Source organism: Capra hircus, chromosome 27 (genome assembly GCF_001704415.2).
Source record: "Capra hircus breed San Clemente chromosome 27, ASM170441v1, whole genome shotgun sequence".
NCBI classification, from domain to species: Eukaryota; Metazoa; Chordata; class Mammalia; order Artiodactyla; family Bovidae; genus Capra; species Capra hircus.
The window spans coordinates 30,746,102-30,890,280 of record NC_030834.1 but is presented as its reverse complement, the minus strand read 5'-3'; the positions used below and the strand labels follow the sequence as shown (position 1 = coordinate 30,890,280).

At 45.7% G+C, this 144,179-nt stretch overlaps 1 protein-coding gene across 4 annotated transcripts; it reads right to left on the bottom strand.

Annotated features, from left to right (window-relative positions):
- On the bottom strand, window positions 39,905–119,616 carry ENPP6 (ectonucleotide pyrophosphatase/phosphodiesterase 6). 4 transcript variants are annotated; one of them, XM_018042101.1, is made up of 9 exons: window positions 119,323–119,615; window positions 87,424–87,603; window positions 68,855–68,966; window positions 63,897–64,038; window positions 61,866–62,045; window positions 58,900–59,037; window positions 48,927–49,056; window positions 43,652–43,716; window positions 39,905–43,274 (listed from the first exon to the last, which is right to left on the bottom strand). In XM_018042101.1, the coding sequence occupies exons 1-9, from the start codon at window positions 119,561–119,563 to the stop codon at window positions 43,095–43,097; spliced, it is 1,368 nt and encodes a 455-aa protein (XP_017897590.1). In that variant the 5' UTR covers window positions 119,564–119,615; the 3' UTR covers window positions 39,905–43,094. The 4 variants fall into 4 exon arrangements, with proteins under 4 accessions (XP_017897590.1, XP_013830853.2, XP_013830850.2 ...); XM_013975399.2 differs by having other exon boundaries at window positions 43,133–43,274; window positions 48,923–49,056; window positions 119,323–119,616; XM_013975396.2 differs by having other exon boundaries at window positions 43,173–43,716; window positions 48,923–49,056; window positions 119,323–119,616.

Here is a 144,179-nt window from a genome sequence, read left to right as displayed (position 1 = left end):
ATAAGACCTTACTTCTTTCTCCCCACTCCAGTCTCTGCAAATCTGAATTGTAAGCATATTCCAAGGTCCAGATCAAATGTCTTCTCCATCACAAGGCCTCTCTGAACATCCCTTCCCACTTCTGTGTCCTGACAAGAGTATGGCCTCTTGCCCACTCCTGCAGTAAATGTACCGTTTCCAACTATGTGTTCCCAATTTTCGTTTTAAAGTCAGGACTTCGGACTCCCACCCGAAACCATGACATTAACTAAACAATTTATGTCACTTTTATAATGATTACTGGATTTCCTGGGGTCGGGGGGTGGGGATCTCCTCTTGTAACTGTTTCTCAGTGGTCCTTATGAACTTGGAAAGTTCAGGTAGGCTGGGCTGTATAAGAAATGGGCTCAGTGAGGTGGCTTCTAGCAGGATTCCAGCAGCTTTAGGGGCTTATTAAAAGCGGAATGGGTCATCCCCATGCACCCAGAGAGATGTTATGGGGAGGGAGGTAGGGAGGGGAGCTCATGTTTGGGAATGCATGTAAGAATTAAAGATTTTAAAATTTAAATAAATAAATAAATAAAAATAAAAAAAAAATAAATAAAAGTGGAATGGGAAGCTTTAGTCCCTTCTTGCAAGGTTATCCCCATCCTTCACTCCTGGGCTGTTAGTCGGGAGCCACTGAACGAGCTGCTATCTAACATGTGAAAGGAGCAGGCCTCACCCGCTGAATATGGGGAGTCCTTTTGTGTCGGTGTAAGAGACTGGGTGCAGAGTGGGTCTCCCCAAAGTGGTGGGGGTGTTGATGACCGTGGACACAGTATGTTTCTTTTTAACTGTATCTTAAATGTAAAGACAGCTGACTATTTATGCAAATGTTCCATAAAAGTATAATGAAAAGTTTACTTTCCTGATTTCACGGGTTTTTTCGCCTATCTTAACCACATGTTTTTCTATTTCTTGTCATTTCTTTCCCCAACCTCCAACCTCTTTTTTTTTTACATCTGTGAAATTTTGACAACTCACTTTTAATATGCTCATTGCTCTCCCCTCCCCCATCTCACACTTTTAAAACAAGTCCTTGATTTTTCTTTCTTGATTATTGTTGTCACATCTGCCTATGACGTTGTCCCCAGCTGTGACTACTCACTTTGTAGCAGTGACTATTTTAAAAGCCCAACCAGGTAATAGCAAAATTCCTTGCTGCTGCTGCTGCTGCTGCTAAGTCGCTTCAGTCATGTCCGACTCTTGTGCGACCCCTTAGATGGCAGCCTATGAGGCTCTCCCCGTCCCTGGGATTCTCCAGGCAAGAACACTGGAGTGGGTTGCCATTTCCTTCTCCAATGCATGAACGTGAAAAGTGAAAGTGAAGTCTCTCAGTTGTGTCCGACCCCCTACCAGGCTCCTCCGTCTATTTTTCCCAAATACTCAAATTAGCTTTAAAAAAAAGTTTTAAACATTGCTTTGGATTGACTGTGTACCAGATCCCCTCCCCTCAAGCTCTAGATCAGCTGTGGTGTTGGGAGTTGGCTTATTCAGTAGGTAAGCTGGAACAACATTATTCTCTGTGGCCCCAGGGTTCAGAAATGGTGATGCAGTTTCTACCCTGGGGTGTGGTTTCGGGTCAGGATGATGTCAATGATGACATAGTCTAGTTCCCTCTGGGGGTGTTTTAGGTAACTTAAATAGTCTTCTAATTCCATTCTTCCTAAAAGTCATGCCTCTATGAAATCTACATCTTAATTTTAGTTTTCTACCTATTCCAATTTTTCTACAGTAAGCACATATTGTTTTAAAGTCAGAATACTGTTTGTGAAAAGATAAAACATTTAAGAATACAATAAGTTGAAGAAGGGTGATAAATTGTGAGTGATGTGTGTCCTGTGTTTTAATCCTCCCTGGGCAGCCAAGTCCTACCTTTCCTCACAGCACTTTGTGGCCACTTCACCTCTGATGGGGACTACATGCTGAACCTTGAGATTTTTCTTGAGTATAAAAAGCCTTCTTAATTGTTCAAGTTGCAGATCTATGTATTTTCTGCTTTCCAGAGCATAAACAGTCTCCTGGTCTCAATAAAAGGCAATCCAGAATTTCCTCAGATGAGGTAGGATTAAGAGGGGGGAAAAAAAACAGGATTAAAGGTAAGGATTACTCTTCTTTAAGGGGCAGAGTAAAAGCCATCACGTCAGGGGGACGGTGAATCATTCGGAGCCTGGGTAAGCTGGTGCTTGATTCATTTTCCTTAGTTGTTATTTTAGTAATTGAACATTCTTCCCAAATGATTTATCACAGCTAACTCATTTGCCCTCAGAATCCAGTTGAGAAGAGTTTGCTGTCAGTCCAGTGGTTAAGACTCCGAGCTTCCAATACAGGGGGCGTGGGTTCAATCCCTGGCTAGAGAACTAAGATCCCACATGCTGTGTGGCTTGGCCAAAAAATAAATATTAAAAAAAGAAGATTTTTTTTTTCTTAAAGAATCTAAGTAAGAATCTTTAGATACTTCCTACTGCATCTGGAATCTAGTATTTATCAATTCATGTTGTACTTAATCAATTCTTATCATAATTTCTAATAAATATATCACAATCATAGACATTAAAAAGTATCACCTCAAAAAGGTAGTCCATTAAGCAGTTGCAGTTTAAAAATTTAGGGCCCTGTAGGCGTAGACTAGATCTTTGCAAAACTAGAAAAGTAAATGAGGTCTAAATTGTTCCAGTTGTATTGAGTTATAATTGACATACAGCACTATGTAAGTTTAAGGTTTGTATATATTACATGATGGACTTCCCAGGTGGCACTGGTGGCAAAGAATCTGTCTGCCAATGCAGGAGATTCAAGAGATGCAGTTTCTATCCCTGGGGCGGGAAGATCCCCTGGAGTAGGAAATGGCAACCCACTCCAATACTCTTGCCCGGAGAATCCCATGGACAGAGGAGCCTGGCGGGCTACAGCCCATGGGGACACACAGAGTTGGACACAGCTGAGCGCACACAGACACAGCACACAGTTTTGCAGATTCTACTCCATTGTAGGTTATTAGCCGATAATGGCTATAGTTCCCCACACTGTTCAGTATATCCTTGTTGCTTACCTATCTTTGTAGAGTAACCTGGATCTTCACTCCCTTACCCCTAATTTGCCCTCTGCTGTTCCCGCTGCCTGTTCATAACCACAAAATAATACAAGTGAATGTATAAGCGAAACAGAATCCGACATGGTTCTAAAAAGCCAAACACGAGGGTATGTCACTGCCAAGCTGAAGCGCATTCTATGGAGACGTTCTGTACAGCCACTAACATTTTCCAAGGGCAGGCAATCCTTTAAAACATTCCTTCCTACCGTTAGAAGAATCCTGTTTAAACCGAAAGCCTCATCCTTAAGACAATCTGGAGATGTTAAGGTTTCTACTAGAAGCGAGTAATGTGCCAGCTGTTGGCACAGCCTCCACCAACACAGACCCCTGGAGCCATTGCTTCTGGATTCAATGTCACATTCACCCTTTTAAGGATGCTCTGTAGAAGTGAGCACTGTACTCAAGGCTGCCCCTGGGTGGACCTGAGAAATGGGTGAATGAGCCTCGCCCTGGTCTCTGCTCATCAGTTCTCTCCTACAGCCTTGTCTCTCGGATACAGGAGGAAAGCCAACAACTATCTAGAAAAGTTCTCTTTTCCAAAGGGGTTCATGTTATAAAAGAACCTACAAGAGGAGAAAATCCTAGGGGGCACAACCTTCCACCTAATCTCACAAGAGTCTGTCTGTGTGTCTTTCTGTCCCGTCAGTCTGTAACGAACTTCTGGAGGGGAAGGGCTGTTTCTTAAGTCATGGATGCTTTTCCTGTGCAGACACAAACCTCGATGTTTATGAAGGAATGAATGGATACACGTGCAAACAAAGCAAGGCGTGCATGAGAGTGGCCGACGAAATGTAGGCACTGACGGTAAGATGACCTGCGACACTCAGATCCATGAGAGCCACCTGGAGCTCATTTCATTCTGCTTTTAAAGTGTGGCTAACCAGATGAGGAGAGTGTGGAATAAAGGTCCATTCTTCCAAGAAGCCTCTCAGAAAAACCATGTGGCTCTGATTCTGATATCTATGTGGGGGCGGGGGGTGGCATTCTTGTCAATGTTCCTAGCGAGGTGTGATTAGCAAGAACTTTTAAAACAGAAACAATGATATTTGCAATATATTTGAGATAGCACATATTTATGTAGTTGAACACCAACTTTAGTAAAATTAGAATTAGGTTCATAATACAAATCTCTCCTGAACCCTTGTGTCACGTGACCACTGCATTGTACATGGCTGGAGAGATTCCAACACACACATATGTATTCACGCATACAGATAATAGCAGTGCAGTATCGTACAAGTAGTGTGAGGAATGGGACAGCCATTCATAGGTGGGGAACAGATAAACATTTGGAATGTCTGGTCTATGTGTTATCCCTCACTGATATTAATGGTTTTTTTTTTGTTAAAAACAAATATATGTTTATTATAGGAAATCTGAAAATTATAAGAAAGCAGAAAAGAAGCAAACAAGAATTATGCATCGTCATATCTCCCAAGATGATCACAAGTATTGTACAGTATGTATTTCTTACTAATGTTTTTACATATTTTTTTTTAAAAATTGGAGCCACCTAGTCCAAACTATTTTGCAACCTGCTTTTCCCCCAAAGTTTTCATGAACATTTCTCATGACTTTAAACATTCTTCTGCCATGTTCCTCTAAATGGTTGCACAACAGGTCTTTCCTTGAATCATTTTCCTTCTGTTTCTCATTGTTGAACTATTCCTTAAACGTTTTCCTGATGCTGGAATTTTTAGGCTGCAGCGAACATCCTTAAAGAAATCTGAATGTTTCCTGAAATTAGAATTCCTGGGTCAAAATCTGCATGCATGTTTAAGACTTTTAAAATATATTGTCACATTACCTTTCCCAATTTGTTGTGTCCAATTACCCTCCTGCCAGAAGTTATGATAAGATTTATTTTCTAAAGTATTTAAAGGTCGGTTTTACTTTGGTATGTTTATAACTGTATCCATTCCTTCACCAGTTATATTCAAGGGTTAGATTCTGGTGTCTAATCTGCGGAATTATTCAGTCTGTTGATCGAGCCTTTAGCAGGAAAGATATTAATATCACACATCTCCTAATGAAGCTTTAACAAAATAGTATTAGGATGACAGATTTTTTGACTTTTTCACCTTTAGAAGTACACCGTGGGAAAATGAATCAGTCATGTCTTGTCATAAATATGTTGAGAGAAAGGAACTTTTTTGCTTATGTATCTTTTTCACGTGGATGGCCAGCAACCGTATTCCAATTCAGAGTTGTTCCCACTTTGTTGTCTCAAGTTGGAAGCACAGTATAAGTACGATTAAGTCTCCAGCTTGGCAGCAAAACACTTACAGTGTAACCCAGATAGGCTCACCCTGTGTGTACAGGTTGAGTGAAAGCATCTCTAATTCCCTTGAGGATGCAACCTCTTATGTTTTTCATTTGAGTCCAGAGTGAAAGCTGCATGGAAACGCCTTGACAGTGTTCTTCTCTATCGGGAACATTAGATTCCCAAGATGCAACATGTTTTCAGATTTATTATTCTCCTATCATGAAGAAACTCAAGGATACTTCAACCTGGAGAAGCTTTTTATTTGACGTCTTTCTTTCAAGGTAACAGCTCTGCAGCAGTTTGTTTCATATGCACCCGCTTATTAGTGGTAGCTTTTGGTGAAAACATGCTTATCAAAAAAGGATGATATATAGTGAAGAGCAGCTGCTCCAAATCACAAACTATTCATAAATAGCTTCCCACCCCCACCCTGAGTGAGGCCCTCTATTCACCAGTTATAACAGTCAGCAGAAAATGAAAACCCTGTAGGGTGATAAATAGTTGAAAAAATATTTCTCCCTAGTGTTTCGAATGTTGTCTTATAATGCACTGCACTTTCACTGAACCAGAAATTGTCTGTAATAAAAGAATATTGAGGGAGAAATGTTTAGATTCTCATTGAATGCTAGAACTTGGAAGACATGCTCTGCTTTCACTGACAGAGGTTAATAGCCGAGTATATGTCATCAGCATCAATAAAATGAGAGGTTTTGATCCCGAGCCCCTAATAAACAATTACAATTTTTAACATGTAAAAGCTGGAGACCATTTTTCCCCCTAATTTAAAATAACAGTCCAATTACCAATAAGCAAATGATCACTTTTTTAAAATTCTATAAATATTTCATTTCTTTAAAGCCATCAAAAATAAAAGACCACTTCTTTCAAGTGTCTTTTGACTTAAGACCGTCTTTTCCATTTATCTAAGAAACAAATACCATTGTTTCTGGAAAGTATGCTGCTTTTTCTCCTGGTTATTAATCATCTGTTTATACGTTGTAGGGACCATACTCCTACACATACTCTTAACTTGGAGCTTCCTTCCTTATAAAAGGAATTTGGGCAACCCGGAAATCATTTCAGAGTCGTCCCAAGATCTGTTGAGGTGGAAGTGAACTCTAAATGGTCAGCTGTGATAACAAATTCACTGTCAGTTCCGGACTGTGATTTCTCTACTTGACCAGTTTGGTTCCGCTAGGGGTGAACTGAATGTCAGTCTTGCCTATAGGTTACTCTTTTTCGAGCTATTAGTACAGTAATCATCCAGTATCTACTGGAGAGAACTGCAGTTGTAAACAGCTTGACTGTGTCTAAAGTGCAACTCTGTTCTTACCCTAGAGGACTAAAGTCTCAAAGTCCTTGAACTTTTAATTTTTTTCTTTCTAGTGTGTGCACTAAAGCAAGAATGCGAGCTGGTTTTCCTCAGTCTGAGTCTTCCTCGAAACAGATGGGGCTTGTACTTATCTGGATGGTTGGTGGGGAGGGGTTGGGGGAGTCCTGAGGACTCCCACCTTGACATTGCAATGAAAACTTTCCCTCAAATCTCTAAATTCTCTCATCTGGCACAATAAATTAGAAAAGCCTGCTGTTCCCTTTGGTAGGCTTATGGAGTGCCCCCATGTTAGATTAATATCCAGAAATCATCTCTTCTCTGGTGGAGCAGAAGGCAGGTGATGAGTCCCAGATGTTTCTGCACGACCGTCATTCCCAGACATAATAGATGACATCAGGGAAAGAGCTGTGACTTCTTTTTCTTTCTTCCTCTCTTTTTTCCCTCCTTCACCTCCTCCTCCCCCTACTTCTTCCCTCCCCCTCACCCCCGCTTACACACACACATGCACACACACACACACACATACACAAACACACGCATCTTTTTCTTTCTTTTCTAAAGGATTCAGAGGGTTTGAAAGTTGACTAAGTAACCTCACGTAATGGCTCAGTTGGTAAAGAATCTACCTGCTTGCAGGAGACACAGGATCGATCCCTGTGTCGGGAGGATCCCCTGGAGGAGGAAATGGCAGCCCACTCCAGTGTTCTTGCCTGGGAAATCCCACGGACAGAGGAGGCTTGTGGGCTGCAGTACATGGAGTGGCAGAGTCAGACATGATTTAGCAACCAACCACCAGCAGCTGCGTTTGATGGAATAACTTGCCCCACATTTCAGTAACCACAGCTGGCGCTGAGGGCAAAAGAACTTGGGGTTGTCGGGAGATACCTCAGAGGTGGCAACCTCAGATGTGGGACTTGGACGTGGCAATGTAGAGGGGGCTGTGAACAGCATCGCAGGACAGTGGTTCACTGGGTTGTCCCTCCTGCAGTTCTCCTTGCTCAGAGCTCTGGTTGAGTCCATCCTCTTTGCTTTAGCCCTTGTTGCCTTAGAATTATAGGGAGAATTGTCAGCTCCCTGGGAAATTCCAGGAAGTCTCCAGCTGCCTTAAGGAAAGTGAACTTGGTAATAATTGAACCTCCCCCACTTCTCTTGTATTATGCTGGCCCTTCTGTTAGACTAGAGACGATGACTTTCAAGGATGCATTCAGCACCCTGATTTCTTAGATGAGGGGTCTAGGATTCAGGGGAGCATGTGGTCCAAACATGTGAACCCAGCCTGCACATCCAGACCGTGTGACTCTAAAGCACATGTGCAGGGGCCTGTAGGGTGAACCCAGCCTGCACATCCAGACCAGTGTGACTCTAAAGCACATGTGCAGGGGCCCGTGGGCACTCAGTGTGCCCAGCCCCTCAGATTGCAGGCTCTCGGCATGACAGCATGACGTCACCGAACCCACAGTGTTGGCAGAAACGCTCTTTCTGCCTTTAGGGGGCCCACAGTCGGGGCTCGGTGCTCACTGCTGGTGCCCCTACAGCGCCAGATTCCTCCTCCTGACGTGGGGGAAGATCCTGAACAGAACAGAGACAAACTCTAGGCTTTCCTGTGGCCATGTGCTGTGCTGTGCTTTGTCTCACAGTCATGTCTGAGTCTTTGTGACCGGATGAACTGCAGCCCACCATACTCCTCTGTCCTTGGGATTCTCCAGGCCAGAATACTGGAGTGGGTAGCCTTTCCCTTCTCCAGGGGACCTTCCCAACCTAGGAATCGAACCAGGTCTCCGGCATCGCAGACGGATTCTTTACCGTCTGAGCCACGAGGGAAGCCCTCCTGTGGCCATGGAAGTTGATCAGAAGCTTTTCTACAGCACTGTCTCTTTTATTGCTCTCGAGCTTCATCCACCCGGGATGAATGGAGTTTATCTTTCTCAAATTAAGGAGTTTCCAGAACTAGAGAACAGAGAGGAAAGCCAGTGCCATGCTGGAGCAACCCCTGTGATGCTTTCACCAGAGCAGACTTGCTTCATGAGCTTAACAATCTGTAAACACTTTTCCTAGCCAATGGTTTCCCCTCTAACTGAGGAGTGTGCATGGAGACTCATGTGCTCCTGTGTTTGGATGTAACCTCCCAGGGAATCGGTCTCCGAGGGAGAAGTGAGAAGCGTTCTTCAGCTCTCCACTCTGTGCTCCAAGAGGTAGTCCATCAGAGTCTGTTCAAAGTGTTAGTCAGTCCTGTCCAACTTTTTGTGACCTCATGGACAGTAGCCCACCAGGCTCCTCTGTCCTGGGATTCTCCAGGCAAGAATATTGGATTTGGTAGCCATTCCTTTCTCCGGGGGATTTTCCTGACCTAGGAACTGAACCCAGGTCTCCTGCACAGGAGGCAGATTGTTTACTATCTGAACCACCAGGGAAGAGTCTATTGGGCAGGAGGGAAACTGAGACTTTGACTCCCTTTCTTGCTGATGAAAGTAAGCAGCATTTAAGAGCTTGGGAATGTTCAGCCATCCACGCCCATCATCCACTCTCCCTTACCTCCTGTGCCCGCATCAGATGTATGCAGAGCTTAGCCCTGGAATTTAGATGGCTTACGTAACTCACCGCTGTCAACTATTTTGATCACACCACCAGGGTAGCTTAAGTAGCCGGCATCCTCTCCTTTTCAAGACGGGGAGATTTGGACTCAGAGGTCAAATCTGTTGTCCACAGTGCAAACAGCAGAATCAGGAGTCAAACCCCAGCCAGCCTCACCCCAAAGCCTAGATCTCAGGGATGTCAAGCTGCCTTCTGTCTTTTAGATAAATGGAAAGTATCATTTTGCCTTCTATTTATAAGACTGTTACTTATACAATTCGTGATTCCAGTGTTTTTGGAGTGTAGCATGCCAAACCAGGCTCGCAAAGGGTCACAGCAGAACGTGTCCACAGTCTAACCACAGTGCTGTTTACAGAAGACAGACTTCAGAGCCAGAGAAATTCCACAGAGCGTTGTGTTTCTATGAAGCCAAGCCATCAGGAAGTTTTCTTTTTAAAACAGTATTTAACTTATTTTTTCTGTTTATAAAAATAATACACAATCAGTAAAAAAAATGGAAAAAATAAAAGCCACCTATAATGTTACATTATGGTATACACAGTTTCAGTACTACTATTTGTACATATATATATGTGTGTGCATATACAGGACTTCCCAGGTGGTACTGGTGGTAAAAGATCCCGCCTGCCAATGCAGGAGACATACGAGACGAGGGTTCGATCCCTGTGTTGGGAAGATCCCCTGGAGGAGGGCACGACAACCCACTCCAGTATTCTTGCCTGGAGAATCCCATGGACAGAGGAGCCTGGTGGGCTGCAGTCCATGGGGCTGCAAAGACACATGAGTGAGTGGACCCGACTGAGTGATTAAGCACATGTGCACATGCATACACGTATACATCTTTTAATAAACATGTAATGTACTAATATGGCTTGCATATTTAACATATTTATAATAGTATATACTGTATATATAAAATCTTTTAATAAAGTTAGACTAATGCTATATAGCATTAATCTAATTTTATGTAATTATATATAAAATATACATACGATTTGATATATACATGGCTGGGGTTTCTTTTAAGCATGACGCTTTCTCTCACCATATGGCCAGCCATTAGCCACTCTGTGGATCGATCCAGAGTCTTCCTCCAGGGCATCTCACCTTACAAGCAAAGTGCTACCGTGGGAGGATTTCTGGTCCTTGGCTGCCCCCAGTGGGGCTACAATGACTGTCAACCCACATTGGGCTGGTGCAGGCATCTGGTGGAAGGCCATCTAAATCTGGCTTGACTTGCCATCTCTTTTCATCAGTTGGTCATTGGGAATTCGCCACGAGGCCATGGGCATCAGCTGAGGTCACCAGTGTGGCTGGTCCGAGCATGCTGGGGTACGACTGACTGGCTTCTGGGCCTAATCTGTGCCTTCAGGAACAGTTAGGCATCAACCTGTGTATATCATCTTTCTGTAACGGTTGAGCACTTCTTGAAATGTCCAATTTTATGGTCAAGTGAACCAGATAGCACACGTTCATGAATGGCAAGTATAAGGTGTCTGTCTGGTCACTTGGGGGACTGCGGTGAGTTGCCACTCTGCCCCTCCACCCCGCCCCCACCCAGGTTCTAATGGCAAGCTAGGAGCTGTTACCCCCAGAGGGAGAAGAGGTATTTGTTGGAAACTAGCTTAAATCGTACATCTTAAGGTCCTGCATTTTTGATGCTCCACTGAAGCTTGAGATAGGCTCCAAATGTGTCCTGTCCATCAACTGGTGAGTGGATATGGTGTGTTCACACAAGGAAAGTTATTCAGCCACAAAAAGAATGAAGTACCAATATATGCTGCAAACTGGATGGATATTGAAAGCATTATGCCAAGTGAAAGAAGCCAGATGCAAAAACCCACGTGTATGATTCCATTTATATGAAATCTCCAGAATAGGCAAGGCCGTAGAGACAGAAAGCCGAGAAGCAATTACTGCAGCTGGGAGAAGGTAGGAATGAGGTGGTGTTGGGAGCATGACTGCTTGGACGGCATGGAGTTTTCTTCTGGAATGATATAAAAGTCCTAGAACTAGACAGACGTGATGGTTGCAAAACACTGTCAATGTACCGAACACCTCTGTGTAATGGTTAAAAAGGTGAATTATATCATATGCATTTTACCAGAACTTTTAAAAAGTCACAGAATTACATGAGCTCTCTTTTTGTAAACACCCTTTTGTCTATCTGGGAGTTTTAAGTTGTTACTACTCTTTTTGCGTTGCTTCTCTTTATTATGTCCTCAGGCTTTTCGAATGGTCTGTATCCGTAGGTATTTCTCTTGTGCCCAGTGGTTTCCAGGAAACCCGCCATTCACAGCCCTGATTTTCCTGATCTGAAAGTGAAAGTTGTTCAGTCATGTCCGACTCTTTGTGACCCCATAGCCTATACAGTCTATGGAATTCTCCAGGCCAGAATACTGGAGTGGGTAGCCGTTCTCTTCTCCAGGGGATCTTCCCAACCCAGGGATTGAACCCAGGTCTCCTTCACTGCAGGCAGATTCTTTACCACCTTGGTTAATTTCTCTGCAGGCTTGCTCCACGGAAATTCCCTTGACTTACCTTCACCTATTCTTTGCCTGTACCTCTGTTTCCCCTCACCTTTTATGTTTCTGTTCTTTGCTTAATTTAAGCGTATCTTCAAGTAATTGCAGATTGTCCCATCTGGAAATGTCTATAACCCACCCTTAAAACTGATCAATTAATTGCCATAGTTAAATATACTTGGCCCTCTGCTTTTTTCTAGGCTTCAGTGTTGCTTCTGTTTTCTCATATTTTGTATGTTACTTGTTTTTTCTCCCAAGAAAAAAGAGATTCTTCTTATTATCTTTAGTATTCTGAAATTTCATTATGATATGCTTGGATAGAAGCCTTTTTTCATCCATTCATTTGTTCACGTATTCAAGTGGTCTCCAAAAATGTACTTTTATTTTTCAACTCAGAAATTTTTCTGTTACATCTTCACTAATTTTCACTCCTCTATTTTCTCTAGTCTCTCTTCCCCAGACCCTTATTTGGAAGGACATCATATCTATTTCTAAAAGATGGAAGACGTCATATATAGTTTTCCTAGTATTTTTATAGTTTCTTTCAGGCCTGTCTCGCCCAGGTTTTTTTTTTTTTTTTTTTAAGAGATTTCCTTGACTCCTTCCTCCAATTACCCTATTGATTTATTTCATCTTGCCTCTCATTTTTTTAAAAAAATATTTTTATATGGGTCATCTTTAAAGTCTTTCTTGAATTTGTTACAATATTGGTTCTGTTATGTTTTGCGTTTTTGGCCATGAGGCATGTGGGCTCTTCACTCCCTGACCAGGAATGAAACCTGCACCCCTGCATTGGAGAGCAAAGTCTTAACCGCTGGACCACCAAGGAAGTCCTTCTCATATTTCTAATTTGTAAGAATTTTCAACTTGTTTCATACGCATTCCTTTATCAAAACATCCTGCTTTAATTTATAGATAAAATATAATTCTTTAGTCTTCTGGGGAATGCCAAAGTTGTGTGTTCATTTAGTTATTTCTCTATTTTCCACATCATTCCTTCCTTCTGAGATCACATTTTCAATCTGTTTATCATGAAGTCTGTACTTTATATTGATCTCAAGTTATCCATTCGTATTTAAGAGTAAGAGTCGAAAAGAAGGTTGAGAACATTATGAACTGAAATAAGCTTCTTGATTTGCTGTTGTTTTGTTTTGTTAGGTCATCAGGCAGGAAGGCAGCTGTTACCATTAGGAGTCCATCAAAAGCCAGAATGTGGAGGTTTTTCAAGGGGAAGGTAGTCATTTCATTTTCCAAAAAAGAAACTCTGATTCTTCAGCTTTGGAATGCTTAGGTCATAGCATTCTGTGGAATAGGCTGGGACATTGATTGCTTAATTTACTTAATTTACTTTTAAAGAAGCCATATGTTTGCAGCCTCAAGTTTCACCTCCCTCTTGCCATTCTGAAGTCTCCAATTCCTAAGCCTGGAGGAATCCCGCAGGGTGCACCATCTCTCCCTCCCTTTCATCCAGATTCCCCTGGGTGAGTCCTCGCTGCTTTCTTCCTCCTCCCTGGGTAGTCCATCCATCATGCTCCCCAGGCCTTCTTCCCTTCAGAGTTTTGTGGAAATCCATCTGCGGATGGGCTCTCTCCAATCTCTCTGACACTGCAGGTTAATATGTTTTTAATCTTTTATTATCCTTACATTATAGGGTGTCTCCAGGGAGAAGATCTTTTTTTTCCCTCTTTTTACTATGGGCTTAACCTCCCAATTTATTAATTTCGCCCAACTGCAAAATGATCTTTTCTAAAGTCACTTATAATTTTAAAGTTCTGTTATAAATCTCTTCCCTACTTGTGAGTTGACCTAATATCCCCAAAGCCTCTGCTTCATCAAGTTGCTTCAAGTCTTCCTCAGACTTAATGTTGACTGAGTGAATAATTTAACTTTTTTTTCTAAAGGGACTGATTTATTTTGACCTGCTTCATGATCTCCCTAGAGTTCTTTGGAGAAGCATTAACCATTACATGTAGTTAACAACTCCTCTCTCTCACCTGGGTCAGCCTGCATGGAGTTACTCACGTGAAAAGTATCTTGAAGGCAAGTGTTTGCCCTTGTGATTTTCAGGTTAGGGCTTACATTGGAAATGTCTCTGATTTTTGTCAATGGCATCTTAATTTTCATAGATGTCTCCTAATTTTCTGTCCTATGAGACTTTGGTTATACTCGAGTTTCTGCTATTCTGGACAAAGACTATCATTTTGAGATTTCCTTTGGCACTTTCCCAAAGTGAATTTCGACCATGCCACTCATTCTATTTTTGAAGTCAGATGACTCTACATTTGGAGAAAACCTGTCTGGATATGTTGTATGATGCAGATAGAAGTTTAATTTTTGTTTTGCTCTATTTTTGGTTCTGTTGATTGATTCAATTTAAAACCTAATAAAGTGTGTATCAAACAAATTTCTTCATCATACGATACTACTGAGAGGAAACTCAGTATTACACTTAGTTCTTCTTATATGCCAGACACTGTTTTGGAGAATTTGTATTCATTAATGCCTTTAATCCTCAAATGATCATGTATTTTTACATTGTACGGATGAGAAAAAGGGAAGCCAGGGTATAAATTCAGGCTGTTGGGCTCCAGAAGGGACATTTTTGGGCAAAGTTGTTTCCTTTCTTTTAGAAATTGTCCAGATAATACCTCTTCCTAAGGAAGAGACAAGAATCCTAGAGTTAATTTGGTGGAGAAATAAGAGGAAGAAGGTAAATATCTCAGAAATCAGAAGATGATACCCTTGTTTGTTAGGAATTATAAAAGTTTCGTTAAAAAAAAAAAAAAAAAAACCAGAGGAACCACAGAGCAGAATATCCAAAGAGACTAATAAGCCTTCTTGGTTTTAGAGGCAACACTCTCATACAAATGTTTTTAAATTCTTCCATATCCTACATTCAATATCACTTTTTGATATATTATGGAAAAATATTGAAAAGAATTTTGTACCCAAATTGACTTATCTACTCACTCATTCAACAAGATTTTAATTCACTGATACATCTCTATACATACATATATATATACACACCTATATACATTCTTTTTTTAATGTTCGTTTCCATTATGGCTTATCATAGCTGCACTCTTCACGATAGTTAAGATACAGAAACACCCTAAATGTCCGTTGACAGAGGAATGGGTACAGAAGAGGCGGTACTTATGTATCGTGGATTACTAATCAGCTATTTTAAAAAGGACGAAATAATGCCATTTGGGGCAACATGGATGCAACCAGAGATTATAAGTGAGGTAAGTCATTCAAAGAATATTTTTTGAGCACCAGCTGAGAAGCTAACATCATTCTAGGTGGAGAGGATGCGTTTGTGAACTAAAACTGAGCTGATCTCAAGCAGATTGTTGGCAGGTGGGGGCAGCACCGGCAATAAACATCAGGAACGGATGATGTGGTAGAGGACGCCAGGGAAGGAAGGGAGAACAGCCCAGCGTGAGGGAGATTTGGAATCCCGAAGGAGACGGGCACAGGTTACAGTTTCCAACGTGGTGGCTGGGATAAGCCCTGAGAGAAGGTTAGAACTGAGCTAAGGCTTGAAGGAAGTCAGCGCGTTAGCCTTGCTCTATCTAGGGGAAGGCTGTTCCCAGCAGAGGGAATCGCTAAAGAGGAGTACCCCAGCTTGTTGGAAAAACAGCAAGGAGGCCCCCCAGCAAAGGGAAGAGATGAACTCCGAGAGGGATTGGGGGTCCAGAATGTTATGAACTTCGTAGGTTGTTTTGGGGGCCATGACTTTTACTCTGAGTGAAATGGAAAAGCATGACAAGGTTTGACACAGTCCAGCTTGGGTTTACAAAGACTGCTGTGGCTGCTGTGTTGAGAAGAGATTACGGAGGAACAGGAAATGGATCAAAAGGATTGCTAGGAGACCAGCACAGTAACCAGGTGGGAGGTGATGGGGACTTGAACCGTTGCAGGGGAGGAGGTGAGGAGTGTTCAGATACGAATGTATTTTGAAGTTGGAGCCAGTAGAATTTTCTTATATTGGACTTGGGTTGAGAGAAAACTCAGGATGCAGGACTGAACTCTGGTTTTTAACTTGAGCATCTGATGTCTCTTCCCTGAGGACGATGGGGAAAGTTGTGGGTGGAACAGTTTTGGGGATCTGTACCTATCGAGGTTGACATGTCAGTTAGACATCTGAGTGTCAAGCAGGCAGTTAGATTATACAAGTGAGGCATTTAGAAGGGAAGTGTGAGCCAGAAATATAAATCACTCCCATGAATACTTGACTACAAGCAATTCATCTAGTTTACAATGGGGTATACTTTTAAAAGCAATCATCGGGAGCACTTAGGAATTTGTATAAAGTGAGAACCTTTAAAATCTACAAACTGTCTCAAGTAAAGAAAATATTTGTGAATTCTGAGTCTAATAATCAGATGGACATAATATGTTTTATAAATATTATGGGCTGAACCGTGTCTCCCCAAAATTCCTCCATTGAAGTTCTAACCCCCAGTATCTCAGCTTGTGACTGTGTTTGGAGATGGGGCCTTTAAAGAGGTAATTAAAATAACATGAGGGCATGGGGTGGGCCTTAATCTAGTATGACTGGCGTCCTTGTAAGAGGAGGTTACAACACAGACACATGGGCAGGGATGCACACATGAAAACGCAGGAGAAGGCAGCCAACTGCAAGCCCAGGAGAGAGGCCTCAGAAGAAACCAACCCTGTGGATGCCTCAACCTGGGGCTTCTAGCTTCCAGAAATATGAGAAAATAAATTTCTGTCATAAATGCCCTATCTGTAGTACTTTGTTGTATATTAGTACAAGGACACAACAGATAGCTAATTGAACCTGAAATAATTATGTAGGCTTTTGTATTTTTACAGCAGTTATATATATATATATATATATATTTTTTTTTTTTTTTTTTTTTTTGCAGAGTTTTGTAAGCACTGAAGTATGTGCAGTCTGGGCATTGAACCTGAGGCTGAAATGGCGCTGGGGAGGGGTGGGTTGGGGCGAGGGAGGCACTGTGGTCAAGACAGAGAAGGCTTTAACTGAAGGCTTGGAAGTGCAGAATTTCCTCCCAAGAGGATCAGCTTGCCTGTTTTATTCAGTGTGTATCTAGAGGGACGATAACTTTGTGTTTTCTCCTTCTGTCTTTTCACTAATTTTTTCCTGTCTGGGTGTTGCCTTTCAGGGGAGAAACAATGACTTTTTAACTCTGCTCCTTTCAGAAGAAGGCTTTATTAGCATCTTTATCTTACTGAAGGTGAGGCGAGTCGTTGAAATTTAATATTGTTTATTATCCAGAATCTAGTGTGCGCCGTGTGTGTATGTCGATTTAAATGTGTTCATGAATAAGATATTGTGAAAACAGTTGTTAGGAGATTTAACTTAGTGCAATTAATAGCCAGCAGTTGGGTGCAGCTGAACAGATCGAGTCACTTGGTCATGTGCTGAATGTCATCATTTGCTCAGTGGTGTAGAGCCTCGAAAGTGAGTATGGTCAGCTGGGATCCATACCCAAAACTGACCTTGCAAAGATCCAGAAACCTGCCTCTGAATTTCTGGCAACACTGGATATTCCTGGAAGGGAGGAGAAAATGAAACATTCCCACTCATTCAGAGATAAGGCTTCGAAGGGAGCCGTCACTGGTGGGAGTCTCAGCTCCCTGAGAGCCAGGTGTGAAGCACCCTGTAGTAGCTTCCGGAACATTCCCTGGGGCCCAGCACAAAGAAAGCCTTGAGTACGTCAAACAAATAGATCTGATTTTTTCCCCCCTTAAGAATTAAAGATTTTAAAACTAAAACCTAAATAAATAAATAAATAAAATGAGATGATGACAGATAAAAAAAAAAAAAGAGTGAGTTTTGCTAGGAGGTGGGGCGGGGTCGGGAGTGGTGAAGAGCCTAGAATGCAAGATCAGCACTTTTTAAATAAAACAAGCGAAACTAACTTTCTAATGAAAATTCAGTAAATCCAGAACTCAATAAAAAAAAAATCAAGAATCAAGGCTTGGACCCAGAAGGAGACTCTCTAGCTGGAGAGGGATTCCTGGGCTCCCTTCTTTGCTAAGGTTCTACTTCTGCTGGTGTTCGCTGGGCTCTGCTGACCTCAGGGGTGTCCCTACTTGAAAAGTGCTTGTCTGAGCCTGGATGCCATCACCTTCTCTGTGTTCCCTTCAGTGTAGCTACAGGAGGTGGGGCCCTGCAGACAGGGTTCCAGAAGGTGGAGCAGATGGAAAAGAAGACCCAGTACACGCGAGCATCAGAACAGCCCCACTTTGAAAGACTGAGCTAATGCCTTTTCAGCTCCAAAGACCTGGTACAAAACCAGGTCACCCCTTGTGGGTTCTTGAGTCCCAGCTCTTGGTTTTGCTTCAGAAAACGTACCCGCCCATCAAGACTGTAACCCCAAAATCCAGGGTCCCTTTCTCTGTCCTGTCTGAGGCTCTCCCTCCAAATTCCAGGTTCAAGTTGGAGAGATGGGCTCCCTTCCCTGATGACTCACCTCCCCCCCAACATTACTCTTCCTCCAGTGAGCCCTCCAGCCTTACAAGCAGAGAGGGACCGTGTGCTGCCCAAGAGCCACCTGAACACTGCAAGCCAGCGCAGCCTCAGGGAGCGTCTGTCACACGCAGCCACGGTGGGACTAGCTGCCACCATTCCCCGTCACACGCCAACCCCAGCACATTTGGAGGGAGAGAGGAAAGACACATCGTGTGAGCAGCCCTGTGCCAGCCGCCCTGGACCCCCCGGGGACCAGCTCTGCCTGCTTTCCAGTTCCGCCCCCGAGCTGCTCTCCGTTTACGATATTTGAGTGGGGGAATCGGAGGATTGAAGCAGAGCGACTGTGTCTTTAAAGTGGTCACAGGAATGTCAAAAACACGCAGCAGCTCCATTTTAATGGTTTTTCTTGGGGAGTAGACAGCCTGGCCACCAGCACTGCCTCATCCGTGTCCTGAGTCAGGGGCTCGTGGGAAGAAGGATGCTCCAGAGAGCACGTGGGGCCACTTCCGTTCTCCTTGGCTGGAATTCGGGGTGTAAAACTCTCAGAACAAGGCTGGTCTCTCACACCCGTCACTCCCTCAGCCTATTGGCTGCATACATGCGTGGTTAGTCGCTTCAGTCGTGTCTGACTCTTTGCGACCGCATGGGCTATCGCCCGCCAGGCTTCTCTGTCCAAGGGATTCTCCAGGCAGGAATACTGGAGTGGGTAGCCATGCCCTCCTCCAGGGGATCTTCCGGACTCAGGGGTCGAACCTGCGTCTCTTAGTCTTCTGCACTGACAGGCGGGTTCTTTACCACTGGCGCCACCATTGACGAACAGATGCCAAATGGCTTCACGTTCTAATCCCCCCTCCGCTAACTTTTCCATCAGCCCCACACCCACCCTTGTAATGGTCCTGAACTTGCTGTTATTCAAACATGAGCTCCTGAACTGAAAACTCAACTTTATGATTTAATGCGCAGGTTTTGTTTTTTTTACCCCTAAGAAATTTATCTGATCTTGGCCGGGTTTTAGTTTGTCATTATGCCATATGTAATGTTCTTAGATTAATCTTTCTTCTCACTCCCTCAGCTTGGCTTTATATTAGTCATACCTGGGATCAGAAATGCTTTATTTCTTCATATTCTGAATACTGATATTTCAGATAGATATGGAACATCTCTCTGGAAGCCTCAGAGAGGCTTTATTTGGCTGAGAAAGGGGTTGAGGAGAAATATCTTGTATCCTTTGTAAGATATAAAAAAGGCTTCTCTGTGTTTTTGTGTTTAGGTTTTTTTAAAGGATGACCTGGGCTACACTTGAGACTTCTTGAGAGTCTGAGTCCGTCTGGCACTTTTATCTTTTACTACTTCCCGTCTCAGTTTTATTCAGCGTGGGGCAAAAATAAAAAAAAGTCACAAAACTTCACCACAAAAACATTAGTCAGAGGTGAACGCTTTGTTCTTTGCCAAAACCTTGGAGGAAAGGGAGGTTCAGAATTTAGATTCCACCCCCACCCTTGTCTTTCCTAGAAAGAGCTCTTCTTTGGAAATAACTCAAGACTACAGATTCTTCTGAATCCCACCTGTCTTTGAATCTTTGTGATTTTCAGTCTAAATAAAGTAAATGTTCTTGACTTTCAGTTGGGTTTCTAAATGAGGAAGCCATGTGCAAAGTCCCTCCACAGGGCTCTTCTGGTATTTGAAACTTTAGTTCTCTCCCGAATGATGATGGTTCCTTGGAGAGTCTTGACAAAAACTTCTAAATTAGCCTTGTCTGAACTTGTGCTTGGTAATCTCAGGTATTTAATTGTAAGTGTCATAGATTCCTAGCATTTCCAGGGTAGATGTCAGATTAAAAAAGACAGTTTGACATCCTCATTGCGTGGGTCATTTTAGTCATTTTCCACACCAGGAGCAAGGTAATTAATATTGTCCCCTCACTGCAGGGCTGCAGTACATGTGGCACTTCCATGTGTGGACTGTGATGCACATTGTACCAGCGGTTTTTCTCATGAGGCACCACAGAGGATACTATGGTCAGAAAGCCAGACCGTGAGAAGTAATGAGGTAATTCTATCAAGAAGCGGAGTGGCTAGAGCTAATGCACGGTCCTGTCTGCGAAAATGTTTATTTTACATAATTCTTGAAAAGTGAGCGGAAACCATGCTTTTAAGTTGGCTTAAGAGAGATTGTGCTGTAGGGGAAGTCAGATGCGCAAAGTGTTTGAAGGAGGACACTTTGGAGCTTAGAGTCAGATTTGTTGTTCTTCAGCTTCTTACCAATTGCGCAGAGCTCACCGCTGGTTTTGAAATCAGTCAGGCTTCTGGACAAAGTAGGAAAAGAATCAACCGTGGGGAGATGGCGATTTCTGGTACCAATTTTGATGTTGCTTCACAGTCAATGTTTTTTCTGCTGCTGCTGCTACTGCTAAGTCGCTTCAGTCGTGTCCGACTCTGTGCGACCCCATAGATGGCAGCCCACCAGGCTCCTCCGTCGCTGGGATTCTCCAAGCAAGAACACTAGAGTGGGTTGCCATTTCCTTCTCCAATGCATGAAAGTGAAAAGTGAAAGTGAAGTCGCTCAGTCATGTCCGACTCTTAGCGACCCCATGGACTGCAGCCCACCAGGCTCCTCCATCCATGAGATTTTCCAGGCAAGAGTACTGGAGTGGGTTGCCTTCTTCCCAAATATTTATCCCTTTTCAGGCATCAGAATGCTCAAGTCCTTACCTCCTTTTTAGCTGGAATTTCACTGGAGAATTTAAATGCATAATCAGTAGGTTGCTTGGTGAGCAAAGGGATTCAGAGACAAGGGAAGTGAATTGTTTCAGGGGAGGGTACCTCTGGGCGAGGGAGGGACCCTTTTCTAGTGCCTGCAGACAGCAGCCTGGCCGCCTCTTCCGACTCCATCTGTGTCCATCCGTTCCCTGCTTCTCTGCATGGGTTGTACCCCAGGAATCTTGTCAATCTCTGGTTTGGGTTTTACCTCTTTTTCCAAGTTCTGGATATGTATCCACCCATTGCCCAACTCATACACATGAATATACTTAGAGAGCACCTGCCTACCAGGCTTTGGTTCCCAATTTTTCTCCAATCAAGGCATCATACAATTGATTTTGTGTCCCCTCACTAGATCACACCCTAGTCCCTGTCTTCTGAGATTGCCCCATGTTGATTTTAATAGGATTAGAAATGGTTTCAAACTCAGTTTAGTTTACTGAATGAAAGTTTACTGGGTATATACCACTGAAACGGAAAACATCCAGTGTCTCTTTTGGAGGAATTCAAAGGAAACCAGAGCCTAGTAAAGATGAGTAGAACAGAAAAGTATTTCTAAATTCCTCAGTGGCATTGCTTACTTCATGGATTCATGCCATTACTGTTATTTTATATTACAGGACCAGTCTGTCACCTTTCCCCCTGTGGTGGGGGGCGGGAAATCAGTGAATGGTGCATCTTGGACAAAATTTGAAACAGATGAGTTGTTCCTCTTCTGATTACCTGTGTGCAGAGTTGATGACTGTGGGATAAGAGAAATCAGTGGCCAACTTCCAAAGATCCCAAATAATGTCCTCAAATAGAGGGATACGTAAGGATCTGAATTTTTTTTCTTAGCTTTTTTGAGGTATAATTGGCAAATAAAATTGTAAGATAAGATGGACAACATGATTTGTCATGTTTATACAATTGTGAAAGGATTCTCTCCAATGAGTCAATTAATGTGCCCATCACCCCCGTATTTAAATTTGTGTGTTTAAGTTCTATTCTCATAGCAAATTTCAATTATAAAACACAGTATTATCCACTAGAGTCCCTGTACTATACATTATGCTGCTGCTAAGTTGCTTCAGTCGTGTCCGACTCTGTGCGACCCCATAGACGGCAGCCCACCAGGCTCCCCTGTCCCTGGGATTCTCCAGGCAAGAACACTGAAGTGGGCTGCCATTTCCTTCTCCAGTGCATGAAAGTGAAAAGTGAAAGGGAAGTCCCTCAGTCATGTCCGACTCTTTGCAACCCCCTGGACTGCAGTCTACCAGGCTCCTCCGTCCATGAGATTTTCCAGGCAAGAGTACTGAAGTAGGGTGCCATCACCGTCTCCGATACATTATGCTCTCAGAACTTATCCATCTTATGGCTGAAAGTCTGTTCCCTATTTCCCCCACCCCGCCAGCCCCTGGAAACCACTTTTCTATTTTCTTTTTCTATGAGTTTAACTTTTTTTTAAGATTCCACATTTAAGTGATACCACGTGGAATTTGTCTTTCTCTATCTGACTTATTTCACTTAGCATAATACTCTCGAGGTTCATCCATATTATTGCAAATGATAGGATTTCCTTCATTTTTTAAGGCAGAATAATATTCAATTAGCCATGAAATTAAAATACTCCTTGGAAGGAAAGTTATGATCAATCTAGAAAGCATATTAAAAAGCAGAGGCATTACTTTGCCAACAAAGGTCCCTTTAGTCAAGGCTATGGTTTTTCCAGTGGTCATGTATGGATGTGAGAGTTGGACTGTGAAGAAAGCTCAGCATCGAAGAATTGATGCTTTTGAACTGTGATGTTGGAGAAGACTCTTGAGAGTCCCTTGGACTGCAAGGAGATCCAACCAGTCCATCCTAAAGGAGATCAGTCCTGGGTGTTCATTAGAAGGACTGATGCTGAAGCTGAAACTCCAATACTTTGGCCACCTCATGCGAAGAGTTGACTCATTGGAAAAGACCCTGATGCTAGGAGGGATTGGGGGCAGGAGGAGAAGGGGACGACAGAGGATGAGATGGCTGTATGGCATCACCAACTCGATGGACATGAGTTTGGGTAAACTCCGGGAGTTGGTGATAGACAGGGAGGCCTGGTGTGCTGTGATTCATGGGGTCGCAAAGAGTCAGACATGACTGAGCGACTGAACTGAACTGAATATTCAATTATATATATATATATATAAATTATACATGTATCTCACACTTTCTTTATCCATTCACCTATGGACATACACTTAGGTTGTTTCTGTGTTTTACCCAGGGTGAATAATGCCACTAGGAACACAGAAGAACAGATACTTCTTTGAGATAATGATTTCCTTTCCTTTGGCTATATATCCAGAAGTGGAATTGCTGAATCATATGGTAGGTCTATTTTTAATTTATCCAATGTGCTTTATATATTATATTATCTATTATCTATTTTATACATTTATCTATTTTATATATTATATGTAAAGTATATATTATATATTTATATATATGATGCCTTTGGTGCCTGCCATGCCTCTAGGCCCTTCTGGGAGTTTAGAGGAAAGAGAAAGTCAGTGAGCAAAGTCTTAGATGGTGGAAGCCTTGGATGAGCAGAGGCAGGAGGAAGGGTTGGCTCTTCAGCCATGGCCTCGGAAAGGCTGGGTTCCCAGAATGATGGAGCTATAGTGTGAGGAGCAATGGGCAGACCCCACCAAGGGGACTGATGACAGCACCTCTAGAACTTGGCTTGCTTTCTGGCTTCCCTGCCAGGGCTGGATGGAGCCTGGCTGTTCTGGGCAGGTTCCCTGGTTTCTCTGGGCTGCCGTACATGCCCACCCCAGATGTCTGAGGCTGAGGTTACCTGAGTGGGTCTCACTCCTCACTGCATAAAAGAGCATATTTACCAGCAAGTGTCAGGAGCTTTGGGAGATCAAAGTCCTACGAGATCAGCTTTGCTTGTGCTGAGCCCTAACCTGTCACCGAAACTTTGGGCTTCACTTTTTCATCATAGACTTCCCTGGTGGCTCAGATGGTGAAGAATCCACCTGCAATGCAGGAGACCTGGGTTTGATCCCTGGGTTGGAAAGATCCCCTGGGGAAGGGATCGGCTACCCACTCCAGTATTCTGGCCTGGAGAATTCCAAGGACTGTATAGTCCGTGGGGTTGCAAAGTCAGACACGACTGAGCAACTTTCACTTTCAGGCTCCATGTGTGAAGATAAGGCTCTTAACTCCGCCCATACAGCACACACATTGAGCTTTTTGTTTTTCCTTAACAACAGTAGGGGAATTTTGCTTATTCACCTATATTCTGGATGGGTTTCACTCGTCTTGTGCCCAACAGCTCACGTTTTACCATACTTGGCATTTAAAGAGGCACTTCCTGAGATAAGCAATGGAGGTGAGTGGCCTAAAGGGAGGGGATGGAAAGGCCAGGAGGGAATTTTCTCTTCCTATCCAGTGAAGGTGGTATTTTTATTCCAAACAAGAAGTCGAATTCACCAACTGATGGATTGGAGGATGATTTGATAAAGAGGGAAAGAGAGAACCACTGAGTTGCCCACAATAGAGGTGTGTGTGTGTGTGTGTGTGTGTGTGTGTGTGTGTGTGTGTGTCTGCGTGTGTGCGTGTGTGTGTCTGCGTGCGTGTGTGTGTGTGTTATGATATGTTCACCCAGACAAAACCTTCCCAGCCAGTTCCTATGGATGTTTGGGTCTCAGGAAACGTGTGTCAGGATCGAGTGGTGGTGGTCGCAGGACTAAAATGCAAATGATTCTTAGGGAAGAATTGTTAGTTTTTACAGTTAATGGAAATGGGAATTTACTTTTTTTAAAAAATTGCACTCAGCTGCAGTTTATATATTTATTTATGGCTGCCCTGTGTGGCATACAGGATCTTAGTTACTGAGCAGGGATTGAACCTTCACGGCCTGCAGTAGAAGCCTGGAGTCTTATCCAGTGGGCTGCTAGGGAAGTCCCCTGGAAATCTACCTTTAATTGGACAATTTTCTTTTCTTCTTTATAAACTAAAAACCTTACTTTATAATCTTAGTACAAAAGGTAACATACCTTCATTTTAGATAAATTGGAAAATACAGAAAGCCCCATATTTCCCCAGAAATAAAAATCTTAGCTTTCATTCTTGGTCCCTTTATTATTCATCTGAAGATTAAATAAGAAATTTCCAAAAAGGTAGAAAACTCAAATCTAGATCTCACCTTCTCAGCACTTGCTGCCCTTGAGAGGACTGTCTCTTCACTCTCCATCAGCCTCTGCTTGCCAGCGGACAACTGAGCTCCGGGTGGACCCGTCTCCTCCCTCCCTTGCAGGCTCTCCTGGTTTCAAATATCACCTCTTGACTCCAAAATCTGGATTTCCAATCTCGACAGTCCGTGTAATCAATCTTCTACAGAAAATGCACAGTTCATTCCACTTTCCTCTCTCCTTCTATCGCCCTAAGACATCTCTTTTACCAGATGCCAAGACTGTGACAACATCCTCTAAACCGCTCTCCCTCACTCCAGGGCCTTCTTCTAACCCATCCTTCATCCTGGGATTAATTTTAATTTTCTAAAGCAATGCTTTGAATGTTGCCTTTCCCCTGTGTCTCTCTGGTGCCTCTAGGGTAATGTGCTAACACTTGACCCTGAAAATCAAAATGCTTTGCAGTCTTGCCCTTATTTACTTGATCGACTCATCTTTCCCATGACAGTCCAGCTATGGCAGAAACATTTCACTTTCACGGAAAATCTACCTTCTCCCTTGCATTTCTCAGCTTCTCTTGCTATTAGACTGGGCCCAGGTGGCTGGGTTCAGCCTAAAGAGATGTGGGTAGAAATAAGGTTTGTCACTTCTAGGCTTGGCCACGACAGCACCTACCTGGCTGTCTAGTCTCTCTTAAGGTTTCATAGTGTTTCCAGAGGCCACGTGTTGAGAAAGTGCTGGTATGATACAGTGGCACCTCCATCAGCCTGGGACCCTGAGTGTCCATGTGGAATAGAAAACCTTGTTGACTCTTGCTGGACATGTAATATGAGTAAGAAGTAAGTTTGCCCCTGGTGTCTGGTAAAGAATCTGCCTGAAGTGTGGGAGACCTGGGTTCAATCTCTGGGTGGGGAAGATCCCCTGAAGAAGGAAATGGCAACCCACTCCAGTATTCTTGCCTGGAGAATCCCATGGACAGAGGAACCTGGCGAGCTATGGTCTATGAGATTCCAAAGATTCCCACATGACTAACACTTTCACTTTTACTTTGAGATTTTTACGCTCAGTTTGTTACTAGAATTCTTGATTCTGAGTTAAGAGGTGGGAACACTCTTGAGTGGTCACACCAATATGTGGGTAATGAAGGGTCAGGGTCAAGGGTAGGGGAAGGCTTCTCACAACTACTAATAACTGGCAGGGGTGGGATTTGAACCCAGGTCTTACTCTACTATCTGAGAACCACACTGCTCTTGGGACATTGAAGACTCGACTCTGCAGGGCAAGCCCACAGAGCTCCCTGGGTTTCCCAGAATGACTCTGGGGCTATCATTTGGCCCCTCTGTTGTTGACTCCCAGATCCTGGATGCTACCTCAGCTTACTTCCTTGTGCCTGGTTAGGTCTTTCTAGGCTCTTCTGAAGGTCTCTTCTCCTAGGAACATTTCCAAATCTGAAACTGAGGACTTGAGCCTTCTCCCTCTCACAGCATCCTGGATATATATCATAGTAGAGTACTTCCTGTCTGCTAATTATCCACTTCCTATATTCCATGATGGAGTTGCTCTAGGCAGTGTGGACAACCTATCCCTGTATCCCACTGTCTCCTTCATTTGCCCATCCTAAACCTTTGACATATGTCTGTTCAATAAATGAATGAACACGTGTCTGAATGACCACATCTAAAAATGCCTCGCAGTTATTATGCTGTCTTGCATTAGAAGAAAGATGTGCTAGGTGTTTGAGACATTTTTTTTTTATCATGTTTACTCTAAAAGATTGAAATTTTCTTCAGTTACCTCTGACTATAACTTATTGACATCTTCAGCCTGAAACAGTATCTAGCAGCTTTCCACTGTGCCTATGTGGGGAGCCTCCTGAGGGCACATTTTGGGTGAATTATAAACTCCTCTTGCTCTGTGTCTCAAATAGGTGTCCCACTTTTCTTTTTTACCTTTCACAGTTGTTGAAGACAATAAAGATTTTAAACTTCACCTTCTTGACCTGAATCTGAAAATAATGGCTTTCTCCTCCCAGTTCCAATTCCAGCACTTAGGTGGAGTGACAGAAGGAGCTCTGAGTTAGGTAATCATGACCCATTCTTGGGGAGGATTTGTCTTGCTTGAGACTGGAATGATGGCTGGCTTAGTAACTCTTGTGGATGGAAATGAATCTGGGAGGGAGCAAGGATCCATCGGTGTTGAGCACCTCACCTATGCGTGGTCCTGGGTGCCAGAGTACGGAGAGAGACCTCGGGGTGTTCACCTGTGTTCCTGCCCTGGGCCTCCCAGGTGGTAGATCACCTTCCCAGTGGCATGAATCCATCCTTACTCAGCATTGCCAGAAAAGGGCATTTCGGGGCAGAGGGAGAGAAAATAGCAGTTACTTGAGCACCCTCGTCCCACCCTAAGCCTTTTACTCAGAGAGTTTTCTTGGTTGTGCTTAACACAGGGATAGGCCAGGTGCCCTGGCTACACCCCAGCAGCAGAGCGCATGCCCCAATCTCTGGCTGGTGGAGAGGCTGCTGGAAAGGGAAGTTGTTATTAAGTCGCTCAGTTGTGTATGACTCTTTGCAACCCCATGAATGCAGCAGATCAGGCTTCCCTGTCCATGGGATTTCCCATGCTGGAGTGGGTTCCTTCTCCAGCGGATCCTCCCGACCCATGGGTCTCCCACATTGCAGGAAGATTCTCTACCCCTGAGCCACCTGGAAAACCCCTGGAAAGGGAAGGATAGCCCCCAAACCAGGCACAAGATTCAACCACTCCCAGCTCATCCTTCTGAAGACTGCTGGACCCCAAGACCCTGATGCAAGGCCAAAGGGTTGCAAGAAACTGGTGAGACAGAGGCCCTGTCGCAGGTGAAACCACCCACAGTGTATGACCTGGCTACCTGGCTGGGTTTGCATGAGGCCAAGACACCCGGTCAGTTCAGAGAAGGCTGTCACCTGTGTCCTGAGTCACCTGGTGGCTGGTGCAAGGCCCCTTTCTTCCTCATCATCACCATTACTGACTCCCTCACAAACTGATGGTCTAAAACTTTACTGGATTTTCCTTCCTGAGAGGATCTTCTCACATTCACCCTGTCTTTCTCAATTTAAAGAGACAGTGAGAGCCACAAAATTTAAGTTATTCCCTGAAAGGCAGAGCCTGGGTGGCATCAACAGACCACATCTACCAGCCAAAATGTGGCGCCCTGGCCATCCTCTCTTTCTGATGTATAATTGCTTCCTGATTTTCTCTTTCCAAATGGAAAGGAATTTTATTTTATTTGGTCATTTAGAGTTTTACAATAATGCAAAATTAGTATCAGGAATTCTGATGAAGGAAAAAATAGCAGATCAACCAAAGCACAGCATTTGTGTTCTTATTATTTTAATTACTAATAGTTTGATTATCATTATTAGATTATTTTCTTTAAAATTATTTATTATCAGATTATATTATTTTATTATCATAATTATTTTTGATTGGTGTAAAATTGGCTTAACATTGGTGTAAAATCTGCTTAACCATTTTCAAGGGAGCAACTCAGTGGCATTTGTTAATTCCCAATATTGAGTGACCACCACCTCTATCAAATTCCAAACCATTTTTCTCAGCCCCAAAGGAGCCCCCAGACCTACTGACAGTCCCTCCCCATTCCTTTTTCTCCTTGGCCTCTGGTAACTATTAATCTGCTTTTGGTCTCTATGGATTTACCTATTTTTAATATTTCATATGAATGGAATCACACCATATGTGATCTCTGTGCCTGACTTTTTTTCAATGATTATTTTAAAGCATAGTTTTCTACAGTAAGAAGTAGCTAAATGGAAAACATTAAGCTTAGTAGGATTATTAAGTATTCACTCCTGAATAGACTTTCATGTTCAAGGGTGTAGTGGTGTTTTATTTAATCTTTTTTTTTTTTTTAACCATGCTATACTGTACATGCTCAGGACTAATTTGTCTTATAACTAGAAGTCTGAACCTTTTGAGCACCTTCACCCATCCCCCACTCCCTGCCTCTGGCAACCACCAACCTCTTCTCTGTGTCTATGAGTTTGAGATCATTCAGTATTTAACTTCGTCTGGCTTATTTCCATTAACACAATCCCCTCAAGGCCCACTAATGTCCAATAGATAAACAAGTGTTTCATTTATCCTTGGTGCACCCCTCTGCCTGGGCAAGCTAGTACCACTGTCTTGTGCCTTATTACTACTGTTATTGGGCTTCCCTCGTAGCTCAGTCAGTAAAGAATCTGCCACACAGTGCAGGAGACCCGAGTTCAATCCCTGGGTCAGGAAGATCCCCTGGAGAAAGAAAAATGGCAACCCACTCCCATATTCTTGCCTAGAAAATCCCAAGGACAGGGGGTACAACTTAGCAACTAAACCACCACTATTGTTATTCTATTAATAAAGCGCAAAGGGCTTTATTAATTAATAAAGCACAAAAGCCCCCAGTGGTACTAGGGGCTTCCCTGGTAGCTCAGCTGGTAAAGAATCCACCTGCAATGCAGGAGATCCTGGTTTGATTCCTGGATTGGGAAGATCCCCTGGAGGAGGGCATGGCAACCCACTCCAGTGTTCTTGTCTGGAGAATCCCACGGACAGAGGAGTCTGGCAAGAGGCAGTCCATGGGGCTTCAAAGAGTCGGACATGACTGAGCAACTAAGCACAGCACAGCATTACTATTAATACACTTTGTTTTCAGAGCAGTCTTAGATTTACAGGAAAATTAAGCAGACAGTACAGAGTTAAAATAGAGAGCATATAGGAATGTGCCACCCTCTGCCCTTTATACGATTTCCCTTACGGTTAACATCCTACGTTAGCACAGTGATGAACCATTGTCACAATTAATGAGCCAGTGTCAATGGATCACTGTCAAAGTCTGTAGTTTATTCAGATTTCCTTAGTTTTTTACCTAATGTCCTTCTTCTGTTCTAGGAACCCATCCAGGACGCCCCGTGACACAGTAACGTCATGTCCTCTGAGACTTCTGATGGCTGGGACAGTCTCCAGCCCCGTGACTTTGAGGACCTTGACAGTTTGAAGGAGCACTGGTCAGGTTTATTATGGGATCTCCCGTTACCAGGATTTGTCTGACGCTTTTTCCCGAGACTGGCATTGTTATGGGTTTTTGAAAGGAAGCTCGCAGATGTAGAGGCTTCCCTGGTGGCTCAGACGGTAAAGCGTCTGCCTGCAAAGCGGGAGACCCGGGTTCAATTCCTGGGTTGGGAAGATCCCTTGGAGAAGGAAATGGCAATCCACTCCAGCACTCTTGCCTGGAAAATCCCATGGACGGAGGAGCCTGATAAGCTACAGTCCATGGGGTCACAAAGAGTTGGACACGACTGAGCAACTTCACTTTCACAGATGTTAAGTACCGTTTTCATCATATTTATAGGAAGGGTACAGATCAACATAATGTATGACTGTTGATCTTGACCTTGGTCACCTCACTAAGGCAGTGTTTGTCAGTTTTCTCCACTGCAAAGTTACTCTCATGGTCCACCCCTTCCTGACTTTAAAATTTCAAAAAAAAAAAAAAAAAATCTTGTTCTCAGGACTAGATTGCACTGTTTATGTAACCAAGTGGATGTTTTGTATAGATGCAGCCTTGAAGGTTGGAGTGGCCTCGCTGTCTGTTCAGCATTGCGGCCGTCAAAACAGAGGCAAACCTATTCAGGGGCTGTGTGTGCCCCAGAACTGCAGCCCCAGTGATGAACACGGGGCACAATCCACCCTGACGGGAGAACCGAAACAAAGTTTCTGCTGGTTCGCTGGACACTTCCCGAGAACATTCAGCGGTTCTTCTCTGCTTGAATTCTTCTTTAAAGCTCTTCCCAGTTTTATCAGTCATGACGTCATAGCTAGTGTGAGCAGGCGCAGGAATGCAGGAGCAGAATCATATTTCATGTAGTCATTCAACAAACTTTCTTAAAATGGGCCCAGCATTCAGCAAGGGCATGTCATTAGGGTCATTAAGCACCCTGTGACAAACAGGTTTTTGTTCTGCTTCAGTAAAGTGAGGAAATCTATTTAATAGAAGCCCCAAAGGTATGGTTGCAAAACCTATCAAATAATCATGTTGTTGCTTTCATGAAAATTCAAGTAAATGAGAGATGAACTCTGGGCTCTTGACACCCGGATTTAGGAATAAACTTTTTTTTTGGTTGCCTTGGGTCTTGTGGCATGTGGGATCTTCCCTTGCAGTGCTCAGACCCTCTAGTTGTGGCGCTCACGTTTAGTTGCTCCATGGCCTGGGGGATCTGAGTTCCCCAGGGATCAAACCTTCGTCCCCTGCATTGCAAGGTGGATTCTTAACCACCGGACCACCAGGCAAGTCCCTAGGAATAAACTTTGGCCTGGATGTTTTCAATTAAAGTGTAACAGGACAGATTTGGATGGTGGCGAGAGAACGTCCAAGGTCCTTTTCATTATACTTTGCTGATACTTTCAGAGTTCTTCAGTGAAAAACTTGAATGTCCTGCTTGCCATTAATAAAACCTTTGGAAAAGACAGGAAGAAAATAAGCACCTCTCTTTATCAAATAAGACTGGGAGGGAACCGAATAAAGTTATCTGGGTAACTGGATACTTTACATAATTATGTGGAACGTAACTTTCTGGCTGGGAGCTTAAAATTTTTTTTTTTTTTAATTCAGGACAGTATGTGGCTCCACTGACCCACCCTCTGGCTACGGCCCCAGAGCATGGGAGGAAGGGAGAGGAGGAGGGTAGAGGGCGTGGAGGAAGAGGGTGGACTCAGCTGGGCTGGGTAGCTTGAATCTTGGGGGGAGGTCGTTCTGGGGCTCAGGTGACAGATGATGAGCAGCAGACAAAAGCCTTTGCCCAGTAAACACACTTCGAAAGGTGATGGAGCAGCTGATGCTCCATCATCACCATCACCCTGGTCATCACAGTATGGTCAGCTTGCACAGGGCATTCTGCTCTCCGAGGGCTGTTCTATCCATTTTCTCAAGAGATATTTAAGAATGGAGATTTCAGATTAGTCAGTGCCTTTGACCGAGTGACATAGCTGTTACAGACTGAATGTTTGTGTCTTCCCCAGTTTATCTGTCAAAGCCCCAACCCCCTAGTGTGGCTGGATTGGAGGTGCAGAGGAAGGAATTAAGGTGAAAGGAGGTCATAAGAGTGAGGCTTCGATCAAATAGGTTTACTGTTTATAATAAGAGACATCAGAGAGCTTGCTTTCTCTCTCTGTCCCTGTACAGACAGGCCGAGAAAAGGCCAACTGAGGTCACAGTAGGAAGGTGGCCATCTGCAAGCCAGGAAGAGAGACCCCACCAGAAACGAAACATGGTCTTGGACTTCTGGCCTCTAGAACTGTGAGCAAACAAATGTCTGTAGTTTAAGCCACCCGGCCTGATATTTTGTTATGTTGACCCAAGCAGACGAAGACATTTGGAGGCACATGGAGCCTTTCAGCTGGAGCTTCAAGACTGTGCTGTACTTGCCACTGGAGGTGAGGAAATAGGCTTATAGGCTTAAAACCTTCTTATATTGGGGTACTTTGCAGTCGCTGCCCAAGACATGTTTCAGTCTCTCAGGAAAGAGTGAAAGGAGCTCTGAGTTTGGTTCAGGTATTGTCTCTGGTCCACCCGGCAGGGGGCTGGCTTGTCTGAGTTTGTCAGGTTTCATCACTGCAACTCCACTTTGGTCACCTGCCCCTAATATCTTCATTTTAATGACCTGGTTTATGAATAACCTGGATTCCCTTAGTCTGAAATTACCAGCGGACTTTAGGGTGGGTCTCTCCCAACTCCCATAGTGAGGGAGCGGGCTGCAGGCACGGCTGCACTGGGAACCAAGGTCAGGTACGGGTCAGGAACCTGAAAGCCTCTGTTACCATCTAGTGACCCGGTAGCACCATTGTTCTGATCAGCTGATCACATCAACTCTGCTGAAAGCAAAATGCCCCCAAAGCTGGAACTTGGGGCCAGAGAAAATTATGGCAGAATAGTCGGAAAACTCTCGGGTTTGTGGCTGAGTTGGGGAATTCCTGAAGGGGAAGTCCTGGGAGAAACTGAGTTGTATCAGGGCTCCTAAGACCTGGCTTTGATAGGGGGGGATCTAGGAAAGTGTGGGCTGATCCCATTTCTAGGGGAGTTGCCTTTGGGACTGTCAGCCACTCTACGACTCCTACCAGCTTTGATCTCCAGGGCAGGCCAAACGGACCCCTTCGATTTCCCTGAAATGCTAGGATTTATTTATGTCTGTATCGTATCTGCAGACGTGTATGATGTGGGTTTCCTCCACTGTGTTTCTTCAGCTGCACTTTCATAATTTATTCTGCCAGGCTCGGCCTGTCCTTGACATACCAAGCCATTAACTTGAAATCAGAAAAGGTCTGAGAGGCCTCTACATTCTTTCCTGTGATTATCAGGCCCTACGCTAGCTGGATATAAAGTCACCGGGCTGGAAAGGGGAAAAGAATTGGCCTAAACGGTCATGGAAAAGTCTAAACAGAAGATTTTCTTTCTCTCTCCACTGGCAATGATTTATTTTCATGGTTTTATGAGACTTTAATGAGGAAACCTTATCTCTATGCCTGGTAATTATCAACCAAATTCCCATTTCCTGTCAGAAAATCCACCATAAGTAAAAACAAAAAAAGGTGGAATCAAGAGACTCTTTGACCTCCTCGAGCTGTATGTCTGAGGAATCACTCACTGCCACGCAGAGAATGTGACGGCGAAGCACGTGTGTGACGTCCCTTGTACACTGACCGCTGCTGCAACTGGACTGATCAGTGCAAATCAATTTAGTGTAACTTGGAGCAAGCAAAGATGCCCTGGTCCTGCTGAATGCTGTCTCAAGACACAGCTGATTAGGACAAAGGGAAGTGCCGTTCCCCTCTTCAGTGCTTAGTCACTAGGTCATGTCTGACTCTCTGCAACCCCATGGACTGTAGCCCACCAGGCTCCTCTGTCCATGGGATACTCCAGGCAAGAATACTGTAGTGGATTGCCAGGCCCTCCTCCAGGGGACCTTCCCAACACAGGGACTGAACCCAGGTCTCCCACATTGCAGGCAGATTCCTTACCATCTGAGCCACCAGAGAAGCCCAAGAATACTGGAGTGGGTAGCCTAACCCTTCTCCAGGGGAACTTCCCGACCCAGGAATCAAACTGGGTTCTCCTGCGTTGCAGGTGGATTCTTTACTAGCTGAGCTACCAGGGAAGCCCCATTTCCCTCTTTATGATTTAACCTAATTTCTAGTCTGGTTCAGTTCCTTCTGCTGGGTAAATGAGTTCACACCTAAAGCAAAGGCCTGACAAGATGCTATGAATTTTGCCTTTTGGAAAGTTGAGTTTGGGTTTTTTTGTTTGTTTGTTTTGGGGGGTTTCTCTGGCAACCAGTCACAGCTCTTGCCTGTACATAAAGAAGCTACAATGTCAGTCACCTGGTGAAATTGCCATGATTCAAGCCACCAGAACGGATTCTCCCCAGCATCTTGGGATTGAAGCAGAGAGCTTATCAAGCCTCCAGACCTCTAGGATGGAACAGGAGCTCAAACAAGCTCACCAGAAAGGAGGAGGCCAGTGACAGTGTTAGAATCTTTTTAGAATTTTAAGGCACCATAGCACCCAGAGCAGCCAGGAAGTCAGAACACATCAAATCTTTATTTTCAGTTCCAGTTTTGTTAACAAGGTGAGAATCTCTTTTTCTTGCACTTTTCTCTAGGTGTAAAATTTGTCATGCTCCCAAATAACCTACGAATTTCTCCCTGCCTGTTATGTCATTTAAAAAGAATTATGTTTGTGCCTTTATCATATCTTCACTGGCATCTGGGCCAGTGATAAGAGACCCATAAAAAGAATATAATGACTTACTTTAAAGAAATACTCTTCAAAAAGGTATTTTCAAGTCACTGCAGATAGGACGGGATAGCCTTGTTTCAGGTTCAACAAAGTGAACTCGGAGAAAGTGAGATGGCCTTCATTTGCTCTTGCCCTCACTAGAGCTGGGTACCACTTCCCTCACCCCATCGCTGCATCTCTCCTGTTCTTCCCTTCCCCAGGAGAGTAGGTAGGAACAGGACCCTAGACAATAGAGTTACTCTGTAGCACAGAAGTGGTCAACAGGTTTAGACATCACTGTGATTTTTATTATCTTTTTAGTGATTAATTAATTTATACCCTTGACTGTATATAATGCAGGGGTATTCATGCTTGGCAGACTTTTTTGGACTAATCAATGAGCTGGGTAGGCTTTTTTCTTCTTCTCTTTTCTCTCTTGAGGAACCATTACAATTTAATCACCTTGCTAAGATCACAATGAAGAACAGGCTCTTGACACACCAGTATTATCCAGAAGAAGCATATGGCAAGAACTAGGACTTCTATAAATTAAGACCCAGACAGTATATGGATCTAGAACAATACTATCCAAGAAAAATATAATGTGAGTCACAGAAGAAATTTAAAATTTCTGGTAATGTCATTAACAACAGAAAAAGGAAACAAATGAAATTCATTTTAACATTTTAGTTCACAATGCAATTCTAAAACATTACTATTTCCACATATATCAATGAAAAAATGCTAATTAAATCTTTTCTCTTTTTTGCATTAAATCTGTTTAATCTGGTGTCTTTCATACTTATATTAAATCTCAATTTGGACTTAAATTCAATCTCACATTTTAAGTTTTCAGTAGCCACATATGGCCAGTGGCTACCCAATCACACAGCTTGAATACACAATATTTATCTGCTCCAAATAACTACTTCATGTTGATGAGTGGCAAAACCAATACAATATTGTAAAGTTAAAAAAATAATAATAATAAATATATATTTAAAAAAATAACTATACAACCTCAGTCATTTATTTGCTGCTCTGGGTATATGAATGACTGTACTTAGTAATGGTGTGGAGTCTCCCCCAGAAAATTCTGCCTCCTTTATCCTCTCCACTATCCATTCTGAAGCAGAATTTAGGGACTTAGCTGGTGGTCTAGTAGCTAAGACCCAGTTCAATCCCTGGTCAAGGAACTAGCTCCCACAACTAAGATCCTGCCTGCTGCAACTAAGACCCAATACAGCCAAATCAATAAATAAAATATTTTTTAGAAATAATTTAGAACAAGGGTTAGAATTCAGTTAGGCCCAGTCTATCCCTGCCTTCAGAGAATCATGCCTTACAGCTGGCTGTAAATTTTAGATCCCTGATTCTCAAAGGTTGGGATACATAAGAATCAGCTTACTTGAATTCAGATTCCTGGGCAGAACTCCAAACTAACCAGGGCAGAACTCCAAACTAACCATGAACTCCAAACCAAACTGGCAACCATGATGGTTTCTAGAGGTAAGGCCACCAAGTAATTTTAATTCTCCTTGAAGTTTGAGAACCACAGACACCTTCAAACAACTTAGGATGGTGTTTCTCTAGGGACTTCCGGGTCGCTACTAGTTCAGGGATTCATTCAACTTCCTGCGACAACTCGCACCGCACACGTCATCCCGGGCGCGCGGAGCCTGCTGGGAAGGCTGCGGGTCAATTTCCGCCCTACGTGTCATCGTCTCCTTGCTCTCAGCCGGTTGCATCCAGAGACCTATATAAAACCCGTGCCAACCGAGGAACAGCCCTGGGGTGTACTTTTAAGGCTCCAACTCTCCTTTTGAACTTTCTTCCCTCTATTTTTGTGTGTGCCAACAGAGCCGGCCAGGTGCGCCACCTGATGCCTACACAACCACAGCCCTGGGGGCTTTCAGGGTATTTAGAAAAATCTTCTCATTAATCTTCAGGGCACCCATGTAAAGTAAATGACAAGTGAAACTGTCTTTATTTGGCAGGAGGGAAACCGAGGCATCTGGTGGTTGACGTGTGAAGAAAATTGGGGTCTTCCCCTCCTCCCACCACCCACTCCCCATTTCCCAGCAGTGGAGGTAGGCGGGACTCAGAAGGTGTAGGAGGAAGGGAGCTGGTGACTGGAACACCTCCTCTTCCTCCACGTGCTAGGACTTGAGCATCCAGGGCTCTGAACTGCCTTCTGCTGCCTCTTTCAAGCCACAGGGAAATGACAATGCAGGCTTGTGTTAGCATCTTGTTGAAAAGTCGAATTAAGCATGGTGAAGACAGGACTCATTTATCTTTTCTTCCTTTGTTCCCATCTGCTGCACTTCCTAGTGTTCGTGGCTAAAGAGGGGGCCTGCTGAAATGTTGAAAAAGAAGCCCCTGCCCCCTGGATTCCATGTCACACATTAGTCATTTGTCAAATCCTGCCACTTTCTACAAAAGATTTCCTGCCTCTGGCTTTTACAACTTATCACTACTGTGAGAAGCTCTGTCCAAATTTAGGTGATCTTCTGACCAGAGCGTCCTAAGCTTTTCCATTCCTTCCTTCCCTCCCTCCTTCCTTCCTTCAATAATGCATTCATTTCACCAGGCAATCATCAACTGTTTTATGGGCAGACTCTGCTGGTGCTACAGATGTGGTCTGGTGACTTCATGGGAAGATACAACCCCAGCATTCTGCTTAGCTTACAGCCTCGTTGGAGAACACTTGACAACAGATTATTACAAGGCAATGTGATTTGCTCTGCAATAAATGAAACAAGAAAAGCGTTACAGAGACGGCTCTGAAGGATAAATGAAAGTTTGCTAGACGGAGAGTGGGAAAGAGCATCCTGGACATGTTAACCAAGGTAAGAGAGTTGACAATGGCTCGTCCGGGGGCTCAGCTGAGAAATTTGACATGAAATATCCAAGATGTAGAGGGACGTTAAACCATAGAAATGGATGGGAGGCAGAATTTGGAATTTAATTCCATAGGAATGAGAGACAAGGGTGGTTAGCTGATGCCTTCTTCATTGTGTTACTCCTGTTTCCTGTGAAATTCGCTCCTTGCATTGGCCATAGCAACCAGAACATTTAATTCTACAGAAATAAGAATTTGACTCCTCTCAAAAATGGAAGAAATGACACAGGGAACTATATTCAATGTCTTATAATAAACCATATATGAACCTAACCAGAAACTAACACAACATTGTAAATCAACTGTACTTGAATAAAAAATAAAATAATTTTTTAAAAATTGGAAGAAATGAAATGTCTACCTGGTAAATTCTGTGAGGACAGGAAAGATAGTTTTTCCTCTATGCATCCCCAAAAGGTAGCCCAGAACCTGGTGTGAAGGAGGAGCTCAAGAAATCCTTGATGAGCTAGACTGACTACTCTGAAAGCAGTTTGAAAGGTGTATTAATTTCCCGTGGTTGCTGAAACAGATGACTAGAAACTGGGTAGCTTAAAAGAACAGAAATGTATCCTTTCATGGATCTGGAAGTGAGAAGTCTGAAACTGAGAAGGCTGCTCCCTCTAAAGGCTCTAGGAGAGAGGACTGTTACTTGCTTCTTCCAGCTACTGGTATTGTGACGTGTGGGGTTGCATGTGGCTGGTGTAAAGAGTGTCAGCCAGCAGGGCCTGATCTGGTCCAGAGTGTAAGGAAACATTTGGCCTGAGTTCTCAGGGAAGGGGCACTAAGTAGGTGAGGATGGGGTACTCGTCAAGGAGGAGAAAGTGACAGGATGGAAATGCCCCAAAGCAAGAAGAGCTTACAGAGTGAAAGGGAGAGTGACCCGAGATCAGGTAAAAGGACACACAAGGTGCCCGCCCCAGGAAGCCTGCTGCAGGAGGAAGATTAAGAGGAGTAAGATTAAGTCAGGTAGTGGGGCGGCAGGGGCAGTCAGTGATGGGTTCAGGCAGGCGAGTGGCCTGGTCAGCATCTGAGCAGGACCCTCAAGTGGAAGAGAGGAGAACGACCCAGAGCCAGCCTTCAGCATCTCAAGAACACCTGTCAGGAAGCTGACACACAGTGATACGCAGAAGTCCTGGCTGGGCTGCTGGTGAAAAGGGGCACGTGGGCTGTTACTGGTTTCTGGGGTGATGCCATAAGGATGCTCCGGGAGAGATTTCCCTGGTGGTCCAGTGTTAAGACTTCACCTTCCAGTGTGGGGAGTGTGGGTTCGATCCCGGGTCGGGGAACTAAGATCTCACATGCCTCATGGCTAAAAATACAAAGCAGAAGCAACACTGTAACAATAATAATGACTTTTAAAATGATCCACATCCGAAGAAAAAAAATGCTCTGAGAGAGACTGAGTATATTTGAGTAGTAACGTTGGCTAGAGCCTGGACTCAGATGGCCACAGAGTACATGGCTATTCCATTTTCTTGAAATATCCCTAAGAGGCAAATCTGTAGGGATAGAGTGTAGTTTAGAGGTTGCCCGGGGGTGGGTAGGGGCAAAGGCGGGGTGAGTGCTAACATGCTCATGGCGGGGTGAGTGCTAACATGCTCCTGGATATGGAGTTTCTTTTCAGGGTGATAAAATGTTCTAGGGTTGATTGTGGAATAGTTGCACATCTCTGTGACCATACTAGTGCCATTAAATTGATACTTTAAAAGGAAGGGTTATAAGACATGTGAACTGAATCTTGATAAAACTGTCATATTTTTAAAAAGTAAATATGCTTAGTATATTCAAAATCTAATCTCCTTCCTTCCTCCTACCAATCTGTCAAGTTTATAAGCTTGGGATGGAGTATGCTTAGTCCATGAAATGAAATATAATTATATTGTCACTTGGGTGATAAGAAAAAATAGCAATCCAAAACGGAAAGGTTTGTTTGAAAAAGTACAGACAAAGAGAAAGAATATATGCTGTGTAAGCAAGTCTCCTCAGTTTTATTTATTCTTTTTTCATTCAACGCATTTATGGGACATTTATGAAACATGTGAGGCATGGTGCTAGGTGCAATTTTATGATTTCAAAGCAACACATAAGCATATCTTCCATCACACAGACTCGAGACCAAGTTTCCTGTGGTTTATAACTAGGCTGTCGAGCCTCCCATCTTTCTTCCTCCTCACAAGTAGCTTACAAGAGCTGATTTTGGTCTCTCACCAATTGCTTACAAAGATTAAACACGTAATCACATTTGGAAATCTCTTGAGATTTACAGACATGTAAAACACTTTCATAGAAAATTCGTAAAAGAGCTGTGTCTTGAACAACGAGTTTGTCTGATAGCACCGTTGAGGATCTTAAACTCATGGGGACTGGGTATGGAAAAGCCATTTCACCACCGGGACTTCCAGATCTGCTTTGGTTTTAGAAGGTTGGGAAGCTGACCCAGCTGGGATCAGTAGCCGATGCCAGGCTGATGGCCCCTGAAGAGACCAGCAGATTATGAAGTTGCTGTGGGAGACTCGGGTCTACCAAAGTCGAATCAGAACCCACCACTCCTTAGGGCAAACCCGGACCTTAGATCCACGTGACTTAAAAGTGTTGTCGAAGGCCCCATGCCAGGTCTTCAGAACCTGCATCTCCAGAAGAGGGCCAGGGATGCTGGCAATCCCAGAAGGTTTGCAAACTGCTGTCTATGACAATTCAGATCTTCTGTGGCTTTCGAAGAGCCCTTTAAAAGTAAAGAGAGTTGGGACTTTGTAAGTCAGGCCTCTTGGAGGTGAGAAAGAATTCCCTGGGCCTGCTCTAATTTATGCTGAAGTCCTCAGCACGTAGTTGAGTTGGGTTCTGGTGATTCTGCATATAGGCAGGCAGTAGCCATTCATCTTATCTTCAACTTAAAGATCACGCCTTTCATCTGTCTTTGGTATTTGCAGGTCAGTCCAGTGAACTTCCTCCCGGAATTAACGACGAAGTGGTAAAATAGGAGGAAAGTTGTGTGTATAGTCCTAGCAAATGTTACTCTGATGAAACAAAATGTGTTTAGAGAAAGTAGAATTTTCCTTGGGAAAAGAACATAACAGAAAAAAAATCAAAAGAAAAAAATTCTAGGTAAACAGTTAAGCCACCAAAACATATGTATTGCTTTAAGTTTAAGGTTTTTCCTCCATTCAGTGTCTGAATTTCCTTTATTATTCACCAATATTTATGATTCCAAAAGTGTCTTATTCTGATTTTTCTTGTTGTTCAGTTGGTCAGTTGGTCAGTTGTGTCCGACTCTTCTCGACCCCGTGGACTGCAGCACGCCAGGCTTCCCAGTCCTTCACCATCTCCCAGAGCTTGCTCACACTCATGTCCGTTGAGTCGGTGATGCCATCCAACCATCTCATCCTCTGTCATCCCCTTTTCCTTCCTTCAATCTTTCCCAGCATCGGGGTCTTTTCTAAAGAGGCAGCTCTTTGTATCAGGTGGGCAAAGTACTGGACCTTCAAAACCACTTACAGTGTAACTACACCTTGTCAGGCAAATGTCTGAAATTTTATCATGCGACTTGAAGATTTTAAGAATGAGCGGGGGGAAAAATTGGTAGAACAGAGTGGGAAGGACAAACTCGAGACCCTGTATCTGTTCGTACCCCTCTAGACTTGGATAATCCACTTTTAACTGAATCACTGGCTTTCTTTTAGGGCTCCTTCCTTTACAGGGGAGCACAATGAGCTCCACGGAATTAATTAGAACACAGTCCTTCACAGAGAAAGAAAACTTCAAACAATAGATGCTCTTTCAGTAACCACCACAATGTTCCCAAAGCACTAATTGGCTTTCAGACAGATAACAAAGGCTGATTTGCCTTTCCTATTGACTTGAAGGTTTGCTAGCGCTTTAAAAACACATTACATAAAACCTTAGAAATCTTTTGTGAAGATAAATGTGATATTTTTAAGCAGTGATCCTTTGCTCTCATGATTCAAGGTCTAGAGATGGCTCCCAGACTTTTTGAATCAGGGTGAGCATAGATTTTCATTTTTCAAGGTAAACAACACATGAGGGGCTTCATTGTCCTGCTGAGACCTGATCTGTTGGCTTTTCTTGATGAAAAGTCTCATCTGCAGGTGGGCTTCATTTAGTGCAAACTCATTTTTAATGCAGTGATACATGTTTATGGCTCTGAGCATATAGAAGTACGGATATCCCTTGTCTTGCAACAAGGTCTCCTAAAGCAGACTTAGGAGACTAAAAACATTTCAGCTCAGGCTCAGTGCCTCTTCTTTGGGGTTTCTTAAAAACCAAGGTCTCTAAGGTGTCGCTTTGCCCAACTATTACCTAATCAAATGGCCGAGTGGTTAGTGACTGGGATTCAGTCATGTCACACTGACTCTGTTCCCTGCGCTCCACCATTTTTCTTGGAATTCTGGGTCACTCAAGGGTCCACTTTGCTGTGGTTGTTGAAGAAACCTTGCTCTCAGGGACACGGGTGCATCAAACTTATGCTCAATACGTCACCATTTCAAGCGATGGAGTGAGATTTCTGCAAGTACGTCCACACTCATCAGCCAAACATCCCTTTCCCTGCCTGTGATGATAGATGGTATGTATGGCAGGTGTTGCTGGAGTTTACGGAGCCACTGGTGGTAAAGAACCCACCTGCTAATGCAGAAGATATAAGAGACCAGGGTTTGATCCCTGGGTTGGGAAGATTCCTTAGAGTAGGAAAGGCAACCCACTCCAGTATTCTTGCCAGGGGCCCATGGACAGAGGAGCCTGGGGGCTACAGTCCATGGGGTTGCACAGAGTCAGACATGACTGAAGTGCCTCACACCCACTCACATTCTAGATGGGATCCTCTGAGTCAGCCTTCCCACAGGCAGATGGGCAGACAGGCAGTCCAGCTCCTGCCATTTGTGTGTTCACACCACGGACATGCTAGGAGAAGGCTCGTAGAAGCCTGTATCTATGGTAAACTCTTCTGCTCCTCCGCGCAGGGAGAAAATTTTGTGCGCTCAGACTTTGGGAAGGAACCCATATCTTTCACTTTGTTCTCTGCATTCTGCAATTCTTAGTGAGTTTGACTGATGAGTGAGCCAAACTAAGATATGCCTTTTCTGGGACTTCGTATAAGGTGAAGAAACATCACGAGCTGGGTCAGAAATAGACAGCAGCTACCGCTTTCAAATGGCCTCCGTTTCCCACCTCCCCCCTCCATGGAAGAAGACATACAGCATGGCTCCCAGGTGTAGACAGACCCCAGACAAGAGCCTGCTTTGTGCAAAACAGAGGGGCCAGGACTCCATAGAATACCCACCTGGGGTCTGGTCACTACAGCGGGATGCCCTGTTCAGACAAGCCATCTGAGTACATGAAAAAAAAACAAAAGAAAATAACCTATAGTTGAACAAATGAAAAGCTAGAATTTTCCTTACCTCTAGAAAAAATAAACAAAAAAATTTCTAAAGAAATAGGCACTTTTGTGTATGGAATCATCCGAGAAGAAATTAACAGTTGTATGGCCTTGCATGAATCAAGGAGGAGGTTAATTCACCCACTGTGCGGAGTGTTGGGGACACGGTGCAAGCAGCTAGGCCAGCATCGCCAGCAGTGCCAGCAGGACGGTGACCAGTGTGCAGGCACTGGGTGGGGCGCCCGGGGCCGAGCTGGCCGGGTCCTTCAGCATACACATCACCCGGGACCAAGACCCGTTGTTGGGCAGAGGGGTGACGCCTGTCACCTTGCACATGAGGTTGTAGATATCCACGACTCTGATGGGAGCGGCTCTGAAGTCGGATTTGAAATCTGCAAGGGAAAGGCAAGGAAGCAAGTGGTCAAGGCCACTCCTGGGCTGGGCAGGGCAGAGAGGGGTGAGTCACGTGGTGGAGGGATTATGCTTGGCATTTCAGCAGCTCTAGGACTGGTAGATCCCCCTTGTCCACAGAACCTGGCCAAGGGATTGTGAACCTGGAAGGTGATCTGGAAGGTTCTAGGTGTGAAAGGAAGTTGGTTTCTATGGTTTACGGAGATGTGAGTATGTGCTAAGTCGCTTTAGCGTATCTGACTCTGCGACTGCATGGACTGTAGCCTGCCAGACTCCTCTGTCCATGGGATTCTCCAGGCAAGAATACTGGAGTGGGTTGCCATTTCCTTCTCCAGGGGAATCCTCCCAACTCAGGGAATGAAGCTGCATCTCTTACGTCTCCTGCATCTGCAGGTGGGATCTTTACCACTTAGCGCCATGTTTCTTTGAAAGACAAATCAGACAACAAACTGATTTGTGCATAACTGTGCTTCCCTTTGTAACAACAGAACTTTCCTTGAGGACCCAAAGGCCACTTGAAGCTGCTCATTTCTGCAAGCCTCATCTTGCCCAGCTCCTCAAACCCAATTCGGTTGCATAGGTCTCTACCAGGCCACCTATCTGGCAGGGACTGGTTAGCCTGGGTGCCCCCAGCTCAAGAATGTTTCCCATTTTTCTGCCACGTGGAGGTCCCAGGACTGGACAGAACCAGCAATTGTATAGTTTTTCTCAGTGAGGCTAATGCACAGGCCACAGAGACGGTCTCCCAAGTGTGTCTGGAAGATCAGTGGAACATTCCTTGGGAGCTTTTCACTAGCAGATAAAGTAACTTAGCTGTGGGGAAGATAAAGAAGCTGGTATTGGAGTTGGGGACCTGAGTGAAGGCTGCAAACCATCTCATGAAGGAGAATGCTTCCACCCAGATGCTACATGGACACAGGCCCCCAGGGGCAGGGCTGGCTGTTCACAGCATAGAAAGTAAGGGCGCTGAAGGGACCCTCTCTTTCTCCATAGGAGGCAGAAGAGATGCTGAATGAACATCATCGACTCAATGGACATGAGAATGAGCAAACTCCAGGAGACAGTGAAGGACAGGGAAGCTGGGTGAGCTGCAGTCCATGGGGTTGCGGAGTCGGACATGACTAAGTGACCGAACAACAACCAAGAGTGAACGTGAGACGTTAGTGATACTCATAAGCCGCTTCACAGTTAGGTTCCAAACCGGCGCTTCCAACAAAGTACCCAAAACTATTGAAGTTGGATTTAGGAGGGACTTTTATCCATCAATAGTGGCTTCCCTGGTGACTCAGTTGGTAAAGAGTCTGCCTGCAGTGTGGGAGACCTGGGTTCGATCCCTGGGTCAGAAAGATCCCATGGAGAAGAAGATGGCAACCCACTCCAATATTCTTGCCTGGAGAATCCCATGGACAGAGGAGCCTGGTGGGCTACAGTCCACGGGGTCACAAAGAGTTGGACTTGACTGAGTGACTAACTTTCACTTTATCCATCAATAAAGGCCCAGACATGTGCTCTTTTAGTCCCTCCATAATTTTTTTAAAAGATAGTTTTGGGGCTGTAAGGACAAGTTTTCTATCTTAGAAAATAATCTTTATAATTGCTTTGCTAAAACAATCACGTATCCTTGATTTAAAAAGCAAAGAAACACTAACAGCAACAGCAACGTGACCCAGAAGTGTCCACACCAAATTCCGCTCTTAACGTTAACCCTGAAATTACAAATACAGAAGCAACAGGGAGAGCTCTGCCACAGAGTGTGTTAGATCCAGAGCAACAACTCAAATGATGGGTTTTGCTCATTTTGAGATATAAAAGTAGAATTCCATATAAAGAAGTTCAAGGGCTTTACAGAGCGGCCTGCAGCCACTCACCAGCTGGATAACCTCAGGGTATGGTCAGAGATGCTGCCTAAATCCTAGTTGCAGGCTCCTGTCTGTGCTCAATTGATGGGAGCTATTGATAATAATAGAATAAGTGCCCAGCAAGGGAAGGTTCGCATTGAAAATATTTACCCCATAGCTTATGTGAAATGTTCACTTACTTTTAGGGTAGGGAGGGTAAGGATCTGCATTGCCTCAGGGTAAACACTAATTTCAAACAAATTCAGAGCCGCCCTGGGAAGGAGAATGTAGAAGCTGGAGTGCCAACCCTTCTCATCTGAAGGAAAACATTAAATTAGCTGAGGATGGTGGTTGTTGCTGCTGCTGCTGCTGCTGCTAAGTCGCTTCAGTCGTGTCCGACTCTGTGCGACCCCATAGACGGCAGCCCACCAGGCTGCCCCCGTCCCTGGGATTCTCCAGGCAAGAACATTGGAGTGGGTTGCCATTTCCTTCTCCAATGCATGAAAGTGAAAAGTGAAAGTGAAGTCGCTCAGTCGTGTCTGACCCTCAGCGACCCCATGGACTGCAGCCCACCAGGCTTCTCCACCCATGGGATTTTCCAGGCAAGAGCACTGGAGTGGGGTGCCATCACCTTCTCCGGAGGATGGTGGTTACACCTCCCCAGAGAAGAATCAGCCACAGCTGAGGAATCAGTGGGGAGGTGGTCCCGTGACACGGAAGACTTATCTCCCTGACTTGCTGTGGATGTAAGGTCATCCTGCCGCATCACGTGGTGGCCGTGTCCTGTCACGTGTGCAGGTGGAGGTCAATAGCAAATCCAAGACAGCCGTCCCCAGCCTTTCAGACATCTCCTTCTTTAACATTTGGCAAGAAAAATTGAGGTCAAGCTCTTCTGACCAAAAAAAAAAAAAAAGTTAGTGGATGGACTTAGAGATTGTTATACTGAGTGAAGTAAGTCAGGCAGAGAAGAAGAAATATCATATGTGCTTAGTCACTCCGTTGTGTCCGATTCTTGGCGACCTCATGGACTGTAGCCCTCCATGCTCCTCTGTCCGTGGGATTCTCCAGGCAAGAACACGGGAGTGGGTCATGGCCTCCTCTAAGGAATCTTCCTGACCCAGGGATCAAACCTGCATCTTCTGCACTGCAGGCGAATTCTTTACCATCTGAGCCACTAGGCTACCTAGAAATAATGTATGACATCCCTTATATGTGGAATCTAAAAAGAAATGATACAAATGAACTTCCTTACAAAACAGAAGGAAGACTTAGAGACTTAGGGCAAGGTTAGATTGTTCCAATTAGGAGCTGGGATTAACCAGAGAGAGCCTGTCTTCCAGAATGATTTCCCTTTCGCTTAGCTGGACCAGACTTCCTGACTTCTAAAGCTGTATCTGGGCAGCCGTAGTGATGCTCAGCATCCTGTATGAGCGAGAATTACCTCCAATTAATCAGGAGGGGAGTACGTTTATCTCAAAGTGCAGCTAGATTGTTATAAAAGACCTCACTCTTAAATTTTCTTCTGCATAAACAGTCAGTGTGTAGAGCTGTTCAATCTTGCGTGCAAAGTGAAGCCAGAAACGTGATGGTTTGCGGGAGGCTGTGTCTGCCTGGAAACAGTTCTGCAATTAGCCCAGTGCATTTTCGTCTGGGGTCGTCTTTCTGTCTATAAACGACTTGGGCTTTTAGTTTTAAAGGAGCGTATGATGGAGGCCTTTGTTAATGGACAAAAAGCTCCCCACTGAATTTCAGCTGTTGCAGCTCTGGGTACTGGGTTTAAAATTTTGGTTTGAGGCTAGATTCATTTCTGTTTTAAAATCTGCCCAAGACGCTTGCTCATAAACACTCCAGCTGACAAGTGTTTTGTGTTCATGATCTGATTCCTCTCTTTTAGGGAGGGAGGAGGTGATGCCTTTGAATGAAAGCACCCCTGTCTCACTGGCCTCTGTGTAAAGGCCATGGCCTTCGATGTCTCCATGCTGAGCTCGCGGTTGACCTCACAGCATCCTCAAGCCTCCATCCTGAACTCGGCTGGCTTCTGAGCTCCGCAGATCTAACCTGGTGCTTGGCTAACAGGTAGCTGTTACTGGTTGACGGTATCAAGAGGAAACATCCTCTGAACTCTCTGAGGCCAATGTCGTGAACCCAGCTGTGCCCTAGAAATGCTTGCAGCTACTGGTCCTGTTGCTTGCTTAAGGACGTAGGGACTTGGATGATGTGTGGGCAATGATGTGGACCCACGTGTGTTCCCTAAGCTCGGCCTCCCAGAGGCACCCGTGGAGGGGGCGGAAGTTGACACCGTGTAGCTCTCAGCAGGTTTTTTTTTGTGTGTGGTTGAGAGAGTGACCTGAGGTGAATGGAATGAAGGAGGGCTCACAAGCATCTCTGTCCGGTATGTTGAGGAGGAGGGCAGGGCTTCCAGGTGTGACCTCTAGCCTATCACCTGATAGGAAAGCGTGGGCTTTTGTGGGCTAAAACATTTTGATCGAAACATTCAGAAAAAGGAACTTTGACTGTGGATATCAGGGTAAGCTAATAAGCTTAATGTTTAATAAGGAGTGTGCATAGCAGGAAGGAAGACAAGGAGCTCGTGATCTCATCAGCTGACTCTTGATGGTTGTTGACTGCTTTTCAGGCTTTTTTTTTAAGGGCATGTACAGGTAATAGTATGATTGTTAGAGCGTTTGATAAACTTCCAAAATGTGAATTTTACAGTGCTGTGTTAATTAAAGCAAATGACCAAATGGGCCCCCCTCCACCCCACCTCTCTTCCAGACCCAGGAAGGCATCAGGTCCAAGAAGGCAAAGTCAGTTCGCTCTCATCCTAGACACTGCAGAAGTCATTCTGGCTCATCCTCAAAGTGAGTCACAAAACTGTTTCCTAGCCTGCTGTGAGCACATCCTAGCTTCTGGTGGGCCCTAGACTGGCTGACCCGCACAAGGGTGGCCGCTCTAGACAGGGAGGAAGTGTGGAAGTGTCAGACCCCGTGAAGCGAGCACGTCGACTCTGGGACTTGTGGCTGTCAGCAACCTGGTGCCTGATAAGCTTTCTTGGACATCAGATGGCTGTGAAGGGATGTTTTGATGAATTAAGTAAAATATGAATCACAAACATGTGGAATACATTTTCCTCACTGCGCTTGAGATTTAAAACTTACAGGGAGAAGTATTTGGCCACATTTGCCAAACCCAAGAAGCATTTGAAAGCAAGCCAGCCAAAGACATTTCGTGGAGACCGGCTGGCTTTGCTCAGCTTTGCTCATAAAGAGGATCCATAAAGAAATCGCTCCAGCCTTTCCGAGCGCCGTCAGCCCCTGATGCCTTGGCGGGGGAGTGACTAAGATCTCACCTACCAGGTCCGAAGGCCAGGAAGATGCCCCTCATGGCTCTGAGCTCGTTGTCGTATCCGTGCCAGCCCCAGTGCCAGCCTTCAGGCTTGCGGGTGACAGTGCTGTTCATCCAGAATGGAAGCGACTCTCGATTCTGAAATCAACAAGGCATTGACATCACCCTGTGACCAGGCCAGGGGGTGAGCAAGCATCAGGTTCAAACTACCACCCACCCAGAACAGGGCTTTCCTGCTCAGGGGTCTCAGCCAGGGTTGTCCGACCTCAGCCGGATCACTTCCCACTCCAGGTAGCTCGAACATTTAGAGGTGGCCTGTTAAATTGCCAGAGAGCCCTAGTTCTGAAAGTCTCTTCTTGTACTGGGCTGAACTGTGCCTCGTAATCAGTTTCAGAGCCACTAAACATAGCGTGTCAGAGACAGAAGGGACGTGAAAGTGTACCTGTGGTATAATAAAAAATAGAGTTGGCCTTTGTCCCAGGTTCCCTGGCCCAGAGCACCTAAACCCTTGGAATTTCCTGAGTGCTGGGGGTGTTTCGTGAGTCCTTAGTTCCCACACCTGAGTTTATGCTAATGGGATGATGGGATGATCTTTGGGGTCTGGGGCTAGATAGCTTCAGGATGGGGGCTGGTCACCAGAAGAACCAAGAAGAGAGTTAGAACTTCCAGCCCTATCCTCTGATCTCAACCTTGTGGGTAATGATTTTGTTACCTGAGCCAACACAGTGAGACCCCACATAAACCCCCAGGAACAGCAGGGTCCAGGGAACGTCTGGGTTAATGAACACACAGTGATGGGAGGCTGGTGCCCCCAACCTGGGTTCTCAGCACCCCTCACCGCCACAGCGTGCCCTGGGCCTCTCTTCCATTTGCCTACCCCTGCGTAGCACCCTTTATAAGAAGATTGTCATCGTGAGTGTAGCAACTCTCTGAGTTCTGCGATTCATCTCAGTGAGTCATCAAAGCTGAAGGCGTGTGGTGAGAACCCTCAGATTCGTGGCCAAGTCAGACACAAGTGTGGGCAGCCTGGGGACCCGGGACTTGGGATGAGCATTCAGATGTGCGGGCTGTCTTGCGGGCCGGAGCCTTTAAAGTATGGGTCTGCTCTAACCTGGGGTGGTATCAGAGTGGAATTGAAATGGTAGGACACCCAGTTGCTGTGGGAGAAATGTTGCTGGCAAACACAGCGGCTAATGGAATCGCTTCGTTTTCCTAGCCCAGCCTCAGAAGCCCTGAGGCAGCGGGCCTGCACCACCCCAGGGGCCCCTCCGTTGGAAGAATCAGCCCTGTCCTCTGTTTGTCCAGCTCCACCCCGAGGAGCGACTCCAAGCACAGAAGTCCTCCTCTCCACTGAGCCAGCCTTTGAAGATGGCCCCGTGTTCCTCTCCTCCATGCCTTGTGGATCTTCACATCCTTTGACCATTCTTCATTCGGATTGGCTTCCAGACCTGTCGCTGCCCTGTCACCCGCCTTTCCTTCAGAACTAAGTTTTCCTAGGCTGTAGCAGCATACTTGAGAGACAGCAAAGCTCACAGGAGGTTTTGCAAATCCCGCGGAGACTGTAGCCAGCTGGACACAAACCGAGCTCTTTGAGGCAGACTAAGCCTTCATTCCTGATAGTCTGATCATCTTCTGGCTCAACAGGGTTTAATATGACAAGTTTTCCAAATGCAGGAGGTAGAACTGACTAGTCGTGATGAATGCGTGGAAGCAGCGGAGCTCAAGGACCAGGGATTTACAGGTTGGCTTCCCTGGTGGCTCAGACGATAAAGAATCTGCTTACAATGCAGGAGACCTGGGTTTGATCCCTGGGTTGGGAAGATCCCCTGGAGAAAGGAATGGCAACCCACTCCAGTGTTCTTGCCTGGAGAATCCCATGGACGGAGGAGCCTGGTGGGCTACAGTCGGTGGGGTTGCAGAGTCGAACACGACTGAGGGACTCACGCCTTCGCAAGGCTTGTAACAGCACATGTGTGCCGTTCTGTGTGCCGTGCGGTTCACTGAGAGCCTCCCCCGACATCCGCTTAGACGTCAACACCTCCTGCTGTGGACAGTATTTTTTTTTTTTTCCCATTTTGGCACAGAGGGGTTCAGTGACACTCTTAAAGTCACACAGCTGTTGGGAGGCAGGGCTGGGCCTGGAAGCCAGGGCGTCAGTCTCCTGGTCTTTGTGCACCTCCAGGACCCCACAGCCAGAGGTCACTGCAGGGCTCCTACAGCCTGTCCCTTGCCGCTTCATTCACTGAGTGGCAGCCAGTATGGAGATGAGATTTTGAATAGGATGTGGGTTAAATTCTGGTTTGTTGCTTTCCAACTCTGTGATCCTGGGCAAGCTGCATCTCTTGTCCGAGCTTCAGCTTCCTTGCTGGATGTGACAACACCCGCCTCAGAGACTCTGAGGGATAACCTGACTGTGTGCTGTGCCTGACACACAGTAGGTGCTCGATAAACAGCTGGGGGCAGCCTTCAGATGCCACTGGCTGCAGGGTGAGGTGCTCCGGGCTTGTGCAGCAGGGTTGGTCCCTCCTTTGCTTATTTAGCTGTCATGTCACATTCACGGCCGTCCCGTCTCACCCCATAAATCGCTCCCTGGCATTACTACTTTCCAAATCGCACTGTTTCATTGACTCTCTGTTTCCTCAATTTCCATCCCTCCTTCTCCAGCTGTAGCTTGTATTTTTCCACGGAAATATATTTATTAACTTGCTGCATTTCTAGTTTATACCCGCTTTTGTTCTCTGTGGTCATGCTCACAACACATGCCAGCTTAGCTTCGTTTGTTAATTTCATGTGCTGCTCCCCTCCCCACCCCAGTCTACAAGGCAGTGATTCCTGAAGAACTAGGTAGGACACATCACTAGCAGTGTCACTAACTGTGAACCCCATGGGACACGTATGTCCCATGGGGGAGGGACAGGTATGTCCCATGGGGGAGGGACAGGTAGAAGGGAGACGAAGCCTGCCTGAATTTGAAAATTCCAGTCTAACTTCCACATGCAAACATACAGCAACAAGGCATCTCAGCCCTGAAGATGACGGGAGATCTGTATGATTACCAATAAAGCCACTGGTATTTTTTATTAACATGACAAGTTGCTCTGGTGAAACAACTGTTCTTGCTTTTTTTTTTTTTTTCAACAACTATGTTTACTGATTTTAACAAGTAATAATAACCTGGCTAGCTAGTTATGTGAGAAGCTAAGTGATTGAACGGATTACGTGACATAATCAGAGTGAGTGGATTACATGACATAATCTAATTACATGACTTAATGAACCTCAAGAAGGGGAGTTGATGAATTTTTCCCTTGTCCTTCCTGGTGGCTTTTACTGATTCACTTGGTCCTGTGTCTCCTCCCACTGCCCCACCCCCACATTATCACACCAGTGCAGGCCTGTGCAGCCGTGTAATGCACACCTCACACGTGCAACCCTGCTGGTGAGGCGGTCCACACCTCCCACGTCCCCGGGCTGGGGTGTCCTCAGGTTACTGGTTGAGGAGCCTCCATCCCTCCTGAAACCTCCCAGGTCCAGGGACCGCCATACAGCACCACCTAGCGACATCCTGGGGTGCCCGCTGAGTGTCATTTGTTGTCCAGCACCTTCTGGTACCCCTCCTCTGTACAGGGCTGGATAGCAGTGCCAGGACCTCCCCCCGATTTATGAGCCCCTAAACTAGCTCGTTGTTTCTAATGGGAAGGACCCGGAAACCGTTCCCCAGGAGGAACACTGAGGAACGGCTGTTACTGTGTTTATAGACGTGTGTTCTAGTATTTGCGGCCTGCCTTGTATTCTTGCTGCCTCACTCCACTACCAGCTCACCACCAAACGCCTGCCAGAAGCTTGCTGAACTGGGGAAGCCAGGCGATTACTTGTGAGATGAGTGTTTTGGTTTCTAGACTAGATCTTTGTCTCATTCATCCGTGGCATTAACAACAACAACAAAGTAGCCTTCGCTGTTTACCCCCCAGATCAGCAAACCAGTTAATGAAGTTTGTTCGGCACTTGCTGGGACCCATCTCTTTGACTCGGCATTTTTGGATTCCTTTCTAGAGCTGAGCTGAGCTGTCGGGGGTGGGGTGGGGGCGCAATCAGAAATGGGGGTGGTGCTGGGCAGGAGGGTCAGGGTGATAGGAGTGATGGAAGGCTGGGGAGAAGCAAAGGGCGGCCTGGACAGTCTGCAGTCGCTGCTGTCTGTCTGTGGCTGAGGCACTTGCTTTGCTGAATTGTCCAGCATTGACTCACTTCGCACTGCTGCATTTGGAGACTATATTAGCACGTGCTGTTCTTACCAGCTCCTTTCAATCTTTCCTGGGAGCAGATCAGAAAACAGTAGCTAAGCCACAGAGAAAATGATTCCTGAGAAGGCAGGAGAGTCACCAGGTCTGAAAACATCTGGACGCCAGCTCTCGCCTCACACCCCAAAGTGACTTCTCCCCTGATGGCCCAGGAGGTAGAAATCCATCCTCCGTGGGTTCCGTCCCCTGACCACAGGCGCTGGTGGGGGCCTTGTCTGCGTAGCCCTGCTCTGCCTGGGTGACCTCCTCTCCCATCTCTCCCTGGAAACACGCTGTCTACACCGCTGGATCCCAAGCCTGGCTGTGCACACAGCACCCTGAATTTATCCCGAGTCTCACTTTGGGTGTTTGGGTTCACAGGTGGGTAAGGCGGCGACCCTGTCTATTTAATAGTCATCCCCTGGGTGGCTGGGATGCATCGTCGGGCCTGGAAACCGCTGGGAGTCTTTCACCTGGCATTTGTCCTGGGCTGTGTTCAACGATTATCTATCCTTTCCTGAGAATGCTTCGTCTTATGCTGGTTGCCACGCTGAGTCTGTGTTTCAGCCGCCGTGGGTGCAGAGTCAGTCTCAGAGTCGCTCACTTGGGGTGCTTTCCAAAGAGGAATCATGGCGGCCGACTGGCTTTTCCAGTATCCTTGGCCAGCGCCAGGTTCACTGATGGTTATACAGCTTGACCGCCATCCCTCGTGTCAGCCCCTGAAAGTGTAATTCCTGCTGAGAAGTGGGGTCAGGGACCCGAGTGTCCCCTCCTTCTCTCTGGATGAGGCCTCTCACCCCGTGTCTAGGGTGCTGGGGAACAAAGGTGAAATCAGGTCCAATTAAAATCAGTAAGTAACATGTGAACCCCTGTCCAAGGTGTGTAACGGGCCTAATACAAATGAAATCGACCCTATTCCCCTAGGACAGGGTTGTAACAGGAGCTTCCCCTGCCCTCCACAGTGCAATAAGCTCACAGCATCTCAGGCTGGAAAAGGCACCCGATGATGTCTCGGGAGAGGCCTCAGTCGGGACTCTTGTGGAAGGGAGCACGGTTTGGCTGGCTCCGGGGTTTTGCTGCCAGGGTTAAGGTCGAGCTCGGTGACAGAGTGCCATGTCTCGGGCTTTGTGGCATCACTGTTCTAAACCCTCCTCTCGAGAGGCTTCCTTTGGGGTGACTCCTCAGAGCCCTTGGGAGCGGTAGTCACAGACCCTCAGATGTGTGTTTGCTACCCTGCTGAGAAAACAAGTCCCCCCAACCGTCTCTCCATCTTAGAAGGCCGCCTCTTTCTAAAGCAGAATTTAATGTCTTAGGCCCCAGGCCCTGGTCTCACCCTGGCAGGCCCACTGCCACGCACAGCCTCGTTCTGGAAATTGGGAAATGCCGAACAGCAGGAGCAGCAGGGCCCAGAGGCAGCAGAATTCCTCAGAGAAGAGAGAAGAGCTGGAGCAGGGCGCCCAGCGGGTGAGCTTCCTTCTACTTCTTTCCCCCAAGATCGTGCTTGCTGAAGCCCGCCGAGGGTGAGGAGGGCATCGCGTGCCCTCCAGCGGCTTATGGCAATGACCTTGGTCGCCGCCAGAAGGCAAGCGGCTTCCAGCCCCCGACGCAGGCACCCTGGACCTCAGGCATCTCAGGCCCGTGGGAAACCACTCCGGCTGCTGCTAAAACTCAGGAGCCACGCTCTCCAGCTTGTCTTGATTTCCCCAAGTATTTTGGGCCCGGGGCCTAACTGCCGCTCAATCCCAGGCCTGAGAATTGAGCCTGGCATTTCATATCCTTTGCCGGTTTTTGAAATAAATCTTTCCTCGGGAGACCAATATGGGCCTTTTTTTGGAAGCTGAAGCCTGCATTTGCTGCATTTCTCTCCACACAGATAAGAGGCCAGAGGATCCACAATGAAGCTCCACATCTCACGATCTTTCACCAGCTTCTGGCCGCGTCTGGCCGCCTTTCTGAGCGTGGTGTCAGGAGGGGGACACTGTCCAGGAGAGGCCATGGGAATCAGCCCCTGAAGCTGAGCGGGACCGGGGACAGCTGAGGTGCCTGTCCACCCCTGGACTCCAGCTGGGGGCTAACTGGGCCAGGACAATGGCCACTGGTGGTTTCAACACCTTTTCTCTGTTGAAATCTCTTCTAGGGCCACTAACAATTAGTTCAGGTGAAAGGCCTGACTTAGCTTTCCTCTCTGGGTACTTAGTCACTCATTTATTAGTCTATAAAGTAAACAATTTGTCAAAAAGACCTTGATGCTGGGAAAGATTGAGGGCAGGAGGATAAGGGGATGACAGAGGATGAGATGGTTGGATGGCATCATTGACTCAACGGACGTGAGTTTGAGCAAACTCTGGGAGGTAATGAAGGACAGGGAAGCCCAGCGTGCTGCAGTCCATGGGGTTGCAAACAGTCGGACAGGACTGAGCAACTGAACAATAACAACAAGTAATCAGAACCAACTGTCCCTATTTATGAATTCATTTCTTAATTTCGTATTCCACAAACAGGTACTGAGCCTCTGCCATGTACCAGGTTCCACAGAGGAAAACCCAGGCTAAGATGCTACAGACCTGCCCTCAAGGAGCTTCCACCCTGGGAAGCATCTGGGCCTGCCTCCTGAGTGTCTTTGGATCACCCTAGACATTGTGACAACTCCAGTGGCTCAGTGGGTGAAGAATCTGCCTGCAATGCAGGAGACGCAGGAGACGTGGGTTCAATCCCAGGGTCGGGAAGATCCCCTGGAGGAGGGAACTGGCAACTCACTCCGGTATTCTTGCCTGGAGAACCCCATAGACAGAGGAACCTGGTGGGCTACAGTCCAAAGGGTCAAAAAGAGTCGGATGCGACGGAGCGACCTGCGCACAGCCTGCCCAGCCCCTTACTAAGTGCCCCCTGGTGGAGGGATGGATGCAGAGCCTGGGTGGGTGAAAAGATCTGTGGGGAAACCCCATGGGCTGGGGCTCGGTGAGTGCGGCCACGTGCGTGGCTCAAAAGCTCCAGTGACAGTGTGACCATTGTCCCCTGACAAGGACATGCAAACAGAGGGTTTACAGAGGATGGTGACCAGGTCTTAGAGAGACAGAGGGGTGGAGGCACCATTTAGGAAGCCCTGTTTCCATGCTTGAAGAAAGGAGCTTGGCAGGTGTGACTGGCTAGGGCTTAACCTAGGCAGGTGGCCTGGGTTTTTTTTTTTTTTTTCTTTTCTGCTACTTCATGGTTAGTCTTCTGGGAAAATGAACACATTCAGCTTCCTGCCCCTGTAGGAGAGGAGGCCAGAGAAGGTACTGGCACTAGTTGGAAATCCAGTCTGTATATTAACTCTCACAATGAAAAACAAACCGTGGGAGCCACTGGGCAGGGGGCCTTGCTTTTATAATGTCAGGGTAATGGTGCCATTCCAGGTGACAAAGTCAATCTGTTTCCCTGCCTTTATCTTTGTCAGTGACAGCTCTCCGAGCAACCATTAAAAAAAAAAATAAAAAACAGAAAGAACTCAGTGGTATCTTCCTGTCAGAGCAGCTGCCTAAGAGCCTGCCGAACTTAAGTTGGTGCCAAAAGTTGGTGTTTATATGGGAAGGGCATTTTTGCCAAGGAAACCAAATCTTGCATGTTTATAGGATGGCGGTTGTAGGGGAAAAGGAAGGAAAGATGGGATTCTGTTTTATTGGCCCCAACCAGCAGCAATTTGTCCTGACTCAGCTGTTTTCATATTCAAGCCAGAAAGGAAAAAAAAAAAAAGCTTCTCTGATAGCCAAACCCAGACTCAGAGCAGCTGCTTTTAAAGCTGAGAAACTGTCCCGCTGCAGATGCAACCCAAGATCCCTCGCTGGGCACTGGTACGGAGGTTACAGAGCAAACACAGCGTTCTGTCACCACATGGGGAGAGACTTTGCAAATAAGAATGGGGGTAGATTAATAGTCCTGGCACAGAGCAGCAACAGGGGCATAGAGCGACGTTTTCGATTCTCTGTAGTCAAGTAAATTTAGTAAACAGCAGGGAGACGTAAAAGAAAAAAAAAAATCTCAGCAGGGAAAGAATGAGTGCTCCCTTTTAGGATTTTTCAGAAGATAGAGTAAAACCCCAATATTAAATCTAAGTATCAGAAATTATAAATTAAAATTAGAATTGTAACTTTTAAAATTATAATTTATGAATTAGAAAATTATAAATTTTAACTAGGAATTAAAATCCTTAGATTATTAAATCTAAGAATCAGATTATTATTTTCATATGTGAATCTTGAAAATAAAAAATCTGTAAATTCGAAGATAGTAATAAGATATTCAGTCTAGGAGACTAAGGTACCACAAAAAACTGGCTGAAAGATATCTAAATTTCTCTTAAGGGGACTGGGGACCGCCGTGATTTTCTAAGGAACCATTTATGTTTTTATGTTATATACACCTTGAGTTGCAGTAATATATACTGTATAGTCATTGCACTTTACTCTTTGAGTTGGCTTCTAGGAAGCTCAGAACCAGCTTTGTGAACTGCAGTTTACATCAGGGAATCCCCGTTTTCCATACCTGAGTCCCTAGATGTCCATTCATTTGCCTGATCAGTATTTCTGCTGATGGCCACCTGCCCTCACTGGCAGATTAAACCCCAGTCTTAGGTCTGATATGATCGTCCCTTAGTGTCCACAGGGAACTGTTTCCATGAGCCCCTTGGGTACCAAACTCCATGGACACTCAAGTCTCTTGTACAAAACGGCACAGCATTTGCAGATAAGGACACACTTTCTCCTGGGTATCTCAAATCACCTCTGGATTACTTATGATACCGCAGGCAATGCAATGTGATATAAATAGCTATAAATATAATGGAAACGTGATGTAAATAGTTACCAACACTCAGCAAATTCAAGCTTTGCTGTTTGGAACTTTCGGGAATCTTTTTCCCCCGGAGTATTTCTGATTTGCAGTTGTTTGAATCTACAGATGCGTAACCTCAAATTCAACTGTACAACGACCCTCGTGTGCCAACATCTGCCACTCCCTTTTACCCTCTAGTCTGATCAGTTTGCAGCCCAGCTTCAAATTCATACCGACAAGAACTCAGGCCCTGTCTGGGAACCAAGTGTACATGGGACCGCAGATTCCCCTGGAAGAGGGTGGGGGGTGGGCTTTCCCATCTGGCCAGGTATCAAAGCTGATGCAAGAGACTAATGAGCATGGGGGCCGGGCAGACAAGGAGAAGGCTGCTGAGGTCTTTAGGGCATCAGGCAATTAGGGTTTGGACTCAGAAGGCAAGAGAAGCTCTGTAAAATCAAGCTGGCAAACCCGAGACCTGGACCTGCCTGCGGACTTTTGTTTGCCAGTCACTGCTCTTTAAGGTGAAAGCAAAGCGGAGCCTCTCCTGGCTCTTCACTGCCCTAAAGCAATTGCTTTGGTTCGCAGTAATTGTTCCACTTTCAACTGAATAGGTTACATTGTAAGCCTGGGTAACTGAGTTAAGGCCCGTTTGTTAAAATACAACAAGTCTGGAGCCACAAAGTCTAAACCTTGGCTCTGGGTTGGAGCCTCCCGTTTGCATCTGCAGTCATCTGACCAAGCCTTTCAATTCTCTCAAGAAGGAAATAAACGTAGCCGATGAGAGAGTTGGGTAAAAAAATGAATATTTTCAAGTGGAAAAGTTGAGTAATTATTTACCTTTGGCTGTTTGATAGAATTTGTATCATGGATGTCTTGTCGTGTGTTTTATGTTTACCTCAGTTATGAACCATCCTTCATCGGCCTCTAGGGTCAGAGGGGAGACAAACTTCCCTTTCTTGTAATAGAACCTGCTCGGAATGTCTTCCTTCTTGTAGACAGTCATGTGCTCCACTCGCCTCACTTTGTTATATATCTGTAAAGAGAACCAAGAAGGACCAGATTTGCATTCTCTTTCTTACATATGCATGACCATATATTGGACCTGGTGGAGAGGATCCTCTTGTAAAAACTTACTTATGTCAAAAATGGTGACTGCAGCCATGAAATTAAAAGATGCTTACTCCTTGGAAGAAAAGTTATGACCAACCTAGATAGCATATTTAAAAGCAGAGACATTACTTTGCCAACAAAGGTCCGTCTAGTCAAGGCTATGGTTTTTCCAGTGGTCATGTATGGATGTGAGAGTCGGACTGTGAAGAAGGCGGGGCGCTGAAGAATTGATGCTTTTGAACGGTGGTGTTGGAGAAGACTCTTGAGAGTCCCTTGGACTGCAAGGAGATCCAACCAGTCCATTCTAAAGGAGATCAGCCCTGGGTGTTCCTTGGAAGGAATGATGCTAAAGTTGAAGCTCCAGTACTTTGGCCACCTCATGTGAAGAGTTGACTCATTGGAAAAGACTCTGATGCTGGGAGGGATTGGGGGCAGGAGGAAAAGGGGACAACAGAGGATGAGATGGCTGGATGGCGTCACTGACTCGATGGACATGAGTTTGAGTGAACTCTGGGAGATGGTGATGGTCAGGGAGGCCTGGCGTGCTGTGATTCATGGAGTCACAAAGAGTCGGACACAACTGAGCGACTGAACTGAACTGAACTGACGTCAAAAATACTATAGCAAAATTAAAATATGAATGGGAAATTGGTCTGCCTGGGATTAAATATCCCCAAGGTCAAAGAAGTGCATTTATTCTTTGATTAGACCTGGAGCATGTCCTACTTACACCTGATTCTAAAAAAACTAGTAGGGATGTCCCTGGCAGTCCAGTGGTTAGGGTGCCATGCTTCCAAAGTACGGGGGGCTTGAGTTCGAGCCCTGGTCGGGGAACTAGGATCACACATGCCATGTGCCCCCCCCCCAAAATAAAGTACTAGTAACTGTTTGCCAGTAATTACACTGCTGATCTGACGAACATGTAAACCCTATATGTATTTTTAGTATTTAACAGCAGCTTAAATCTGTATGGCTGAAATTAAAACCAACTGGCTGATGTTGATTCTTTGGTGCTTAGCCAAATCAGGCATTCATTCCTGGGTAGACCTGAAAAGAAAATTGAGTTTATCCACTCAACTCTGGAAAATAATGAGTCTTTAGGCTGCTTGGTAGAAAGTTTCTAATGGCCCTGTGAGTTATGATTTCCTATATTAGAAAACCCGTAATTCTTAAGGAAAGGAGGGTGCACCCCCAGAAAGATTTTAGTCAAGTGGAAACTCCCATGGCACGCAGGGGGTCTCACAAACTCTTGTGCCCATCATGTGGCGAGCTGTCACCCAAAAACACAGCCCCTGCTCCTGAATAATCCACCAACCGCTTTAGGCAGCTTGCACCTGCCTGACGTACACACCACACTGGAAGTGAGAAGCTCGAGCCGCTGATGATCTGGCATCCTGAGGCCCAGGTACCAAGTTGGAGACACGGATGGTGCTCCGTGCCCACGAAACAGAACTTCTTTGCAAGAAGCCATTGACTGTGGGAGCTGCCAGTGTGGAAAGCATTCTTCCCAGTTTCACACTTACGGAGTTCACGGGAATGCTGAGCACACATGTTGAATGCCTACACTTGCTGACCACGGGGCTTCTGTGTGGGGAGGGGATGAGGCTGGGGGGAACAGCTTTATGGACACTGTGTTCCTCAACCCCACACTGACAGATCTCAGACTCTTAGGTGGGAGGGAGCAGGCAGGGTTGGGAGGGGTGTCTCTCTCTGGGCCAAAAGGGAAGACACAACAGCCTGCACCAGCGCACCATCAACACCAACCACACCACTGCCGTGAGGACGGGTGGAGGTGCCAGGCCCAGCTCAGGCCCATTCCTGGCTCCCTGTGGGTGGTGCCCTGACTGCAGGTGGGGTGGGACCCCTGGAGGAAGACAGCAATTCTCTCCAGGAGGGGCGGAAGCCCCAGGGCCTGCCCTGGGAGACAACCAGGCCACACAGGGCCAAGCAGTCAGCCAGAGGTGCCACTTGCTCCTTTAGCTCCTCAGTGTGGTGTGCCAGCCACTCAGATGGAAGTATTGTTTGGAGGGACAGGTGAGTGGGGGTCTTGCCATCCCAGGTGCCCAGTTCCTGGGGGGCAAGGGCTGCCACACCCTCTTGGGAATGGCACTCTCCAGGGGTGGTCGCTGTCCTTGGTGACCGTCTGCAGTCGCTGCCGTGGGCCCAGCAAGCTTCTCGTGCTTCAGAGCCACCCAGGAGGGCGGCGACGATGCTATCAGCTCCCAGGCGGGACAGAGATGCAGCGGGAAGGCTGGTCAGGGAGCCGCTCAGCTGCTGAGGGTTGGAGTCCCATCCCTGGCCAACCTATGGCACACGCAGCCTCAGCCCGGGTTCACTGGTCACCTTCTCCCCGTGCCCTGATGGGAACAGACCAGACTGGCCGCTCTCTTCCAGAGAAGAGTGCACAGTGCGGGCATCCGCTGTGCCCAGCTGTGCCCGACACGTGCCGCATGTCGCCCAGGAAGAAGGCAGCCCTGTGAGGGGCTGAGCCCTTGGCAAGCTGAGCACTGCGCATCCTTCGTCTCGCTTCAGAGCCACTAACTTTCCGAGCTCATCTCAGACAAGAGAAGACACGGGAGGATGAACTGCTGGACAGAAGTCACCCTGCGAGGGAGGGGCCGCGTGGGTCACCTATCTCCAGAGTCCTGGCATCCCGGGGTTGCCCGGCATTTCTGCCTTGAAACTACAGATAAAGACCCAGCACAGACACCCCCATCCCCTCCGACTCGGCCCACCACCCACCCTTCTTACCTCAGAATGCTTCCCGGGGGCCGGCCACAGGCTCACCACGGGCCCTCGCCCCTTCAGCTGCTGCAGGTCACGGAGGCTGATGTAGTTATCCAGCTCAATCACTTTGTCTATCCAGGAAATGTCAGTCATCCCGTGATCTGAGAAGATGATGACGTTAAGGTCGTCCTGCAGCTCCCGTTCCTTGGGGGCGGGTGGGGGGCAGGAGAGGCGGTCAGGACGGCATCCACAGAAGGGCCGTCTCAACACTGGCTGTCTTGCAAAGAGGTGTTTTCATTTTCTTTTTAATTTAATTTTTTCACACCAAAAACATTCATTTTGTACTCAGGTATAGCCAATTAACAATGTTATGATGGTTTCAGGTGAACAGTGAAGGGACTCAGCCGTACATATACATGTATCCACTCTATAGCCCCAAACTCCCCTCCCTTCCCGGCTGCCACATAACGCTGAGCAGAGTTCCCCGTGCTATACAGTAGGATTTTGTTGGTTATCCGCTTTAAATGTAGCAGTGTGTACCTGACCTTCCCAAAGTCCTTACTTAACTTACGGGCTTTAGGAGAAAGAGTTCATCCTCAGTTCTGAATTTAATCATCTAATTGTCTGCCTTAATGCAACACGGCTCAAAATCGTGGCAGAAGGACTTTGGGGAGGGAGGCCCGGGAGCCCATGCTGAACCTGATACAGACAGGCTCCAGGTTTTTAAGATAGCCAGTCGGTTTTCATCCTCTTTGGGGCTTGCAACATACTCATGTGGGAAATATGATGACTATCACTTGCCCATTTTACACATGTTTGAAAAATTAAGCCCAGGAAAATTTTAAAAATTAATACTTTAAGTCAGACAGAGAAAGTCAAATGTCATATGATATCATTTTTATGTGGAATCTTAAAAAAATGTTTCAAATGAAATTATTTACAAAACAGAATTAGACTCATGGGCATAGAAATCAAACTTATGGCTACCAAAGGGGAAAGTGGAAGGAGAAGGATAAATTAGGAGGTTGGGATTAACATATACACTACTGTATATAAAGTGAACATAAGGCGGTGGTTTAGTCACTAAGTCCTGTCCAGCTCTTTGCAAACCCATGGACTGTGGCCCACCAGGCTCCTCTGGCCATGGGATTCTCCAGGCAAGAATACTGGAGTGGGTTGCCATGCCCTCCTCCAGGGGATCTTCCTGACTCAGGGATCGAACCTGAGTCTCCTGAGGCTCCTGTTTGGCAGGTGTATTCTTTACCACTGGGCCACCTGGGAATACTGTAAAAATACAAGGGACTATATTCAATACGTTGTAATAGCCTATAATGAAAAAGAACTGTGTGTGTGTGTGTGTGTGTGTGTGTGTGTGTGTGTGTGTAACTGAATCGCTTTGCTGTACACCTGAAATTAGCACATTTCAAACCAACTATACTGCCATAAAAAAATAAAATTAAGAAATAATACTTTGCTTAAAGTCATTCAGTAAGGGTGTGGCAGGATCAGGGAGAGAACCCAGGCCTGGTTTCGATGCCCATGGCGACCTGGTGACCGGACTGATAGGCCTGGGGTAAAGCATCGGCCCATCCCACCCGCTGAGCCAGGCGGCCATGCAGATCAGGTCACTTCAGCACCACTGGCCTGGCTGTTCACAGGGGATCTTGCGGTGTTTGGGAGACGCTATATGAAGAAAAGCTTCCCTGGGAGCTCAGCTGGTGAAGAATCTGCCTGCAATGTGGGAGACCTGGGTTCGATCCCTGGGTTGGGAAGATCCCCTGGAGAAGGGAAAGGCTACCCACTTCAGTATTCTCGCCTGGAGAGTTCCAGGGACGGTATAGTCCATGGGGTTGCAAAGAGCTGGACACGACTGAGTGACTTTCACTGAATGAAGAAAAAGAGAACCTACCCTCCCCCACCACCGCCACCCCCAGTCCCTCGAGCTGGCCCAGTCAGCTCTCAGAGTAAGAAGGGCGATGCCGAGGGCTGGGACAGTCCAGGAGACAGAGGAGAGGGACAGAGGGCAGTTAGTCCGTGGGCCGGGTTTCCGGTCACCTGGATCCACTTGGTCATGTACGCCATCACAGTGTCCACGGCCTTCACGGCATCTTTCCTCTGTGCTGACGAGGGCCCGTAATGGTGGCCTTCCACATCGACACGCTCATAGTAGATGGCTGCGAGGTCCGCCTGGCCGCTCCTGGGGGGCAAGGAGAGACGTGTGGCTGAGAGAAGCCCCCCAGCCTTCTCCCCTCCCGACCTGCGGCCCCGGTAGGGGCAGGCCTGTAGGCCGGGCACAGCTGACACCCTAAAACAAGCAAGCAGGTTCTCCGAGGGAGAGACAGGAAGAGTGCGTCTAGTCCTGCCAGTCCTGAGCACCTTGGTGGCGAGAGCCACAGAATGTGCTTCTGCGTCGCCTCCCCTCTCAGCTCATCAGGACCCAGGAGTTGGAAGAGGTGGCCACAGGCAGGGGACGGTTCTGAAAGCCCCCCCTCCCTGCCCGGTGCCTTCGGAAGATTAGAGAAAAGAGGAGCAATCATTCAAGTAACGGCTGTCCCATTACTGCTGGCCTTCGAGGAAGCCTCTAAAGAAAACACTGAGCTGTAGGTGAAACTGACTGGCAAGGATAAGAGCAAGCTTTACCAGGCCACCTTGCGCGAGGCAGACAGGTTTGCGTTCAAGGCTTGACATCAGCAGATACCCCCAGCACGCTTGTTCCCTGGGCACCCAGGAAGGCTCAGCTCTAGGGTGGACAGAGTGAATTCTAGCACTGACCACACTTCCTGCCTCCCAGGAAGACTCGGTGCTGGCTAAACGCCCCCTCTGAGCCAACGTACTGGTGGTAAAAACACAGCTATGTAAGCCTCCATGCAGGGCTGAGACGGAGTGGGAACTAGAGAGACGAACTGGACTAGGAGGCTGAGGGAGTCAGGGAGGAGAGAAAACACGGGGCCATGTGCCCTCCCTGCCCTGCACAGCGGGGGGCTTCCCACCGTGACTGCCCTGCCCCAACCCCTCCCAAAGCAGGGGAGCAGAACTACATTGGCAAGGATGCTGGTGATGACGAGTGTAGCAGTACGAGCAACTGACAAAAGAGGAAGCAATGGAAAAGGAATGAAGGCTAACTCCTTTGCTTGGACTTTACGTAAAGATTAATAACAAATACTCTTGGCAGACTGCCTCATATCTCGAAAAACTCTATCTAAACACACAAGGGAGGCGGCAAGGTCTTCCTGGGTGTGGTCTCCCTGACCCTTAGAATGAGAGGATGTGTGTCCTGAACGCCTGCAGTGCCTTGGGCCTTGCGATCTACCGCAGGGGAAAAAGAACCCCAGAGTAGTTCAAGAGCGTGGTTGCACGAACGAACACCCCCGCCCGTCCTTCAGGTCTCAGGGAGATGCTGCCTCCTCCAGGAGCATGTCCGGATGCCCAGGCTCAGCTGGGTAGTCCTTCCGGGCACTCCTGCAGCATTCCTGGTTCATCTCCAGGCTGTGACTCTTCCCACTGTGCTCTAATCGCCCATTTGTGTATCCTTCTCCCCTCTGAACTGCGGGATTCTTTCTCCCTGGGGTGCATTCACTCCCGTTGTATCTCAGCTCAGCCTAGGATCTGGCATACAGTAGGAGCTCTGTAACTCTCGGTTGAAGGTATAATCATAGTAAGTGCTGAATGTGTGTGTGCATGCTAGATCGCTTCAGTTGTGTCCGATTCTTTGTGACCCTATGGACTATAGCCCGCCAGGCTCCTCTGCCCATGGAAGTCTCCAGGCAAGAATCCTGGAGTGAGTTGCCATGCCCTCCTCCAGGGGATCTTTCCAACCCAGGGATTGAACCTGCATCTCCTGCAGTGCAGGTGGACTTTTTACAGCTGCGGCCAGAGGGGGGAAGCCCCAAGTGCTCAATAAATGATAGCTATTCTGGGTCAGGCACTATGTTGAGGGCTTTTCATGCATTATCAGAATTCATCCTTACAGCAACCCTATCAGGCACGAATACCAAAAACAGAGAGTTCAGGATGATTGTCCATATCACTCAGCTCATGAGAAGCAGAGCCAGCACTGAGACCCCGGTGGGGCTGACTCGACATCCTGACCCAACACGCTGAAAGGACTCAGCAGCCCGCACCAATGGGAAAACATTCTGCTTAGCCCAGCTGACTTGTGGAAATGGTTCTCATTCGGCTATCGGGTCCCGCCTACCCCAAGAAGGCCAGTGTAAGGCGTGGCGAAGGCGCAGTCACTCTCATTTCCTGGCGTGCGCTCTGTTGTATGGGCCTCCAGGCTGTGGGTCTGTGGTGAAGAGCGTCCCCAGAGAAAAGCTTTGGCAGATTTTGCAGGTGAGGAAATAGGCCAAAAGGGATGCAAGAAGGTACTCAAGGCCTCGCAGACCCGAGTCACGGCTGCTGTGCTGTGTGCTTAGTCTCTCAGTCGTGTCTGATCTTTCGTGACCCCGTGGACTGTAGCCCGCCAGGCTCCTCTGTCCCTGGGATGCTCCAGGCAACAATACTGGAATGGGTTGCCACACCCTCCTCCAGGGGATCTTCCCAACCCAGGGATCGAACCCAGGTCTCCAGCATTGCAAATGGATTCTTTACAGTCTGAGCCACCAGGAAAACCCAAGAATGCTGAAGAGGGTAGCCTATCTCTTCTCCAGGGCGAGTCATGGCTAAGACTGGAAATTGTGAACCTTCTACATCCAAGGTCAGGACCCTTTGCTCCACAAGCCCAGGCTTTCGAATGTCCACACCGATGCCATTCACTGCACAGGGACGGAGTCCAGAGCAGGTTCAGCCCAGCATCTTCCTTCTCCACGGTCATACTCATCAAGAGGGCACAACCTTTAATGATACCATGACGTTCTCATATCTCGAGGTGTACTTCATTCATGGTTTGGAGGAGACATGGCTTTCAAGGTAAGGGAAATTGCCAGTCAAGCGTGATTTTCTCTTTTTAGAATGAAACAGACTGGTCCTTCTTTAACAAATACTGTGTCCTCTCTCCTCCATGATGTTGTTGTTCAGTTGCTAAGTCATGTCTGACTCTGTGACCCCATGGACAACAGCACACGAGGCTTCCCTGTCCTTCACCGTCTCCCAGAGCTTGCTCAAACTCATGTCCATTGAGTTGGTGATGCCATCCAACCATCTCACCCTCTGTTCTCCCTTTCTCTCCTGCCCTCAATTTTTTTTAGCATCAGGGTCTTTTCCAATGAATTGGCTGTTCACATCAAGTGGCCAAAACATTGGAGTTTCAGCTTCAGCATCAGTCCATCCTCCATGGTAGGGACTGGATTCAGTTATTATTTGGTCGTTTCTTACAAATAATATTATCATCATTCATACTTGCTAACATGTGGATGACTAATAATAAATCCCCCTGCATTTATAGACAGCAGAGAACAAAATGTCCCTGAGGGTCCCCATAATGTAGGCGGTGGGAAAAAGTTCTTTACTCGGGAATGGCATGTTCATAACTATCCCTAAACTTTTTTGAGGCCCATGTTCATTACACTGATGGGCTGATGGCATTTCCTTCACCATGTCTGTGCATAATAGAACTGTCCACAAAATCATGCCCTCAGACATGCTTCTGCGTTTAGCTGCCTTATGTACTTAAGCCTGGAGCATCCCAGACGTGCGGGTCCACACAGTACATCCTATGTTTACTGTGCACACTTCCAGGGTGGTGCTTGGACGCGGGGAGAATTTCACAAGGTTGACTGGTTGCCCTGAAGTTCAAGGAAATGCTTTCAGGTCACTACGTTTTAGACAGTGCACCTTAATACAGCAGCCACTGGGCTGGCTTCTTTAAGGCTATTTGGCATATTCATAAATCTCCATGTGGTCAGAAAGCTAGTAAGTCTCACAGGTTTACCTGATGGCTTTGTGTCAGGAAGCTGTCAACCCTAGATGCCAGGAACACTGGAGCTGCAATGCTTGCGATTTGGGGATTTATATGCATGCCTTTTGTGAAAGACGTCTATGTGGGAGCGCGTTGATTCATGAGGGACCGGAGTCTTCAAGGGCTGAGTGTGCTTGCCTGTTTGGAGCTTAGCTGACAAATTCTTGGTGGCCAGCTGTTTTCCACATGGGTCTGGTCTCCATCACAGGTCAGCTCATTTGTAACGGAGGGGCCGGGTGAGCAGCGACGGATGGGAACGCCTACAGATCTGTTTCTGGCCCTTTATAGCCTCCAGCCCAGGAACCATGCCAGAAGGACATGTGGCCATGAGCCCAGTTACCTGAAAGCTATGTGGGGCCCCCAGCCCTGGGGTTTCAGGGACACCCAGATCTCCCATCACCTTAGGATTCTGTCCAGATCTCTTTGCAATACAAAAATGTTCAGGATGTCACATCCATTTTCCTTACTGAAGTGGATTGAAAAGAAGGAATTAGGCAGAGAGAAATGGAGGCAGTTTAAAGGGATAGTTTAAATTGTTGACTATGAAAAAATTCGGGACTTAGAAGTTAAGTCAGTTTCCCTGACTCTCACCTGCTATTCAGGAGAGCTCTACTGACTTCTGCGTTTTTCAAACTGGGTGTGACGATAGTTCCATGGGGAAGAAGAAAAAAGCTTTTATGTTCTAATATGCCAATAGGCTTTGTACGTTTCCAAGAAGATGGCAGAGTAGGCAATTCTCCAAACATTTTCCACCACAGATCTCCCCCCTCCCTTTTTTTTTGCCAAAAACTTATCAATGTTTTCTGAGAGACAAGCATTCACTATATCATGATTAGAGAAACGCTGACATTCACATGGCTTCTCTACTATCCATCAGCATAAAGAAGAAAGTCCCAAATACCCGGAGAGTTCCTTGCTCTCAATTCAGTGTTTCCAAAGACCGCTCCTACCTAAAATTTCTCACGCTAGCAGGTAGCAATCACCACGTGAAAGGCTCACCACCTCTCTGAAACATTGTGCCACCTCTCCCAAAGGGTTCCTAATCCACTTGAGCATTGTTTATTGGTCCTGGAAACAAGGAAGAACACTGGCATGGCTAAGAATTTGGGACACTCACTTGAAGACATCAAGAGCGCCGCTGACTGCGTTGACAAAATTGATATCCGTTGGGACAGATTTATACTCCAGGCAGTAAGTAGGTCTGACACCAAGAATCTCAACTTCACAGCCTAAGGAGGAGAAAGATGGTAAATGGTTACCTTCTTCAGTAATCAAGATAGAGTCATAGGACAATTTTAGGAAGCAAATAACATTAGTCGAAACAAAAATTTTTGTTTCTTTTTATTAAATAAAAATGTATTAGTGATAGGTGGTGTATTTAGCTCTAATTTTGTTTAAGTGGGTCTTAAATGTCATTTCTATACAACATTTGGGTAGGAGGAGAAGAGGGTGACAGGGTGAGATGGTCAGATGGCATCACAGACTCAATGGACATTGAGTCAATGGACTTTGAGCAAAGTCTGGGAGATAGTGAAGGACAGGGAAGCCTGGCATGCTGCAGTCCATGAGATCGCAAAGAGTCGAACACAACTGAGTGACTGAACGATGAATGACGATACAACACTGGTATCTTCTGACAAGAACTAGCAAAATTGGTTAATGGTTATCTTTCTCAGTTTGAAACAATGACAAAAATTAACTAGAACACAAAATGTCTCAATTAAAACTTTTTTTCTATAGAATGTTTACAACTACTAATTCTTCTAGTGTATCTTTGCCTGTTCTAGAATCAAGTAGAGAAAGTGAAAGCGAAAGTCGCTCAGTCATGTCTGACTCTTTGCAACCCTGTGGACTATCCAGTCCATGGAATTCTCCAGTCCAGAATATTGGAGTGGGAAGCCTTTCCCTTCTCCAGGGGATCTTCCCAACCCAGGGATCGAACCCAGGTCTCCCACACTGTAGGCAGATTCTTTACCAGCTGAGCCACAAGGGGAGCCCAGTATCAAGTATAAGGTAGTATCTGACTAGCCTGGGAATAATAATGACTAGACTCAGAAGTACTGTACTGATGGAAATGCCTAAAAATCACTGAGTTCAAGCAAGGATTCTAAGCTAAACTCTTGCCTCTTCCAAAATGAAGTAAAAGAATGAAAGGCATTTAGATGTTAGGAGCTGCTGTGGCCTCAGTTTTTTCATCACAGGCCCTGAACAAGTTGAAATGGTTGCCCTGAGAAAGAGACACCAAACCTTATCGTCAGAAAATAGAGCAGGAGAGGAATGAGCCAGCCTCAGTTTAAAATAGTTGAGTCTATTTCTTGGGCACCAAGTAGGTCACTATGTTCAGACATAGCATCTCCATCCGGTTTTGTTCTAGAATCTAGCCTAGTGGGAGAGGACCTTGTGAAAACAGTGTCAGACTCGAAATCTAAAGTGAGGTGCCTGTTTCCTGGGTAGTAAGGGGACTCAGACACAGGCACGTGTAATTCAGAAGTTGTTTCCTCCTGGAAGCTTTCCTCAAATCCCCATTTTCACTCAGTCTCATAGACTGTCTGGCCGATGTGTTGGGGGATGGAGGTGGAAAGAAAGAGATGCCCCAAGTGATGAGAGTGGTGGAAACAGGAGTTTCAGAGGGAGAAACAATGAGGTGTGTGGAGACCAGCAAGTACAGCAACATTCCCAGGCAAGGAGGGGTCTGGAGGCCAGACGGTCAGCTTTCTTGTAGCCCAGAGAAAACGAGTCCCACGTAAACTTGGTATAATCCTTATGTATCCTATATAATACTGGATTGTGCCTCCATTTTATCAGGAGAAACTGAGGCAGAAAGGTGGCGAGATTTTCCCACTGCCACAGTGCAAGTGTGAGGAGGAGCTGGCATTAGAATCTAGGGTTACCTGACTCTGAAACTTCAGGTATTCTTTTAAAACAGTACCTGATGAATTCAGACATGCATGGACAGAAATTATGGAAACTAAGGACAGAGATATTGCAATACTATTAAGATTTACACAAGTTTATTGAGAAATAAGTCAAAATAAAAGAATCTAAGAATGAATAAGATCGGGTTCTAAAATAAAGCAACAGCAAATGATGAAGTCTCAAAAAACAGTTAAGTATTAGTAATAAGTATTAATGTAGTTATGTGAAAATTTTTTTTGAAAAATAAGATGCATATTTTAAAAATGTTTAATATAATAACCTGTATCCAAAGTTCGAAGTTATTTCAACAAAAATGAAAAGAAAAGCATTTTTATTTTTGTTAGCAGGAAGGAATCAATAATATATAGCTTTTATTCTAGACACTGATTTTAAATGATTGGAATATACAGAAAAAAGCTGTATGCATAACTTCTAAGTCACTAAAGGAAAAAAAAGATGCATAAAAATCAAAGTACATGAGAAGTTTTTTTAAAAAAGAAATTGCCAAGAAGCACTAATACTGAAAGCATAATTAAAGGGAAAATCAAATATACTTGTTTCAAAACAAATGTGAATGGGTTACACTCTATTCTTGCAAGAGTGTCAACACGAAGTAACTATAAACTATTTTTTTATAGTTTAAGTAAAAGGACACAGAAATATTAGATATAAAAGAGTAGACCAAAGAAACCCACCAAAAGGAAACCAAAAAAATCACGTCTATCAATAGTATTAAAGTTGATTATAGTCTCATAAGCCTGAAACAACTACAAATCCACATTAATCATTTAGAATGTGAATTAGTATTTATGTACCGTAAATATACACAACACAACACACGGCTTGGAAATATAAAGTGCAAAATTACAGTCTTGGTGGGAGACTTTAATGACAGCTCAAGATATAAAGAAAAAAGAAGTATATAAGATATAGCTACATAAAGATACAGAGGCTTTCAATGTTAGTATCAATAAGTTGTATTCAATGTGTGTGTGAGCTCAGTCACCTCAGTCATGTACAACTCTTTGCGACCCTATGGACTGTAGCCCACCAGGCTCCTCTGTCCATGGAATTCTCCAGGCAAGAAAACTGGAGTGTGTTGCCATGCCCTCCTCCAGGGGATCTTCCCAACCCAGGGATCAAACCAGGGTCTCCTGCATTGCAGGCGAATTCTTTACCATCTGACCCACCTGGGAAGCCTAAGTTGTAGTCAATAGACATTGAAAATTTATCTTATTATTATATAATGTTATTATTGAATCTTATTATTATAGAATTCTTATAAGAATGGAATTATTATAAAAATACAACAGTTGGAAAAGCTGACCATATTCTCATCCACAGAGAAAATCTCAATAACTTCCCAAAAGTAGAAACTTTATCGCACAATGCATATTATCTCTGACCACAGGTAATAAAGCTAGAAATTAATCATAACAGTTAACTAAAAATAAATCCAACTCATTATAAATAAAAAAGAAAACCTCTATGAAACTTGATGTAAAGAGGAAATGAAAACTTCACTGACAGACTAGTTACTAACAATGGTGAAAATTCTACATTTCAAAACTTCATGGGACACATTTTCATTTAGGTCAGAAGCGAATAGGAACATTGCCATCACCACTGTAATTTGTTACTGTTACAGAACTTCTTATTAAGACAGTTAACAAGAAGCAGAAATAAAAAATGAGTGCTGGAATCAGGAGGCACGCACGAGCATTCCTCTATGGGAACATTTTAAAAAAACTTTTTGTCACCCGTGGCAAAATACTCATTTTGCTTCATGACGCAGCACAGAACACACACACTCACAGAAGAAACAGATGTTGTGCCAAACTATGTGCAATGCCTGCTAATATTCTTGTTCTGTTTTATGTAGGTTTTTTAAAACACTGGTTTGCGATCCATATTTAATATCACTGTCCCTGGGAATCAAGACCAGTGTTTGAAAAACACCAATTTGAGGGCATACGCCTAGGAGTGAATTTTTAGGTCGCGCTCCTCTATAGTGGCAATGTTAGGTAATACTTTTGCCATTTTTGATTGTATACATGCTTTGCCTTACAAGCCACTTCAGAAGACATATTCTAAGAAAATAAAATTGCATATACAAGCATCTTTAATACAATATTATTTAGAATATAAAATTAAGAAGCAATTTAAACATTTGGTAATAGAGGAATGTTTAAATTATGGCACATCCAAACAATGAAATGCCATACAAGAATTAAAATTATGTCATTTGTATTCACTGGCATACTATTTTATGTGAAAAAAGGCTAGTGAATAGTTGGTAAAGGAATTATCTCATTTTTGTAAATATTGAAAAGATGATTATGTCTAAGAAAGAATGGAAGTGAATGTAACAAAATATAAGAAAGGGTAAAATTTCAGTGGCTGATTTGGTAGGCTTCTTCTTGGCTAAACTGAAGTCATTCCAAAATTCCTTTCCATCCCTTAGAAAAAGAGGAAAATTTCTCAAGCGCCCAGGCTCACTTATGACTAGGAATGGTCATGTGACCCACCACTGGCATTGATACATGCTGAGATGCTTCGAGTGGGAAGCTTTGTTTCCACATGAAAAATAAACATGAGATGCCAGCGCTATCTCTTTTCCCCTTTGGCAGTCAGGAATGCAGGTTGTAAGGATATGATCTCTGGACTGGTGGCAGCCGTTTCAAAACCATGAGTCCACAAGCATGAAGATAAAAAGTTAATATGCCAATATGGAGCAGAAGGATAGAAAGAGCCTAGGTTTTTCAAAGGACATGTTCAGCTGCTGAACCACATAAAGTACATACTTCTTATGTGATACAAAGAAATTCCTATGTGTTTAGCCATTGTACACTGTTGGCTAGCTTTTCTAAAATTTGTGCTAAGTAGTTTCTAACTGATACAAAAGGATCATAGTTGACTTTTAAATTCTTATTATTATTGAGTTTAACAAACTTTCCTAAAATAGATACCTTTTATTTTTGTAATAAGAAACCAAAGACATGTTTTTTAGTTGTAACTTCCAACTTCCTTCTAAAAGACCCATTAGGACACAAAAGTTCTAGTATGAATATCCACTTCTTAAAAATTATGAATAATGCTGATATAAACATTCTCGTACACATTCTTGGATGCACTTAGGTATGCATTTCTGTCGTAATCTGCATAGGAACAGATTTGCTAAATTTGGGATATGTGTTTGCTCACCTTTATTATTAGATAGTTCTGAAGAGTTTTTCAAAGCTGTTAAATTAATTTGCTCCTCCCAGCACTATATGAGCCTGTGTTTCTCCACCCTTGTCATCACTTGGATGTGTAACTATTAATTTCCATTTAAGAATGACTTTAGTTGCATTCTACTGTGTTATATGTAGTATTTTCATTATTCCTCTGTCTAAGATATTTTCCAAATTTCCCTACTTACTTCTTTGAACTATGAGTTATTTAGAAGTCTCTGGTTATTTTACAAATATGTGGATTAAATTTTTCTATTATCGACCATAATTGCACTGTAGTCAGAGAACACATTCTGTATAATTTCATGTAGTTCCAGTTTGTTGAGAAATGCCCTATGGCTAACATATGGTCATTTTTGACAAATGTTCCATGCACACTTGAGAGTGATGGGTATTTAGCAGTAGCTGGATAGAGAGTTCTAGTAATATTAATTAAGTAAATATTTTAATTATGTTGCATAAATTTTCTGTATCTTTCTAACCTTTTCATTTTCTATTTTTTTATCTATTACTGAGAAAGATGTCTTAAAAATCTATCATCATTGTGAATTTACTCGTTACTTTTAGTTTCATCAATGTTTGCTTTATTTATTTTTAGATTGTGTAATTAGGAGCATTAAAATTTAAAATTATTACACCTTCTTGGTAGATTGAAATTTTATATCAATGTGAACTGTTATTCTTTATTTAAAAATAGTCTAAGCTTAGGGTCTGCACTAGCTAATGTTATAGCTACACCAGCTCTCCTTTGGTGAGTGCTTGTGTGCTGTGTCTTAAAAAAATGCTATCACTTTAAACATTTCTGCATACTTACATTTTAATGTAAGTTGTTTTGTTTCACATTTTTGGCCCTACTGCACAGCATCTGGGATCTTAAGTTCCCTGACCAGGAATGGAACCTCTGCCCCCTGCAGTGGAAGCTTGGAGTCTCAACTGCTGAACCATCAGGGAAGTCCCAATGTACATCTTTTATAAGCAGCATATATTGGTTTTTGTTTTTAATCCAGCCTGACAATAGTTGTTTTTAATGCAAATTTCTATTAAAGCTTAACAAAAACACATACAAAGTGAATAAATGATAAATGTACTGTTGAACAAATTCTGACAAAGTAAATACAGCTGTGTAGCCAACACCCAGCCCAGGAAACAGAACATGACCTTCACATACGAGTACCTTCTCACGCCCCCTTTTAGTCACTGCCCTTCCAAGTGTAAACACCATTCTAACACTGTAGATTAGCTTTACCTGCTTTTGAACTTTATATAAATAGACTCTTTCAGATTAATCGGAGTATTTAATGAAATATTAGGAAAAAAAACCTTTTACATGTAATGGACTTAAGGAAATTTTTGTGTTTAAATCAGCCACCCAAATACATGTCTTGAATTCATGATTCATTTGATAGCTTTTGTCTCCTTTCTTATTTCCTTTCAGATTATGTATGTACGATTATTATTGTTCAATTTTCTCTCTTCTATTACCATGTATTTATATATTTTAATTAACCTCCATCTGGCATAGTGCCCTAAAGATGATATTTTTTAACTGAAATATTGGTTTATTGAAATATAAATTTGTACTCCCAAAACTTTCCAGGCAATGCAAAGACATCTGAACACTTCAACTCTGAATTTTACATTTCTCCCACCTTCTACGCTTCTCTTGTCATGTATTTTAATTCCTTGTGAATTTTTAATCTAAAATTTATTATGAAATATTATTATTATTAATTTATCTTTTTCTACACACTTACTCTTTCTGTGGCTCTTCATTCCTTCCTCCATCTCTGTGCTTCCATTTGTGATCATTTTTCTTCTGCCTAAAGAGTTTTGCCTTTCCTCTACTCTAAACCTGCTGGCAATTAATTCTCTCAGTTTTCTGTCTCTAGAAAAAAATCATTCTTTTGCCTCCATTTCTGAAGGATATTTTTCACTGAATACAGAGAAATGCTTTCCTTCCATCGCTTTGGGAGCATCACTGTATTGTCTTTCTGGATTCCAGCGTTTCTGTTGGAAAGCCGGCTGTCAGTCCTATCCCTGCCTCTCTGCACAATTTTCAGTCAGCCGTCCTCATAGCCACGGTGTTCTCTCCCGGGTTTCACAGCACTTCTTGAGTCTGTGACTCGATATTTCTTGTCCATTTTGGAAAGTTCTCAAACATCGTCTCTCAAATATCACTTGTGTCTTATCCTCTCTCTCCAATCCTTCCTCATGTGGCCATTTCACGATGTCCCATATGTCTTGAACATTTCTTCCTGCCTTTTTTCATCCTTTTGCCTATTTAAGCTGGAGCACTGTCTCCAGCTCTAGAATTCACTTTCTAGAAAAGGTTTGAGTTTACTACTACAAGTCTCCGTTTTGTCACTTAGTCCTCTTATCATGCCTCTCTTTAGGTCTTCTGGTATCTGGATCAGTGGGTTTGAGTCTACTGTCTACTGTGTTTCTCTTGATTTTTCAGTCAAGATTGGTCTATTTCTTTCCCCTGAGTTTTCAGTCAGGCCTTGTTTCCCCATATTCTGGTTTTTTTTTAATAGCTGAATGCTCTCTGTTGTATATGGAAAATTGTAGCTATCATTTGACTCTCTGTATGTTATTAACTTCTTCTGGAAAGCATATGCTTTTGCTTATCATGGGCATGTAGGCTGCAGGCAGACCATCTTAACCCAGAGTGAATTTACTTTTAAACTATTTATTTACTTGTCTGGCACCGGGTCTCACTTGCAGCACATGGGATCTTTCATTTGTGGCATGTGGGATGTAGTTCCCTGAGCAGGGATTGAATCCAGGCCCCCTGCCCTGGGAGCACTGAGTCTATACTAGAGGGCCACTGGGGAGGTCCCAACCCAGAGTGGATTTAGTCAGAGATGAAGATGATTTGATTTTCCAGTGGTCATGTATGGATGTGAGAGTTGGACTATAAAGAAAGCTGAGCACTGAAGAACTGATGCTTTTGAACTGTGGTGTTGGAGAAGACTCTTGAGAGTCCCTTGGACTGCAAAGGGTGATCCAACCAGTCCATCTTAAAGGATATCAATCCTGAATGTTCACTGGAAGGACTGAGGCTGAAGCTGAAACTCCAATACTTTGGTCACCTGATGCGAAGAGCTGACTCATCTGAAAAGACACTGATGCTGGGAAAGATTGAAGGCAGGAGGAGAAGGGGACAACAGAGGATGAGATGGTTGGATGGCATCACTGACTCAATGGACATGAGTTTGAGGAAACACTGGGAGTTGGTGATGAACAGGGAGGCCTGGCATGCTTCAGTCCATGGGGTTGCAAAGAGTCAGACAAGACTGAGGGACTGAACTGAACTGAAGATGACTTGAGGCTCAGCTTGGGCTTTATAAGGGCTTCAGTCATCCAGAGGTCATCACCCCCTGTCTGCTGCTAGTTCATTCTTACCTGAAGTTATTATCACAACTGAAAGCCTAGGATGTTTTCTATATCTCTTCTCCATGGTGACCTGTGAATGCCAATCTTTGTCATTTCCCCCATGCTGAGATCCTGTTAAAACTCAGGTTTGAAAAAAAAAAAAATCTCAGGTTAGTGTCTTAGACTCTCAGGGGCTGCTTTTGAGGTCAGCGTTTGAATGGAGAACTATGGTGCCGATTGTCAGATACACCCAGTTCTCTAGATCTTGGTCTGTGTCTGATGCGTTACCTTCCCCTCAACACACACAATCCAGCAGCATTTTCAGTTGTTGGTCATTGTACCAAGTGGAATCCCAAATTTCAATAAATGATTTTTAAGAATAAAAAGTGAACAATTTTATTGGAAACACGTCTCGTAATGAAAAGAATAGGATCTTTTAAAAATCAGTGTGTATATCCGTGGATGAATACGATGGATCTGTAGAATGAGACAAGTTTAGAACTGACTCTATTCCGATTTGTTAAATCTAAGTGCTGAGAAAGTAGTTTACATAAACAAGTAGATGGCAATAGAAATAGTTTGTCATTTAATTCTTTGAACGGCTTCTTTGAATGCTAACATTCACATAGTGATCTATCATCATAAATTTTTAAATACTGCTTCAGCTGACAATTCAATTAAGTTTTTCTTCAATAATTTAAAAGAGAGCTTGGAAATTACTTGGTTTTCTTAGGTTTTGTTATTTTGTCACTGCACGCATTCTTCTCTATACACCTACTCCAATATTTTGAACTGTTCCTTTGGTTGGCCCTGGAGGCTTTTGAATACTAGGGCAATGCACCTTAGTAAGGTTCTTAATCAACAAGGGGTACTGCTTTCTTATATAAAGTGGGAAAAGGGTGCATTTTTAATCAGAACAGACTTTGCACTATATATGAAAGGTGATGATCTCCAAAGAGATTCCTTTAATGGTGCTCTTGGAAATCCTTACAGTTGGAAGACCCCTGAACCAGGAAAACAGGCATTAGTACTGCTACTCCAAGGGAGCTTCAGAAAGCAGCAGGGTTTAGAGTGTCATGGGGAGCTGGAGGTAAGATGTGAAGGGTGGCTGTCATTTATTCTCAGGCTTGTCCCCCCAGCTGAAGCTCTAGCAGCTGAGCAGAGAGAGGGAGAACCTTCACTGCAGAGAAAACCAAGCATTATTGCTCACTGTCTGCAGATAAGCAGAAAGCTAGATGATGGAGTGAGAGGATTGTGTCTCAACTCAGCAGAGATGCCCTGAATGCAAGTCCTGCGGGAACAGTTAATTTGGATAGAACCTATGTACCTCCATGTGGATCCGGGAAGGGAGAGCCCAGTCCCTGAGTACACAGAAACGGGGGCCAGTGCAATCCTTCTGTGCACTCTGTCCAGGACGGTCTCTCCCGGGTGGAATCTCAAAAGGCAGCACCAGTCATCACCAGACCTCTAGTATTGAAAACCCAGAATGAATAAATAACTGGCAAAGGAAGCAGCCAGCCAGCAAATACAGCCACGGTGGAATGAAACATGGAATTAGTGAGTGGTAGTTTTAGAGAGGGGAAGGCTCATTATTCCTGGGAGAATTTGTGTGGGGGCTTGGTTTTATTTTCCTTAGTCTTTATCTGATGGAAATCAGAGCATCGGAGGGGCTGTGTTGCATGGATCCCATGAGCTCTTTCTCTGGTCAGGAGTCTGTGGACCCCTCTCTGGATCCACCATGGACTCAGTCTGTGGTCCTGGGCGCCCTGCAGCTACTTCCAGAACATTTTCATGGCTTCCCCAGGAGCGTGAGTCTGGTCAACTGAGGGCCTTCAGGTCACCCTAGCTGTGCCTGAGGAAAGCAGGGATTCCTGAATCTCTGCACAGGAGTCTGTGGGGAAACAAGGGCAATGGCCTGGCTCTAGCATTTTCAAAGACGAGCCGGGAACTTGGCAGGAAGCATCTGGCTTCACCAGCCCATCAAGGGCAGGCCTTGGCTTTGCTGCATCTTGTTTCCTCGTGGTTCCCAGGGAACTTGGAAGGGAACTGCCCTTAATTAGGGCTCATTGTCTAGGTCCTCATCTTATCTCTGTCAGAAGTCTGTTTTCCCACCTCAGCAACCCAATAAAAATATCCTGAGCTGAAAATAAAGAGTTAGACGGAACTTAAAAGACAGCCCAAGAGAACCACTAATCCCATGCACCTTTATGCAAACAAGAAAAAATAATTATGGCTTTCTTCTTCAAAACATTAACTTCCATCCACTAGAAAATTATTTTAATATATTCTAGCAACACTTGCCTCTCATGGACCAAAATACTGTCAAAATAAACATGGGAACCTGCGATGGTGACACAGTGTCAGCCACATCCCCAAGGACAAGGCATCCGAATGCAAGGAACAGCCCTTCACAGCAGCCTCACATCAACGCGTTTTATTTTATAGCTGAGAAAACAACAGCCTCAGGTGGAAGAGGTGACTGCCCCAAGGTCTCCTTGCCGTCTACTAATCAGCTTCCTGGCTCTGAAACTTTTCCGCTGTTTTCCTGAATAATCCTTCCTTCCTGGCAGCTCCCTCCAAGGACCACCAAGCTGAGCCTGTGAAAATCACGCCTCTCCAAACTTCCTAGAACACAGGTCTCACCTTCCAAGTGCCTCTCGGCTTGCCAACTCTGATGTGTCTTGTAACAATAACCCTAGCAAGCTGCATTTTATGCAGGTGTACGGCTGCTGAATACGTGTCTCAGGAGAGCTTATTAAAACAGCTAAGCCAATTAGCTCTCTTAGACACATGTAACCTTTTCCAGGGAGACACATCGGAGGCACAGGAGCTTGTGGGGACAAGTCCTTGGGGGAAGCTTGGCCTTTGATCTCAGAGACCCTTTCCCGAGTTGGCCTGGCCCACAGGGCTGGGAAGACTCTTCTGATCTGGAGGCCTTGGGGCTGGGGGGACTGGCCTGGGCACAAGGTGCCACAAGGGCTGGCCCGTGATCAGGGGGAGGGAGCTGAGATGAGAAGCATCCATCCAATAGAGAGGATTGTGGAAACTCCACCGAAAATGACTCACTGGGCATAAGAGGTGACTGATAGGAACCCAAGGGCGGGGGTGGCATGTGCCTAACCCTGGCTGGGCAGCTGCTTTTGGAAGGCGGTGGGGAAACTTCAGCAAGGCATTGTGAGGCCATTGTCAGACACCACTGACGCGACTTAGCAGCAGCAGGAGTCAGTGGATTCACTAACCAGAACAAAAAAAGGTGTTTTGTTTTTTCTTTTCCTGTTTAATTGAAAAGTGTGGGGAAAAAATCATGACAAATTTTATTCTTTCTACATTTTGTTTCCTTCAAAAACCAGTATGAGATGAGGTACAATGATCGTTGTCACTATGCAAGCCCAGACTCTCCTGCAATAGAGGGAAATTAAAGAATACTGTGGGGTTATTATTATGAACCCTTCTTGATACTACACTGAAATTAAACAGCTACAGAGTTTGGAGCTGGCCAGTGATGCTGCAGATAATAAATCCAGATGCTGTCTTTGCCCCTTGGCAGGGAACTCTGGGATGGCCACTCTCTCCTGGAACCTTTTCTTTCCTCTCGTCTCTGCAGCAAGTGGGGCAAACTTCAGCTGGCCTGCTCTCCAGTGGGCCCTCCCCTGCCCCTCGGGTGACATCAGGCCGCTCATCAGATGCCTTCAAAGGGTGATGTCACTCTCCTTCGTTGTGCTTTTCACGGCTCTTCTGTCTTTCCTCCTGCTTCCAGAGCAACCCCTTTGCTTCCTCTGCAGCCTCACTCGCCCCATCTGATCCTCGAGCGCCACCTTCCCCCAGGCCATGCCTGGGACACTCTCCACTCTGCTTGTCGCCTCTCCCCTGGCTGACCTTCCTGGCCACAGCTTCATCACCCCGGGTCCTCTCTGCACCACCTTGATGTGTCTCCAGCTCCCCTCTCTGAGCCTGTGACTTGACAAGGTCAACTCAGACATTCCTCTGCCTCCACACCGCTCCTCTTTCAATTCCCAGGTTAGGCAAAGACTCAGCCTCCCTCTGTACCAATCTGTAAGCTGGAAACCAAGTGTCCGGCTGGTCGCTGCTCGACCCCTCCATCGCAGATCCAGTGCGTCGCCAGGTCCTGGTGATTTTAGCCCCTAAGTGTGTCCCCAACCCCCCCGTTTCTCCCCACCTCTGCTACCCTCGTCCACACTGTTCTCACCTCTCTCCTGGGTCCGTGTAGGACCTTCCTGGTGGGCTGGCCGCCCTTCTCCACCCCCTCCGGATGCCTGCGCTCCCTGCTCCAAGGCCCTGCCAAAGTTCTCTTATCAAATTCACATACTATACTGTCCCCTCCTTCCTTAAGACCCTCCAGTGACTTCTAGTTCCTCTCAGGATAAGAATACATTTTCCAGTTGGCCCATGCATGGAGCCTGGCCTGACCTCAGCTTCTCTCCACCCCACCCACACCCTGCCCATCCTCCTCTCTTAGTTTTTTGAAACTTCCAAGCTCCTCTCATCCCTTAACACGTGTCATCTGCTCAGATCGGATGCTCCTTCCACCACTACCCTCCCACCATGCCCTCAGGTGTTAACATACATCGCCCTCTAGGGTGAAACCAGATCCCCTATTAGATGAAGTCATAAGGCAATCGACTTTTCATCATTATACTTTAAAGAAGTGGACTTTTCATTTATCCAGGCAAGTATTAGATTATCATCTGTCTCCTGGATTGGATGGATGGTAAGTTCCCTGGGGGAGCGGGGCAGAGGCGGGGAAAGCCTGTATCTGGTTTTGCTCATGGCCGTCTCCTGAGAGCTTATTAGGGGCCCTTAGTCACACCCTTGTAAGATGTTTTATGAAGAAGCAGATTTGCCATGATTTGTGAAGAATGGGAGTGTGTCCCTGGGTTTCTCTTTAAGGCTTTCCAATGACTATAATGGACGTTGCTGAGAAACCCTGGCTGAGACACCATCCTGTGAGAGGAGCCTGGCTGTGGCTGAACAGCTCTGAAGGCTCGGGAGAGCTGGGGGAGCAGTCCGCTGCAGGCAGCACTCCAGAGCGAAGCCACCCTCCCCAGCCTCTCTGCTGCGGGACTGGCTGAGCCTCTAAAGGAGGCTTTCGAAGATCGATCACGCCTCTGAGACAGCCTCTGACCTGAAATGCGAATGTGTCCCCTTTTCCTTGCTGATGCAGACAGACCATGGCAGCATCGACGCAGCCCTTACCCCCAGGTACCAGCAAACAAAGGAAAGCACCCCAGGTGCATTCAACCCAGAGCTGTTGTTCGGTCACCAAGCCATGTCCGACTCTTTGTGACCCATGGACTGCAGCACGCCAGGCTTCCCTGTCCTTCACTGTCTCCCTGAGTTTGCTCCAACTCGTGTCTGTTGAGTCAGTGATGCCATCCAGAGACTCTTAGAGAATTCCGACCCAAGAGTACTTGGCAGACAAAATGAACCAGAGGGTTTGGGGGGTGTTATTGATACTTTGATGAGTTTTTGAGACATGTTTCTCTCACATTGGGAAAAAAAAAAACCAAATCTCTTAGATATTATAGATGTATATATGTTGTTGTGTCAAAGACCATCTGGTATTTCTCATCGCTATGTTCTCTTGTATTGTATGAGCATTGAATTGTGAGTGTAGTATGAATTGTGAGTGTTTTTTCTAGCAAAAAAACAACAACATAGTTTTGATCAGTTTCCTAAAGAGCTCTTGATTTAGAAGTATAGGTAACTGAAAATTACTTACTGACTAAAGCCTCTTCGGGTCCTAAAATTGCAACCACCTTAAAGATCAATGCCAAACTGGCAGTGTTACTGGAAAATTTAGTGAAAATCTGGGTCCCTGTGTTTGAATGTTTGAAAAAAATATTCCAGTCTTTAATCCAGATGTTTGGAGTCACATATAGATAGAATCCAAGAACTTAGACATTTGCATGATTGATGCTGGGCTCCTAGACTGCCCCCAGACTAGGTTCATTCATCTAAGTTTGGCCAAGGGAAAGCTGTCAGGGACCTAGCATGGTGGGGCAGAGCAAGATGCTGTGAACAGTCCGCAAGTCCTGATCAGTAGCCAGGAACTGTCTCCTCACTTATCCAGACTAAATCAACTTGATTTTAATAACCCAAACTGGACTGGGAAGCTTCCTTGGTGGCTCAGACAGTAAAGAATCTGTCTGCAATGTGGGAGGCCTGGGTTTGATCCCTGGGTTGGGAAGATCCCCTGGAGGAGGGCATGGCAACCCACTCCAGTATTCTTGCCTGCAGAATCCTCATGGACAGAGGAGCCTGGTGGGCTGTAGCCCATGGGGTCACAAAGAGTCAGACCCGACTGAGTGAGCACATGCAAACTGGACTGGAGCTAGGTCACATACCCACCTGTTAACTCCCCACCCAGCCCACTTCTGGGAGGCAGGGGAGGAGAAGCTCGTTGGAAATGTGTCTTTCCCCACATAAGGTGTCTTATTTGTTTCAACACCTGCACAGGATAGAGGCCATATCCACACCCAACACCATCCCCAGCCATATGAACAGTTGCCCCCAGTTCTTCCTGACTGCTTGGCCTTACGGAGTTAGTGCTGCAAAATCATGACTGAAGATGTAAACTTAGAGTCTCCAGATGCTTGCTCCAAGAGTTGTAACCACAGACTCCTAAAAGGCTGCTGTTTTTGTTCCTTTGGGGGCGGGGTGGGGGGGGTCAGTTCATCAGAGTCATGAGAATAAACTTGAAAATGTCTGCCATTGTGTAAAGTAACATCAGTTGTTCACAGAGCTCAGATTCTATTTCCATGCAATGGTTTCCTTACCCTCCTATATCCCCCCATGTCACCTCTTCTCAAGGCATCCTTCTTGGTTTGGTCTCCATCTGAAGTGAATATTGGAGACTCTTCTCTTCCCTGCTCAATAAAACCCCCTGGACTTCGAACCAGAGGGATGGAACAGGGAAATAAAGTTAGGGGATGACACACCCTCAACTTATGCTTCACAGATCACTCCTAGATCCTGGCTGATCTGGGGGAGCCTTCCCTCCAAGTATTTGATTTAGGGCCTGGGATCATTTCCTGACGGGATCATCTCCCCCCTGCACAGCTCCATGGCATCACTGGGTGGGGAAATGAAGGCTCTGCTTACAATATTAAATTTCTCAAGACTTGAGGTGGGGTCCTTTGGACTCTTCACCAGTGATCAATTTTTCAGTCTGCTGCTTTATCTACCTGACAGGAAGACTTGAACTCCTGCCATTTTTAAATTGCACTTCTAAATATTGACTTCATGGCGAGACTCAGAGTGTCATAACACAGCTCACTGGAGCAACGAAGATTTCCCAGGCCTCGTCAAGAGGTCTGTACAATGTCCAGTGGGGAGTGCAGAGGGGAGAGGAGGATTTGAGGAGCAAAGAAAACCAAGTCACATTTGGAAGAAACGCCACTGCACTCTGCTTAATCTTGCAGAGACCAAGGACCACACCGGGCCAGGCGCTGTGTCTGGAGGGGGCTGAGGTGGGAAGGGAAAGGACAGCAGCGGCCGCTAATGCCTCAGCAGTCAGCCAGTAAGAACGGAGGGGCCGGAGCATGCCGGACGTGGGCTGGGTGGCAGGCCCTTCAGAGCCAGCAGGTTCTCAAGGAATCTGAATTTGTGGATCCAGTTTACAAGGACTGGACGATGTCTAAGAAGCCAGAGACTTTTCATCCAATTTCTATCAAGACTTCCACACAGCCAGACAGTTAGCTAATCTTCATTTGGAGGAAATTCTAGGAGGTTATCTTTCTTAGCTTCGGCCCTCCTGACAGGTAACACCTTAAACTGACCTCAAGGAGTATTTGTCAGGTCACATTAGCTGGGACTCAGAGAAAGCAACTGGCTTTTTCTTGCCCTTCAGGAGCCGTTTTGGAGGTGCAGCAAGATACTTTACATGCAAACTAGCATCGAGACTTTGTAGCTACTCAGTGATATATAAATTCAAATTATTGATTATGGTTACGGAGCCAGATGCCCCAAGGTGAGATCAAGAGTGAAGCTCTGTAGTAGGGCAGAGAGAAGTCTGAAATGCGGCAAGTATCTCCTTTACCTTTCCGGGAGCATCGGCATCCAAAGCCACCCAAAAGGTCATGGGAGAGGGGGAACATAGGCCAATGAAGCATGTGAGGAGAGGGGAGGAGATTCCGGGGGAAATCCTCTTCAAGGCAGGAAGAACTCAAGTTCCAAGACACGGAAAGTTAAATTAATCCAGTATCGTGGAAGGTGACCCTTACGGCACCAGGGCAGTATTAGTCTTGATGGTCTGTTCTGAGGTGGTCCCTAAGACAGTGCAATCCATCTGTGCCTCTCCTGGGCCTAAGCACCAGGATCCTTGTGCTTTTCGATGCTGATTAACTGCAAATGACCTCAAAATGCAGCAACGCTTGGCTCCAGAACTCATCATGTTGTGCTGAAACTGAGCTTGACTCCTCTCGGAGTCTGATTAGCTTGGCTGAGACACCCAGTTGTTTTCTTAATCTTACATCCAACTGTTTGAAAAATGGAGCCTCCATTTAAGGTGATGGCATCTTCTAAACTCTACCTTTGCTTGAAAGATTTTTCTCACGTCAGCCAAGGTAGCCGTTAGGGACGAAACCCCAGGTGTTTCCTGAAGCAACTCTAATACGCCCCCAACTCTGCACTGCCAGCAGGAGTGGTCTGTCTGTTCCGCTGCTCAGAGGTGAAGTAGCAGATGTGATGTGAAAGCCACTCTGGTCGTCCCAGGCTCACCTGTGGACGCTAGTCACTGCTCAGTGGCAGCTTTAGGGCACTTGCCGCAGCATGGCAGGTCGCCCCGCTCCCCATCTGTCTGTGTTCCACGCTCCTCCTCCGGGAGCTGGCATGGCCTTGAATGCCTGAACCACTCTCCATGTGACCGCCGCCAACCAGCATCCTTCAAACTCCTGCTCAAGGCCCACGTCCTCGATGTGGGCCACCTGTGACTCAGCCTGGGCTTACTCACCCTTCTCTCCAGGCTTCCCCATTCCCCCAGAACCCGCCACGCTCTCACCATTTCATCAGGCTGCTTTGCCACCAGCCCAGCCCAGCGAAATCCCTCTAGCAGCTTCTCTGCTTGTACCCCTCATTTCTTCTAGGCCTCCCCCATCTCTCCTTCCACAAGAACAATCATCTAGGATTGCACCATGAAGCAATAGGAAAAAAGTGTCTGCAGCCACGTGTGTGGAAAAGTCAAATTGCCCACTTGCCTAGCAACACATCCGGTCAATGGGAAGGCAGAGGTGAGTCGATTATTCTGTTGCCATGGAATCCTGTCATCCTTAATGACAGAGTTTTGGCTGACAAAACGAGAGCCTCCCGGACTTCCCTGGTGGTCCAGTGGTTCAGGCTCTGCGCTTCCACTGCAGGGGGCACAGGTTCGATGCCTGGTTGGGGCAACTAAGATCTTATAAGCCATGCTGCGCAGCCGAAAAATAGAACGAAAGAAAAGGACGAGAGATGCTGAAGTCTCCTTGTGGGCTTCAGGACAGTCTACATGACTGCTCATCTCCCTCACTGAAGTAAGTTAAGTCCTTCAGTCTCTCACTGGCTATATGTATAGCAGGCAGACTATTAATATAGAGGCTTCACTGAATGCACAACGAAAAAGTTGCAAGAGCTTTGAACCCTCTTTTCAGTATTGTAGGAGATCTCAAAATCTACAGAAATGGTACTCCAAATTCTTTTGTAAGGCAAATAAGTGCCCTATTACTTATCTCTCCTGGGTATCCAAAATTTTGCCCATGAAAATGCATGCTATACTGCAGAAATATTGCTGAACCAAGGATAGTAAGAGATGGCATAGTGTCTGGTCTGATGCTAGTGTTCAAACCAAAATATAAAGGAGACCTCCCTGGTGGTTAAGAATCTGCCTGCCAATGCTGGGGACACAGGTTTGATCCCTGGTCTGGGAACTAACATCCCACATGCCGCAGGGCAACAAAACAGAGGAAAAACCCTGGCCTGGTCTTCAAACACATCTATGTGCAGCAAACTATGAAGGAACACTTCCATAAGGTACTTTTTGACCAAAGATCCCAGTTTTTCAAACCCTGGCTTGGTCTTCAAACACCTCCACGTGCATGCTTGTCTTCAGAGATGCCGCTGCACTTTGAGGTTTGGGAGGCTGGAGTGGCCTGGAGGTCAGCATGCTCACCTGGCCAGTAGTACATGTAGACCTTCCTTTGGGCCTTGGTCAGAGTGACCCACAGAGGTTCTGATCCATTCCACCAGAGGGGCAACCGGCTGTCTCTGTTGATACCTAAGTCGAATGACTTGTTGGTGTCGGGGTCCCACATGTAGTTCCCGGTCATCTGATGGACCTCACAGTGGCGACCTACATTAACGAAGACACAAGGCTGTCAGTTTACTGTTCTGGTGTTTTTACATGTCATCTTTATTTTCTGAATTTATAAGTCATTCGTGTTCATTTAGGGAGCAAAGAACAGCATATATTCTTGGTGTGTTTTTTTAGTAGTATTATTTTTTAAATGATAGATGTTTCTTTTCTCTTAGATTGTACCATAAAGGCAAACAACCCAGTAAGAAGTCCAATACTGATTGGCGATGGGGCCATTTCGAGTGAAAGTAATTGGCCAAGTCTGAAGCTATTTTAAGTTAAACTGAGACCATGGTGTGTAAAACCTGACCTATTGTTCATGGCTCGACATCTAGAAAAGAATTTCAGCGTGCATGCTGTAGATTCCCGTGGGCTTGGGTTATGTTCTCAGCCTAGAGTTCTCTCTGCAGCCTTTCCAAACCCCCCTCCCACCAGATCACGAATCTAGATGCCACGGAGTTTGTTCCCATTTTTCCCGGATAAAGAGAAGTTATCGCTTCAAGTGCTGAATGATGATAGAACCCCTGATGTTTGGAACAGAATGGTGAAAAATAGACTCCGCTTTGAAAAACAAAGCAAGAAGACAGCCCTCCCAGTGGAGTGTGGTACAGACACGAGAGGAGCTTCTGTTGGGTGCAGAAGTGAAAGACACAGCGCTTGGACTCATTTGAAACATGAGGCTTAAATTATTTATTTTGGAGCAATCTGTTACATCTTTAAAGTAAAAATAACACAAACATTGGCAAGTGCATCAAAAATTGCTGCGATTTAGTGAGCATCATTTGGCACCGGGATGAAACAGGCTTCATCGAGCTCACTGACGATGCTTCATCAAAGTGGCTTTTTTGTTTCCTTGTTTGTTTGCTGTTGTTCTTTCTTCTTGCCAGCGCCTACTCCTCAACACCCACACTTTACTTTTAATCAAAAAAGGAGAAACTGTAAAATATAATTTTGAAAATTTGTAGACTCAAAATATCCCAAAGTAAAAACCTTTTATTTCATCAGAAACTCAGGTGTTCCACAAGTGATGCTTTCAATTTAAAGCCCAGAGAGCCAAACAAAATTATTTTTGCCCAAAACTATAGAGTTAGTTTTTCGACCCTGACCAAAGCTTTCACATGTGAATTGACAGAATTAACAAATAAATAAAAACTTTGAGCAAATTATCCAATGACTAAAGAACTTCTTAGTTTCATTTATTCCTCCAGCTAACATTTATTAAATGCTCCTATGGACTATACATTGTGATAGATGTAGAGATCCACATTTGAATAAATGTGGTCCCCATACTCAAGCACCTTGTTAGGCGTGTTGTTGTTCAGTTGCTAAGTTGTGTTCGACTCTTTGCTCCTCCGTGGACTGTAGCCCTCCAGGCTCCTCCGTCCATGGGATTCTCCAGGCAAGAATACTGGAGTGGATTGCCATTTCCTTCTCCAGAGGATCTTCCCCACCCACGGCTCGACCCACGTCTCCTGCACTGGCAATTGGATTCTTTACCGCTGAGCCACCTGGGAAGCCCTTGCTATGTATAGCATTGGCCAAAAAGTTTGAATAGTAGGGAGAAGGGGCGTGTGTGTGTGTGTGTGTGTGTGTGTGTGTGCGCAGCAGTCTCTACTTTTAATTGGAACTGTTTTGATTACTCTAGAAGAAATGCATGAAACCCAGATGAAAGCAGGGGCTAATATGTTTCAGTTTTGAAAATGTTCTGTATTCAGAGAAGCATGAAGCAAACAAACAAAAAAAACTTTTTCAAGTATTTACAACTTCCGTCCTTTACTTGTCTCAGAAACCCTACAATAACATTTGATGAAATTTCCCTCTTTTTTTCAACACTCATATTCAACCCTCTAGACCCAAAGATTTTCAGGCTTTCTCACTATCCTTTGCTCTATCCCTCATGGGTGAAAAGTGATGGCCTCCCCTGGACGGTAGAGCTGTGATATGACTGGATTATGGGGTGTGTGTGTCTGTGTGTGTGTGTGTATGTGTGAGAGAGGGAGGCAGACAGAGAATATTCTCCTGGAGAATTGCTGCTGAACTAAACTCTCTGCCTCTCCCACTTGTATTTTTCAGATACCCGTAAGGCCTCACTGAGGAGAGCTAAGATCTGCGTGTGCAGCTAATGCACAGCTCTACCACACTTCTACATTTCAGACGATGAAGTCTTCTTTCCTGTGGTCATCTGGGCCTCTTCGCTTTTTCCCTAAAGGGTCTTTGGTTTTCAACATTAGCTTTTGTATCTTCTTTCCATACCAGTTGGTCATGGTGCCTGTAGACTCCGGTGAACCTCAGAGACCTAATTATGGCCCTCCCCAGGGGAGTGCCTTTGAGACAAGACCTCCAGAGATGGCTTTGGTCACCACTGGCACCCGGGCTGGTCCAGGCTGGCCCAGAGTTGCACATCCCTTCTAAGGGGAGCTCAGACCTAAGCAGGTAAATTATCCATCCCCACTGTCCTGAGACATAACCCCTCTCCAGAGGATGAACGACATGAGCACCAGTAGGGAGGGTCCCAACCACTTCCTGGGAGAGGATGGTGCCCAAGAAGATCCCGGAACCAGTGGTTTCCCTCCTATCATTAACAGGTTTCGAAGTGAAGAGGGAGATCTTTCAACAAGAAGGTCATCTTGGAACCCTGTTCAGAAAGTGAGTTTTATTCTTTGGGGCTTCCCCGATAGCTCAGTTGGTAAAGGATCCACCTGCAATGCAGGAGACCCCGGTTTGACTCCTGGTTTGGGAAGATCCTCTGGAGAAGGGAAAGGCTACCCACTCTGGTTTTCCTTCTATGATTAAAGGGTTTCAAAGTGATGAGGGGGCTCTCTCAACAAGAAGGTCATCTTGGAACTCTGTTCGGAAAGTGGGTTTTATTCTTTTAGTGGATTGGGCCTTGAGTTGAAGTGGGAGGGTGTATTCTTCAAAGGCTTAATCACAGATGCCGGGCTGGTCCCCAGGGGCATCCCTTTGTTCTGGGAAGCACTGCCTTTCAGGGAAGCCGGCAGGAGACGATGGCTCTCCATCTCCTCGTCTGCTCAAATCTTCGCTCCCAGCTGAGCTGATTTTCCTTCGCATGAATATATGAAGGCTGGCAGTCTGGCTGTGACAGTCTGAGTCTGCTCTTCTTCAAGCTGGTTTCCTTACCCACCCTGGCCCTCTCTCGCGCTTTTGTTTTTATTGCTTGGGGAAAAGAGGAAAAGAACAGAACAGAGCAGAGCACATTGTACCGGCTTCTGCAGCCCACAAGCTCTCCTCTCCATATTTCTGCCTGACCTGTGCCTATTTTTAGGCATCTGCAACTCTTCTTGATTTTTCTCTGCTCTGGGCTTTCTAAACGGAGCCTCGCTGTAGTTTGATTACTCGGACCCTTTGCTCAAAACATCAGTAGAAACTTTCTTGACACCATCACAAACCACAAATCCCAGGTGGATTTCAGGTACGGTGTTAAGGAAGATCTGCCTCCTCTCCCTCCTACCCCGCCTCCTCCAAATGCAGCTCTGTACACACATATGCCTATGAATACATACATGAACTGGAGAAGGTAACAGCAACCCACTCCAGTATTGTTGCCTGGAAAATCCCATGGACAGAGGAGCTGGCGGGCTATAGTCCATGGGCTGGCAAAGAGTTGGACATGTCTTAGCAACTAAACCACCACCACATAGATGAATACCTGGCACGTAATGAAACCTCTGAACATTAACTTACATTATGAACATGAGGATAGAGAGTCACGCCGACAAATGGAATCTGGGGATCAGCTGGAGCCTCCTTTCTTCTGAGCTCTCCACATCATTTGTCCCAAACCCATTTCCACTGAATTCTTGCACTTCCCCGTGACACTCAGTACATCGCAGGCATCTCTCCTTCTAGACTCCTGCTGCCATGACATACGGCACCCCAGAAGTGACGCTCAGTGCTTTATTGCATGGCCCAAAGAAACCCGCTTACATGAAATATACATGAGTCTGGTAAATGTAACTGGGGATTCAGTGGGGTGCGAAGAGGAAGACTGAGAGCAGAGCAAAGAACTGCGGATTGAAGGTCAGACATCCACGTTCTTAAAAGTCGTTTCCGCTTTCCCCACCAAGGTTTCCTCCTTGGCCCCTCATTCAAAAAACTCTGGCCTTGTACACCTTACTGATTCATCTCCGCTACACAGCACCTACCTCCAAAGTTTCTCCTTGAATTTCAAAGTTCTCTCAAAAGCAGTTCAGCCCTCCAGAGCTCCAGCATCACTCCTAATTTTGCACTGCTCATTAGCTTATGCATGCGTGCTAAGTTGCTCAGTCCTGTCTGACTCTTTTCGACCCCATGGACTGTGGCCTGCCAGGCACCCCTGTCCATGGGATTCTCTAGGCAAGAATACTGGAGTGGATTGCCGTGCCTCCTCCAGGGGAGCTTCCTGACCCAGGGGTTGAACCCAAGTCTCTTATGTCTCCTGCATTGGCAGCTGGAGAGTCTCAGTTGGAGACTAAACTGAACTGATAAGCTGATGAGGGCTTCCCACTACTGCCTCTTGGGAAGCCCTCATTAGCTTATCAGTTCAGCTCAGTTCAGTTGCTCAGTCGTGTCCGACTCTTTGTGACCCCATAGACTAAAGCACACCAGGCCTCCCTGTCCATCACCAACTCCCAGAGTTTACTCAGACTCATGTCCATTGAGTCAGTGATGCCATCCAGCATCTCATACTCTGTCGTCCCCTTCTCCTGCCTTCAATATTTTCCAGCCTCAGTGTCTTTTTCAATGAGTCGGTTCTTTGCATTAGGTGGCCAAAGTATTGGAGTTTCAGCTTCAGCATCAGTCCTTCCAATGAATATTCAGGACTGATCTCCTTTAGGATGGACTGGTTGGATCTCCTTGCAGTCCAAGGGACTCTCAAGAGTCTTCTCCTATACCACAGTTCAAAAGAATCAATTATTTAGTGCTCAGCTTACTTTATAGTCCAACTCTCACATCCATACATGACTACTGGAAAAACCAAAGCTTTGACTAGATGGAACTTCGTTGGTAAAGTAATGTCTCTACTTTTTAATATGCTGTGTAGGTTGGTCATAACTTTTCTTCCAAGGAGCAAGAGTCTTTTAATTTATTAGTTTATAGAATGCTTTAAAAAAAATGGGGGCAAGAGGAAGGAAGGAAGAAAATAAGGAAGGACAAAAAGGAAAAAAAAAGAAAATGTTTCTTTGAACAGGAACTGCCCACTTCAGAAGGCCATTCTAGTTACAGTTGTTACATTTATTTTATCCCCGCCCCCCCAAAAAGTTGTAAGATTCCCAGTTAAATTTGAGTTTCAGATAAATAATTTTTTACTATAAATATACCCCCATTATTCCATGGAACATACTTCTCCTAAAAAATTATTTGTTGTTTACCTAAACTTCTAATTTAACTGAGTATCTTGTATCCTATCTGGCAGTTCTACAGAAAGCATCCTTTATTTGCTCCTATTTCATAGTCACAGTGAAGGAGAAGTGAAATTAGGAGGTATTCAACTGAGGTGATAGCATGTGCGAATAATGGTGAGACGAGGGGGTGAACGTTTTATTCAGGTAAAATGTAGAACTTTCCTCTCTATCACTCAGGGCTCCCTTTCCTGGGAAGGCAAGATCTCCTTAATGACACACTGGGCTAGCACAATTCAAAAGTGTCGGAGCTGCACTCAGCCAAGGTCCTGGCATGACGCATGTATGTTGTCAAAGGGGTTATTTGCAAAGGGGTGACCAGGGCCCTGGGGGGCTAATAAGAGATGGTGAAGCAACCCGGGCTTTTTCCACTTTCACCCATCATGCACCTGCCCCCGCCCCCCCACCGCCCAGGCTTGCAGGGAAATCAATACCTGGCCTCTGCTGTCCCCCCAGTGTTGTCCAGCTGAGGCAATCCGTGGGATCCTCCAGGGGCTCCAGGCAGGCCAGAGAAGGGGGAGGAGGGCAAAGAGACCAGTAGAGAATTCCCAGCACAGCTGCCAAAGAGAATCCTAAGGTGTGGGCTTCTCACGAAAATCAATCGTGTTGACTTCTTAGTTCGAGGAGTGAGTCCTTAACTGGATATGGGGACCTCCTGAGCCCGAGGTCCCGCCACACGGCCTTGTGAGTGCATACGCCCCTGCACACATCTCGGGAACGGAATCGCCTGTTCTAACTTGTGCGTGCATGTTGCTCAGTCGCTTTAGTCATGTCTGACTCTGTGTGACCCTACAGACCGTAGCTCACCAGGCTCCTCTGTCCATGGGATTCTCCAGACAAGAATATGGGAGCGAGTTGCCATGCCCTCCTGCAGGCAATCTTCCCCACCTAAGGATCGAACTTCCGTCTCAGGTTCTTTACCATCTGAGCCACCAGGGAAACCCCTGGCCTAACCCACCACCTATGAGTTCAGAAGTAAGGAATGACTCTCCACATTTTCTGTGTATTAGCTGCAAAGAGGTTGAATATTTTGCTCACTGTCCGAGTGCTAATAAATCGTACTGGACGAGTTGGCGGGGGGGTGGGCTGCAAAGAGATATGAGCAACTCGAACTTGGATCATCTCTCTTTCATCGTCATGTTCTGGGCACTTCACTTTTCATGGTTGCAATACTTTTAGTGGTTATATTTGCAATCTGGAACATAAAACTATGCTGATTTCAAGATGAGACCTCTTGGCCTTTTTTAGACCATTTATTTATGTCTCTAAACACACATGCTGAGAAACGACATAGTGAATCGAATCACTAAACACTCAGGTTCCACAACCAATGAGGAATTTCTCTGTTATACAAAAGCTTTCTGGATTCTTGGGCTGTGTAATCACCTTTACAAAGTAATACTAATCTTTAGTTTCTAAAGCCATTCATTGTTTTTCTGACATCCAAGTGTTTCCATTAGATGAATATGGCCACATCTATTGTATATCAAAATAGCTGGTTGAAAAGTGAAGTCATACTTTAGGCGCATCAGTTTAGTCAAAACATAGAGATATAAATACAGGTTACAAAATGTTAATGCGGACTTTGGAAGTGATTCTTTTAGAGCATACACATTTTCACCCAGAGGCAGCACTCAGGTGACTTCTGAGCCCAGAGCTGCAGGCAGGCCTCTGTGGCCACATGTGCGGAAGTCTGGGTTACAAGCATGCGTGATGGACACCCGGCGCCAGCTGTGGGCAAGCTGTCCATCTCTGAGAGGTTGACGGGTACAGTGGAGACAGCATGAGCGCATGGTCAGACGGGTCAGAGTTGAGGTGAAGGGGTCTTCCCCCGTTTCTAGCTGTGGAAATTGAGGCTAATCTTTAAATTCTCAGAGCCTCACATTTCCATCTCTAAAATGGGAATAATAATACTTCCCTGGCTGGACTGTGATGAGTATTAAAGACAAAAATAGTTTAAAAACATATGTAATGCTTACCATGTTCCAAGGTTTGTTCTAAGTCCATCTGTTACAGGTTGAATAGTGCTGTGCTTAGTCACTCACTCATGTCCCACTCTTTGCAACCCTATGGACTGTAGCCAAACAGGCTCCTCTGTTCAGGAGGATTCTCCAGGCGAGAATACTGGAGGGGGTTGCCGCGCCCTCCTCAGGTTGAACGGTACCCTCCCCAAAAAGATATATTGAAGTCGTCGATGCCCAGTGCCTCAAAAGGTGACTTTATCTGGAAAGTGGATCTTTACAGAGGAAATCAAGTTCAAGTGAGGTCACAGGGGGCCCCTAATCCCATCAGACTGATGTCCTTATACAGGGGGGCATTTAGACACTGGGAGCGACACGCACAGAGGAAAGATGCTGTGAAGCCACAGGGAGAAGACGGTCATCGACAAGCCAAGGACACCAGGGACCCCAAAAGCTGGGGGTGGCGAGGAAGGACCCTCCCCTGGTGCCTTCAGAGGGACCAGGGCCCTGCCAACTCCTTGGTGTCTGGCCTCTGGCCGCCAGAACAGCAAGACAATGCATCTGTGGTGTTCCAAGGCACCCAACTTGTGGTACTTACAGCAGCTTTAGGAAACCAGCACGTTTAATCTTCACAATCACCCTAATGGGCACGTACTCATGGTAGGCCCACTTTACAGGTGAAGTAACTGAGGCCCAGAGAGGTAGACTGAATTCTCACACCAGCAGGTGACGTGGAGCCAGGATTCAACCAAGCGAGCCTGGACCCAGAGTCCTCACTCTTGACCACAATGACCCTCTAACACTAGCTCACTGGGGGTCACTAGTTCACCTGGCACTGGGTACCCTCTGCAGCCTTAACACACCCACAGAGACGGAGCTGCTGCCGCTCCTGGATCAGCTTTCATGCCATCATAGAGCGTCTGTCCTCAAGGACTGGTTGACTTCTGGGGACCCTAAGGGGTCAGGGGTCAGGTTCCAGGAATCAGCCCACTCAGGAAGCACTTTACCTGGGCTGGAGTTAGACTCAGGAGGGGTCATGACCTGAAGGCCAAAGGTCTGAGCCACCTTGACAGGTGTCTGCTGATCAGCTTAGTAACAGGACTAGTTAGTTACCAGGTCTCGGCCACCTCCCCTGTACCTGGAACTAGGTGCTTCCATCTCGTTTAGTCTTCAACACAACTCTGAGAGGCAGATAATACTGTGCTCGTGCGGCAGGTGGGAGAGTAAGGCTCAGAGTGGCTGAGGGGCAAGGCCAGTGCCAGGCAGCTGGCAGGAGGGCAGAGCCCCAGTTCAAAGCCAGGTCTCCAGGACTCAGCGCCCGCACCCTCTCCAGCAGCCTCTGCCCTCCGGCCACCGGGTGGCTCCCTAGCCCACCGGGTGCCTCCCTAGCCCACCAGGGCTTGGTTATTTGGGTAGCAACTGCCCCAGATCCAGGGACTGCTGCTGAGACTCTCCCCGAGGTAATCACAGGGAGGAGCTCAGATCTTCAGAAAAGCCAGACCCGCCTGCCACTGGCAATTGATTGTCATGCACGAGCTGTACCATAAATACCTCTGCAGGAGGGGAGACGGCCAGACAAGGGGTGCTAACAAAGCGGACGGGCCTTTTATAACCCCTCTCCCTCTGCAAGGCGTCCAGCTGCGGAACGAGAGGCTCCCAAAGGTCTGCAGTGTAGGGGTCTCCAGTTAATGGGTGCATTTTAGAGACTGAACGTATCTACAGACATCACCTCAAATTGACACGATGCCAAGAAGTAACTGCACGCTGGATTCAGAGCCCGGCAGCCTGAGAACATTATATAAGCCAGACTTTTCCACCACTAGATTCCTCTCTGTGCTTTCCCATTTGGAGGGTCTAAAGATGAGCTGAGACCCTGTTTAGACTAGTGAATGTTCAGGAACATCTCGATACCCAAGAGATATGAAAGAATGAAGAGCACACTGCCGGAAGCGCTGACTTAACCTACAAACTGTAATTGGCTTTATGGGTCACCTCTGCTAGAAAATACACCTTATTTTCTTAACTTGTTCAAAGACAGAATTTGGTGTGTTAAAGAAGCGGTTTCGAGCGAAATATGCAAGATCAAGTTGAAAGAGAAGTTCACAATTTGCACATCTTTAAATGCAACGACTGATGTATGTGCTAGACCCAGTCCTGATTAAGTCTGAGTCACAAATATCGCAAGTCCGAGATAACAGGCTTTGATTATAGTGTGAAGTGTAGGGGCTTGCAACAAAAATAACACCAGAATGTTAAGAGGGGAGAGATTTTTCTATTAGAGATATTCATGCTCAGAGTTTTGAGGTCACTGAACTCAAAAGAATGTATTATTTTTCTGAAATATGCTAGCTTGGTGTAATTATTTAGCAGCTAGAAAACAGGTACAGAAACAAAAGTTATTTTCCAGAATAAGGACAAAAATGTAAGCTTGGGACTTTTAAACACCCTTTATTTGGGGAAAGCTAATTTTTACCAAAGCTCAAGGATATTTCCAGACAATTTAATCTATTCTCATCTCAGCACAAAGCTGGAAAAGAACTTGAATTGATTACTGCATTTAAGATGGAATCCCTTCTGAAACACACTCCCATTTTATTGAGCATTTCTGTGCTGTGCTGCGCTTAGTCGCTCAGTCATGTCTGACTATTTGCGACCCCATGGACTGTAGCCTGCCAGGCTCCTCTCTCTGTCCATGGGGAATCTCCAGGCAAGAATACTGAAGTGGGTTGCCATTTCCTCCTCCAGGGGATCTTCCCGACCCAGGGATTAAACCCAGGTCTCCCGCATGAGCATTTTTAGGGACTTCCAAAGATGGTAGGCGTGAGACTTTCCTGCCAGTCCAGTGGTTAAGACTCTGGACACAAGAGTTTTGTGTCTTGCAAGGCGCACAGGTTCAGTCTCTGATTGGCGAAATAAGATCCCACAGGCCATGCAGCCAAAAAGTTTAAAAATAAAAATAATAAAAAACTGAGTCTCAAAATAAATTTTTTTTAAGATGGTAGGTTTTTGGAGGGGGGATGTCCTTATTCCTGGCCCTTAGTCTTCCATACACAAAAGTGTGTGTGTTAGTCACTCAGTCATGTCTGATTCTTTGCAAACCCATGGACTGCAGCTTGCCCAGCTCCTCTGTCCATGAAATTCTCTAGGCAACAATCCTGGAGTGGGTTGTCATTCCCTTCTCCAGGGGATCTTCCCAACCCAGGGATCAAACCCAGATCTCCTGCACTGCAGGCAGATTCTTTACGGTCTGAGCCACCAGGGAATACATCATACACAAGAGAGAGCCCACCAATACCTCGGTCTAGAAGCTCCTTCTCCCCCTCCCTAGTGATAAAGCATCCAGCTCCTCCCCGCTCAGCCACCCTCCCTTCCCACAGTGACGTCAGGTCAGCCACGGTCCTCTTGCTACTGGAGTGGGGTGACTTTGGCATAAAACAGTCTCCAGCTGCCTCCCGTCCTGTCTGCCTGCAGGTGGTGGGAGGCCCCTTCTGTGTTCCCTGCCCGTAAATTCACCCAGGACAGGAGTCGTCCTCCCACCAGCACAGGGGGTTACTCTAGTTCTCCAGCTGCCCCGACCTGTGACTGGGGCAGGGCTGGGGGTAAGGAGGGGAGTTCAATTCTGTTTAAAAAGGGAGAGGTCACACTTAGGTCCTGGATCCAAGCCATGTTCGACGATCCATCTTTTCAACTGGTGCAGAACCTGGAAGGGCTGATGGGTGATCTCCAACAACAGGTACCAAAACAGTATTTGATCAACCATTAATGACAACAATTGATAGAGAATGATCAAATTCAGCTATTCAGGCATGTGAGGTAGTCACAATGTTAATGATTCAATCCAGTCCCTGGTGGCTTAGTTGATAAAGACTCATCCTGCAGGGCAGGAGACACGGGCTCCATCCCTGAGTTGGGAAGATACCCTGGAGAAGGAAATGGCAACCTGCTCCAGTATTCTTGCCTGGGAAATCCTATAGACCAGAGGAGTCTGGCAGGGTACCCTCCATGGGGTTGCAAGAGTCAGAACTTAGTGACTAAACTACCAGTGTGAACCCACCAATCTACAACGACCACCAAAACCCCCCATGTGTGAAGTATGATGCTAGCCCATGCAAGTTCAGTGCCTTGGGTCAGGTGTGGCTGTAGTGAGACCAGTATCCCACATCATGGGATTAAAAAATCAGTTTAGGTCATGGCTGTAGCCACCGCTTATGCGCTCAGGTCAATGAGCGAGCCACAGGCAAACAGACAGCATTTGGAGCTGACGCAGCACCTGGCCTAATGGTCCGTGTACATAATTCTGCTTAGGTGCTCTTAGCATATATAAAATGTGTTGAAAGATAACTTGCCCCGGGGATGAAAGAGTAACTCAAACGAGCAATTCATCACATGGCTAGGTGTGAGAAGTATCTTTCTGATGTACTGAGAGCTTCCCAGTCCAAACCGGAGACGTCATCGGAATAGAGGAGCTTTTTGAGTTAAAAATAGAAGCATCAGGAAGGATGGAAACTGGCAGGAACTAAGGACCAATGAGAAGCACGTGGCTGAGCGGAAAGCACTTTGGAGCCCAACAGATCAAAGTCTGCCCCCGCGCTGGGATCTCACACAAGTCATTTAACTGCAGAGAGCCTCAGCTTTCTCCTCTGGAAAACAATCATACCTTTGTGTATGCAGGGTGCTCAGTCGCTCAGTCGCCTCTGATTCTTTGCGAACCCATGGACTGTAGCCCACTCTGCTCCTTTGCACATGGTATTCTCCCAGGCAAGAATACTGGAGTCAGCTGCCATTTCCTACTCCAGGGGATACTGCCAACCCAGGGATCAAACCCTAGTCTCTTGGGTCTCCTGCATTGACAGACAGATTCTTTACCACTAGCGCCACCTGGGAAGCCGCATACATTTGTCCAGAGTTAAATAATTCGGGGTAGGCAAAACTTTAGCATGATGTCTGGCACACAGTAAGCACTGGGGAAATGCAAACCACTACCTAAACCCTCTTTTAAAGGGCAACCCTACTGGGCTTCCCTGGTGACCCAGAGGTTAAGACTCTGAGCTTTCAGTGCAGGGGGAGCGGGTTTGATCCTTGTTGGATCCCTCACCAGGAAACTGATATATCACATGCTGTGTGGCCAAAATAATAATAATAAATAAATAAAGGGCAACCTTATCAAGCAGCATGCAGTGGTCAATGGCTCCAGGAGGGATAAGGCTGGATAGCCTATTTATTGTCTCATAGTCACACACAAGTCCTTGAAGTAGACTCTCAAATCCCCTTAAAGCGGCGGAGGGGGAGAAAAAGGCTCTACCGCCCGTTACCATTACTCAAGAAGGTTTGTAACCAGTGGATCCCCAGTTCAGAAACTAACCTCAGGCATTTATGACAGCTCCCCTGCGCCTGGCCCGACACTGCCCTCTACTGGCCGTCACAATAATCACCGCTCGCAGCCTCACCCAGCATCTCGCTGGGCGCCACGCACCTTTGCCAGCCTGGTATTTTGTTCTGATATTTTTCATATGTAAAGGCATCCCAGCATCCCCAGAGCTGCTTGTGAAGATACTAAACATGCTAAGGATTCAGGCCGAGGCACAGAGAGAGGCCAGCGGGGCCAGGCGGCCACACGCCCAGGGCAGCCCCCTTAGTCGCTGCAGCAAACTGTGAACCTGTAGGGGGAGGGATCCCTGGTCCGGACTTGAGTAGTAAACCAGTGTCAGACTAGTGGGACCTAATGGAGAATATGCGATTCTATCAGACAGATATCATATGTAGGAATCAGTGAATAGCTTTTCATTTTAGACTGCCAGCTGTTGCACAGCCAACAAAATAAACTTGAATATTAGGAGCACAGATACTTTCCACCATTGACAGGCAAGCGGGCAACACTGATGTGAATGCTCTGAAAGACTCTCCCTCCTACAATAAGACAACAATATACAATATAACTAGATCTTGGCTAACACACACACACACATGCACATGAGTTTAAAATATTGCCAAGCTCACAAGTGGTCCCAGGTCAGTAGTGTCCCTTCCTTCTTAGCAAAGCAGATGAATATCTTCTCTTGAGTAAAGTTCCAATTTAAGCCCTCAGATTTCCCACAGGCTAAGTTCAATCAACTATGAGCTAAAAGAAAGAAAGACACAGAGAAACACATCGTATGGCTCAGGCAGGTAGCTCCTAGCCAACGGCCTTTGCCTTCCTTCCATAGTGAATAATCGTTGCAACAGACCAGCCAGCAATTCTAGTTTCCAGCCACCCTCGCATCCAGGTGGAGCCATGACCTGTGGTTTGGACAAAGGAAGGAAGGCAGAAGAGGTAGATGCCGTTTCCAGGCCTGGCCACAAAGACCATGCTTGGGGTCCTCTAAGGGCCCTCCTGTCCACTAGCAGGATGCTGGCACTCAGGGTGATCCTGGAGGCCACATGTTGAACACAGCAGAGCCTTCGTCAGTCAGTGTCCTTGAATGACCACACAGGGCATAGCCCCACATCAATCCGTCAACTTGACATGACGGAAGTAGCAGAGAAAGACCCAGAGTGTTAAACCACTGAGATTGTGAAGGTTAAGTGTGCAGCAGTTGATTTTGTCTTAACTAATGAGTCATTGTGTGCCAGGAGCCAGCGTGAGGAATTCCACCCGTGACAAGGTCATGCGGCAGAGCTCTGATGGCAAGGCTAATCAGACCTCAGGTTTTCCCCCTGGAATTTCCTGAGCATCCACCCCCCAAAAAATAAGAATCTGCCTGCTTTTCCACTCTTCTGACATTCTCTGGAAAAAGTCAATTTAGGGCTTTAGTCTTCTGCATTTTAAAGAGTGTTTTAATCCAAAAACCCCTCTTGATGGCTTTTTAGCCTGCCTGCAGGATTCATACGGCTGCGCGTGTGATAGTTTGAGGCCTCCTGACCGCAGGAGGCACAGGAAGCTTAAAACATCCTAGGAATGTAGGGGCTTCCGAGGAGTCAAAATCTTTAGAATAGGACTGATTAAAAGTTTCATTTGTTGAGCCAATACTTGCTGCCAAATTTTCATATCCTTTATTTTTAGATATAGTTGGTATATAGAAAAACAAGTAGTAGACCTGGTATTAGCAACATTAGATCTTTGAGTTAAGTACCTTCTTTGTTATAACCCACTGCACCTTTGTTCTATAGAGATGTAATTTAATGCTTTAAGGAGATGTAGATTAAAGAAAAACACTTCAGGGGAAATGAAATTAACATTCATTAAGGAAGAGAGCCAAAAAGTGTTAACAAGCCTCTTGGCCAGAAGATAATGTAAATCACCTGAGACCTTTTGTATACAAAAAGATATACAGAAAGAGTCTGGGCTGCGAACGCTACATAATTTTGTATTACCCATTGATCTCTATGTATAATCAAAAGTATAAAAGGCCTTGAAGGACGATAGAAGGAGAGCCAGTCGCTGGACTGGTTTCCCCTGCGTCTCCTTTTTACTCTAATTTCAGGCTGAATTCCCATCTGGGGCGTGGAGGCTCACTGTGTCTACTTACTTGTCCCGGCTTTTAAGATCCGTAAGAGAGAGAGCCCAAGGCGGGGCACTCTCCGATATTCAAACGGGCGCCGGCGGCCTAACGTAGATGATGCAAGCTCCTTGTCTGGAACTTTATTGGTTTTCCATGTAACCCAAGTTAATCAGCCTCTTCTCTCCACTTAATCTTCCTACTACACTATTTCTTCCTAATCTAATCTTATATTAATAAATAAATAAGTTTTCCTCGCCGACTCCATCCATCCTTTGAATTCCCTGGATCCACCGGGGCTGGGCCCCGGCAATTGTGAACATCAGCAGAAACAATAAACCACAAATTTAGCACCAAGAGCTTTAGAGTTTGGGGATTATCATATTTAGAATATGAAATAAGCTTTATGACATGTTTAAAGAAGTAAAAGAGAATCAACATTATCAAGGAACAAAAGACTATCAAAAATCACCCGGCAGGGTTAAGAAAGAATCAGATAGAACTTTGGACGTTAAAAATATAATCATTTAAATTTAAATTTGGTGGCAAGATAAATCACAGAATAAACACAGCTGAAAAGATAGTGAAACTGAAGATATAATTGAATGACCCAGAGGAAAGAGATTAAAGAGAAAGAGATCAAAATACGAAAGAAAGACTGTGGTGGGCTGAATGGTGGCTCCTTAAAAGGTACATCCCCCCAGAGTTTGTGGATGTGATTGTACTTAGGAAAAGGTTCTCCACAGGTGAAATTAAGGATCTTGAGATGAGCCCATCCTAGATTATCCAAGTGTCCTTATAAGAGGACGCACAGTCGCACAGAAGGAGAGGATAACGTGACGATGGAGGCAGAGATCAGAGTGATGACTACAAGCCCCAAGGACACCAACGAGTTCTGGCGGCGCTGGGAGCTGGGAGAGAGGCACGGAACTTCCTCCCTCTGAGCCTCTAGAACCAAGCCCGCCAACATCTCGAGCTTAGAGTTTTGGACCCTCGAACTGTGAAAGAAAAAACTTCTGTTGTTTTAGGCTACCTGGTTTGCGGCAATTTGTTACAGCAGCCGTGGGAAACTAAGACAAAGGCAAGAGATGAGGCTAGAGTGGGAAGTTCTGCGTTACATCAGTGAAGAGCTCCAGAAGGAAGACCAGGGGGATGGGAGGAAGGGCAACATTACAAGGGATAATGGCTGATACTTTCCCAAACTGATGAAATATAGGAATCCTTAGACATGAGACCCAACATACTAAAAAGCAGGTTAAAAGTTTTTGAGACTTTTTTTTGATGTGGACCATTTTTAAAGTCGTTATTGAATTTGTTACAATATTGTTTCTGTTGTTTTATGTTTTATGGTTTTTTTGGCCTCGAGGCCTGTGAGGATCTTAGCTTCCCAACCAGGGATCAGACTCCTACTTCCTGCATTAAAGGCGAAGTCTTAACCCTTGGATCACCAGGGAAGTCCTAAAGAAGGTTAAGTTGTAATACCAAAATTTATACTAAAAAAACCCACAATGAGAATGATGAAAATCCACATCTTCAAAGTCTATCTGTACCTAGGACCAGGATTTCTGGGTCACGGGCAGCATTTTCTCAGGACAGTTCTGCTTCATAGCTGTTGTTTCTGATTCTCGGCAACTTTTTTCATTTTCAAAAGTATCTTCTTGATTTGCACAGATTTTTGAATGTCACCAAACCCCACCCCCGCCCCTGCAAAAGACAAAAATTGCAGTACCAACATCCCATGGACAACAGCTACGACAAAACTCCCTGTGAACCTCAAGGTAAAAAAGCCTGTGAGAACCACCCAACAAGGGCCGCAAAGAGCCGCGGCGTGTCACATCTGTGGGGTGACCAGAGGGAGAGTTGCGTGGACCCTCTTCTACAAAAGTCCCAACATCTTAGAACTCTGTACACTTGTCACGCTGTCCTAACTTGGATGACCCCTTGTCCCAATTTGGATTCTTAAAAATGCAGTATTCTTGCCAAAAAAAAGCTTTTAATGAATCTAACTGTGAAGAAAAGTCAGACCAATCTAAAATACGGCCATGGGCTTCTCAAGAATGTCAACATAGTGGAAGTCCAAAGGAAACAAAAAGGCAGGGACGTCAGCCTTGATGGAGAGCAAAGAAGCATGGCAGCTGAGTGGACTGCTTGAACCGTGATTAGATTTTTCATTTCAGAAAAGGTTATAAAGGATTTTTTTTTTTTGGCAATGGAGAAAAATCTGAAAATAATTGTGGTCATATGGAATTATATCCTAGACATGCTGCATTATTTGTGGGGGTGGGGTGATGGCGGCGGGTAAAGTGTCATGATATTAACCACTGACATTCTATTTTTGGCTGCACCATGTGGCACCTGGGATCTTAGTTCCCCGACCAGGTATCAAACCTATGCCCCCTGCAGGGGAAGCACAGAGTCGTAAACACTGGGCCACCGGGGAAGTCCCAGAAACTGACTTGCAGCTGATTCAGCAGGCACAGGAGCCAAAATAAAACAGAACCCTGTATTTCCCATGTGAGCATAAAAGCAAACGTGCCAAATGTTAACAGAGAGGCACAGCACACAGATACTCGTAATACTATTTCAGCATTTCTGTAGCTTTGAGACTTTTTCATTATAGAAACCTGGGGGATAGCCATATGATGGAATATTACTCGCCAATTAAAAGGAACAAACTGTGGACACCTGCCACCTGGTGACTGAACCTCACAAACAGTTCAGTCCAATTCAGTCACTCAGTTGTGTCCGACTCTTTGCGACCCCATGGACTGCAGCACACCAGGCTTCCCTGTCCATCACCAACTCCCGGAGTTTACCCAAACTCACGTCCATTGAGTCGATGATGCCATCCAACTATCTCACCCTCTGTTGTCCCTTTCTCCTGTCTTCAAGAGTCTTTTCCAATGAGTCAACTCTTCGCATGAGGTGGTCAAATATTGGAGTTTCAGCTTCATCATCAGTCCTTCCAATGAATATACAGGACTGGTTTCCTTTAGGATGGACTTGTTGGATCTCCCTGCAGTCCAATGGACTCTCAAGAGTCTTCTCCAACTCCACAGTTCAAAAGCATCAATTCTTCGTTGCTCAGCTGTCTTTATAGTCCAGCTCTCACATCCATACATGACTACTGGAAAAACCATAGCTTTGACTAGACGGACCTTTGTTGGCAAAGTAATCTCTCTGCTTTTTAATATGCTGTCTAGGTTGGTCATAGCTTCTCTTCCAAGGAGTAAGCGTCTTTTAATTTCATGGCTGCAGTCACCATCTGCAGTGATTCTGGAGCCCAAGAAAATAAAGTCTCTCACTGTTTCCATTGTTCCCCCATCTATTTGACATGAAGTGATGGGATGAGATGTCATGATCTTAGTGTTTTGAATGTTGAGTTTCAAGTCAACTTTTTCACTCTCCTCTTTCACTTTCATCAAGAGACTCTTTAGTTCCTCTTTGCTTTCTGCCATAAGGGTGTCATCTGCATATCTGAAGTTGTTGATATTTCTCCCAGCAATCTTGATTCTAGCTTGTACTTCATCCAGCCTGGCATTTCATATGATGTACACTGCATATAAGTTAAATAAGCAGGGTGACAATGTACAGTCTTGACGCACTCCTTTCCTGATTTGGAACCAGTCTGTTGTTCAAAAATAGTATGCTCAGTAAAAGAAGCAAGGACCAAGGAACCATGTATTGAAAGACTCCGTTTATGAGAAATATCCATAAAAGGCAAAACTAAAAAGACATGAAGTAGATTAGTGGTGATCTGGGGCAGAGGTGGTGACAAATGGGAGTCAACAGTAAATGTGCATGAGGGGTGAGACCTCATGAAGGATGAGACCACCGAAATGGGGAGAGGGGATAAGCAAAGACCAGAGAACAAGCAAAGACCAGTGAACAAGCCTTCACTGGAGGCTCTGTGTGAAGGGGTTAGCAGAAGAGAAGTCAGTGGAACTTCGTATAAGGGTGGATTGAGATGAGGGAGGAAACTTAGAATCCAATGAAGCGTCTGTTGAAGGCAGGGATGGTCAAAAGATAAATTCCACAGAGGCTGAAAGATGGCCCTGAATGTTGCTATTAGAAGGTTTGGCAGTCAGGCTGCTTCAGAGGCTCAGAACCCAGCAGCCTCAAGTGCCCGGCCGGCCAGCAGGCCCCGTGCTGGAAGAGTGGGCTGAAGTCGATACATTAATAATAAATAGCTCCTCAAGATTACGCCTCGAATTGCTCCCTAGCTGCCCTTCTTTCCTTGCCACGGTTCTATGCAGGGATTTCTCCAGTGAAACACAGGGGCATGGAGTCCATTAGTTTTTTTCCCCAAAGAATTATTAAACTTTGTTCCTCAAGGAAATTGGTAGTGAAGGATGTGATTTTAAGTACAACTTTCTGGCCGAGGTTTCTAACCCCCTCCCTCCGTACCCCGCTCCCTAATCCTACCTTAAACCAGGTGAATTTCCCTCTTTTTAAAATCATACTCTGGGGGCGACCCTGGTGGTGGCTCAGTGGTGAAGAATCCACCTCCCAATGCAGGAGACTCGGGTTTGATCCCTGACCAGGGTCGATCTCACAAGTCGGAGCAACTAAGCCCACTGGGCCACAACTACTGAACCTGCGGGCTGCAGCCCAGAGCCACCACTCCTGAGCCCACGTTGTGGCAACTAGTGAAGTCCACACACCCTAGAGCCCGAGCTTCACAAGGAAGCCACTGCACTCAGCCTGCGCACCGCATCTAGAGAGTGGCCCCTGCTCGCTGCAACTAGAGAAAAGCAATGAAGATCCAGCACAGCCAGATATAAATAAATAACATTATTATAAAAAAGAAGATGATACCATTTTTACAGGGTCTCTGGTAGTCCTTAAAAAAAAAAATCATAACTATGAATCTTAACAGGGCAAGGAGTGGGGATAAAAACAATATTCATCCTTTGAAAAGTAAGTGTATGGCTGTCTGGCTTCAAATGCCAACCACAGCTGCAGTGCCCTTTGGGTTCAGTAGCAACAGTTGTCCAGAGGGCGCATGGGGCAACACCACTCTCCTCCCTTTGACATGCATCAAGGTCGGAGAGTTCCAGGGGAAACAGAGGGGAACTGGTCACAGCAGGGGACGACACTCCTGGTGGTCCAGCAGTTAACTTTCCACCCTTCCAGTGCAGGGGGCACGGATTTGATCTCTAGCTGGGGAACTGCAATCCCACATGCTGCTCAATGCAACGTTGAGCCAAACAAATAATAAATATAAAATTTTAAAAAGAAGAACTTGCATTTTAAAAAAAGAGAGAAGTGATCATGATGATAGATAAGACAGAGGACCTCGTCACAGCATTTAAACCCACTCCTTGGAGCCCTCAAGCTCAGAGGGGGCTTCCCTATAGCTCAAATGGTAAAGACTCTGCTTACAATGCAGGAGACCTGGGTTTGATCCCTGGGTCAGAAAGATCCCCTGGAGGAGGGCATGGCAACCCACTCCAGTATTCTGGCCTGGAGAATCCCATGGACAGAGGAGCCTGGCAGGCTACGGTCCATGGGGTCGCAGAGAGTCAGACACAGCTGAGCGACTAACACTTGGAGCCCTCAGCCCCTTATTTTTTTTCTTTCAGGAAAGAAGCTTGAGCCCAGAAAGACCTGGAAGCCACAGGGTTTAGAAGGCGCCGTAGCTGGACTGGAACTAATACCTCCTGCTTCTAATCTGTCACCCTTCTCACGAAGAAGACGCCAACGGCAGAGAGGAAGCGCCCGCGCCACACCCAGCGTGCCGAGCTGGCCAGCACCAGGGTGGGCGCCCAGATGCGGAGAGGGCGGGGACTCGTGCGATGGGACAGGCAGTTACACATGGCTTTGACCGGAAAGACATGGCCAAGTCAAACACAAGGTCATCTTGTTTTGGCAGAAGCACCGCCTTTCTATTTCACATTACTAAGAAATTCGTATTCTGCTGACCTGAAACCACTGAGGTGGAAGCCGGGTAAAAAGGATACCTTCTACCTCACACCCTTCGCCCGAGGGAACTGCTATTTCTGAAAACTTTTCCAGACTCCTGGTTATAAATGACTTAAACTCCCAAACCTAAAATCTCTTGGGAAGAAGACAGAAGTTGTTTTAAGCCACCAGAGCGCTGCAGTCCTCCCCGGTTTGGAATTTAGCAAAAAGGTAAATCATAAGGAGTTTCCAATTGGCTATCTACTCACTTCTTAAAATATTTGACAGAGTGTGCAAAATACTTAATTATACACACTTCTGCTTTGCATTTCGGAAACCTATCCTCAACTGGTGTGGACTGGGGCTGGGGAGAAGGGGGCTGTCGGGCTGAGTTTTAGGCAGTGTTTGCAACGTCCATTTGGATTTTTCATCCACTGTGAAACTACAAAGCTCCCCCATGATGGCCTAGCCTCGGGGGCTGCCTTTCTGTAAGAAGAGGGGGTGTGATGGCAAAGAGAATTTAAAAAGAAATGGGGTGAGTATTGAGGATAAAGCAGTTTCCAAGTAACTTTAGTGAAAGTGCTTGTTGCTCAATTGTATCTGACTCTTTGGGACGCTATGGACTGTAGCCCACCAGGCTCCTCTGTCCATGGGATTCTCCAGGCAAGAATACTGCAGTGGGGTGCCATTCCCTTCTCCAGGGGATCTTCCCGACCCAGGGATCAAACCCAGGTCTCTTGCATTATAGGCAGATTCTTTACTATCTGAGCCACCAGGGAAGTGTTGCTGCTGCTGCTCTGCTGCTAAGTCGCTTCAGTCGTGTCCGAGGGAAGTCCTAAGTAACTCTAAAACAAACACAAAGGGATGCTTACTGGGTTCCTACCAAGTGTCAGGGTACTGAGACACTGGAGGGGGAGGGCCCTGCCCTCACTGGGACCACCAGGCCCTCCCAGGCCCCAGAACCAAGTGTACGAACAAACACCTGGTCCGGGGTCACTGCGATGGCCTGGGTCAGTGTCCCAGATGTGGCTTGTCAAAAGAGGCCTGTTTAAACCATGCCGTACAACTGTTCAGCCGTGGCCGTCTGAGATAAGTAGCTAAGTGTCTGAGGTTGAATCCTCTCTTTTATACTCAACCCCAGAAGCGCTTATTGTTCGCATTGTCCATTGAGGCACACAAAGGAGGGTTTAAAAACAGAGTTGTCCCTGAGGTTCTTGGTCTGGAAGAAGCCTGGAAGGGCAGGGACACAGGCACTGTGGAGTGTGTGTGTGCAGGCGTGTGTGGTGTGCCTAACGAATGCAGCTACAAGGTCTCTGGCTGAGGGGCAGACGCTTGGATGGCCACAGGACAGCGCTGCGCTGAGAGCCACTTCCCTGACAGCAGGAGGTGCCAACGGGAACACAGGACGCTGTGCTCCCAGGCTCTGCCAGCCTGGGGCCCTGTGAGCATGAATAAGCGCTTTCATATCTCTCAGCCTCAGTTTCCTCCGATAGAAAACCAGGGCAACCGTGCCTGCCTTACAGGGTTTTCTGAGGATGGCCTGAAATTCTATTTGAAAGCACCAAACACTAAGTGCTGTAGACACACAGCTGTAGAAATCTGGTAGGCGTTTGGGAAATACACATTCTGTTCCCTCTTGACTGAATCTGGCTGCTTGTTATGAAGGAGGACAACAGTCGTGCTGCAGAGACATAGGCCTCCACCGTCATCACAGATTCTGACTCCAGCAACCAGAGGCCGCGTGGCGAAGATGCCGAGGAACGCATAGGGGGTGCAGAGGTCCTCTGTGCTGGTCCTGATTTACCCATTTCCTGGCTAGATAACCTCGCACTAGCTGCTTACCCTCCCCAGACTTGAGTTCTCTTATCTGTGAATTTGCCCTTACATAGTTTCCAAGGTGATTATAAAGATCATTTGAAGATATCAAGATTAGAAAGTAACTGTTTTTATTTGCAGGAAATAGGATCTTGTGGATCCTTGCGATGCGGAAAATCCTGAGGAATCCACAAAATTCAATTAGAGCTAATAAGCAAATTCAGCAAGGTAGCGAGATGCAAGACCAACGCCCAGAAATCCGCCGTTTTCATGCACTGCAAAAGTGAAATTAAGAAAATAATTCCACTCATAATAAAATAAAAAATAAAATGCCTAGAAATTATTTAAAAAGAAGAGCGAGACTTGTGCACTGAAAATTATAAAGCATTGTGTGAAGACTTTGGAACCTGAATGGATGTCCCATGTTTGCGAATCAAAAAATTTAATACTGTTATGTTGGTAATACGTCCTAAATTGTTGTATGGATTCAACACAACACCTAACAAAATCCTAGCTAGAGTTTTTTTTTTTCCCCCAGAAATTGAAAAGCTCATACTAAAACTCATTTGGAAATACAAGTGACTCAAGATAGCCAAAACAATCTTCAAGAAGAAGAAGTACGAAGTGGAAAAACATACACACCCCAATTTCACAACTTACTACAAAGCTACAGCGATCATGACAGTGTGGTCCTAGTGTTAGGGCGAACATAGGGAGTTAAACTGAGAGCCCAGGAATAAACTCTAACATTCACGGTCAGTTGATTTTCTACAAAAAATGTCAAGAAAATTCAGCAGGAAAGAAATTAGTATTTCAACAAATGGTGCCAGAACAGTTATCTCACACCACACACAAAAATTAGCTCCACATGTATCGTGAACCTAGATGCAAGAACTGAAAGTACAAAACTCTCAGAAGACTAATGATCAGGGCTGAAGTCCGAATGCCTTAGGACTGGGTATGTGGTCCAGGACCTTTGCAAAATCATAGAGGAGGAAAAGAGGTCACATCACCACCCACCCAGTAGGGACTGAAACTGAATCTCCACTGAGCCCAGTGGGATGGAGGTCAGAGTCAGACTGAGATTTATTTATTTTTTATTGCAGTAAAATATACATAATATAAAACTTGCCACTTGAACCACTTTTAAGTGTGCAGTTCAGTTTTATGAAGAACATTCACTCTGAGTGTGTAGCCGTCAGCACCAGCCATCTCCAGGACTTTTTATTATCCCAGACTGAAACTCCGCCTCATTCAGCATTAACTCCTTATCCCCTCAGCCCCTGATAACCACCTTCTATTCACTCTCTCTGTGAATCTGACGATTCTGGGTACCACAGAATCAAAGTGGAATCAAACAATACATCTCTTTTTTGTCTATGGCTTATTTGACTTAGAATGTTTTCAGGTCTACTCAGAGATTTAGATTATTTTTTGTTTAAAGAAAATCAAGAAATGCACAATTTCTAATACACTCAATGGACATGAGTTTGAGTAAACTCCAGGAGTTGGTGATGGGCAGCGAGGCCTGGGTGTTGCAGTCCGTGGAATCACTAAGAGTCGAATACAGCTAAGTGACTGAAGTGACTGAACCAATGTACTCAAGTTTGTGAACTTGGATCCACTTTACACACAGATGGGCTCATTCATCTTCCCCTAATTCTGGTCCAATTCTTATCTGATCCTGAAATTGTTTTTCTCTCTGATCGTCCACATTCAGTCTTGCCAGTTCCCCATCAGACCCCTGACCCCAGGTCCACTCCAGAGACTTGACTCCCAGGGTCCTTAACTCTCCCCTTGGTCTTGGACAGCCTTGTCCAAACCCACACAGCTCAGAAATATCAGAGAAATTGTCTCAAAGCCTAGCTCTGCTCTCCAAACGCTCCATCATTCCCACCTCTGCCCCTTGGCTTGAATGATGCCAGTCACCCCCCACCAAGCCTTTTCTCCAGGTTTCAACTCCTCCCTCAGATCCTGGTGGCTCAGGTGATAGAGTCTGCCTACAATGTGGGAGACCTGGGTTTGATCCCTGGGTTGGGAAGATCCCTTGGAGAAGGAAATGGCAACCCACTCCAGTATTCTTGCCTGTAAAATCCCATGGACAGAGGAGCCTGGTGGGCTACACTCCATGGGGTTGCAAAGTCAGACACAACTGAGCGACTAACACTTTCACTTTCCCACATCCTTCAGGCTTTACTCAAATACCACCACCTCAGCAAACCTCCTCAGAAGTGGTCCCTGCACATCCTGTGCCTATTCTGTCCTGGCCTGTGACTCCACGCACACTGAGCTGTTCAGCTTCATTACAAGCTCATCCAAGACAGAGGACACGTCCCTTCGGAAGAGCAGTCTCACCTAGAAAACGTTCACATAGCCCTGCATAAGGAGTGATCATACACGAATGTACATTATGAATTTGTCAAAGTTACATGTTGCTGTAATAATTACCAGATTCAGTTTGGACAGTAAGTGGTTTGGACAGTAAGTGGTCCAGGAGTCAGCCAATGAATGAAAATGGGCTGTCAAAGCACTACCCAGCTCTGAAATGTGACCATCTGTGGGTCAAGGCGGTATGGGGGGTGGGGGCATCTTACTTTGGCCTGAAAGAAAAAGGTGGGTTGGAGGGCAGCTGCAGCCAGGCTGGGGTTGAGGCCGGGGAGTTGCAGGGAGGGCGGGAGTAGAGCTCTTCCAGAAGTAAGAAGTGGTATCAGCCAAGGCAAGGACAGGACGTTCTGGGAGAGGCCTCCAACCAAATCGGGGAAGTAAAGAGGTCACTCTCCAGAGTTCCACCCCCTCAAGGCTTTCACGACTAGCTGACCAAACCCCAGTGATCCCCGCATTTGAAGGGTAGGAACCAGTCTGTGTCCACAGACAGAATCTCCAAAGCGTGATTCACCACACAGCTGGCTGGTGGGTTCAAAAGTCCAACAGGTGGTTGAGAGTCAGATAAATTAAAAAAAGCATTTTGTTTTCATTGGATTATTTTAGCTTTCAGCAGCTGTTGACACAGTCTGAGAATGAACTCTCTGGAACATGATTTTCCTTCTTATCTGTTCCATCAGAACTCGGGAGGCTATTTGAGGCTCTTGAAGAAGAGCAGCCATCCTCCGAGGACCATCCAGACCCGGGAAAGTGGGGAGGACGGCTGAGCTGAGCCCCAAACACCCCCATATCCACCCCCACCACACACAACCTTCTAGAGGCTTCCGCCTCCCCCTTGACCAGATCTTGATGAAGTCTACACAGAAGGCTTCTTCGTATCCCATCTCTACTTCAACTTACACATCTCGGCAGATGTTCGAGAGGCTGAGGGAAGAAGCAAAATCCATCCAGCAGGGAAGCCCCACCAAGACAGAGTGGAGTGCTGAAGGGTGCCGGCCAAGTGGCAAGCATGGATGAAGAGGCAGGAAGGACCGGAAATGATGGCTCAGCTTCCAGCCCCCTGTATCTGAGGGAGGCCATCCTTTGGGCTGGGATGCTCTGCTCTAGGTCCCACTTGTCCTGGCACTGCAGGAGCACCCAGGTGCTTGTACCCGGCATGACTCTGTGACCCGGCTCTCAAGCCCCTTCTCCTCGTAGGGAAAGGGCCGAAGACAGGAGAAGGTCATGATCAAGCACCAGATCCAACACAGGACCCAGAGGAGCCCGACCTGCCCTGGGGTCCCCACCTGGGAGACCGTGGACACAATGGCCTTATTCAGGGATGGGGACTCTGAAATCCGAGTAGGTGTTGCCGAAAGTGTCTCTAAAATAAATGTTGACCTGCTGACTCAGGCTCCCTCTGAATCCACTTGAAGTATTCTTCTGTGGCAAAGCAGCAGCCTGCGGTCCCATCGGTCAGCAGCAGGGAGACGGGGGTGAGACGGGAGACCCACCTGGGGTGGAGACCGCCTGGCTCCGTGTGGGGAACCTTCTGAAGGAGGGTTTGCTGAGCTCAGAATCAAAGGCTTTCAACACGCCTTCAAGCTCTGCTGCCACCCTCGCCAGCCCCTCCTGCCGGGAATGTGTTTCTTGAAGCCAGACGAACCCTTGTAACAAGAATGCCCTGGCCTCACCATGGACGCCAAGAGAAACAGGCTTTACGAAAAGTGGCACTTCAGCGTAGACAGCTCTGGTTGTGGGAGCTGAAATAATGATGTGCCAAGAGAGATTACCTTTGTAAATTCTAGGAATGCGCTTTTTTTCTCCAGGCTTGAGCCTCTGAGTGCTCCTAACCGATTCGGCCACCCGGACACCTCACACACCCACTCCTCAGCATCCACCACACACACTGTAGTTTTCAGTGGAAACGTGAAAAGATGCATTAGGTGTCCCTGGGAAGTAAGTGACAAAATTCAGAGAAAATTTCATGCAGTTGAGAAGACAGATTTAACTGTGTGTCTGTGAGAAATATCCTCTACCAGCTGTGGGGCAAGTAGAAAGACAAGTCCATGTACGGGGGTCCACTGGGACCCACAGGAGCAATTTCTCTCTTGGACTCCCATCATTTTTCTACACGTTTCTGGAACTCTCCTTCACTCTACTATCTTCGATCCCCTCAAGGGCCAAGTCCAGGTGAATATCCTAATCCAACCTGAAATCTAGTCTGATGAAAATTGACTTCATCAAATAAACAGCTATCCAAGCTTTGCCATCTCTGCTCCTAGGAGCCCCAGACTTCTGAATTTCTTGTAGCCTTGGAATTGACTCAGGTTCCCTTCCTCTTAGCTCTTCCATATTCACTCATACTCATTCAGCAAGTTCTGCCCCAAGGGCATGCCTCAAATTAAACTTTTCACTTACAGCCCATCATAAAGAATAGATGCTCAAAGTACATCACTGCAGTACTAGTTACTATTGTAACTAGTGTTGTAACCAGGACATAAAAGTATCAACATTCATCAGTAGAAGAATGGATAAAGAAATTGTAGCACATATATACAATGCAATATTATTCAGCCACAAAAATGAACGAGACTGTAGTGATGTGAATGGACCTAGAGTCTGTCACACAAAGCAAAGTCAGTCAGAAAGAGAAAATCAAACACCCTGTATTAACACACACGAATATATATGGAAGCCAGAAAAATGGTACAGATTTACTTATTTGCAGGGAAGGAATAGAAGCACAGATTCAGAGAAGGGGACACAGAGGGGGAGGAAGCATTGACATATATACAATCTCATGCGTGCTCAGTTGTGTCCGACTCCTTGTGACCCCACGGACTGTAGCCCACCAGGCTCCTCTGTCCATGGGATTCTCCAGGCAAGAATACTGGAGGGGGTTGCCATTTCCTTCTCCAGGGGATCTTCCCAACACAGAGATTGAGTGTGCATCTCCTGCATCGGCAGGCAGATTCTTTACCAATGTGCCTCCTAAAAAGCCCTATATATACACTAGCATGTGTGAAATAGATCCAGGGGAGGGGAGGCCAGGGAGCCTGGAGGCCAAGTCCACGCTGCTTGTGCTGCAGGCTCACAGAGACCCCCCAGGTGAAACCTTGAATTCTGCAGAAGGTTGAGGATGTGGGCTTTTTCCAAAAAGTGATTTCTCAAGTACTATTTGCATTGATTTCCTTTGGCCCAAGTGACAGCTGGTTTTAATTTAAATCAGCTATTTTCTTGAAAGCAAGGGAAAGCTTACCTTATCCCATAATCCCTCACTCCAGAATGTAGGGCCTTGCAGTCTGGGAAGAATTCGCTTCAGGTGGCATTTCTAGGAGGGCGGTCAGAATTGTACCAGCACAGATTTTAATTCTAAGTAGTTAAATTTCTTGGTTTTGCCTTGATTCCAGTAGATGATTAACCAAGCGCCTTTGTCCGGGCTCCGGCTGCCTCCTGGGCTGGTCATAAGGAGACCTCTGTTCGTGGACCCCAGGTCACACGCACCACCTCAGGACATACCAGGACTGGAGTCAGCGCCACGCTGGTTCCTGTGTGACATCTGGGCCTCTGAAGCCTGCCCTCTGATCTCAGCCCTGCCACTGATGCCCTCAGGTGTCTGGAGGGAAGCACCCAGTCTCCCAGCACTTTATTTGGTAGTTCAGTCAGTCGTGTCCGACTCCTTGTGACCCTATGTGACCCCGCTGTAGTCCACCAGGGTCCTCTGTCCATGGGATTCTCCAGGCAATAATACTGGAGTAGGTTGCCATTTCCTCCCCCAGGGGATCTTCCCAACCCAGGGATCGAACCTGAGTCTCTTCCATCTCCTGCACTGGCCGGCAAATTCCACCGCTGAGCCACCGGGGAGCCACATTTGTCCTGCTGCAAACACATTTTGGGCTTCCCCGGTGGTGCTAGTGGTAAAGAGTCCTCTGGCCAGTGCAGGAGATGCAAGAGACTCAGGTTCGATCCTGGGTCGGGAAGATGCCCTCGGGGAGGAAGTGGTAACCTACTCCAATATTCTTGCCTGGAGAATCCCACGGACAGAGGAGCCTGGAGGGCTACAGTCCATGGGATCGCAAATAGGCAGGCATGACTGAGCACACGACACACGCAGCACACACAGGCCTCCCAGGAAGTGCCAGTCCTGCCCCTCTCTCATTTCACGCCTGCTTCTGGCAGCAGCTGAGATTCTGGCCTGATCGGGGCCCAGAAACTAAGGAAACGGAGGTTCACGGCACTGTGATGACTTGTGCCTGAAGTCTTCCCGACCCTGCGAGGACTCCCACCACAGCTTCAAGCAGCTTCTCTCCCAGCTTCAAGGCCAAGTTCTTTCCAGTAACCCACCATTCCTCATTATGCAAAGAGAACACCAAGGGCGTTATGTCTTGTGGTCAATAATTCACGTAAGGAAGTGAGATCATAGTCCGTCTTAGGAATTCTGAGGAACCTTAAGACAGTGTGTATTTCAGTACCAAAGGGATCTAGCGTGATTCTTTTGTTGGTTCATAAAATGCTCAAACGCTCAAACCCTAAGTGCACTTCCTAACAGATATATCCTTCCATATATATATATAGAGAGAGAGAGGAATCTTTCAATATCAGGTGGAAAAATAAGCATGGACATTGGGGAAAATAGTCTAGCTCTCACCCTGAGTCAGTTCCAGGGCAGTGGACATGATAGCAGCCTCATGGCCGGGCATTGCCTAGCTCGTAGTCCTGCTCCAAGCCTTACGTCCACTCAGCGTGTATAAGACAAGCCACACCCAAAGACATCTGCACATGAACATGTCTTGCAGGACACAGCCTACACATAATATTGCTTCCATAAAGTAAGAGGTGGGGGCTTCCTTGGTGGTTCAGTGGTAAAGAATCTGCCTGCCAATGCAGGAGACACGGGTTCAGTCCCTGGTCCGGGAGGATCCCACGTGCCGCGGGGCAACTGAACCCAGGCGCAACTGCTGAGTCTGTGCTCTGGAGCCCAGAAGCAGCAACAACGGAGCCCTAGGGTTGCAACTCCTGAAGCCTGCAAGTTTGAAAGTAAAGAGGTCTCTGTCAAACATTCCTGGGATCTGCACTGTCCCCCCACGAAAAGAGCGCTTCTGTCATAACCAGACTATACCCACAGCCTGACAAGAAAGCGTCTGCATGACTAACACTTTGTGCCAATTAGTCCTTGCAGGGATATCAGGAACGGGGAGGGGGGTCTGACGAACAAAGGGTCGTGTCACTGGCTTGACTCCTCCACGGAGACTGTAACGGTCCCTTTTTGCTCACTGGAGTCTGGCTTGCTCAGACTGGATTTTGTTCATCTTTTACTGAGACTGAGAAAAGTGCGCGTGGCAGTTTGTGAATTGAGTCTCCCGGCAAGGCTCTGAAAGACAACTGGTGTGGGGGGTGGTCTGCGGGTGTGAAAACCCTGGACAGACGGAGTGGAAGCCGGGCTGTGACACACAATAGCATCTGTGTGTGGCCCAGCAGCCAGCAAACGGCTTCCTTCCCCGCAAGAGGAGAGCTGTGCCAAGTGAGGACCAGAAGATCTTAGAGATGCTCATCGTCTGTCTGTTGGAGGGAGACGTCTTAAAATGGGCAAATAATTTCCTTGCTGTGTGCAGTCTGGATTTTCTTTCCTCTCCATGCCCTTATTTCTAATTCCCAAACTCTCTCCCCTCCTTCATCTTACAGCATTTTTATGCACACATGCGTTTGGTCTCCATGTATGAAGTCAGAGACATAGCAATTTGTCTTTCCCGAATCCTGGGGCTTTGCCTGTTCTGTGAAGATCCATAATGAGGTACCAGAGTTCTCATTCCCTTCCTGTTAACATAATTCGTTCTCATTCCCTTCCTGTTAACATAATTCATGGAGCTTTTCCCTGTGCTCAGAGCACAGAGCTAAGTCCTACAGAAGCATCATCAATTACAGTGCATTCTCACCAGCGTCCTTGAACAGTTTGCTAAATTCTTTCTGAGCGCCTCTTGCTGGCCCTTGCAATGGTTAACTGGTAAACAAACTGGAAGCTAGGAATCCCACTGTGCCATCAGGGTGTACATTCTATGACACAGACAGAGGATCAAATTCATGGAATCACATTCAGCGTGCCTGCAATCCCAGGTGAAAGTCATCTTTAGGCAAAAGTCAACTTTCCCAAACACTGGCCCAGTTTGGGTGAGCTGGGGATTTGGGTTTTGTTTTCTTAACAGATGCTAGAAGTTAAAAACAGGAATCTGAACTATGCATCAATTTTTTCTTCTCCATGTCATTTTACCTGGCCCAAAAAGGCAAAAGAAGGAGCAAGTAGTGTTGCTAAGTAACACTTTAGGATATAACCTGAATACTCCCTCCAAGTCATACAGGAATCCCACGTGTAACTTTCATAGCCCAATAAGCCACAACAGTTCCAGGATGACAGATGACTGCAGAGCAAAAGGGACAGAAGGAATTTGATCCAAACGAAGACCTGTCGGCTTTTTAAATTTCAACTTAGAAAATACGGAGTTGGCTAGAATTTTTAATTTGCAAAACAAATAACCACTTTAACCATCGTCTAATCGTAGAGTCCTCTGTTCTCCACATTGCGAAGCCAAAACAGGTCCCAGGGAATAACTTTAGGAAAATAACACATTCATGCACACACAAAAAAAGGAACCTCAGCCGAGAACACATACTTCTTGCCTATCCCTGGGGTCCCCAAAGATGAAAGCAGACTGAACCTTTAAACACGATTCTAATGCCAGGAGCTCACTGTTCCTGAAGGACTCCAGCCCGCCCTCCGCACCCAGAGGAGGGGAGGGTACTCACCGGTCATGAGGCTGTAGTAATTGGGATAAGAGAGAGTGGGAAAGTCCGGGGTCAAGTAATCCACTTTGACCCCTTTGCTCACAATCTCTTTGAACCCGGGCAAGGACTCCAGGGCCTCATCGCTGATGTAGTCTGCTCGGAAGCCATCCAACAGAAACACCAGGAGTTTCCGGTGGGCCGAGGCTGGCTGCGCCAGGCTGAGCACGAGGGCCAGCAAGAGGACCCCCAGCTTCCCTGCCATGCCGCCAGGAGCCTGCCCCAGCCGAGGATGCAGAGTCTGCAGCTATTCTCTCTTCTAGGGGCTGGACCTTGACTACTGGCCTTCCTGAGCCAAGTTCACTTTCAGAATTTAAAGGTACAGCACCCCCTTTTAAAAAACATCTAGGCTCACCCTTTACTAGCAAGTCTGGAGATGGTCTCCTTCAGAGAAGTCAAGTTCCCAAACCACCCGGAATAAATACCAGGGGACAGAGAGAGTGCAATCCATCAGCCACAATGGGGCACTTGCCATGGGTGCTTGCCACCTATTGTACCTCTACAATGGTGAAGTCACGTGCTGCTCAGCGGCTGACCTCTGACACCCCCCACCCTACCCCCCGCCAAGGAGTCTAGGGTGGAGGTCAGGAATGAGGCACTCTACACCAGGAAACTGGCAGGGAAGGTCTTCAGATGGTGGTCAGATATTTTCAGGAGCTGGTTTACCCTCATATCCAGTTGTTTCCTCATATCCAGAAAAGCACTAAAATCCATCTGCTAGTTACTATATCTTGTGACTAGCAGAAGCTCCACGAGAACAGAAGAAACTCTACCAGAAAAAACAAAAAAAAACAAAAAATATGTGCTTGATAGCATGTACTCCCCCTTTGCCAGAATCACATATACACTGTTTGTCCCCTTGACCTCTTTGGAGCAGTTTCCAAGAGCTATCAGAGGCCCTGTCTCCAGGCTGCCGTCCTCATTTTACCCCAAATAAAACTTAACTCACAACGCTCACAGAGTGCATCTTTTTTAGTCGACAGTTATGGCGACCAGTGAAGAGCCCCAGAGTGGACTTCCCTCCTTCCCCTGAACTCTACTAGGAACCTGAGCCTCGGTACCAGCAGTGGCCCCTCGAGCCCGTCCACCTCCTCAGGGAGTGCAGACAAATTTGGGGAAGTCTCTTTTGGTTCTAGGACCTCCCGCAGTGGCTGAGGATCCCGAGTTCTTGTTTTTTTAATATGGGGAGAGGGACCAGGGCCCTGCCCACTGACCTTGCTATGGGCCACAGGCCCCAGGTCTCTGGGGACATAGTGCGAGAGCACTCACTGGGACCAGTTCCCTCCATCCCCGGTGATCTGGGGCCAAGAGCACTGGAGGCAGAGCTGGCCTGGAACCCCACCGCTCCATCCCCACACTGGAGGCGCAGCCCTCAGGCTCCCTGGCAACTGAATCCTCGAGGCAGCTAAGCCTGGGTCCCTGCCCTGTCTTTTCATCACGTGGTCTTCCCAACCACAGAGACCTCTCGTTCCTGCTGCAGGTGAACCCTGGAGCAGCGAGGTGGGAATAGAGACAGGAGAAGAACTCCAGAAGCACTCTGGGTTCAGGGCTCACCTTCCCCTCAGGGCCCGCCCAGGGCTCTCTCCCGCCTGGGAAGGCATGGGGGTATTAGGCACTTCCCTGCAGCCCCTTGCAGTAGCTCACATCCTCTGCTCCCTCCCAGGAAGGGAATGTTCTGAGCCTTCCAAGAATCCCCGGCCTCTGCTGACCTGGCTGGGCCCATCTGGCTCTGCCTCTCTGTGATGGGACCAGGTCTGAAGGGTTAGAAGGGGATGGACAAAGCTGGGGTAGCTGGAGATGGATCAGCCACACGGGAGAAGGGAGCATCCCCAGGAACCCAGGATGCCACCTCTAGGACCCAAGTTCTTTCACCTGGGGGTTGGGGAATGGTGGTGGTGTGTGTGCTCACCATGGTGAGCTACAACCCATGGGGTCCCTGCCTCCTCACCCCATGGTTCTTCCAGGTAAGAATACTGGGGTGTGTAGCCATTCCCTTCTCCAAGGGATCTTCCCGACCCAGGGATCAGACCCAGGTCTCCCGCACCGCAGGCAGATTCTTTGCCATCTGAGCCATTGGGATATATTGGAAGACACGTCACTTAAAGGACTCACTACAACCCAAATGGAAAGGCCCCCCATCAGGTGCTCTTAACTAGCTCATATGCAGCGAAATTAAAGGGAATTGACTATTGGATTTATATTTCCCACTAAAAAGGGTTCCTACACTGGACTGGTCTATAGAGAGGAATGCTAATCTCAAACTCACCTTAAAAGGACCCTCAAAAAAAAGAGGAACTACACTCACACCAGGACGAGAAGAAGACGACATCAGAAGTAGACAGCTCACCCGAGATGCTGGACCTGACTCCTATGATCATTTATAATTTTTCCTGACCTCTTGGACCTTTGCATATGAATCCAATGTTTTCATATCATGAATGTGATTCTATGCTAATTTTATAAATCAGTCCAAATTGTTGGGTTTGTGGTCAATTACCTCTATCTAGTACTTCTGGGTTACATGGTGGATATCCCCCCTCCAAAGCTCTGTTTGACAGCCCTTCGAAAATGTATTTCAGAAGAAATTTTAATCCTATTCAGGCTACTCATGATTGCTATTAATATAGCATAACCATATTTATTTAAGGATGTATTTCCAAGATCAAATGGCAAAGTTCAACAATGCAAAACTGTGGTTACACTTGCACCAACCTAATAGATGGGATCCTCTTACCCAGCCAATTGATAATACCTGCTCTGACCCTGGTCATAGATTTAAAGTCTCTTTTCAGCTCATAAGGCTCAATCAAAACAACAAGCCAACTCTCAATCAATAACTGTGATCTCTCGTTTATTAAAAGGAAACCCCCCACATTATGAGATGGTCTTAGACAGTTAACAACAGGCTTTGGTCATTTAAGTTTAAAAGCTCTTCAATGTTGGGAACAATTAAATCACACTAAGGATAATCAGCCTAGAAACATCGGGAAACTAGGCTGGGTGCCTTATGAACAATGCCTACATATTATTACCCTTAGAGACAGTATCCTATGGAACTGACTGGGTCAGACAACCAGAGAGTCACTAGGTTGTACCAAATGGGACTCAGTGGATTTGTGGTACTAATTCATGGCCTTGGCTTCCACCTGGATGGATAGGAAAGTATACTCTGGGATTTGCATGGTGACTGACTCTTGTGACTCACAGAAGCTTCAGGAGACCAGCAGAAACTTTCTACCAAACACACACACACACACACACACACACACACACACGTATGTATGCTTGGTTGCATGTGTTACCCCTTAATCACATATACACTGTCCTTCCCTACTACCTCTTTGGAGTAGCCTCTTAGAGCTATCTGAGCTGCTTTTTCCTGGGCTACAGTCCTCAATTTGCCCCCAAATAAAACTTAACTAGCAATTCTCACCTTGTCCATCTTTTTCAGTTGACAAACCGTATTATTTTGGGGCAAATATTCCAGAAATAGAAGCACCCACAGAGAGGTAGAATTTTAGATGACAGAAGTCAACTCTTAACTTCGCAGTCGGGCTGACCAAAGGGAGGAGTCAAGGAAAAGGGTGATCTCTTAATTTGCTGTTATCCCTCATCTCTGCCCAATTTAAACTCTCACAGTGAATTCCTCAGAATTTAGTAACATGAACCTCTTAACTCAGGGTGTCAACAGGAGACAGTAGACTTCTGTGGAGATACCTGTGAACTTTTCAGCGGTGCCCCCAGCTCCAGAGCATTTAACAACAAATTATCTGTCTACGTGTCAATCATTGTATCCATCTATGTGCAGAACTTACTTTATATTTCAAGGTGCTTGTGTTCAAACATAACTGTAGTAGGAGATACCTCTCAGCAGAACCATAGAGTCAGAAAGTTCCAGAGTTGGACAAGATAGTCGGGGGATCATTACTGGCACATTGGCCTGAGACAGCACTGCCCTAGAAGGGCAGCAATGAGAAAGACTTGGTGGGCGAGAGTTCGAGATGGACAAGCACAGCTAGGGACAACCATGAGGCTTTGTGCCAAGAAGGACCAGGCAGAAGAGGGCCTGGGAAGCTGGCCAGGAGGTCAATACAGGGCAGCAATCACAGGTGGGTCAGGAGACAAAGCACGAAGTCCAGACACCAGGTATCTGTGGGTCTTTCATTTGGCAGAAAATTCAATATAAAGGCTTATAAAATGTGCGTGGCCCATAGCAAGCACTTGACAAATGCTATTATTATCATTATAACATTGCTCAGATCCTGGTGAAGCTTGCAAGGTTCTGGACAAAGCTTCCTAGGGACTGGAGGTAGTCTGACCTTAATCAACTCTAGAACGGCTGTCAACCAACCTCTGTTCTCTGCTTGTGATGCAATAGAGGCATCGACTAATCTTATTGTGGTCATCTTTTCACAAATATATATCTGTACTGAATCAAAACAAAAGAAAAAACACTCTATAATGTATAAGAATTAAACTTTTTTTTTTAAGAGTAAAAGGCAGTGCTCGCTTCGGCAGCACATATACTAAAATTGGAACGATACAGAGAAGATTAGCATGGCCCCTGCGCAAGGATGACACGCAAATTCGTGAAGCGTTCCATATTTTTGGGAGGGGGGTTCATGTTTGGGAACGCATGTAAGAATTAAAGATTTTAAAATTAAAAAAAAAATAAAAAAATTAAAAAAAAAAGAGTAAAAGGCAACATTAAAAAAAATTCATACAATAATCATTCTATGCCTTCCTACTAGGAAAGCAGTATTATCTGTGCACACTTTAAATTAAATGGTCTTCGAGAATGTACTCGGGCTTCCCAGGTGGCTCAGTGGTAAAGAATCCACCTCCCCAAGCAGGAGATGCCTGCATTCGGGAAGATCCCCTGTGTTAGAAAGGTCACCTGGAGGAGGAAATGGCAATCCACTCCAGGATTCTTGCCAGGAGAATCCCATGGACAGAGGAGCAGAGTCGGACACAACTGAGTGAGCACCCAGGTGCACAAGATCACACCCTGTACATACAGGGTAGCTAAGTGAGCAAGATCACCCAGACACTAAGTGGAATGGCCAAGAGCTGCTAGCCTGACTCCTAACCTCATGCTGTGGTCCTGCTTGGGCCTTTCATGGTGGGGAGCAGGGGCTCTCTCTTGATATGATCAGTCTCAGTTGGGGCTGCAGAAACTTGTCTCCTATGGTGGACCCTGGCCTCACTGCTCCAGAGTGCAGACTGAACCCATCCCACCACAATTCTAGTCTGTAAGACTAGGTTATTACAGACCTTTAAAGATGCCTCCTATTTTTTTTTTTTCCAGTTACAGCTCAAGCAAGCAGAACTTTATTAAACAGGCAGCAGATAGTACACCCTTGAAACACGAGGGTGGGCTGACCTCGAAGGAGTGGCCCCTCGTATCATTTTGATCCAAAGCCAGGCTTGGGAACCACTGCTGACAAAGACAGGCAGCAACAGACAGGCCTGAACGAGGTCATGTCATCTTCAGATCTGCATGTTAGAAAGCAGGATTCAGAAGCCATGAGGAGGTGACATGGGTGCTGATGGAGGCAAGAATAATAACATCCACCTTTCTTGATATTAAGGACTTTACATGCGGGACTTTCCCGGTGGTCCAGGGATTGAGAATCCACCTGCCAATATGCCAATGCAGGGGACATGGGTTTGATCCCTGGCTGGGGAGCTAAAATCGCACATGCCTCAGGCGAAACCGGCGCTTCACAACAAGAGAAGCCTGAGAATTGCAACAAGCTCCTCAACTAGAGAAAGCCCAACCCCTGCAACGAAGACCCAGTGCTGCCACACAAAACAAAAAACTTTACATGCACTAATTTACTTAGATCACTGATCATTTATAAGGCAGGTATTTATACCCCTACAATGCAAAGGAAATCGAGGTTCAGAGACGCCTAAGGTCAAACAACCCGAAGAGTCAGAACTGCAATTCCAGCCCAGATCTCTTTTATTTTTTTATTTTTTATTTTCAGATCTCTTTTATAGCTTTGTATTTTAGGGGAACATATTCAGTTTGTGAAATTAGGAAGAAAAATCGAAGTCTGTGTGAAAGAAAAATAATAATAATAAACCCTAAATATCTTCAGCTTGTCTTGATTAAACTGAGAGGGGGAAATAGGAAGTTGCTGTGAGAACACTGCAGAAGTGACTGTTGCAGGCAATGTCCATTGATGGATGCAAAAATTAGTAGAAGAACCAGAAAGTGAGAAAGTGTTCATAAAACAAAAGAATGGGGCCCAAGGCAGGAGACATAAGAGAGACACAGGTTCGATTCCTGGGTTGGGAAGATCCCCTGGAGGAGGGCATAGCAACCCATTCCAGGAGTTTTGCCTGAAGAAGAACCCAAGACAGAGGAGTCTGTTGGGCTACAGTCCATGGGGTCACAGAGAGTTGGACACAGCTGAAGCGAGAGCGTGCACACACTATGCATTTTGTATAAAGGACTTGAGCATCTATGGATTTTGGCCTGGGGATGCAGGAGAGTCCTGGAAACAACTCCCTGCACACAGCATGGGAGGGCTGTACCTACTGTGACCCTGATGATGGACCATCTAGAGTTATTCTGCATCTTCTCATGGTAAAATTTCTAAATCTTCTTACTGAAATCGGCAGAAGATTTTTTTGTGTATCAAAATATGTTTTAGTGGTTCCAGTGATGACAGAAAACTTAAAACACTGTGACCGTTAAAAAAAAGTTTGTCAAAGGAAATCATGAATGCTGAGCTAACTCCACTGTGCACCGGAGAAGCTGTCATGGATTAGCTTGTACAAGGAGGTAGATACGGGTATTTATCGTTACAGTGTCTGTAATGGCAAAAAAGTAGAAATAATCTAAAAATTCGTTAACAAGAGTATGAATAAGTGATATCCGTATTCAAAGAACAGAACACTATAGCTATCCAAAAGAACTGAAAGTGTTAGCTGCTCAGTCACGTCCCACTCTTTGCGACCTCATGGACTGTAGCCCGCCAGGCTCCTCTGTCCATGGAACTTCCAGGCAACAGTACTGGAGTGGGTTGCCACACCCTTCTCTAGGGGATCTTCCTGACCCAGGGACCAAACCCAGGTGTCCTGCTTCGCCAGGCAGATTCTTTACTGTCTGAGCGACCGCAGAAGCCCCAAAAGATGTAGACGTAGAATGAGAAGTAGATGTCTAGTTCTTGAAGATCTCAAGAATAACAGTAAGTGAGAAAAACCAGTTGGAGATGAATACATACAGTCTAAAATATTAACATAAAAACATCCAGCACAATATTCCGTATAATAGTACCAACACCATGGAAACGATAAACATCAAAATCAGCACTGAGGTTTCCTCTGGAAAGGACAGAAGAGAGTGAGACCAGAGAGAGGTGCACTGGGGGTTTCAACTTTATAATGTACTAGTCATTTAAGAAACAAAATAAAAACGCCAAGGGTCCATGTAGGACAAAATGCTACAATTTCACAACCATGAGGGCTGGGACAAGGGTGCTATTTATATTATGCCCTTGGATTTTGTGCAGGCCAGAAACATATTATAACTTAAAAATCATCAGCAGCCCTGGTGATGAATTGAACACGTGGGTGGTAAGAGAAAGGGGTCTTGGATAGTTCCCAAGGTTCTGCCTCCGATGACGGAGTAGCACCATTTGTCAAGATCAGTACCGTAGGAGAATTGCCATCTTTAAGCAATCACCTCATCATATAAATCAGAAAAAAAGAGGGAAGTTAACCTAATTCAAACCACGATTCAAGGTAACAAAGGAACTTTATCTTCAGAATAGAACTAGGGAAGTGATCTCAGCATGGCTGTCAAGAGTACGCAATTCTGAGCCCTGGCCCAAACACTCTTGTACAAATGACCTAAGGGTCTCTCTTTATGTCTTTGCTGGATAAACAGAAATCATCATGTAGGCTGAGGAAAGTAAAATGGATTATTTAATAATTACATAAAAGCTGAACGTAAAACTCACCTTAAACCAATAGAAACTCCTCAATGTTTTTCAAGAAAACTGAAGAAATGGTCAAAGGAGTTTACATTAAATACGTGAAATATGAAGGGGAAATGCAGTAGCCTGTAAACCTTGATAAGGAATTGCTACAAAAAAAAAAAAGAGCGAGAGAGAGAATTGTCACATCTTGTTTGCTGCCAGATGGGAAGAACTACTTTGGAAAAAGCAACTACAATCACAGAATTATAGAGTTGAGAATATGAAAGAGACTGCAGACATAATCTAGTGGTAATCTGTTCATTTTGGAGAAGAGAAAGTTGCATGTCAAATAGGGAAAGGAATGAAAGATCACAAAGGTAAATAAAATAGTGAGTCCAGAGTAGGTATCATCTCCCATGATAATGCTTTTTAAAATTTCAGCTTCATTTATTCCACCTCTCTTCCCACCCAACCCCCTTTCATTCTTTATTTGCCTGTAATATATTTCTTTCCTGCTCTCCTGTAATGGTCCACAGGCACTTTGAAACCCTCGGGGCCAGCTACGTTTGGGAGTTGATCGTTTTTCTGATTTGAAAAGGTAACATGGTGCATGTAGAATATATCACATAAACTCCAGCAGCATCCGAGGCATCACCCGATTAGCAAATCTGTTAATATTTCTACAGAAAAATGAATGTACGTTCACACTAAGTGGGATTAAAGAAAAGACCACAAATAGCCTCCCATTAGATCAAGGTGAGTGTATGCCATCCAGTGAGTTCAAATAAGATCAGGATTTTCCTCAAGTTATCATGCTTTCAGAGCTTTTGAATTCCAGAAGTAGATAATGACATATGCTTTGGGAGAAAACTCTAAATGTATCAGGAGAAGATATATACTTTGCCCTTAGTCTACAGGGCATGGTATGGCCGAGTCTATGTGGAGTATTGTTAGAAAGACAGAACGGAAGGGGTGGAGCCAGTCTCACTTCAGCCTTGGGTCCTTGCCAGCTTCATTTCTAGTCCACAGAATCCTTTCAATGAACCCCAAGCTTTATAAGGGGGTGTGAGTGAGACAGACCTTTGCACCAACAGCCACCAGTAAGACTACTAGTTGCCAAGACACAAAAAATACCTCTGTCTTTATTAAGACTTTTTTAATGTGGAGCATTTTTAAAGTATTTTCTTAAATTTGTTACAATACAGTTTCTATTTTTTATGTTTTGGGTTTTTCCAGCCACAAGGCAGGTAGGATCCTAGCTTCCCAGGATCGAACCCACACCCCCTGCATTGGAAAGCACAGTCTTAACCCCTGGACCACCAGGGAAGTCCCAGTATCTGTTTTCAAACCAGGGCCTCGCTACTGGGTTCCAGAAAGAAGTCTCCAGTCTCCCTCCTTGAGAAATTTTAACTAATGTTAATCATGCATCTGCCTTAACTGGGTCAGGTGGAACCAGACCAGCTCACCAAGGAAGATATTTACTAGACCTATGTTTATCCAGGCAGATAAGTTTGGTCTTGGTTTGACCCAGGCTCTTCCCTGACTGCAAGAGGCTGACCTCAAATGTCCAGTTATTGGGAGTCTGTTCAATGAAGAGATCCAAGGATTGAAGCAATCTGCAAATAAGAATTCATCACAAAGACAGTTTATCTTCTTGAAAACAGTGACTAATTTTGAACACCAAATGCTGTTATTATGCAAAATATGTGCAGCACTCTGACCTCATGCTATAAAAGAACTAAATGTACATATCACAGAGAATGTATATTTCAAGTCAAAGTTTGCAGCCTGTAACTGAAGTTTAATTTTAAATCTGGTTATAGAAGTATAGCCAACACAATCTACAGAGTTCACTCAACCTTATCAGTTAATTGAAGTAGCCGCTTGATCAAGAACACACCATTTACCAATAAAGTAAATGTATTTTACTTAAAAGAAGGAAGAAGCACAGTCAACAAAACCTTTAAAGAGCCTGATAGGGATGTCATTTCTAGGAAGATGATGAACCAAGACTGATCTGCCTGGTGAAAACAACTAAAATGCCAAGTGATTTCATAGTGGAGACCCTTTCACCTCTTCAAAACACATAAAGTGAAAGTCGCTCAGTCGTGTCCAACTCTTTGGGACCCCATGTACTATACAGTCCATGGAATTCTCCAGGCCAAAATGCTAGAGTGGGTAGCTGTTCCCTTCTCCAGGGGATCTTCCCAACCCAGGGATCGAACCCAGGTCTCCCGCATTGCAGGCAGATTCTTTACCAGCTGAGCCACCAGGGAAGCCCACAGAACACATAAGCAATATGACAAATCCCTGTTAGTAACTGTGGCTTTGGGGGCCAGTTCTTCCAGGTTTGAGTCAAAATTTCTGCATAAGAGGAGGTGAGGCGGACACAAGTTATTATCCAATAAACCCTCGCATCTCTGAAATTCACCACACAGGGCGTTGGGCTAAAGTCACTCAGCTTCTTTCCTCCTGGGCCCTGCCTGCAGATCTGGTCTCGCATGATCTCCATACTAGACATTTAACTTCATAGAAAGCAACCTGTTTACTACAGAAGCGGCACTTTCTAAACTAGGAGATGTCAGGAGCAACTCTTATGTCAGGAAACCCAGAACTCTCTAACAGAGAAAATACACCTTGGTTCCCATTTCAGAATAATATTGTTGAACACAGAGGAGCTTGTCTGAGTGAGCAGGGGCCTGTTTTAGGCTCTACGTGACAGCACTTGAAATCTTTAGGATTCTATGTTTTTACACCGAATCAGTTCTAACAACTTATTGAGCTTTATCTCCACAAAGTTTATGCTAAGGCAGAAAGACACAGAAGTTTTGCTAATGATAAGCTGCCAAGGGCTAAGTAAAAAGGACCTTTGCTTTGAGGGGCAGTGATGACTACGGAAGAGGGAAGTGATGAGGAGGGCTGTTCGGTGAGGTCTGCACTGAGGTTGAGCGCTGGACTTGCCCCCTTCTTTGTCCACCTGTAAGGTCTGCCCTGGATACCTGTTTTAAAACACAAACAGGATTTCATCTGTTTATGCCCACAAACAGGATTTCATCTGTTTATGCCCACAAACAGGAGAAATGGCCTCAGTTTTTCAAAGAGCTGTCTCCCTCTAGTGGCCAAAGTTGTTTGTTTTGTTTTTTTTTTTAAGCCTCAAGCTTCCAAAGGAGCCTGGATCTGCTAAGAATATAAAACATCTACATTTTTTATGGGGCGTATGTAAATAACCCTTGAATTTGGAAATATCACTATGGTATATAATAAGTTCTATCACTATAAATCCTGAATAATAATGCCAATTTCAAAGGGTTATTGTGAGGAAATATTTTGTTGCTGTTCAGCTGCTCAGGTGCGTCTGATGCTTTGCGACCCCATGGACTGCAGCAGGCCGTGTTTCCCTGTCCTTCACCATGGCTTGGAGTTTGCTTAAACGCATGTCCATTGAGTCCATGATGCCATCCAACCATGTCGCCCTCTGTCGAAATATCTGAGGATCATCAAATGAGATCAACAAAGGAGCCCTGTTTTGGTTTGGCAACTGGAGGCTGATGAGGCGCTCTCACTGGCCAGGAGTGGCTTTGGCTCAAGCTCAGGAGCACAGAAGTCCAAGAGCAAATGTCATATGATAAGAACCCTCATGATCACTTCCAAATAGTTGAAACCAAGAACCTTCAAATGATGAGGCAAGACTATGAACATCAGGGTCGGCTGTGGGGACTCCTCCTGACAAGCGGGGATACCCTGTCATAGGCAGAACAGGTAGCGCTAGTGGTAAAGAATCTGCCTGCCAACATAGAAGATGCAGGATACTGGGGTTCGATCCCTGGGTTGGGAAGATTCCCTAGAGGAGGAAATGGCAACACACTCCAGTATTTTTGCCTGGGAAATCCCATGGACAGAGGAGCCTGGTGGGCCACAGTCCATGGGGTTGCAAAGAGTCCGACACGACTGAAACGACTTAGCACTCACCAGCACGCAGCCGGGAGCCCAGTCCTTCCTGCCCAGGAGAAAAGGGGGAGCAAACAATGGGTGTTCCAGACAACTCCCACCCGGTTCAAGGCTGCACTTCCTTTCAGCTTCTGCTGCTCCAGCTGGACGGCAGCCACCACAGGCCCACAGGTTCACACGTGCTCCCGGAGGGGAGGTGTGAGCACACGCGCCCCGCCACTGCCAGGCTTTGGGAAACCAGGCTCGAGCTGCCGAGGCTGCCGCGCCATGGTTATGGCTCACAGGGGGCGTCAGGCGATTCCTCAGCAAAGCCACATCACCTCTTCCACTTCCTTAGCTCTGTCTGCAATAATCTGGGAGAAGGCACTGGCAACCCACTCCAGTACTCTTGCCTGGAAAATCCCATGGGTGGAGGAGCCTGGTAGGCTGCAGTCCATGGGGTCCTTAAGAGTCAGACACGACTGAGCAACTACACTTTCACTTTCAGGAAATGGCAACCCACTCTAGTGTTCTTGCCCGGAGAATCCCAGGGACGGGGGAACCTGGTAGGCTGTCGTCTATGGGGTCGTACAGAGTCGGACACGACTGAAGCGACTTAGTAGCAGCAGCAGCAATAATCTGGGGGCCCTGGGCCTGCAAAGTGTGACACTGATTTACATGAAACCCCAAAGACCCCCAAATCACTAGCCTGTGCTGACTAATGGTTTCTGAGGGGTGATGCTGTTCTGCGCTTAGTTGCTCAGTCATGTCCGACTCTTTTGCGACCCTATGGACTATAGTCCACCGGGGTCCTCTGTCCATGGGATTCTCCAGGCAAGAATAATGGAGTGGGTTGCCATGCCCTCCTCCAGGGAATCTTCCCAACCCAGGGATGGAACCCAGGTCTCCCGCATTGCAAGCGGATTCTTTACCGCCTGAGGCACCAGTGAAGCTCGTCTTAAGATTTCCTTACTGAGTTACAACACCTTTCATTCTCAGAGCTGGACAACCTCCTGTACCTGCCCCCGCCCCTAGCACACATGAGGCTGTTGTGGCGGTCTCCCTCAAGATTTTTATGGGGCGCCGCTGCCATTCACTTTGGCTGGGTCTTTTGTGGAGGGCTTTACCATCAAAATTCTCACTCTGCCTGCCCCATCAGTAAATACCCTTTTCGGGCTTCATGCCAGGCTTAAAAACTAGTGTGGGTAATTTTCTTCCTGAGTTTGATTCAGCAGTGTCTTGTTTCTATGGAAACCCGGGCTGCTAGAGAAGCCCAAGTCTAACTTCCTACTGCCCAGCCCTGCGTTTCACCAGCGATTTTAAAGTTGATTTTCACTTTCCCCGTGTATTAACCTCTGACTTTCAGATGCTGAAGTAGCTCTGTGCAATGCATACGATCCACGCTCAGAGAACTCAAAGAAAGCAGAGTCCAAAGGAGCTATTTTACACTGCGCGGTCTTCAGACACCGAGGCCCGCAAACGGTGAAGGCAAACATGGCGGATTCTCTAAGATGGCGCGCAGCTGTGGACAGGATGGCTGGTCGACCGCAGCGTGCCGGGATTGATTGGTAATGTCTGCCACAGGCATCAGGGAGGCCATGGGGGCGCACGCTCCCCCTGAATCAAACACCGTCTACTTCAGAGTGAAGCAGCATATTCAGGCTGCCCGTCACCCGGGCCTTTAGTTCAGGGGTCAAGCAAGAAGGTTGCCAGAGTCACTTCTCATCCACCCAGACAACAGCCTTCTAGAGTCTGGTTCCTTGGGGTTGGAGCGCTGACACCCCATTCCTTTCATCTGGGTCAAGCACTTTGATCTAAACGTTAAGCGTTGGCCCTGTTCTGCATAGAGCAGGGGCAGGGAGTATCTGATTTGCCCTTCCCGGAATTGGAGACTCCAGGACTCTTAATCGAGGAGGTTGTCGTTGTTGGTTTTCCAGGAGGAAAGCTGGCCTGAGCCGTCTTAGGCGAAGCCCTGGACTATCCTTGGGAGGGGGTGGAGAGGTGGGGGTGTGTGGCAGTGAAGACCTCAGTGCACCCCGGAAGAGGCAGGATGCAACCGGGTCCAGGAACAACCATCCAAGCAGGCCTCTCCCACCCTCTCTCTGAGAGTCTCATCACTCCGTCGTTGTTTCCAGACTCTGCCACTGGCTCCTCTAGAGAACCAACCTTCTCCCTCAGTGCCTGAGCCTGTGACTCCAAGACTGCCTCCTTGCTTGCACTCAGTAAGTTTGGTGGGGTTGGCTGTATGCTCACTTTCACCTTGATTCTCTGCCCCAAATCAAATGCTGTCAGCGAAGGCTTGACTGCAGCTAGAAACAGAAAACCAGTTACTTTCTTTAACTAACTATTCAGTATTCATTAATGGACTCTGGAGAATGGAATGGCAACCTACTCCAGTATTCTTGCCTGGAAAATTCTGTGGACAGAGGAGCGTGGTGGGCCCCAGTCCATAGGGTTCTGAAGGACTAGACAAGGATAAAAGTAAAAACTCCTTAACATTTGACAGATTATAGTTCCATTTGAAACAAATAAGAAAGCATTAAATTAAATTCATTTAGTAGGCTTATAATTATTGTCTAAATAAACAGACATTTCCTAATGAAGAGGCCACATTTTACATATATTTCTAATACCAAATCAATGAATACCAAAGTAAAGGTCACTACTCTTGGGAGGACTTTTTAAAAGTGTTGTATTATGATCACTGACAGGAGGGACGTTTAACCATAGCACTCTTGAACCTGAAAAACATTCATAATCTTTGGCCCAACCGTCTTCTCTCTAGGAATTCAATCTAAGGAAATAATTAGAAACAGAAAAGATTTTGTTTAGATATGTTCACATTAGTATGGTCTAGTCAGCAAAAATATTGGTTATAAAATTACATCTTTTCAATAGAATTGAATACTGAGAAACCATTAACCATTATTTTTCAAAACTTAATGTTCTGGGAATATACAACATAATGTTTATATAAATGAATAGAATGTAAAACTTTATGATAAATAAAATGTTATATGTAAGATACACAATAAGTTTATTTTATATACTATATTTAATAATATATATATTATGTTTCACTGTTGTTGTTTAGTCGCTAAGTTGTGTCCGACTCTTTTGAGACCTATGGGCTGTAGCCCACTAGGCTCCTCTGTCCATGGGATTTCCCAGGCAAGAATACTGGATTGTGTTGCCATTGTATTCTCCAGAGGATCTTCTTGACCCAGGGATCAAACCCACATCTTCTGCATTAGCAGATTCTTTATCACTGAGCCTCCTGGGAAGCCCTACATTATGCATACATACATATATATCACATAGAAAAAAAGCTGTGAAGAAAAATACCCTAAAATGCAAAAAATAGTTTTCTCTAGGTGGTGGGACTGTGAGTGGTTTTTATTTTCTTAATATTGCTTTTTTGTGGATTCAGGTTTCTCATATAAGCCTGAAGATCTGCCAAGAAGAAAGGAATATGCTGGCCAGGCTGACACAAGTTGGATGTAGACATGTGTGACAATTATACATCCAATTCTAAAATAATAAACTACCATTACTTTTAATTTCTTAAGATAAATATTTAGTGGCAGTTAAAAAAAAAAAAGAAAGAAAGAAAATAGTCATGATGAGGTATTTGGCAAGTACAGAAATGTAAAAGCATCAAGGAAAGAACCAGGGAGAATCCACCAGTCAGAAGGAAGGGCCACCATCAGTATCCTGAGCTTGCCCGAGCTGCGCCCTGGAGTCCTGTGTGCACCATGCAAATGCCTCAGGAGGCGTCACAGTGGAGAGTGGAGGCCAACCAGGTCCTCAGTCCAGTGGGGCGCCGAAACAGACCCCCCTTCCCAACTTGGGTCAATCCATTTGTACCTTAGACTATACACTCCCCTTGAAGAAAGTCTCCATGGAAAATAACAGATATAACATTTGAACACCTCCATATTAAGCCTCTTCCCTGAAACTAAATGTTTAGATCGGGTCCACTTTTCTCTAATGTGATGGAAGGTTACGTGAGCAGCTTTGTATTGTAATCTTTGCCTATATTTCTGCCTCCATAATTGAAATTTCCAAGAAAAGAGTAATGATCGTTTTCAGAGTTCTTGATGTTACTAAGTTGCCCCCATAAAGTCAACCTGTTTATATTCCCAGGCATCTGCCCATCCTGCCGCACCCTTAGCTGAGCATAATTTAAAAAAAAAAAAAAAGATTGTTAATTTGACAGATTTTAAATATTTGCCCATTTAAAATCCTGGGTTTCTTCCCCCTTGGATACCTCTTCCAAGAAGTCTTCCATCAGCAAAATCTGCTGTCCATGGTCCCTGTGAAGAGGACATGGGTGCCCCTCTCGAGAGTGACCGGAACTGTCCAAGGAGGCTTGTGCTTGGACATTTTCTCATGGTCCCAGGCCAGCCCCATGACCACCCCAAAGCGAGCCCAGTTTGTGGAATAAGGCTCCTCCCCCTAGGAAACAGCAGATGCCAAGGGTCTGAAGTCCTTCTTTCTTTCCAAATCCCCTCTGGACCCACAGAATCTCAGCAGCAGACATTCCCCTTGGGAGACTCAGCCTTCAGGCCTCTGGTTACATAGATAAGGGCTCTGAGCCCTGGTGGGGAAAACAAGTGTACAGTCAATGGAACAGCCAGGAGAGACCTGGGAGTCTTTGCCCAGTATTCTTCCCACCACCAGCCTCCAACTGTCCTTCTATCTGCTGACACTCTGGGAAGGGTCTGTCTTCGCCCTACAGGCTCAAGGACAACACGGAAGGGTTCCCCACCAGAGGGCGAGGGGAAACTAAAATCTAGCGCAAGTACAGGAGTAGAACGTAAGAGCAGAAAGAAAACAAATTCAGAGACGCTTCCTGAACTGGCAGGTTCTTAGGACCCTAGCGGTCATCCTTCGAATGGCCACTAGGTGGAGCTCTACTTTCAAAATAAAGCTTTAAGCCCTTGGCTCTAAGCTAGCTTTCCATTCAAACGGCCTTAGCCTGACAATGTCAACGGCTTATTACAAGGATTTGCTCAACAAGTCCATTGGATCCCATCCAGATTTTGTACCAGTTTACAGTTTGTAGGCAACCACGAGCTGAACTTTTTCCATTTTGGTCCCTAGATTGTTGTCTTAAAAGTAAATGCAATGGAGATGCACACATACATTTAAAAGAAGGGAGTTACAAAACACGTTTATCTCAACAAAGATAATTTAAAGCATAGATTTAAAATATATTCTAACAAAATATATACTTTATATGTATTATGTAAGTATAATGTAAAATGCACATATATTTATTTGGTGTATAATGTATATTTACTTATTGTGTTTTATATATAAATATATATTTTTATATATATATATATATAATCACAGTTTACTCCCTAAATCATGTCTCTTTTGAGACCCCCATGGACTGTAGTCTGTCAGGTTCCTCTGTCCATGTCTCCAGGCAAGAATACTGGAGTGGGGTGCCATTTCCTACTCCAGGGGATCTTCCGGAAACAGGGACCTAACCCTCATCTCCTGCATTGGCAGGCAGATTCTTTACCGCGGAGCCACCTGCGAAGCCCATATATGGTATATATTAAAATCTCTTTTCTGCTGTTGAGTGATAAATACATAGTTTGTAATTCCAATCATATATAAACACCTGTTAAATGTATTCTATATTATATGTAATATGTTAAACACAACTCGAGGGACGTGAGTTTGAGTGAACTCTGGGAGTTGGTGATGGACAGGGAGGCCTGGCGTGCTGCGATTCATGGGGTTGCAAAGAGTCGGACACGACTGAGCGACTGAACTGAACTGAAACATGTATTTTATATAATAAAATTTTTTCAGATGTATATTTAAAGTTCTCTGTGGCTCAGTGATAAATACAGATTTTCTAACTCCTGTGGTTCTGCTTTCTCCATAATAATCACCAAAACCCTTGGGAAAGCCGAGTAGCCTTTTCATTAACTCGTTCAAGGTTTTTAAAATCTGTTTCTCTAGCCCATATTTGTTCAGAAATAATTAAAAATAGAAAAGAAAAGGGGGGAGATTCATTTAAAGAGAAACAGGCATTTACTGTTGGTTCTCCCTTAATCAGGACAGAGAGCACAGAGGAAAATAAGAGAGTCTGCTGTAGCTATGAGATGAGACGCTTTAAATGGTCTCAACAAAATATGAATATATGCATATATTTCTTCTAATTCCCTCTAGTGCCGGTTCCTAACATATAGCTGATTGAGAAAAAGTATATATTTAATAATTATTTATGCTGCTTTGAGCAAAATCATGTCAGTGTCTCACATAAAATAATATTATACTATTAATATATTGTTGCTTTTAAATGAGATCTGCTTGGCAACCCTTAAATGTAGCTTTTCTCAATTGCCCAGGGAAAAACAAAAATTTATACCACCACCAAAAGTAGGATTGACAGATCATCTAATGGAAACTGCAGACAAACTCTGTGAATGGCACGGCAAGCAGAATGGGGTGGAGGGAACCTGCCTGCAACAGTCTTCACCTCAAGCACGTCCAGGTTTCAGTCCAGGAAGCTGAAAGCACGTAAAAGACGTTGGAAGATATGTTGTCTTGATACATCCCTGCAGTCTGCTCTCTCCTTCTGGGACCCAGGATTTGAACCCTGCAACAACCAGAGAATCGCACAGGAGTTCTTCTTTGTGATTCCACTCCCATCCCCGTCCCCTTTTAATCTATATTCATTCAGAGGTAGGAAGAACTTTAAAAAACAAAGACTTGTCAGAGAAAAGCAAATATCATGTATTAATGCATATATGTGGAATCTTGATAAATGGTATAGATGATGTTATTTGCAAAGCAGAAACAGAGACAGACACTGAGAACAAATGCATGGATACCAAGGGGGAAGGAGGGGTGAGATGAATTGGGAGGTTAGGATTGACATATATATATATATATATATATATACACACACTACTATGTATGAAATAGATATATGAACCTGCTGTACAGTACAGGGAACTCTACTCAATACTCTGTAGTGACCTAAATAGGGAGGAAATCCAAAAAAGAGGGGATGTATGGAAACGTATAGCCGATTCACTCTGCTGTACAACATTGTAAAGCAACTATACTCCAATAAAAATTAATATTAATTTACAAAATCCTGTGCAGAAACTAGAAGGGACTGGAAGTCGCTCACACATTTCAGGAAGAACAGTCCCCACAAGTAAAGTACTCCAAGTAACAGAAGAGTAGGAAATACACTGTTTAACAATATATCAGAAACCTAAGTTTTCCATGCATTTTTTGGACACAGAATACCGCATCAGAGAACCAATTAGTTAAGGTAGGAGAGGTTGGCAGTCTGGTGAAACAGAGCTTCTGTGGGTGAAATTCTGCCAGAAATTGAAAACAGGAACCTGTATTACCCACCTATTCTCTGGCTATTGGTCTGAGAATGAGATCTCACACAACCACAGGCAATCAGCTGACCTATCTCTTTACAAATACTAGTTCTATACAGATGTCACTTCATTTAAGGATGAAGCAATAACGGGGGAGGTGAAATGCTCCATTACATTTGAAAGAAAAGTTATACAATGAAAAATGTAAATTACTAATAAATTCTACCTAAATCCTGAATGTCTACAAAAGTTGGGAAAGGTGAGTGAAAATTTTGACAGGGAGCGAAGATACTCTATGTGATTTGTTTTACATAATTGCTATGAAGAAAATGAATAAGGCAATGGTTTAGAGATTAGCAGGCAGAACTACTTAGACGAAACAGTCAGGGCATCTCTAAAGAGCTACAGTTCCCTGACTCTTCTGTAAGGGGAGCTGAGGTTCCAAAAGAAGGACAGGCTATTAATATGTGGAACCCATTGCATTCAATTAGGCGCAGAACTGACCCAAATGAAATAACAAGACACAACTGAAACCCATAACCGATAGAGAAATGGAAATTAAAGGCAATTTATTTCTTAACTCAGCCTTACCTGGTATATAGATGTTTTAAGAAGATAGATTAGGCATCTTATCCTTCATTTTATAATTAAAACAGGGTAACATTTAGTGGGCTTCCCAGGTAGTTCAGCAGTAAAGAATTTGCCTGCTAATGCAGGAGATGTGGGTTCAATCCCTGGGTCTTGAAGATTCCCTGGAGGAGGAAATGGGGGTCTCAAAAAGAGTTGGACACGACTTAGCAACTGAGGACAACATTTGGTGAATATTTACAAAACGGTTAGCGTACCATTCAAGATACAGACACTTACTCTGTATCTTGTCATCATAGAGCTGTTGTGCCCGCAGTACCAAGAGCTGTGCTAAGCACACAATGGGAGCGCTGTTTGATGAATGAATGAAGGAGGCAGCTAAGGGCTCTGGGGGTGTTGCCACCATCATCACATTTCTAACGCCCACCGGGCTTGCAGGACAACGCATATTGCTTTCTGGATGCCGCACAGGGACATCAACAATGGGCAAATGTTTTCTAGAATCTCACCCCTCCTCCAACAAGTCTTCAGTGAGATGACATAAAAATTTCTTTGTGAATCTCTATTTTTGGGTGCCATCCAGCTCTCAGTCAAGCCCAGACCAAAGCTTTGACTCTTGGGATGCGTCAGAGTGTGAGGGAGCCCTTGTAGCTTACATGGCTTCTCATACAGGTTTCCGTAAGAATCTGCACACACGCCTGGTAGACGATTACCTTTCATAGCGCGCTGTTCCTCCAGTTCCATGTCTCAGTGGCTGTCGTAAAGCACGGCTGCCTTAAGTGTGGCGGTAGTTAAGGGCACGGTGAGTCCCCTCCTGTCCCTCATGCTTTAGGTCAGTTCCCCAGACAGACCTTCCCTGACCAGTGAATGTGCACAAGGTCTTGCAGTGCAGAAATGAACATCCTGACGGGTTGCTTAGGCTTGTAACTCCACCAGATGCTCCACCAAGCACTTTCCCTGTGTCTTCTCATTTAGTCCTCATAAGCAACCCTTGTTATTAGCCCATTTCCCAGATAAGGAAACTGAGGCTTAGGAACATCGTAGTTACTAATGAAGGAGTCTGGACGTGAATTCAAGTCTGCCAGGCACTAAAATTTGTTCTCTTAACTTTTAGAGAAAATGCCAGGTGAGGTGACAAGAATTATAGGTGCCTGGGTTGTGTGCTGTCTGGAAGAATCTTCATGTCCTTGTAAACATCTTGCACATCTAACTGGCTGGCAAAAAAAAAAAAAAAAAGTTTTTTGCTTCTGCACATTTTGTTGTAAGCATGCACCAAACCATCTATATTTAGCATCGATGAATATTTGTGTCCCACGAATCTAAATATAATGTATTTTGTTTCTAAGTTACAGACAACTAACTTACAAGCGGAATTTTGGTCTTTAGCCTGTTTATTAAATCAGGCACTTTCTGAACTTCTGTAAGAGGAGGAAAGGAATGAGCATTTACTGAATGCTCATTATACGTCACACGCTTTACAGAATGAGTACATCTAGTCCAGTAGCCCAAGGAGACAGGCTCTTCCCTCAGTGTATAGGTAAGGACATGGAAGCTTAGGCACACGAGCGGCAGAACCAAACTCCAGATCAGGTTCCAGTGCCAAAGCCAGTCTGTCTCCATGTTTCCTCTGAGTTGGCTGACATCTCCCCGCGCTGAGCATCTGGGGTGGGCTGGAAAGCAGCCATGGCTCTTCCAGACGCTCCCCCAGGGAGGAGGAGTCACGTGGTCAGGGTGCCCAGCACAGAGCAACCCTGAATATCAGCTATCTGTGCTCAGCGGGGCTGCTCTCAGAATCAGAGGGAACCGCAGCTTGAAAAGCCTCTGTTGAAGATTGTCAACGTGACAGGGACCCCCTCAGGCCAGTGATGAAGAGTGTCTCCCTTAACACAGCATTGTAAAGTAACTATAGTCCAATCAAAATTAAATTGACATAAAAGTCACTCCTGGTCCAAACTCCAGCCAGGCTCCTCTGAGCCCTCTTCTCAATGAAGCCTCAACTTGGTCTTATAAAGACTTGAACAAAATACTAACCTAGTTTCTCACAGCTCAGGCCTGCATCCCTAGGTGACCCTAAGCCCTCCTGCCCTTAAAGTACCAACTTGAGAAAACTCATGGCTAGCAAAAAGATTGGCCATTCCGGCCAACAGCCCAAGACGGGGCCCCTGGCTACCCGCCTCTGCAGGACGAGGGAGGCTAACCTCATTAAACGCCAGTTGACAAACCCAGATGAGTTTTGTTAACTGGAAAAAACAAAACAAAACAAAACACACAGCCTGGAAGTCGAGAGTTCTGTTCATTCAGCAGAAATCTTTAGGACTTCAAGCCCGGGAGACAGCATCTCAAGTGACCCAGAGAGACCTGCTCGGAGGAGGCGAGTTGGGGAGCCAGGTTTCATAGAAGTTTTGAAACAATGAGCAGGCAGTCTGAACATCAAAAGATTATTATTAAGTAAAGAAAACCAGGTATCTTAAGGAATTTAGTGTTTTTCTATATATGAGATGATGCAAGAGTCTGGGCTCACTGACATCATTCTTTTGATATCCACCTCAGCTACCTTGGGCGGTATCCTGTGTTTTCACTTCCTGCCTTTGCTCAGGGCTCACAATAGGGAGTGGCTGCAGTCTGATGGCTGCTAAACTGCAGGCATTCTTTTCCTTCCTGAGTGTCCTCAGGGTTCATGGGCTCACAATGGAGGACTGCCATCACTGATAACTGTGATGTCTTTGTTTACTGATATAACAGGAAATATTCCATTTCTTAGTATCTTATGGGGCCAATCCCATCTTCTCATTTGTTGTGATTTTTCACTTCTCTGACTCTACTGAGCCCTGTCCACCGTCCTGCATAGTCCTTCATTCTCCTTTGAAAACACTCAGTTACTTCTGTAAAATCAAAGTTGAGTTCAGTTCATACTAGCCTCTTTTCCCTAGGACAGAGGCAGACTACCAATTAAAATCCATCCGTACCACTTCATTTTAAAAGTATTTTTGATACTAATTTCTCATTTAAGTGCTTTCTTCGCTGCAATCAACGTCTGTGTTTTTTTGGTCTTCTAACTTCAGTGAGGCTTTGAATGGCTAAAAGTCAAAGATCTCTCTTGGGAAATGTCACATTGACCTTGAAAATATATGGGTTCCTTTCAGTATCTTTTGATATTGATTTCTAACATAATTCCACACTGATAAGAGAACAGACTCTGTATGATTTCAATACCTTCAGACCATGAAATGTTTGCACCTCGCTGTATGTCCATGATATGTTCCAGTGTTTCCTGCTCTATACTATGGGAGCTTGAATAGATTCTGTATGGTACTGTTGTGTGAAAATTATATAAATCTCGATTATTTTGAATTGGTTCATGGTGTTTTTCAGGTCTCCTACATCTTTCTACTTTTCTGTATATTTATTCTATTAATTTTTGAGAGTTTGATATTTGAAACCCCAACTAAAAATTATATTTACCTACTTAAAACATACTCGCAATATGCAGTGGAACTAGATATAACTTTGTTCTATATTTTCCACATCTTCTGTAAATGTGTTATCGTATTTTCATAATTTAAAAAAGAAAAAAGAAAGAAAAAAAGAGAGAGAGAGAAAGACTTCTCCACAGAGTGTCACTCCAGGGAGCCCATTTTCTTTTCCTCCTTGATAAGCCCTGTCTGGAAATATACCATACACTATGGCCATCAAAACTTCAGTTCAGTCGCTCAGTCGCGTCCGACTCTTTGCAACCCCATGAACCGCAGCACGCCAGGCCTCCCTGTCCATCACCAACTCCCGGAGTCCACCCAAACCCATGTCCATTGAGTCATGCCATGTCCATTGGTGATGCCATCCAACTGTCACGCGAGTGTATGTTCCTCCATTCTTTGTCTCATCACAACAAAGATTTGGAGTGACGGACATTAAAGCCCCCTCGGCATGTCGCAGCTCTCAGGTCTTGGATAGACCGTGTTATAGCTCTCAGGTCTCGAATGGACCATGTTAGAGCTCTTAGAAAAATCAGTGTTACAGCTCTATTTTATTTAGAAGATAGCAGGAAAATCCATCTTTGAGGCATGAGGGCACGTCCATCTAAAGACACGAGGAGAAGAGCGCCCCAGCGCGCGGGGAGAGAGAGAGAGAGCTGGCTCTGGCTCCTCTATTTATATGTTTATCTCTCCCTGGGCCTGTCCTATATAAATTGGGCCAGCCAGGAGTGTTGTTTGTTTTACCTGAGGTCCTCACTCGGGTCCTCGGACCTTCTTTTGTTTCATTTTCACGGGCTTTTCCCTTCCTTGTCTCGTAGCCACCGCCGTTTTGGACTCCTTTTCCCTGTTCTACCTACCTAACACAACCATCTCATCCTCTGCCGTCCCCTTCTCTTCCTGCCCTCAATCCATCAAAAGAATAAATAAATAAAATCCATCCTTAACACTTTAGTCTCTGACCTCAGGCAGGGCTACCCCTCAGTGACTATCACTCTGAAGACCCCACTGTCCCTTCCCTGACCCTGGCCAGTGCCCCGTCAGCCCTCGCCCCAACACTAGTCCTGGCAACCACTCTCCCTGGCCTCCACTTCCCCCAGCCTCCAGCCTCTCCTCCAACTCCTCCAGGGTTTCCACTTCTGGTTTCCGGAAGGAAAAGTACGTTTCGCCTGAGTTGGGTTCTGGCATGAAGTAGAAAATGTTTGGGCCAGATGGATGTTCCCTGGTCACTGAAGCAGCGCATCTGAGCGTGACCCTTTTAAACCTTCCAGAATAGTCACTAAGGAGATTGGGAGAACGTAGCTTGCTTCTGGGAGCCCAGGAACAGAGCTGCAGAGAAAGGAGGTGTTGCTGGGAGCACTGGCTACCACGCCCTCGGTCCTGCTGGAGCAGCCCCTGCAGGGCTCACAGCCCAGCGCTGAGAAACGTGATGATTCTGTTGGAGATGAAGAGCTCCTGGGCGCTCAGCCCCCTTGTAGGGGAGGAATCTTCACTTCACTGGCATCTTCACTTCACTCTTAGCTGCCTGCCCT

What these genes read in the sequence shown, in the direction of transcription:
- ENPP6 (XM_013975396.2), bottom strand. Translation starts at nt 119,563, where the DNA reads ATGGCAGGGAAGCTGGGGGTCCTCTTGCTGGCCCTCGTGCTCAGCCTG. An exon ending in GGCGCTCTTGATGTCTTCAA is followed by an intron (nt 64,039 to 68,854) that starts GTGAGTGTCCCA and finishes CTTGCCCCCCAG; the next exon opens with GAGCGGCCAGGCGGACCTCG. An exon ending in CCCCCGGGAAGCATTCTGAG is followed by an intron (nt 59,038 to 61,865) that starts GTAAGAAGGGTG and finishes TTCTCTTTACAG; the next exon opens with ATATATAACAAAGTGAGGCG.